At 42.9% G+C, this 135,302-nt stretch overlaps 2 protein-coding genes across 2 annotated transcripts; both read right to left on the reverse strand.

Annotated features, from left to right (window-relative positions):
• Window positions 1-61,464: 61,464 nt before the first annotated feature.
• On the reverse strand, window positions 61,465-81,920 carry PSAT1 (phosphoserine aminotransferase 1). Its single transcript, XM_066614595.1, has 9 exons — window positions 81,734-81,920; window positions 79,321-79,381; window positions 76,239-76,308; window positions 75,237-75,442; window positions 73,344-73,516; window positions 71,929-72,098; window positions 66,399-66,527; window positions 65,494-65,631; window positions 61,465-64,122 (listed from the first exon to the last, which is right to left on the reverse strand). Exons 1-9 carry the CDS (start codon window positions 81,890-81,892, stop codon window positions 64,011-64,013), a joined length of 1,218 nt encoding a protein of 405 aa, XP_066470692.1. The 5' UTR covers window positions 81,893-81,920; the 3' UTR covers window positions 61,465-64,010.
• A 7,406-nt stretch (window positions 81,921-89,326) lies between these two features.
• Window positions 89,327-120,449, reverse strand: CEP78 (centrosomal protein 78). Its single transcript, XM_066615958.1, has 16 exons — window positions 120,403-120,449; window positions 117,740-118,022; window positions 116,263-116,438; window positions 116,101-116,173; window positions 112,994-113,097; window positions 111,495-111,669; window positions 109,555-109,668; window positions 107,596-107,660; window positions 102,589-102,694; window positions 99,805-99,940; window positions 98,913-98,958; window positions 98,474-98,617; window positions 93,340-93,417; window positions 92,252-92,418; window positions 90,880-91,033; window positions 89,327-90,087 (listed from the first exon to the last, which is right to left on the reverse strand). Exons 2-16 carry the CDS (start codon window positions 117,990-117,992, stop codon window positions 89,575-89,577), a joined length of 2,304 nt encoding a protein of 767 aa, XP_066472055.1. The 5' UTR covers window positions 117,993-118,022; window positions 120,403-120,449; the 3' UTR covers window positions 89,327-89,574.
• Between the last annotated feature and the right edge of the window lie 14,853 nt (window positions 120,450-135,302).

Here is a 135,302-nt window from a genome sequence, read left to right on the forward strand (position 1 = left end):
TCTTTGTCTTTTTACTGATTAGCAGTCACCCGGGGTGAGGGAGATTCCCTGGGGTGATACCCAAAAGGGGGGGGTCAGCTGCTTAAGCTACTCTGCTTCCCCCCCCCAAAGAGGAAACTTTTTAATTTCTTCCAACAGCAAGCACTGCATGCTATAGTGGGGGGCGATCAGAAGGCCTGCAAGAGATAAGTAAAAAAAAATTCTTTTACTTATCAGCTGGTAGGCTGCCTAATCACCAGTGAGTGTCTACCAGCTATTTTGTTGGCCATAAGTGGGTCAGTCTGGTTTGGGAAAAAGGGATGATAACAACAACAACAACTAGTATTTGTCTACTGCCTTTCTTGGTCACTGGGTTACTCCTTTGACTTTAATACAAGGTGGTTCACATAGGCAGGTTTTTCCCTAAACCCCCCTAGGGTTTTTTTTACAATAACAAAGAGTTCTAATCTTTCAGGAGCAACATTCCAAATGGATCTTTCACAGTCTGGTATCACTTCTGGCTGCAGATGTCTCCCACGCTGACTAAGAGCTCCTTCTTCTCTCACTGAAGGGCAGCCGACATGTATCTTCAGGCTTAAAGGCAGCTGTACCCTCTAGACCAGAACTCCTGACCTGGCTCTGGCATACATGACTGCTGCTGAGAACCTTCTCCTCCTGCCTTCAAACCACCTCGGCCCACTTTCCACCCTGACCAGCCCACAAACTGCATTCCCCCTCCTGCTACCATACCTGGAGCCTCTGGTTGTTTCTGTTTATCAAGAGATCCACTGTCATAAGTGGCCCATAGAATTTGGCCCTTAATGGAATGTACATTTGCATAGACACACATGGGATTGCACTGTAGGGTACTTAATTTCTGCCTCTATGCCTGTCCAGGTAAAGAAAGGCTGGTGCCTGAAAGAGGTCACATGTTGTTTTAGATAAAGATGTGAGGAATTTTCAACTGCCACAAATTCAGCCAGGTAGTTCACTGTATGCGAAACTTCTTTTGTGTGTAACAGAAGAGAAAGTGTGAGAGACCGTTTAGACCTAGAACGGTTACACCCCACAAACCAGTGGAGTGTGAAATAAAGCTGTTCCCAAACATGGTTGAAATTATTTATCTCCCCGTTTCACTCTGAAACAAGGAACAAAACTGGGAGCCCTCCTACTCCTATTGAAAGTAATCACGGTTTTACATACATCCCTCAGTGTTTACATAAAGAGAGCTGTTTATTTTGAATCTTTGGTGATAGGGTTGCCATGAGCACATAATTTATTCTCTCTCTCTCTCTCTCTCTCTCTCTCTCTCTCTCTCTCTCTCTCTCAGGTAAGGAGGGGTGGGGGAAGTGAGAATTATGTATATTTTATGATAACCCAAAATGACTTATACATAAAAAATACAGACTTTACAGATAAAAAGGATTAGTAGCAGGTAATGCATTTTCCATGAGTGGCTATAGGGCTCTCAGTTCCAGAACATACAGGCTGCATACCAATGAACTGATAAAAGTCTGAAGCTGCGGATGGGTAAGGAAGGCTCATGCTTTGCTGGAGATGATTCTTAAAGTTACAATAAATCAGACAGACAGTGTCGGCCTTTGAGGATAAACCTGTGATGGCTTGTTGTGCCTCTTTGAATCGCCTCAGAGGCCCAGGGACTAAAAAGTGCCTGGATGTCACATTAAATCTACCGGGAGGATGGAGCACTTCAAAGAGGAACGCAATCAGATCTGATGGAAAATACATTTTCTGAAAGCTACTGACAAAAAAGTAATCTTTTGATGTGGATGTTGAATAACAATTGATATTGTCTTTCATGACATTTTTCATTATTGCCGTCTTATACGGCCTACTTCATGTATTAGAGCAATATTAACTGTTTGACAGGGACAAATCCTCAAACTATCACATAAGCAATTGTTTCTGAATTGTCTTAGCCCACTGCCTGTAAAACCTGTCCCAATAACTGCCTTTAAATACGACAGTAGGCTCTTTTCCGTGACAGTGTCTGAGCCTTGGCATAATACAATGGAGTCCAGGGGATATTAAAAATGGTTAGGTCGTTATGAGATGTCATTTGATTACAAGAGGGAAAGAACAGGGTGGTTGTGTTGTTGTTTTTTCTTTTGAAGGTGACTTTTAATGAGAGAGGCCAATAAGAAGCGTAGTTCTTATTATTCCCACTGTACGGTGCACCTTTAATCAAGTATATGTATGCCAAAGTTTCAAATCTGCTGCAATTCTTGTAGCTTAAAGGAAGAAATGGGGAACGTACAAGAGATCTGTGTTATTTATGCAAGGAAATAAAGCAATCTGTGATTCTACAAAACGCCATGAAATATACTGTAGTTAAATCCCAAGTTGTTACGAGAAAGAAATTCAAGCAAACCTTGAAGCCACATGTCATTTTCAAAGAACTGAATCCCTTCTGGGGTTTGATGTCTTAACCTTCTACTGTAAAGATGTGTCGCTCCATCAGAGATATTTATAAATCCAAAATCCCCAATTTTCCGATGACCTTGAGCTACTGAGTGAATCTGCAGATAGAAAGACAGCCTTCTAATCAGTTTTTATATAAAGGGGTTACCTGCATCCAGAAAAAAAAAATTACCACACTGAGATAATAAACTACACTCAACCTTTCACAAATTATTATGATTTAAAGTTTGCTATTGAGTGTGTGTGTCCTTCTAGATTCCCGATTCCACTGAAAGTGATTTCCTGAGCTCAATTTTTTTTTCATTCTTTCAATAACAATTAACTGAGGAGGTTAGATGACGTGCACGTGGTATGTGTGCAGCTTTCCTAAGATTTCCATTCCTATGAGCTATGCTCCTATTAATGTTTGAGAGTATCCACATTCTACAGTGACTTACTTTAGAGTAGCTGCATAGATTTCAGTAAGGGGTAAGTGAAACAGGAACTGCAACAATAATATGTCAATTTCATACTGAATATGGTGAAAGCATTTTAGTAAACTGAATACAGAAAGGGGGATTAAGGTCTATGTGTTGATAAAAAGATGTGTGATGTGTTTTCCATTCTGTTTTGTTGTTTGGGAGCTTTATTTTTTACCCATGATGTTATACCAGTAACCATTCCCACCATTCCACATATGCTCCATGTTCCATCTTAGACCATTCAGATGCTGAATACTGAGTTCCTAAGCGCAAAACATAAAGTGATGAATTGAGCTGAATGTACAATGGCAACTGAATCTGCACTAATGAGAATGATGCAGTGGTTAAGGTCAATTTATGTCTACATAGCAAGAGAAAGGTCACGAGGGGAGTTTCATTAGCATGACAAAAATCTTGCTTATGTCTGCATGACCTTAAACACACTGTTGTCCAGCTCAACTCTGCATTCTTGGAAAGTAGTGAGCAAGGGCTTATCTCATATCATTTTAGATCAAATATATTTCTTCTCCCTGCTCTAATCATGATCAGGCTACCTTGCCTTTGCAGAAAGGATTTACCTACCTGGGAGAATTCATACAAGCTCACACAATACGTGCATTTTTTAAAGGGAAACTTGCTAGGCATGCTTCAAAATCATACAGGGCACCCAGAGGCACCCCTGCTAATTGGGTAAGAGGCACTTTTTCAAGTGGGTGATTCTTTTTTTTAGCAGGGGGAGAGTAACTGGCCCATCTCACCCCAGCAGTATCTGTTCTAGTGGCTGTCTGCTGGTATTCATTTGCATCTTTTTAGATTGTGAGCCCTTTTGGGACAGGGAGCCATTTAGTTATTTGATTTTTCTCTGTAAACCGCTTTGTGAACTTTTAGTTGAAAAGCAGTATATAAATACTGTTAATAATAATAATAATAATAATAATAATAATAATAATAATAATAATAGGCACATAAAGTTCTATCTGCACATATGATGAGCCACTCTCTTCCATTAGCTGTGGAATGCTGCACAAACACAGTTGGGATTCATCACTGCATGTGCAGGGCTTCCCATAATATTAAAAAGAAAAGCGGAATCCATCTGTCTTTCACAGGAGTCCTGATGCACATACCATCATCACTAACATATGTGTACAAGATACTTGCCTTCAAAATCATTTTCTTAAGACAATTAGTCAAAATTTAGCTAACGGGAATAGCTTCCTGTGAATGAATGGATCCTTTATATGTGTATACATAACGGAGGTGGCATGTAATAAGTTGGTCCTCTGTGCTATCCCCTGTTCCAGAATTCTCAGTCTTTTTGGCCCTGCAACCCACATTCATGGTGGAGCTTGGAAACTTGGAAGTTTTGGCTGCAATGTGATGAGGTAATGGCTCAGCCAAAGTCAGCACACATCCATACCACAGCATTCATCCAGCTCATTGCAGTGGCTTCCTGCACACTCCAGACTTTCCTCTTCCAGAAAGGATTTCCCTGAAGGCAGGAGAATCTTGCAATAAAATGGTCCTACCTATAGAACTGATTATATGAAGCTGTAACTTCCTCATAGTCACTACAATGACAACTACACTTTATTGCTTGCTGAATCTTTGCATTCTTCAAGTTTGCTTTATTTTTAAGTTCCAGTAGCTTCTTCTTGTTTTCTAAGGATAAGATACAAGGACTGATGCACGAACAAGTTACCACAGAGGTGCAAAAACTGCAATAGTCTTCACTTAGGTCCAAAGAGTGGGTCTGTTACATTTGAGAAAATGTGATTTTTCAGTGATCACATGGTAACATTGACAAGTTCAGATTCATTTTATGAACGTTGAATATGTGGAGATATATTGATGTTTGTTTTTAAAAATTATACTGCACCCTTCAGTATTTTTCTATTCCCAGGTTGGCTGGCAAATATTAATCAAGAGTTTAAATAGTAAAGCCATATCAAAGCAGTAAATAAAAACATAATATAAAAATATAGCCATAGCCAAAAGACCATTTCAAATAATTTTTAAAGACTTGGGATGATGAGGTCTTTACTGGGCACCAAAAAAGCATGACGGTAGCTGCCAGGAGCATGCCAGGGAAAAAACTTTCCAAAGACAAAGTACCATAACCAGAAAGACCCTCTCTCCCATCACCACTCACTTTATCCAGAAGGCTACTGAGTAGTCTACAGGTGTGTCAAACTCATTTCATACAGTAGGCCAAACAGTATTCATGGCACCTGCTGAGGGCCAGAAGTTATGTCATTAAGCATGAACTGATGTTATTAGGCAGGTGATGACCAGAGTTAAGCACTTTTAGGAACTCATTTGCTGAAAATGACAAAAAATATGCAAATTTTTATCATCTTTTCAGTTATAGGAGAGCCCAAGTACCATGCAGGCTGCTCTTCAGTAGCGCTACTTCTGCCAAGGTGTTACTTCACTACTGGTGTTCCTAGAGGGGGGTGGGGAATATTAAGTTTTTCAAATGCCTGAACGCCGGTGTAAAGCGGTCCCTCCCCCTCACCTTCAGAGCCAATCATGGCTGTGAAAGCAAAGAGGAGGTGTCTCCGACTCCTTCACTTTGCTAGTACAGCCACAACTGGCTCTGAGGAAGAGCAGGAGGAGCCGCTTTACAATGGCATTCAGGTGTGTGAAAAATTGAGCATTTTGCCTGTCCCTTTCCAGGAACACCAGTGCACTTTGCAGTTCAGCAGCTGAGAGGTGCTCTGCAAAGTGATGCCTCGGCAGAAGCAATGCTTCTGAAAGAGTGGCCCACATGATTTGGGCTCTCCTAGTGCTTCAGCAGCTTCTTTTTTCACCCCTCTTGGTTTGTTTCTTCCCCATACTGTTCCTTGCCTTCTGAGACCTCTTCCCATCTCTCCCTCCCAGCACACAGAAGCACTTTATCTAGCCCATTTGATAACTGGGCTCTCCTAGCACCACCATCAACAGCTGTAAGCTGCTGAGCTGCAAAGTGATACATTTTCAGAAGCGGCACTGCTGAAAGGGTGGCTCACATGATAATTCAGCTCTTCTAGCACCACCCTTTCAGCAGTGCAGCTTCTGAAAATGTATCACTTTGCAGCTCAGCAGCTGACAGCTGTTGATGGTGGTGCTAGGAAAGCCCAGTTATCAAATGGCTCTTGCAGTTATGAGCCCAGTTATGAAGGTCTTGCAGTAGCTCAAGGCCTATAAAAGGCCTTGCACAAAGCAAGACCAACCTTTCCTTCACTGCCACTGCTGCATCACAGACATGAAACAGCAAGTAGTGGAGGGAGCCCTCGTCCCACAGCTCAGTTGAGAGGTCAAATAGTTGTCCTCATGCTGAGAGCAGTTGCTGAGAGGCCAGCATGGGCTCCAGCAAGTCTCTAGAGGGCCAGAGGTTCATTGGAGACTGGGGGCATCCTGGGGGCCTGATTGGGAGCCCCTGAGGGCCGCAAGTGGCCCCTGGGCCGGGGTTTGGGCACCCCTGCTCTAGGCAAATATCTTCCACCTTCCCAGCATATCTGGGCCTGCTACAATGGACTGCGAAGGTGGTCAGTCATGACAGACCTTTGACAATGACCAATCCTTAGCCGTGGGTCCCAACTGCACACAAAAGTGGCAGACCTGCCACTCTGCATTTGACTCCACTTCAGTCACGTCATGCAAAGTAGGCTATGAGGCACCATTTAAAAGGTCATAAGAGCACATAAATGGGAGTGCTGAACCAACTGCCTTCCCACAGCTCCTACCCCTGTGGCCTATCCCTCTAAGCACATTTCTCCCAACCGGGCTCCAGTATCAGAAGTGAGTCAGGGCAAGAGCCATACTACTACATTAGCATGTTGTTAAAATGTGATTGTCCTTAACGTACACTTGATTTTTTTCTTCCCCAAATAGCAGCCACCAGATGAAGGATTCACAATGTGAGGAGAATGGCTTGAACCCTTTGTCCCCACCAGTCCCAGTCCAGGTTGGGCTTCACAGCTGCTATTTTTTTCCAAAAGCAAATTTTCAACTGGTGCCAAAGGCCACCCCATGGCACTGACATGGATTGCCCACTCCACCTAATTTGCTGTTTTTGGAAGAAAAATCAAGGACACCAGAGGGAATCACACTATTTATGCAACACGTAATAAAAAAAAGCAAGGGAAAGCATGCGGGCCGGGGGAGTGACCAACACTGCTCAGAGCATCACTTTGGCTGCTTTGGTCTGTGAACATCACCTTGAGAGTGTTTGTCTGAAAGGTAGCATAGAGGTATCTTAAATAAAATGTGCACACCCCACTTTTTGGTGTACATGTGAATGGAGAGAAAAGTGCTGGGAGCATTCACAGACACCGTTCTGCTGCTGTTGTGTCGCTTGGGCCTCAGGCAAACTGCTTCTCTAAGCACTGGGAGACCTGCTCTTCCCTCTCTCTCCTTTCTTCCTGTGGCTTGTGCCCCCCACCATCACCTTAAGCATCTGCCAGTGGAAGGTGCATTAACAACCCTGTTCTCATTTTCCATTTCAATTTTATGCAAATGGTTACGTTATCCTGTAATGAATCTACTACTAATTATACAATTACTCTCAATTTAGCAAGCCAGTTTTAACAAATGAATTGACGTCAGCCTGTTCTAATTTGCAAAATAAATCAAGCACGATTCGTATTTGATGTTTAAATCAAGCCAGTCATCTGCTTGGTTAATTTCCTATGTCTGCCTCTGTAATGGATTATAAATGTTACTGAGCGCTGCTTACATCTGCGTGGCCAGTATTACTGTGCGTTCTACCCTTTTAATGATATTGCAAGGATGTGGTTCAGAATGTCACCCTCTGTGCAGACTCTCACTTCTCCTGAACTCTGGATCAAGCTGCCCACACTCAGCTTGCTCATTATGAAGATTTATACCATCATCTAGTGGAACTCCTGTAAAACTACAGCCATTAATCCTCTCTTCTAGTAGGTTGCTTTGTAACACAGATCAAGACTGGAAGAACAGAGGGAGAGGGCTTTGCATTCAGGTTGTTAGGTGGAAGGGGGATTTTGCCATCAAAAATTATGGAAATTTTTGCCATAAACAAGGGTATTAAAATCTCGCATTATCCAGCTCTCTCCTCTCACCCTCACATCATATACAATTGTTGCTTTTCAGAATATGGAAACATGGCATCAGAAACCAGCTTGTACTATATGCAGGGGAACTCTTGGTTGGCAAAGGAGAGGAAGGTCAACAGAACAGATATGTAATCAATACCCTTTGTACTGTACATTTTTCAGTAAAAGATATTCTTTTCCTTATTTTTCATTCCTTTATGGACAGCAGGACTGCTCCCCTCCCGTTTTACTTATGTCTATGCCTTCCAGAATATAAAAGACAAGATTGGCAAATGGTGCTGTGTTGTGCTGCAGTTAAATCATGTCTGTTATGTGTTGTTACACCCACTCTGTGTTCATTCACTGTGCCGCCAAATTGTCTCAACAACACTCCTCTTAATTATTTCCAAGCTCTCGCATGCATCTCTTTTCCAATGGATTTGTTTTTCTTAATTGAAACAGGAATGGGGGGGCACAGATGGAGCCAGGAATTGAATTACAACAACAACGAATTATCATTATTGCTATTACTACTCAGGAAGCAACAGTTCTGAACAGGTTGTCAGTGGTGGGAAGTTTCCTTTCAAAGTTTTTGTACTCCTTAAAGGAAGTGCAACAGGCCCACGGCCGAGGCGGTGGATGCAAGCCAACAAAGAGACACAAATACAAATCAAATGCAAGAACTCAAAGGGTAAGAAAAATACTAAAAGCAAAAGAAAGAAGAATGCAAGAGAAGGAGAATATAGGAGACAACGCTTGCTTGGACAGACCAAAGGAAAGCAATTCACAAAGCAACTGATGGAGCAATCGAAAAAGAACGCCATGGACCCCACCAGTCTACACATTCACCCTCTGTGCAAATTGATGGCGTTTGCACCAAGCACTGGAAATGTAGGAAGTTTCCAAACATGGCTCTGCACAGGCAAGACGAAATTATTATTACTGCTTTTCAACAAAAAATTCACAAAGCAGCTTACACAGCAAAGGAATACCAAAGGAATACTCTGAGCCAAAGGGGTTCACAAGCTAAAAAAGACATACCGGAGACGCCAGCAACAGCCATGGGGAATGGCACTAACCTGGGATGAATAGGAGCAGTTGCTCTCCTCCTGCTGAATATTACAGTACCACCATTTTAGAAAGGTGCCTCTTTGCCCAGTTACCAGAGGACAACACATCATGTCACATGCTGGAAAATCAGAACTGTATTCTTTCTCAGCAACTGAACAAAATTCTGATCAAAATCAGGATACATCATTTCAGGGTCACTCTACAGTATAATTTGCAACCCCTTTCTAGAAGCAGTCTAACAAAAACTTTGCACATGGATCAGCATTTATTTTTTGTTCTGTTCTGTTTACAGCATACTCATGGTAAACAAGTTGCTTGAACCATGTGTCTGCTTTCAGTTTGGCACATAATTCAGGGGCACCATCTAGTTTAGTCAGGAATCAGCCCCTCCCATATTTCAGTCCACATGTGCTTATTCTTCACTTACACTTATCTTTTAAGTGTGGGAGCCAGGGTGGTGTAGTGGTTTGGGAGGTGGGCTTAGGCCTGGGACATCCAGGTTCAAATCCCCCCTCAGCCACAAAGTTTCCTGGGTGACCTTGGGCCAGTCACTTTCTCTCAGCCTCACCTACCTCACAGGGTTGTTGTGAAGACAAAAGGAGGAGAGCAGCTGTGTACACTGCGCTGAGCTCTTTGGAGAAAGGGCGGTATAAAAATGTGAAAAATAAAAAATAAAATAAAATAAATAAATAAATTTTATTGGGCTCCATTATCAGTAATGTCAAGTGGTGTGCCTCCCCCTTAGCTGAGTAACTGTCCTTCTTCACCTCAGCACAGTGTGTTTTCTAGTGGCTGTTGACTGGTGTTCTTCTGCATCTTTTTAGACTGCAAGCCCTTTGGGGACAGGAACCATTTAGTTATTTGATTTTCAGACCAATCCTATTAGGGCCTTGTGTCACCAGAATCAGCATTAGATGCCTTTAAGAAGCCATCTCGCCTAGATGCCTTTAAGAGGGGATTGGACAAATTTCTGAAGGAAAAGTCCATCATGGGTTATAAGACATGATAGGCATTTGTAAGTGCTTGTGCTGTGAGAGGCAGAGGCAGCCAAAGGTCTCCTTGAGGTAAGGGAACATTATTTCCCTTATCCCATGTCAAACCCCGGCAGCCTCCATAGGTCTATACAGATCCGTGATTGTGAGTCTAATCTGAAGCATGTCTACTCAGAAATTAGTGCCATTGTAGTCAGTGGAGCTTACTCCCAGTTTAGTGTGGATAGGATTGCAGCCTGTGTAAACCAATCACACCATTTTGGATGTAACGTGCTCTTAATGAAGTCCCCTTTCTTTTAGTATCATTTCAAAAGTAACAACTACATATGGTTTTCTCCAGGTTTTTTGCCTGCAAAATTGGTCCACTGCATTCTCCTCTGCCTGGTCTCATTAAATCAAAAGATCACTTCCTTAGAGGTTCTTTTGTTAAGGAAGACACCACTATCTGAGTTTTCCACTCAGGCAGCTTAATTTGTGCCAACTTCAGCTTTTCTGAGCTCAGAAAACTCTAGTCTAAACCATTTAGCCTGAGTAGGCCTCTGGTTCCCTCCTCTACTCAACCAGGCACTAGGTGACACACCCAGGCCTTTCCAGGTTCAGGTGAACACAACTGCATTTGCAAGAAACCTTCTGATCACATCCCACATGTACACCTTTTCAGCAGGCATACAGATGCTGTTTAAACATGTGAATAGTACTTTCCTTACCCAAAACAGATAAAACACCTCTGTAAAACTGCAATGCTGGTCAGGTGAACACAGTAGCAAGTCCCATGGGGACCATTCAGACGTTCTACCTAGTAACTTCAGAAAAATATTGTGTTGCACATTGTACGCATAAACAGAAGGCAACATCACAAAGAAACCATCTAATATATTCTAGTGGCAAACAAGCCAAGCTGTGACATGTCTGCACCATCTAATCACAAGTATGTGTGCAGTCTATATTAATAGTTAATTTAGCTTGCTTTTAAATTGTAGAAATGTTAACAACAATGAAAAGGCGTGACCTGTCTCTCCTCATGAAGTCTAGTCACATTCCTCCCTCAAGTTGTCCATGTGACAGAGCAATGCTACAATTAAAGCACAATAATTTGCTTGATATTCAAGTCAGGCATTAGTCTTAGTAATGGGGTGCTTGGTGGAGAGATGGATCTCCTTGTTAGGAGCTAAGCGCAGGATTAGCTGAATTCTCCATGGAGAAATCTTGATTTGTTCAAGGTCTTTCATGTTTTCTACAGAGAAGGGATTATGTCTACTTAAAGAGGGGGCTTGCTTAAAAAGCTACAAAGTATAAGAAAAGGATTTAGGGCAGTCGGGCCTGCGGTTAAGTAGCTGAGGGGGTAGAGGGTGTTTTAGAGCTCAGGATTATTTAAATCCATAAAGTTAAAAAAAATGGTTTAGCACTACTAGGTCAATGCAGAGTAACATGCTGGAAAGGCAGTTAAGCATAAGTTAAGATTCATTTCACTTTGGCTAATTATTGCAAGGATTCAGAGTTAATGGGTGAAAGAAGAAACAGTCCAGCTCTTTCTTGTTGGAGGGAGGGCGGACGAGGCAGAGTTCAATCCTCCAAAGCTTTTTCCCCGGCCACTTTGCTTTTTGAAAAGATTCTTATTGTGACATATATTACCAGGCAAATGTTGGAAAGATTTCTTAAAGAACAGACCTCTGGCATTGGTCCCTTAATGAGGCCATAGTGAAGGAGACTATTAAAAGCCTCTCAAGAGTCACAGAAAACATGAACTTCCTGGAGCCAACATAACCTCCAGCCTTTCATTTCTCATTGTTGTCTTTTAAATAGCCACACACATGCACACATGCTCACATGTACATACACACAAAAGCATACATGCACGTACAGGTGGCGTAAATAGGATCTGCCTCGATTCTTCGATCATTAGCAGTTGGTGATTAGATGTTAGGCACTTTTTGCTCCAGTTTAAACATGAAAGTTGGATTAAGAATTGATCTTTTAATCCAAATAATTCTATATTCCAAAGTCCCTCATATTAAACTTTTGCATATGCAGATATTTACCCTACACTAAAATGAATGGGGAGACTATTCCAGGAGTAGGGGCTTGTCACCCAGGGACTTACCCTGGGCGGCGATCCACAGCTGAGGGAGAAGGAGCCCAGTCCAAGGGAACCCCCAAGGGGCTGCCCTGGAGAGGCAATGAGCCACCCCGCGAGTGGAAAGCTCCAGGGCTACAGCCACAGACAGCCTACTCCCCCATTGGACAGGGCACAAACTGCCCAAGCAGCTTGGCAGCCCAGCTGCAGCCACCCTTTTCAATAGGGAGGGCAGGGCAGGGTCTGCTGCAGGAAGGCCTGAGATCCCATGAGGTCTCAGGCCCAGGCGAGATCAGGAAGAGGCAAGACTTGAAGGGTGAGCCAGAAGAATAAGAAGGGACCAGGCAGCCACAGGAGGAGGAAGCACCTTCCTGAGCTCTGTCAGGGAGGAGAGAGGAAGGGTGGAGGAGTGGAGAAAGGCCTGGCCTCCTGAGGAGGGAGTGGCTGCAGCCTGGGGGCAGGCACAGCCTGGAGACAGCCACAGGCAGGGAGAGACCAGAGACATCGGCCAAGGAGAGGAAGAGGGAAGGAGAAGGAGGAACCTGCCCAAGGTACAGCCTGGCATGCTAAGGCAGGAGACCCTTCCCAGGGCTGCTGGAGAGCCCCAGCTGGAGGGAGCCCCGGGAGCACATCCAGTCTCCCCCCACTTACCTGGGGGAAGGACTACTCCCCATCTGACGAGGAACCCGGTGACAGCTGGGCTGGAGACAACTGGCAGGAGCGAAGGAGGGGCAAGAGCACAGCCCCAAACTGCCCAAAGACAGCCCCAGTTTCAAGGGGACCACCAAGGCATAACTACCAGCCAAAGGAGAACTAACATCCTTGGCACGACTCATGGTGAGAAGTAATTGAGAGGGAACCTGTGAAGTAACTGGCCCCGTTTTTGTGGAGTTTATGTGTCACTGTAAACGGGATATGCCCCGGGGAGCCCTGTGATGGAAAAGGGCCCCAGATGAATGTGAAGTCTTTTCCTAAATTAAGAAAACCCATTTTTTCAGCTCCCCTTTCTTTTTGCTGGCAAGGGAGGGACTGGACAGTCTTGAATCGCACAGCAGACTCTGCCCCTAAGATGGACGCCACAGGGCTCCATGCTCATATCAGATCTCCGACACACTTAAGCAGTCCTCTGTTTTGTATGCATAAGAACCTGGGATCAATCTGTGGTATAACCAGGTAGGGCTAGGAAAGTTCTCTGTCAGAAAGTCACTGCAAGTGAGTATAGATAATACAGCTCAGTAGTCCCCAACTTACAAATATAAACCGTACAGGTAGTCCCTCAATTTACATACAGGTTCTGTTCCAGACATTTGTCTGGAAGGTGGAACCAACATAAGTTGGAACAGTTGCTATCACACCTGCATGAAAGCACAAGGCCAGACAGAACACAACTGCATAAAAGCACCAACATGACTGTTCATAAGTTCAGGCATCCATAAGTCAGACATCCTTACCCTCAGGACCACCTGTACTAATTAGTTGTAAGTAGACCAAATGTCTGAGTATAAGCCATATTTCTGTGTTCCCTAGCACAATTTAACATGTTGTTTATAGTAGAATAGGTATATGTAAGGAGATGTCTTATGCTCAATTAAACCTTTTACTTACTTACTTAGGGCCCAATCCTATCCCACTTTCCAGCTCTGGTGTAGCCACAGTGCAGCCCCATGGTAAGGGAACACATGTTGCCATACCTTAAGAAGGCTCCAGTCACTGCCCCTCCACCATAGGATGCAGTGCTATCCCACTGGCACAACTGCACCAGCACTGGAAAATTGGATAGGATTGGGCCTTTACTTACTTACTGTTTTTCTACCCCGCCTTTTTCTCCAAAGAGACACAAGGTCGCTTACAACAGTGTGGGGAAAGACAATAACATAGAATCATCATTAAAAACACAAATTATATTAAAGACGCTTTGCAATTAAGAACATCGTAAAAAAGCAATAAAATATGAATGCAGTAAAAAGAGCAGCAGTGGCATAGCTAACGATCCTGTAGCCCGGTGCTAAGCTCAAAATTATTCCCCAGAAATGATGTCACAACCTAGGTTTGTGAAAAAGTGAAAATTGGGGGAAAACCTGTTTCCTCCCCCAGCAGCTTGGAGTTAATTGGCCATAACGTTAGATAAAACACAGATATTCCAGCTTGGTTTGTTTCATTGCATTCTGCATTAAATTACCTTTCCAATGATATATAACATGATAGTATTATTCATACATAACAAGGTTTTCACAATTTTGGCCAACAGCATTAAGCTCAGTTTGTTGCCCCTCTAAAGCTTGTAACCTGGTGCAGTTGCTACCCCCTGCATCCCCTTAGCTACACCACTGAAGAGCAGCAGCGATCCCAAGCCCATAAAAACCAAATGCTAAAAAAATGTTTAAAAGGCCAGGAATTCAGAAGCCTTGTCTAAAAAGGCCTAAAAGGGCCTTGCTGAAGGTTTCCAGGGAGGGAGCAATTTGTAAATCAAGAGGGAGGAAGTTCCATAATGTTGGTGCCACGACTGAGAAGACCCTGTTGTCCATGTGTCATAGAAAGGGCAGTGAAACAATAAATCATCAGATGTTGGATCCACTGGCATAAAAACTATTGTACAATTTAGAATAATACACACTGGCAAACTTGGGAGGGAAAAAAATGTTTCAAGATTCATTTTGGGGGAGATACCTGGAAAACAGCAATGCTCAAGGAAATGCTGTAGTGAAATTGGAATGTGAATGTATTATAATATGGCAGTGTTATAGGAAAATCACTCTAGGGTAAAATGTTATATAAACGACTTTGGAGGTAACAGGGTATCCCAATGCAGCTCAAATGAGCCCACTCCTGGCAGTTACCAATGAGATGCTGAATATTATGAGTCAAGATTAAAGACACAGAATGCCGCAGGAGCACATTGGCGAAGTGACAATTAAGTGGGTGGTGGGGAGACATAAGTAGAAGCTGCACTGTCCCGAAGTTTGTACCAACAAAGAGTAAGAAATTATTTTCAACCAAATATGCTGAGGATTATGAGAGGTTTGGATGTGGAATTAGAAGCAAACCAGGATCTTTGGGGAAGTTTCACAAACATTAAATATATGGATTGTTTTCTGAAGGCCATTGTACTTGACCCTAATGCAGTGGTTCTCAAACTCTCCGGGAGAGTTTGAGCTGCAGTAAGTCCTTGTGGGGGCAGCGGGAGACAGCAATGTGATCCCCAGGATCGTGTTGCTAAGGGGAGGTGCAGAGACTGGTATTTACTTACCAGTCCCTGCAGCAACCGAGGTGCAGGGAGCCCTGTGTGACTGTCTGCAGGGCTCCCCAAGGCTTAGAAAGTAAAAGGAGAGTGAAACCGGAAGTGAAGCGCAATCGTTCTGCTTTCACTCTCTGAAGGTTGCGGAGCCCTGCAGAGGTCACACAGGGCTTCCCACACCCCCGGGAGGCTGCTGCAGAGACTGGCAAGTAAATGCCCTCCTCCTCTGTCCCCCTTTTCCTTTTCCAATCCAGGAAGTGGACAGAAAAAGAAGAGCAGTGGAGGCAAGTAGGTAGACAGAGATGGAACACATACCCACTAATCTTTTGCCTGAGGCAACAACTTTGGCTGGCCTCATCAATTCGCCAGCCCTGGTTCTAACTCTAGCCCACTGCTCTCCCCTCTATACTTCCATTCTGTTCTCCTCTGGGGAGTAGAAGGAGCAGAGGCTGGGACAACATCAGATAAGGAGGACAACATTTGGCACACTGCCTCAGTTGCCAGGCAATCTTGGGTCATCCATGCACCTGAAATTTCCCCATGGAAGCTACCTATATAGGAGTGCTGATCCCCATGGTAAGTGTTACTTATTGACTACTTCTAGACCCTGTTTCCTCCACCTCATTATATAATCCAATACATCAGAGCAAATAAAGCTGATTTATGAGGAGAAAAAAATTATGAGGGGGCTCTAAAGAACGAATCCTGAGTGTTTGATCTTCTTTACCTGAAGGAGGCTGGTCATCAAGAACTATCCTCAAATGGATTACATTGGTGTCTTTTTCTACTAACATGACTATTACAGCCAAATGAGTGTTTGCTCTCAAGCTTTTGTACAAATCACTTTTAGACTACTGAAGATGGATGATGACTCTGTGGGCTAGATCTTAGCACTCTCAGGTTGGGACTATGTTGAATTCTAAACCATGAAGAATCTCTTACTAAAACTGGCTGCTTTGTGTTTTAGCTAACACCAGAAAGTCTTCCATGTCTTAGAAGCAAGTCCTAATACACTCCAAGCAGTTAGAAACAGACAGATAAGGCTTTTTGTTGTTGTTGTTGTTGTGTAGCTAAGGACATAAGAAAAGCTGTACTGGATCAGACCAAAGGTAAATAGTTTAGCATCCTGAATCTCACAGTGTCCAAGCAGATGCATCTGGGAAGTGCACCAGCAGGATGAAAAGGCAAAAGTCCCCCACCCACCCAGTCTCTAGAAATAAGTATTCAATTGCATGCCGCTTCTGAACCTGGAAGTTCCATATAGTCACCAGGGACGGACTTATCTGCCCTGAATAACCTAGTGGCTATCACCACATTTTGCGACAGTGAATTCCAAACCCTAATGTGTGAAGTACTTTTTCATCTGTCCTGAATCTCCTGCCAATGAGTTTCATTCAATGTTCCTGTCCTCTAGTGCAGTGCTCCTCAAACTATTTGAAGAAAGGGAACGGCAATTTTTTTCCCCCAGTATGCCAGGGACTGGTACCATATCTGTGAAATATAATAGAAGTTGCTTCTGGACACTTCTGCGGGCCATTCTGAGGCTCATGGAGGCCAACAGAATGGGTCGCCAGCCCGATGCAACCCAGGAAAAACCTCCAGGCCTTCCCAATTCCAGAATGGCTCCAATGGAGCCAACCAGAAGCAAGGGGGCAGTAGGGCCTAACTTGCGACCCACCGCACATAGGATCATGACCCACACATTGAGAAACCCCGCCCTAACCCATAAAATTATCTCTTTGACCCTGTAACACTGATACAACGTCTCCATCCACTGTACAGTCTCAGTCTCCCAATAAAGCATAGCATGTAGTTTGCCTTTTTTTGCAGCCGCTGCAGAGCGGGTTGTCCTTTTCATGGAACTATCCAGCACAACTCAAAAATCTCTTTCCTGGTTAATCACTGCCAGGTCAGACTATATCAGTGTACCTCAGTGGAAACGGGCAGCTGACGTAGCATTCTCAGGTGGTAACCAGAAGACCCCAAACAGAAAAATAGATACTGGAATATCTATTCTGAAGAGACCCTGTCAAATTAGTTGTATTAGTAGTAACAGCTTTAGCAGCAGCAGCAATAATTTTTTTTTCTAAGATGCTAAAATAGTAGAGAAGAAGCTCTGCAACTGGAACAGAAGGATACAGCCAAGCATCAATACATTTATGCCAGCGGCACCTGCAGCAGATGTCAATGAAGCTTTGAAATTGAATGGATGGTGGTTGTAAGATCACTATTAGCATTCCTGTGAGTTTGTGATTCAGATTAAGACAGAGCTACTTTCATGCTATATGTAATGAAGGAGCTTCAGTTTCTTGTCTCCTCCATACTTAGATGGTTGTAATGACCACCTCTTGGCACAAGAAGTGATTCCCCACATCATTTTGACTACTAAAAGCTGTTGAAAGTTCTGGGCGTATTCAGTGAAAATTGCTGTGCAACTGGCTAGCTAGCCTGAGCCTCATCCCCTGATAAAAGATCAGAATGGCTCATACAATGGCAGGAACTGATACATAAAGTAGTCTCACTGCACTTGTTCACTACTAAAGCATGAGTAGTGCTGCTTATGGTGAGTTCATGTCAATATCTTGTTAAGATCCTGCCTGAGGCTCAGGACAGCCACAAGGCTGAGTATTTGAAGCCTATGAGGAAGCAAAATCAGAGGCACACTTGAGGCTGCCAACATTTTCTGGCAATGTTTTTGTATCTTTAACAGCTATATAGCTAGAATAAATTCAACAGGTGAAGCTCTTCATGGCATGGAGGTGCAATGACGGGAGAAGCTTTTTCCTGACAGCCTTTTGTTTGTCACATCACTATCAAAGGAACAAGAGCACTGCCAAACAAAAGTTGGCAATCCTAAATGGAAAAAGTGTTCAGTGGTCAAGAATAGGGAAAATATTCCAAAAGCTGCAGGCAGGCATGATGGCATCCGTGAGAAACCTGCTTCAGAAGTAGCAAAGAAATCAGAACCACAAATGCAAACAGAAGTAAGAGAGCGTGCAAGACCACAGACCAGTTGCAGAAGCAGCAGAGACCACAAACCAACAGTACCCTGTTATTCAGGCAATGCCCAGGAGATAAAGAATTGCCAGCTTTCAACCCAGAAGTCCTGCTTCCACCTTTTAAAAAGCTATGATACTGAGAGCAGAGCCACTTTGCTCGCCCTCTTCTCCTGCCTCTGCCCCATGCTGGGGGTTGGGAGCTGATCAGGAGGAAAATGGGAAAATATTTTCTCTTACCCCTCTGTAAGCCTTTCAACTGCCAATGAATCTCCTCAGAGCTGTGCCAGCTCTCTTTAGGCGGCACAAGTCCAAGGAGACAAAGGGGGCATGTTGGCTCACTTCAGAGGGGATAGCATCCAGTTCAAGTTTCCTGCACCTAGTGCCACCCCTCCCACCTCCAACATGCTCCAGCCTTCCCCCATTACACCCTGATTCTCCCATTTTCCACCCTGTCCAACCACTGTGTCTACTTACCAATGTCAGTGGGGCTCCTCTTCACTGCTACCAAGCACGGGGTCTTCCCTGATTTCTACAGCAGCAGGTCAGAAGCATGCAGCTGTGCATGCTTCCAGAAGGCCTTTTACAATGCTATAAAACATCAACTGCCATAGAAACACTAGTTCTGCCAGCGGCATGGCCTGATAGAATTGGCCAATAATTTGGGAATGGAAGAGATCAGAATTGCTTGGTAGTTCTGGAGTGGAACAAAGCCACCATCAGCAAGTCTAATATCAGAATGCCTCAGTAGCAACTGAGAATACAAGTGCCTTTCTATAAAGGCCATGGCCCCCACATCCAGCTTTACCATCAACTAACAATGTTAAACAAAAACAAAATAAAATCCCAGAGGTGTATAACAAGAGTAACTGTGATTGTGCCTCTGAACCTAAGCAAGCCTTGTTGACTGCATGACTAAGAGAGAAGGTTTTTCTTGTCATTGCTTTTTGGTTAACTTAATCTTTCCCTTGGCCCTTAAAGCAGTGATTGTCAACCTTTTCCATCTCATGGCACACTGACAAGGCACTGAAATGGTCAAGGCACACCATGCTGCCAGTGGGGGCTCACATCTCCCATTGGCCCTATCAATAAATGACTTTCCCCCACTTTCACTCTGTTCAGGATAAACAGGTCAGCTTGTCAAACTTTTGATTCTTTGCCCAGATCTGTGACAGATACCAAGTTTCAGTACCAAACTCCGTCTGTCTCTCATAAACCTTGAGGTTCCAATATTTTCTCTTACTAGGAAAAGGGGGCTTGAAGGTGACACCAAGAATGAATCATTTGTAGCCATGGTGACTAAATCCAAACGGAATCTATATGAAGACTCATCTTCACATTCCCACATGTATAAGCATCTAATACAGGGGTGTCCAAAGTTTTTGGCAGGAGGGCAACGTCATCTCTCTGACAATGTGTTGGGGGCCAGGGGAAAAAAGAATTAATTTGCATTTAAAATTTGAACAAATTTGCATAAATGAATATATTAAAGATGAACTTATATGAATGAATGAAGGTCTTGCAATAGATCAAGGCCTATAAAAGGCCTTGTACAAAGCAAGGCTGGCCTTTCCTTCACTGCCACTGCTGCATCACAGATGTAAAACAGCAAGCAGTGGAGGGAGCCCTCATCCCACAGCTCACGCAAGACGTCAAACAGTTGCTCTCACGCTGAGAGCAGTTGTGTCGGGCCAGTGTGGGCTCCAACAAATCTCCGGAGGGCCAGAGGCTCATTGGAGACTGGGGGCTCCCTGAGGGCCGCATTGAGAGGCCTCCAGGGCCGCAAGTGGCCCCAGGGCTGGTGTTTGGGCACCCCTGATCTAATATAAAGGGTATCCAAAGTGTACATCTCTGCACAGATTTATCCTTTCTCCTTAAAACTGCCTTGGCCTTATAGCTGCTACTTGATTTAATTAACTTTCCTCTTTCCAAAGGGAACAATGTGTCATCACTTGTCAATGGAAATTGATGTCAGACCTGTTGGGCTGCCATTGGAACTCCTAGAAGAGTCACAGCAGCTTCAAAAGCTTAATAGCCATGTTGACCCCCACAGAACCAAACATACTGAGCATGTGAGGCCAGGCCTTCTACTGGACAAATAATGAAAGTTTTTTGCTACACAGAATTCTTTAGGCATAAATGGTCAACACAAACAATAAACCAATTATGTTACACAGCAGACGCCATTAACTTAGTACACTTGAGTGTTCTTTAAAAAGAGAGCACTAACGCTTGAGCAGGAGCCATGTTAATTAGATTAAAAACTGTTCGGCCTTTCCATAGAGCTCTGTATCCAACACAAATGAGATGCGTTTGTGAAGGATTTTTTAAGGGGGGGAAAAAACATTGTATTAAAACAGATAATAGTTAATGGAAACATAATGCAGGGTGTCTCAAGAAAATGTACACACGCTTTATAGAGTCAAATTTATTATGCTATAATTTACTCATATACTATAATATATACTGCACATGGTGTATACAGAAGCTGTTGCTTAACTCAATTAATTAATTTAGGGCGCAATCCTAACCCCTTATGTCAGTGCTTTCCAGCAATGCAGCTCTGAGGTAAGGGAACAAACATTCCCTTACTTTGAGGAGGCCTCTGTGAGCTACACCCAACTGCAGGATGCAGCACACATCCCATTGGCACCACTATGCCAGTGATGGAAAGCACCGACATAAGGGGTTAGGATTGTGCCCTAAATAATTTGTCAGTGAATTAGATAGTACACAAAATGTTCTGCACTGGCATCTGTATTGATTCCCACTGAACGACATTGTTAACTAAGAGATCCACAGACATGTGTATGCTAGGATGGTTACACACATCATCTACTTCCCTTAGAACAGCCATTTTCAGCCTTTGCCATCAAATGCCACACTGACAAGGTACTAAAATTGTCAGGGAACACCTTAAGTTTTTTCACATTTTACAAAGCACACCACACTGCCAGTCTGGACTTACATTCTCCAATGGCCCTACTAATAAAAGACCCTCCTCCAAATTCCCTTGGCACACCTGCGGACCATTTGCAGCACACCAATGTGCTGCGGCACACCGGGCACACCAGGAGACATGACAGATCTGTTGGCAGTGGCAGCTCGGCTGCTCTCTCTAGCGCAGGGGTCTCCAAACTTTTTGGCCGAAGGGCCGCTTCAAATATCTGGCATGGTGTCGAGGGCCAGAAAAGAAATGAAATATAAAATTTAAATAAATACATTAGAGATGGAACTTAGATGAATGACTGAAATGAATGAATGAATGAATGAATGAATGAATGAATGAATGGGCTCAAATGTCCAGGATTTCTCCAAGCACCAACACAGCTCAAGAAATAAAGCACACACACTTAAATGGACCCCCATTCCCCCACCCCACAAGCGCAATTCTGGTTGTGTTTGGTCAACTGGGCCAGAGGCTCTCAGGGGATCAGAGACTGGCCACAGGCCAGATAGAGGCTCTCTGCGGGCTGCATCTGGCCCCCAGGCTGGGGTTTGGAGACCCCTGCTCTAGCGCATCACATTTGCAACCGCAGTAAGGCCCTAACACTGCTAGTACTAATGGTCTAATGGCACCTTAAGATTGCACTATGAAACTCTGATTGTGATGCTTTTCATGTAAAAGCAACCACAACACCCACAATTTGGATCTGAACTTTGTTTCAGGGAGAGGAAGTTCTAATCCTTTACTTTATAACATGGCCCTGATTCAATTGTCCCCCAAAGCTGACAGAGGGAAATCTTATGGGCACAAAAATGGGGGAGGGAATGTGAAATCAGAGAAAAACTGCTAAGGGAAAGAATTGGAAGAACTGAACCTCACTGCAGTCCCAATTCAAATCAGCCTGGACACACCTCACATGTACCTTCTTTTACCAAAAGCTTTTAAAAGAAAAAAATTACATTGGGAATAGATCACGAAGAACTGGAGTCTAATTTGGCCCTGTAATGTGCTGCTTTTTTTTTTAAGCAGTTTTTAATTAAAAGAAAATGGGTCCTGCTCACCAATGGGTCTCCTTGGACCTGAGCCAATATCAATGTATATTGATATACATTCAATAAGATATGATAGATATATAAGAATTTGGCAAAGGAGCAAGGCATACACCTTCTTCTCTACCACATAATGGCAGCATTGCAGCTAGCATGTGTCTGACCAGATCTTACAGTAGATCAGTGCTGGTCAGCTAGTCGGGCAAGTGTGTACCAGTCATGCCCAGTGTGTCAGAGAGTGCTCCTCTAAGGGCGCAATCCTAGAATTTCCTTGGGCTGACACAAGTCCTTTGCACCAGCCCAATACAGCTGCAAAAGTGCCATAAAGCACTTTTGCACCAACTTAAGAGGGAGACTAATGCATAGATGTGCACCGGCCTCCAGAGGCTGATGCAGGCCCAATTCACTGGCACAACTTTAAGCCTGCACAGGCTGAGCTTGGCCTGCCCAGGGGTCTGGGGGGATGTGGGGGTGGGCAGGCCCATGGGTGGGCAGGAGGTAAGTGAGGGGCAGGGCCAGGATCTGACACTTATGCTGGATACTTAGCCTGGGCCAGCCCTGGGCTGCTCAGATCTATACCACCACTTTAGGTGGCACTGATCCAAGTAGATCCATTGTGGCTGCTGCTGTGCGTCATGGGGTAAGGGGAAGCACTTTCCCCTTGACCTGGATTGCACAGCTTTCAGCCCCAATCCTGCCTTGGATGCAGCGTAGGCCCGCCAGCCTGCCTGCTCCAGGACAAGTTAGGATTGAGCTGCCCTGTTTGCTAGGGTAAACACAGAGATCTTCATGCGTCAGGATGTTTTTGCCTCAAGCCAGGAAGCAGATGGCAGCATAGTTGGGGTTAGACAAGCAGCAGTGCTAGAAGCCTGAATCTATGTTACAAGTGGCACAGAGACCCATGTAATCCTGTGTATGAATGCCACAAAGATCCACGGCCCATTGACTGGTCATTTATAGATGGGGTAGAGAACTTTTGGGCAAGGGGTGGATAAGGAAGGTCATATTAGAGGAGAAACCTTGGTTTGGTTTGTGTGTGTGCGTGTGTTTAGCGATGCTTCACTCTTTCCTCTGAACTGATGGGAGAAACCAGCTCCTTTCAAGCACATCCAATTGAATCACTTATTCCAAACATGCTGCCACTGTTTACACAAGGAGCATTTGCAGGCCTGATTTCCAAGGCGGGGAAATGGAAGGATATCTTGCTTCACTTCACAAGGAGAGCTCTGCCTCCAGTAATACGTCTTCATGTCTTCAGAGCCAAAACTGAGTCTGAACTCAAACAGAAAACTGAGTGCTCTGTCGCTAGAGGTGACAAGATGACAATTTCATTCGTAACTGAACATTGTCTCTAAAATTCACCTGCAGAACAAACAACCTATACCTTAAAAAAAACAAAAAAGTGCCCAAAAACTGCAGAACCACTAATACAAATGTACAATGTCCTGCGTCAAGAGCTATTCTGTGCAGCTAACACCATTTGCTCCCCTCTCCATCTGCACATCCCAGTCAGATTTGGGAAGCCAGCTTCTTTCTTTTATCATCTGCAGTGCCCACAGGCTCGCAGAGCATTCTCCCTTGTGAGATGCAATGCATTTCCATCAGCTCTGCTAGCGGGCAGGTTTAGTGGCATTCCCTACTCAGAAAGATGTACCAGTGACAGGAATTGAGACATTACATCATATATTTTTTTATTGCCCACTGTATGACACCCTTCGTAAGAACTATCTGGCTCCACTGCTGAACAAAATGCAGGGTTGGGAGGATTCATTTAAATTACAAACTCTTCTTTCTATAGAGGATACTGACTCTCTTGACAAGGTTGCCAACTTTGTTTCTGGGATTCTGGCAGGATGGAATTCTGGGTCTTCTGCTATATTATGGTAAATGGGGGGAGGGGGAATTGGATGATTATGATTGTTTTATTTGTGTGTGTGTGTGTGTGTGTGTGTGTGTGTGTGTGTGTGTGTGTGTGTGTGTTCTGGATGTTTGTTTGTTGTTCTGTATTTCTGTTATCTATGCCAATAAAGGTCTTATGTATGTATGTACAATGTCCTGAATCCTTTTCAAATAGGAAAGCTCAGCTTGGATTACATGCAGTAATACACTGTGTAAAAGCCAGAACGATGTTGAGGCTGTGGAGTTGGACTCAGACCTGGAAGATCCAGGTTCAAGCCCCCACTCAGCCATGAAGCTTCCTGGGTGACCTTGAGTCACTCACTGTCTCTCAGCCTCACCTACCTCAAAGGTTGTTGTGAGGACAAAAAGAGGGAAAGAATGACGTACACCACGCTGAACTCCTTAGAGGAAGGGTGGTATCAAATGGGGGGGGGGGAATAAGCAATAAAAATAATGATCCAGCTGGAGAATGCACCTTTCTAACTGTAACCAGCTTCAGCAGCCACATGTTTTGGTTCAGAAGGGAGGACTCTCAGAAAGGTTTGAGCCTTTGCCTCTCTTTCTTTCTTGAGATTAACCATTGGGCTTTTTCTTAGTAACTAAGAACAAAAGGCCAACCTGACCATAAAGTTGACCATAAACCTGACCATAAACCTGACAATAAAGTTACTACTACTACTACTATTACTACTACTACTACTACTACTACTACCACCACCACCACCACCACCACCAGCCCACCTCCTATTGTGTATTTCTACATATTGGAGATGGCAAGTGCCATCTTAAGAGAGGTATTCCCTCCTCTGTAAGAGAAGAGCAAGCATGCCTTTTCCAAGACGATGTATGTTGTGATGTGTACAGGTCCTGTGCCAGGGTGCACCGGACCCTTGGGCAGAAGAGGAGCTGGAGACCCTGACCTCAAGTCTAGTGAGCATGCACATTCCACTTCCACTACTGCTACTACTACTGCATATAGTGTTGTTGCCGCTGTATTATGTAGTCTACTGGGGGATATGATTGGGCTGCCTGAGTCATAAGTACATGGAAGAAGGTTTCTGCCCACAGGCTCCTAGCCAGATGACACTGACAATGCCCCTGTACCTTTACTATACCCCATATCTTGCTAGTATGACACCATTCATTTCCCTGCTTACTCCATTTCATTGGCTACTATCGGCAGGAATGGACAAATGCACAACTTGATGTCAGGACAAGGGAGGTAAGTGTTATTCAGTTTTTCCACTGGGGAAGCGATGAACTCAAGGCTGCCATGTTTAGCAGCCAGAGTCCCATGTTCCTTGTAACATGTATGTCCAACCTTCTTTCTCCAGTCACTAGAACTTAGGGATCATACAATTTGCAATTTGTTTAAGACAAATATATAGAAGACACTAGAAAACCAAAACAAATGGAAGACATTTTTTTTTCCTTAATTTTCCAGCCAACACAAACTTTAGACTCATACCACTGGTGCAAAAAAAAAAAAAAAAATCCACCCAAAACACCATGTTGGAAAAAATAATGTTGTTAAAAAAAGATACACACTGATAACAGCAAGGGAAGTTCTGAGCCAAGACCACTGTAGAGCCCTAAATCTAGGTCCATTGTGTTTTGATATTACAGCAGCACATATGGTCTTCCATTAGTGGGTCTCTGAGCTGTGAGTACTGTTACTGTACCATATGTGCCGATGCGAACTAGTGAGCTGATTTATTTTAGCATGTGTGCAAACGCTTCCCCTCCCCAAACCTCCTTTCAAAACTCTTATTTCTGCAACCTTAGTAGAAAGAAAAAGGGCACATAATTGAGCCACTTGCATGGGGATGTGGTCCTTCCAGCTGCAATATAAATACTTTTGTTTTTATTTAGATTTACAAATATTTCACATGCAGTCACTCTCTGTGACCACTGGTCTTGTGTGCCAGAGGTAGGTATTCTTCGGATCAATCACTAATACTTAATATTTATAAAGTGTTTTCTGAGTGTGCAAAGCATATCACATGGAAGGATGACATCAAGATAATACAACAACTTTGGAAGGCAAGTAAGTATTGTTACCATCACCCCCATATGGCAGTTGGGTAGCTGAGGCTGAGAAACTTGCCTAAGATCCAGTGGATCCATTAGGATTCGTGACACCTGGTGCAGGAGGCCTGCATGTCACCCCATGCAGTGGGCGGGGCAACATCCCAGGTGGTGGGCATGGTGATGTACCTATGGTGAGGAGGTTGTTGAGTCCTCTGTGATTTCCATGATGTCCTCAACGAAGGCATATATCTTGAGCTTCCTGTTTCCTATAAGGACTGACCTGAGTAGTTCAGTATGCAACTTTATACGCTAGTAAGCACAACATTTCAGAGAGCAAGTTTTAGATACTACAGTCCATTTTGCATCTTTCCTCCACCTTGAAAATGAGTACAGTAGTTGACAAGTTCAAACAAGTAGTTCAAACAAGAATGATGTCATAAATGTACATCCCAAATTTCATTCCAATATCTATGCATTACAGTGTAGTTTACATATAATGATTAATGTGTCCAAAATAGCTCCAGTTTTCTGCTATTATATTCATCATGAATATGATACATACAGCAAGGTGGCTGTATGTTTCCTCCTACCTTGGAAACAAACAAAAAAAAAACCAACAGGGCTGTAAGTAGGAAACTGTGACTAAAGTATATGAAGAGTCAAGTAATTCTAGCTAAATGATTATTGCTAAATTATGTTCACTCTTCCAGTTTCAATAACCTTATTGGACTCTTTCTGAAATTCTATTAGACTCTCTATCAGACTCCTTTTCCTAAAATAACCTCTTCCTCCTCCTTCTTTGTTATCCTTACACAGTCTCCCTAGAGTTTTACCTTTGAGAAAAACCTTCATGTCCTGGTGGCAGCTGCTGTTCCAATCTGTTGGTTCAGAACGTGCAGAGAGAACTTCATCAATTTCAACCTTAAAAAACAAAATAGGCCAGCAGATGGGTTGACAGGAATCTCTGAGTGCCTGAGCCAACCCTTCCAAAACAGTAGAAATGGTCACTGTTCATGGCCAAACTCCTATAAAAACTGCAAGCATCAAATACCAGGAGAGAGCAGGAAATGCAAAGATACATCAAGGTAAGTGGAAATAATGGATTTGTGATCCAGAGATTTAGAATTATTAACCTGCTAACATCTGGTAACTGAGAAAACCCAGATTCTGTCATCAGAATAAAAACAGGTAAATCATACAATGCAATATAGGGACAAGGAACCCAGATCTGAATGTCCCCCAATAGTATGACAGCTCTATAAGAGCTGGAGCTGCAGGAGACGTAAAGAGAAGCAAACAAACCAAACAATTCAATTAGGCAACCAGCAAGCAATCAGCCAAAGACATCCAAAATCATCAACCTCAGTCATGAGAAGGGGCATCAGGTCAGTGGGAGAGCACATGCCTTGCATGCAAAAGGTCCCAGGCTCAATCACTGGCTCAGCAAAACCCCAGCCTGAAACCTTGAAGAGCTGCCATTCCCATTCAGGTATGACAATTATTCCCACCATGTAGACAATAGTGAGTTACATGGGCCAATGTTATAAGGCAGCTTCAGTTGTCCCACCCCCTAACGTGGTTGTTCTGAAGGTAGGGGTGGGAGTGGCCAGCTGTTGCTATCTGCTACCTCCTTACAACACTACAAAAACAAACACATGGTGGATGACCTACTTACCGCCAGGTTCTGGTGTACCATGTTCTCTGAGAACTGCTTCATCCACAACATTGTCCATTAGATTGGGAATACATTTGGAAGCCACCGCAAGCTGTGGAGGCATAGCAAAAGGTTTGAAATAAAACAGTGTTGCAGGGTCACTGAAAATCTGTAATGGTGGCATGGCAATTATGGTACCTTTCCAGCTGTGTGGGAACATGTCGGGGAAGTTGGAATTGGCCTCAGCAACCCTATATGCATGTACACACAAAGACAAGCATATGTTTCTTGCCATGTATTGTGTGAAGCAGCCTCGAGGCATGTGTATTGTTATAACACGGGACTACAATGAGGCCTCGGTGTCCACGGGGGATCCATTCTAGTCCCTCTGTACATACCGGTTTCCAGAGATAATTAAATCCATGGAAGGGCCTCACAGGACTTCTCGGATGCTTCCAGTCACATCTGGGAGGTCCTTGAGACCCTTCAGACACAGGCTTGTCACCTACACTGAGAGAAATCAGCAGGTGCCGAACCCATGGAGAAGGAGGGCTGACTGGATACCCATTTCACAGAACCATGCAAATCTAGCTTGAATACAAATGCTGTGATGCGACCGAGGCTGTGCTGATTGCTTTGAACGAAGATGTTCTTAGACAGCCTCCTGTTTTCCTTTTTCAGCGCATCCTAATCATTCTCTGCTAGACTCAGTCAGAAAACCCAGAGCAGGAACAAAAATAAATGCACTCTGGCAGCGGCCTCAGCTGCTGCTGTGGTGCCTTGTGACACATAATTAGAAAACAAATGGCAGATTAGCTTAATAATATTCATTAGTATCTAATGAAACTGAGAGTGTTTCCTGTTCAAAGCACGTTGGGCTGTTAGTTGACTTTAAGTAAATTCTGTATTTCTCCCCTTCAGCAAATTGGTAGTGTGGAGGGCAAGCAGAAGGGGGCCAGTCAAGGCTCCACAGCTATTAACCCTTTCCCTAAAGGCTGCCTTAGATACACATGCTTGTCCAAAATGAGTCCCTCACTATGGAGGATGGGAAGGGTTAATGGGAAAATAAGACTTCCTTTCAGACACTGTTGTTCTTTTGCTGCTTTTTTTCCCCCAAGCTTCAGAATTTTAATGACATGCAGAAATTATAGCTGTCTTGCTGTATTGCTGTAGGACTGACCTCCCTTGACAGTTCTTAAATTATTCAGCTATCAAGGGCCTGCTAAACATTAAATTAAGCATCCTCTCTCCCCTGTCCTAAACCATTAAGTTATGCAAATGCACAGATAATGGGGCATTTGACAGCTGGAGGCATTAACCAAGCAGCTCTGTCTCGGGGCTGTTGTTATGTAGACACTGCATCTGCCAACAGACAGTACAGACACAATTAGATCTCACGCACTGGGATGAGAAGGAACTACCTGCCCCCCTACCTGCCCCCCTATGCTCATGTTGGGTTTTCGACCTGGGATGCAATAAGACACTTGGGAAATTTTTCTTTCTCTGTATCAGTCTGTTGAACTCTCTTCTCCTCCTCCCTTGCCATTAGCTTCCCTCTCTCTTTTTAATACCTGCTCCCTCCTTCCCAAAATGAAAAATTACCTATAATTGTTACCATTTGCAAACAAAGCCTGTCATAAGCTCCACCTGCTGTTTACAATGGGTGAGGGGTGTGTGTGTGTGTGTGAAATTAGGGTTCTTTGGAGGATTTTATTTATTTGCCTTTTTTAATTTAACTAATGTCATTTCAGGGCAAAGAAGGGAGGAAGGCAGGCAAACAGAATCCTATTTCCTCTTGGTCCTTACAATATATGAATCATTGCTTTTTTAAAAAAAGAAGAAGAAAAAAGCAAGCTTTCACGCTCCGGCATACTGACAGAATGGAGTGCTGACACACCAGACAGCTCTCTGTTTATATGTTTGGACTTATTTATTTCCCACCCATAAATGGCTAATTATTAAACATAAATGTTGGCAAACATTTTACATGAGTTTTTCCCTCTGCCCAAATGATGCAGTACAAAAAAAACACCATGATATAAAGCAATGCCCTAATCCAGAACCACTGGAAGATTTCTGTTCCGTCAGTCATACCCATTGGAACTCTCAAGAGAATATGGGAGGTGGTAAAGACTCACTTTATGACCGGGTGAGGTAGCCATGTGTCTGAAAGATTCCATTCTCTCTCCCATCAAAAAAGATCAAGGTGGGCAAAGGAGGTGTCAAGGGTTGGCCAGGTAGGGCTCACCAGAGAGGGCCCTGAATCTTCAGTACTGATGGCCGTGGTAATGCCTTATTGGTAGATGTGTTATTTTTTTTCAGTGAAAACAAAATAAAAACATTGCTTTCTGCACTTCTCATTTTTGTTTACAAAAACCTGAAATATGCCCCCAATAAATAAATAAATAAATAAAATAAGCTAGGAAATCTGCAAGAAAATTAAAAAATGGGCTGGACTGGGGGGTGCGCTCCCCCATTGTGCAAATGACTTATCTTCTGGTGTCTGCAGCCTGCCTGGATCTCACTGGCTCTTTGCTGACTACAAAATGGAAGCAGGAAACACTCACAGGCACTCACAGGAAGTGAGGCAGAGTACTGAAAAGAACACAATACTTAGCATAGAATTCAAAGAGCTTAGCGTTCCTGCACTGCATTTGCAAAAGCAAAATTTTCTGAAGAGATCATAATTCCTTTCAGATTATAACTAGATATTCAACTAGAAGCTACACAGTCCACCTTGTTGATGTAAGGTCACTTTGAACCTTACCTTTTGGAAGACAAAAATAAAAAAGCAGCTGTAGAAAGGAATTCCCTCCCCTTAAGGGAGAAGCTGTGACTACATTCATCAATACTATGTGTCACAAGAAAATTAGGTGTGAGCTACAGGATCTGACTGTGGGAAAGGTCAATACCAAGAAAGACAAAGAACATTCGTCTGTTCGTTGGCTCTCAGTCAGATCATATCAAATAGAAGCCATTTGAGACATCAAGTGTCCTGCAATGTGTCCCCCAAAAATTCAGGTGCTCACATCACTTTAATCACTTTTCTTATTCATAACCACATTGCATACCGTACCTGTTTCAAAACCAGTTTACCTTTGGAAATGGTGGTTCCAAGTCTTGAATCCACAACAATCCAGAGAATATGTCAATCCCATGAAGGCTAAATCAGATAGCCTTTTACTCCTTTCCAACTCTGTAGTGTTACTATCAAAGGGCAATTCATACTTCACCTCACAGGTGTGTTTGCCACATGTACACCCTAGATGCATGTCTGTAAACATGCAGAGACACTCTGTAGACTCACAAAGGAGATCAGTACTGTAATTGGGTTTGGTCCCTGACAACATACGTCACCTCTTCCAATCACAACTGCTTAGCGTTCACTGACCTAGCAAGGGCATCTGCTGTGCAAAGTGTAAATTGTCCTAAAAATTCCTTGAAATTCAGGGGTCACTTGCACTTACTTGTCAGCTGCTGCACTGGGTCATCGGGGCCGCCCAGAATATGGCAATTGTTTGACAAGGGTCAAAGAATGATTTTTAAAGTTGTGTTTTCTTTTGATAATATCACACAAAACTGGGCATGAGTAAAAAGAAAAGTGTATGACAATTTTCAACCTCTTCCTTGAAGAATAATTCTGTAGCCTATTTACAATTAACATCTTTCCAGTTCCAGCTCTCATTATTATTAGTTTCCTTCTAGAATGCCACCCACCATTTTCTTAAAAGTTCTTGTCACCTCTACTGATCTCTTTGAACAAGCCTCTCCAAATGCAGCAGCAATTTCATTAAAATCATGATTCTAAACTCCCCATATTACGGAAAATGGGCTTTGTCAAGTTAAACTCACTTCATTTGTGCAGAATGCGTTGATAAATGCCTCCAAAGGATCCCAGCTCCACCGGTAATTACTGTTCTCTTATTGTTCTTGAAGGAAAACATATGTTTTTGCCAGTTGCTTTGCCATCATCATCTTACAGTTGCCATAACTCTTGGAAATAAATTATGCAGCAACTTCTTGTTATGTTTTATGATTTTCTTAATTTATTCATCCTGCAGCCTTACAAATCTCTATGTATTTAATATCTTTCTTCCAAATATATTGGTTCTACCCATCTGCTGTTGTTCTTATGTTCAGACATTGTTTGTAACTGTATTAAGACAGTAGTGCTAAGAACTTTAAGTCAGAACAAATCCCATTGAAACTGTTCCAGGACTTACTTCCAATCAATATATTTAGGACCAGGGTGCCGGTTCGACACAATGAGGTAAGAATAAGCAAAGTTGTCTTTTATTGAATTTGCTAGTTATTTAAACGTGATGCAATCTCAAGGACTTCCTAAGATTTTTCTTAAGGAAAACTTTGCACGGATGTTTCAGCTGGGTTTTTCTGGTCACTAGAGCTATTGATTCTCTATCATCTGACACCACCCAGAAGAGGTAGCAATTTTATCCAATTTCATGACTTTTAAAACTGAAACAACAAAAGAAAATAGAAGAGTATATCTCCGACTCTAGCTTCTTTCAACTTTCATTGTATTCTCTAAAGGGAAGAATGAACAAAGCAAAGTTTAAGATTAGTTCGGGGGAAGCTTACAAGGAACAGCAATAAAATTGCACTTTTTCACAATTTTAAGTGCAAGTGTCACTTCTCTTTTATGTTCGTTTTGCAACCGCTTTTGCTTCAAAGATGCATGATGGGATACTGGTGTAGTGAGAATATAGACATTGAAGATTAAGGGCCTGAGCTTCTGCACAGAAGAAGCTCTTTGAATGCATGAAAGACATAGAAACCTGGGTCATTTTACAAAAACATGGCAGTCTAATTTTTGAAGCACCAATTACACACAAACCCCAGTGGGACTTGGAACAGAAACAGCATTCAGGGATGACATCTTGTGTCAATCAGTGAATTCATCTCTTTCTTTGGCCTTCTTACATCTTCCTGAAGCTGTTTTATGGTGCAACCTTTTGAAGTGCTCTGGCTTTTGTGTTGTTAGTAAGTGAGTAATGGACACACTACTCTCTACTTTCAACCTTGAACTGAACTCTCTCTGGTTGGCCTTAATAAATGCTCAAAGTAACACCAAACTGCCAGTAATAACAAATATGGTCCTAACATTTGCAGTGTTATATTCTCCGGTACCGATTTCTAATGTTCTTCTTCCTATTGTTTTTACATTCCTGCTAATTTTAAAGCTTTTTTTCACCCCTCATTTTCACGACTGTGTTCCCTAATCACAGCAAGACACCCAAGATAATTATAGAAACCAGCACTTTTGTGTGGTCAGAAGTTGAACTCTGCAGCCTCAGGCCGCCTCACTAAACCCCCGAGGTATGCTGAAATTCCTAATGACCCTTGGTTTGTTTTGCCATATTACTTAATTAATCCAACTGCTCCAGACTTGCATTACTGGATATTAAAACAACTTGTCAATCTGTAATTGCAGATCTCATTTCTCCCCTTTTTTTTAAAATTCAGTTGTTTTATATTAAGTCAGTCTCTTCCCCGTACTCAGTCTCTTTGTTTCACTAACTTCTAATAGAAATGCATTTGATAAAATGACTCTGAGAGAAAATAGTATCTGGTATCCAGCATAGATGGTGGGTTCTGTATTTATGAAATTCTACATATACTTTCAAACTTCACTAAGGCATAGTTATGAAATTCAGAAGGACATTATACAAGGGAAATCTGAGAAATAAGGTCAATTCACTGTTTTTTTATTAAACAGATACAATACTGTACATGAATGGCAACACTTCATGTGTTTGGCAACCCTCTGAAATATTCTCCGTACAAGATAAGGAATTTGTTTTAGCATTTCCTAGGGCTCTGAACCCCCATCTCAGATGTATAGAAGTGATCAGACATCTCTTGCAATACACTTACAAACATTCATTGTGAAGTGAATCTTATCCATGGAAAAAAACTGTGTCCACACTGTCATGTCCATAAATGGGCAGTGATATGCAGACAATGAATCATTAGCTGATATCCACGATAACACACTCATAGAGATGATTCACACATTCCTTGATTTCTCACCCCTCTGCCAGTATTTCCCCTAAGCCTAAGGTGTGCACAAGTGAGCTCCACACAGCTTGGAGCTTGTTGGACCCACAGATGGTCCTGACACGAAAGGGCTCTGCACAGCAGTACTAACTCAGCTCAGGCATGGAGCTGTGATAGAAGAATCCTGGTTCGTTAAAATAGAGCATCACATGTCGCCCAAACCAGGAACAATACTTTGATTTATATACTGAGATATGAAACCAAAATCGAATCTTGGTTTTCTACCCTGGTTTATAAACCACAATGAAACTATTACTCCTAGTTCTGAATAACAAAATTTCTCTCTTGTAGCCAGCTGTACAGGGGAGAAAGCAGAGGGGCAAGAAAGAAGCATGAACAAGTCTCTGTTCTTGTCCTGGTTATGTTCTCAAGGCTGCAATTCTATATATACCTGAGAGTAAGCCCCATTGAACATAACAGGACTTACTTCTGAGTAAACATGTAAAAGGTTGCACCACTAGTTTGTTGGCTCTGAACCAGGCTACTGGCTCACAGCTGAATGCAGAACTGAAAAACATTGCGTTTGAGATTATTGTAGTGATGCAAAAGATTTATCTGCACCTGAACACCGGTGTTCAACCTGTGATGCTTCTTCATACATACAGGTCATCATCTGATACTGCAATGATGGTCAAGAGTGAACTAGCACCTAGATGTGGCATGTGTCCAAATACAATAAGACAATATTGCATTGCAAATGGTAGTTTTTCTGAGTGTCCAAGATATTTATTCATACATTTTTGACGTGTTCTTGTTTTGACAACTTCTAGAGGGGTAGCAATGACACAGCCCAATCCTATGCATGTCTACTCAGAAGTAAGTCCCATTAGAGTCAATGGGGATTACTCCCAGGAAAGTGTGGATAGGATTGGACCATTAGTCTGTTGCAGGAAAGACAACTAAGGGCCCAATCCTATCCAATTTTCCAGTGCTGGTGCAGTTGTGCCAGTGGGGTATGCACTGCATCCTGTGGTGGAGGAGCAGTCACTGGGGCACCTCAAGGTGTGGCCACATCATGGCTACACCACAGCTGGAAAGTTGGATAGGACTGGACCCTTAAAGGCCTCTCACCTTCAAAACAAACCAATTCATGGACCGCAGTTCCCTGCATCTGATGAAGTAGACTTCAGTCCACAAACACGACAAAATACATGTGTTAGCTTTTAAGGTGCCAAAACACTTCCTATTATTTTCACAAGGTTTTCTCAGGTATATAAAAATATTGCCCTGGCACATTTCAAAAATAACACAGGCCTACAAAATTGAGGGTCAGAAAAGTTTTTCCCAAACTTTATGGTGGTTTGATATGAATTTGGGGTGCTGATTCAAAAAATGGCATCCGTTTAGCCCTATCACATCTAGTTTTGGATATATAGTATAGCCTCATTAGTGAATAGTTCAATCAGCTTCCTCATGAGGAAGCCATGGTGTAGGCTTCCTCATGAGGAAACTGCTTGAACCATTCACTAAAGCGGCTATGCCGTGTCTCTAAAACTAAACGTGATAGGGCAGAACGGACAGCACTTTTGGAATCGGCACCCCAAATATACCAAGGAATTGACGCAACGTTTAAGGAAGCAAAATATGTGTTGGCCTGTGTAATTGTTGTTGTTGCTGTTAATAATAATAGTAGTATTAGTATTAGTAGTAGTAGTAGTAGTAGTAGTAGTAGTAGTAGTAAAGAACATTTATATACTATTTTTCAACGGAAGTGTTCACACACTGGTTTGTATAGCAAATCAATCAAAAAATGGTTCACTGACCCTAAAGGGCTGGCTGCCAAAAGATGCAGAAGGAATACCAGCAAGCAGCCACTGGTAAAGATGCTATGCTGGATGAATAGGGAGAATTGTTCTGCCTCAAAACTAGAGGTGTTCCTAAACATTTTTTACTGTTTGCAGATTTCACTTTTTTCCCAGGGAGAAAAGCATAGAAAGCAGTGCTATGTGTTTTTATGTTTTTTATTATCAAGTTTATCTATTATCAAGTTTATCTATTATCAAGTTTATCTATTATCAAGTTTAGCTATTGTGATGCAGACTGCAGAGCTCCTGAATCTCAGTGTGATTTGCTGTACTACTGCCTGAGAGAAAAACTTAATTCCCTGTGAAAAGTGACACTGATTTTGACAATTGTTAACATACATCCTCTGTGTAATTGTTATTCTTTCTACAAGTCTGTAGTAAAGAAGAACATTTACTAATAAATGGCTTTGAACAAACACACACACACACACACACACACACACACACAAGGACAGCACAGTTTGTACATTCAAGGCCAAGTTCTTCACACCGGAACGTCTACAACGGAATACCTAAAGAGGAATATCTAAAGGAACCGAAAGAACATGAAACCTACGCATAGGTTTGCGTAAGATTGCCCTCCAAGTAGGAAACTTAGGGCCCAATCCTATCCAACTTTCCAGCACTGGAGCAGCCACAATGCAGCCCGAGGTAAGGGAATAAATGTTCCTATACCTTGAGGAGGCCTCTGTGACTGCCTCCCCAACACAGGAAGTAGTGTATATCCCATAGGCACAGCAGTACTGGCACTGGAAAATTGGATAGGATTTCCCTTAGGGCCCAATCCTAACCAATTTTCCAGTGCCAGGGTAGCCATACCAATGGGGCATGCACTGCATCCTGTGGTGAGGAGGCAGTCACAGGGGCCTCCTCAAGGTCTGGGGACATTTGTTCCCTTACCTCAGGGCTGCATTGCAGCTGCACTGGTGCTGGAAAGTTGGATAGGATTGGGCCCTTAGTGCTTCATCACTCCTACCCATGCATCTTTCCTGCAGTGTCAGCTTACTATGTTCAAATCCTTTCCCATAAAAGGACAATCAGCTCCTAGACCTATCTCTATACTATCTGCTGGCACCTAAAGTATTGGCACCTTAGAAGATATACTTTTGGGGGAAAAGACAGGTGGGTTGTTTAATAATGATGCTGTTTTTATAATGGACAGATTGAATAACATTGATTTTAAAAGCCCCTTAGATATCCATACATGCCCTGAGCATCCAAACCTCCAAGCTGGTAGCATGCCTAGAAGAAAAGGAAGAAAAAAGTGACTAACAGCCCAAATCCTATCCTTTCCCTGTCATAACTTGCAGGTCTGTTGCGCCACAACAGACTGTGCTGTATTCAATGGGGGGGGGGGGAAGCAGATCAGGAGGTTTGGGAGAAGTAATGGAAAATATTTTTCCTTACCCCTCCGTAAGTCCCTCCACTGCCAATGGGTCTTCTCAGATCTGTGGCAGATCGTTAGCATAAGTTCAAGGAAACAAAGGGGAGCATGTCAGCTGGCTTCAGAGGGAACAGAATCTGGTACATGCTGCTCGCACAGGGTGCCACCCCCTCCTGCCTCTGGCATACCCTTGGGCCTCCCCCAATCTACCCTCCTTCCCAACCCCCTACCCCATTCTGCCCAGCCTAACTTACCAATGCTGGTGGGGTTCCTCTTTGCTGCCATCACACATGGGGTCCTTCTCACCATCTGCGGTGATAGCCTGAAAACATGCAGCTACGTATGCTTCCATAACAGTGCTTACAACGCCATAAAGCATGTTCCAGCAGTGTTTGTGCCCAATAGGATTCTTCAGTAACAGTTCATTTGTAATGTGTGAAGTGTATTTATTTTGGCTTGGCTCCAAAGATGTGCTTGGTTCAAAGTATGAAAACTGAGATCTGTCACTCAAAAGGAAGAACATGAAGATTTCAAGGGGCATGTCCAAGCATCTCCCTGGATCGAAGCCAAAATAAATATACTTCATACATTAGAAATTAAGATTGTACTCCAAATGGACACATCACATTTACAGCCCAATCCTATTCTGGATTAGACTATCAGGGGGAGGAGTTTACGACAGCAGAAGAGGGTTCTGCTTTTGTAAAACTGCTGCCAACAGAGCACAGAGCGTGTTAGCTGGTTGACCCAGAAAGGCTAACACATGTTAACAGTTGAGCCAGCAAGACAGGAAGGAAGACCACAAGGCATTCTGGGGCTCCACTGGCCTTGTTCCAGCTGCAAAAGTGTGCAAAGTGTGGTTTCGCACGGCACAAAGGAAGGCAATCTTTAAAGCATTATCACCTTCCCTCAGACCAAAGAGCATCTGCTTAGAATCCTCAAACCAGCTGCAGAATTTATATTTCTTTCTCCTTTTCTGGGAACATTCTAGATGCCAAACATTCTCTCTCTAATCCTCATTGAAGGTGATGCGGGGGGTGGGGGTGGGCGGTTCTCACAAACTCCTATCACAAACTAGAGACCACCAGCCATTAATGCCCATTAAATAAATATTGCTGGAGTGTCCAGGAAAGAAGACAACTAGCTGGCTGCAAAAGCCCCACCAATTGCTAGGTTTTTCTCCTTTTTTTGTCATCAGTTTGTGTACAGGTGGAGCCCCTTTATCTGCAGGGGTTCTGTTCCTGGATCCCCTGCAGATACCAAAAACCATGGATAACAAAATCCACAGTTTTTGGAGCCCATCTTTGCTCTGAATGTGACCAGAGCCTTGCTCTGGTTGCATCTGAAGCTGTTCTGAGCCTCAGAGAGGCTGCATGTCATCTCGCATGTCTCACCAAGGCTCACAATGGCCCCAGGAGCAGTTTTTGGATAACTTCTGGTTTTATTCCTGAGGTGCTGCATGTTTATCGGAAGTTGCCCAAAAACCACTCCAGTGGCTTTTTGAACCTCAGAGAGGCCATGCCAGGTGACGCATGGCCTCTCTGAGGCTCTGAAAACCTCCCAGACATGATCAGAACTGGGAGTTCTGCAGGGGGGTTTGGCATTCACGGTGGGGCAAACCCGCAAATGCCTAATCTGCAGATAAAGGGGTCCCACCTGTATTATCAGATATGGATCAGTGATTGAAAACCAGCACAGTAAAAAAGCTGAAACATAATGTGGAAAGTGATCAATCACTAAGAATTTCTCAGGACACATCTAACACTTTGGTGCAAAACAGTGAAAAGGCACAGTCTTCAGTGCTTCATACAGGTTAAAAGAGAAAATACCGTGATGAATACATGAAATATGGACTTTTGAATATAGGAGATGAAGGTAGTCCTAAGCCCCAGTGAGTGGGAATATTTCCAAATACCTTCTTTACTCTCGGCATTTACAAACAAAAATTATTCCATTGCTTTTTAATCCCATTACTGGGATATGTATTTACATTTACAACATATACATTTTAAATGACAGCAACTATATTAATTACAAACATTTTGCTAAAATAAGGGGTACAACTTTATGGAAATGGGCTGTCAAGGGGTAAGCAAGTGAAAAAGGTTTAAGAACCACTACTCTATACTAAACATAAATTAGAAGTTAATCATAATTTTTCAAAATACAGGTCCATATGGATAACCATCTCATAAAGCTTTTCCCCCTTAACTGATACAAGTGACAGTACCCAAAAAAATAGGTTCCTGCTTATGCCTAAAGTGAAAGCATGATGATGTGATCCAACTAAATTTATCTACTTTTAAATTTTTAAACTCTCCAGTTGAAATCATCAGTGAGACTTACAGCACAGTCCTATGCATGTCTATTCAGAAGTAAGTTCCATTGAGTTCAGTGTGGCTTACACCCAGGAGAGTGTGTACTGGATTTGCAGCCTTAAACTGTCTTACTTCAGCTGAATTGTACCTTCAAGTCCAAATTAAACAGATAGGGGAGAAATATGACATAGCTTGAATTCAGTTACAGAGGGGCTTCCTCCTCAGTGAGGAGACCGTACAAAGAAGTAACCAAGCATAGCCTCTGAAATTATGTTTCCCTTATAATATCTACTTTAGTAAACATAGGTAGATGTTCTTCTGGATTTCTAAACATTTTCTGGCTAAGATTAGAGTAACTGTGTATGCTTCAGACTACAGCAATTTCTTCCCGCATTACCTAAGTCTTTGTCTCCCTCAGGTGTTCATAGTTTGAATAGCAAATATTAAAATCAAATTATTTTGAAAGCAACTTATCAACAACAAATGATAAGAGAAAATGCTTGGAACTGTTTTGAAAAAGCACACACAAAGACAAAGAAAGGAAGGTTCAACTCTGATGATGCCAGAATAATTTGAGCCTAGACTGCTCAAAATCAGTGTGACAGATCTGTGGCTCCCTGACTAAGAGGTTCAGGATTGACTTATTGCTTGTTCCTCCTCAGTAAACTATTACACTTATATTTCTACCTTATATTGAAATATTACATTTTGAAATAGCTTATGTAGCCAAGATCTTTAAATTGTTGCTTTTTACGGTCAGATAGCTATCCAAATTTGTATGATCTCATCAAGTAATGACTTATAATAGCATCAATGATTAATCCTATCAGTATTGCCAAATTTAACCTGAAATATGCTACTATAAAACTTTAATATTATTCATAGTTAAATTTTATCACATTTTGTGCAGTGAAATTAAACGATTCACAAGTTTTATGTGCTTTGAAACTGTAATGACACTCATCAAAGCAAATTAGCCTCCAATCCACCAGAATACTATTTATTTATAAACTCTCTAATTGTACACCAATTAGATTAGAATTTATAGTACATCAATCAACAGTCATTTGGCATACTTACTACTTCCATGCCTTCTGCATGGTGCTGCATTTGAAGATAGTTCAAAGCCTGCAGCTGGCATATTTACTTATGCCTTATTACGGCAAAACCATTTGCCAAGCAACTATTTTATTAGTACTAGTATTATTAATTCACACATTAATTCACATGGTGGCCAAACCATGGCTCACAAGGCACGTGCAGCTCTTCAACATATAAGGTGTGACTCATGGAAATATGTTGACTGAGCCAATTAATATAAAAGGTAAATAAAAAAATTTTCAAGTTTTATAATTATTTACCAGGTATACATTGAGAGTCCACTGGGTTAAAATGTATGTTTAATGTTCATGGAGAGTAAATATATTTAAGAATTTAAATGCTTCTTAAATATTGTGACTCTCAAAGGTCTTTCATGCTGCTCTCACACATCTGAAGTTTATCGTATGTGGCTCATAAGTTAAGCAAGTTTGGCCACTCCGACATATACCATACCCTTTTGCAAAAAGTACACAAGACAAGTTTTTGTAGGCAAAGTATGTGCTCAAATGCTGTCCTACAGCCCTGCTTGCTCTTTGCTGCCAATCTAAAAGCAGGCAAGGAGGAGGGCCAGATGTACCTCACTTGAGAGCCACAAGCAAGAATGCACCCTCATATGCACTCCTGGGTATCCTCCCCTCACCTAATTTCAGATGGCAGAAGAACAAGGAGAACTTCTAAGATTTCACCTGGAGTACTAAGTCCAATTCTGGGCATCTCACTTTAAAAAAGATGCAGCCAAACCAGAACGGGTTCAGAGAAGAGCAAGGAGGATGATCGAAGGGCTGGAGAACAAGACCTATGAGGAAACGTTAAGGGAACTTGGTATGTTCAGCCTGGAGAAGAGAAGGCTGAGAAGTGATATATCAGCGCTCTTCAAATACCTTAAGGGCTGTCATGTGGAAGAAGGGATGAATTTGTTCTCAGCTGCATCTAAGTGTAGAACTAGATCCAATGTGTACGAACTGCAAGAGAGGAGTTGGTTCAGCAATGGAACAGATTGCTGAGGGAGCTGGTGGATTCTCCTTCACTGGAGATCTTCAAATGGAGGTTTGACAGGCACCTGCTGGAGATGCTCTAGGACAGTTATTTTCAACTTTTTTTGCCTCATGGCACACTGACAAGGTACTCAAATTGTCAAGGCACACCATTGGTTTTCTGACAATTGACAAGGCACACCACGCTGTTGGTGGGAGGCTCACATCCCCCAATGGCCCTACTAATAAATGACCCTCCCCCAAACTTCTATGGCACACCTGCAGACCATTCATGGCACACCAGTGTGCCAAGGCTCAGTGGTTAAAAATGGCTGCTCTAGGAGGATATCCTGTTCCAGGCAGGGGGTTAGACTAGATGTTCCTTTAGATCCCTTTCAACTCTATGATTCTATGATTGAAAGTGTACCAAAGTTCCAGGAGGCCTCATACGGGAGGGATGTGGTTCCTTGAAAAACCAGGTTGCAAACTGTTTAGGACTTTAAATGTCAAAGCCAACACTCTTGGAATTCAGCTTTGAAGCAAACTGGTAACCAATGAAGCCAATGGAGAATTACTGTAATGTGGTCTGAATGTATTTAAACTGGGCTGGGAACGGGGTGGTTCCCCAAAGATTATGATACAGAAGTGGTTATCCTATGTACAGTATACTGAAAAATGCAAAAAAAAAATTAAAAAAATTAAAAAGACACCCTAAGACTAATAATGTTGTACAGATGAGTTTGATCAAATATCTGGAGAGGGTCAGTAAGAGCCCTGCTCAAGTTCTCTCTCATTTACTAATGAAGAGGACTTGTAAGGCTCTTCTAGATCTATTGCTTCATCCAACAAGGAACATTATTGGCAACCTTCAGTCTCGAAAGACTATGGTATCGCGCTCTGAAAGGTGGTTCTGACACAGCGTCTAGTGTGGCTGAAAAGGCCAATCCGGGAGTGACAATCCCTTCCACACCGGGAGCAAGTGCAGTCTGTCCCTGGTCTGTCTCCCTGGCTATGGGCCTTCCTTCTTTGCCTCTTTGCCTCAGACTGTTGGCAAAGTGTCTCTTCAAACTGGGAAAGGCCATGCTGCACAGCCTGCCTCCAAGCGGGCCGCTCAGAGGCCAGGGTTTCCCACTTGTTGAGGTCCATCCCTAAGGCCTTCAGATCCCTCTTGCAGATGTCCTTGTATCGCAGCTGTGGTCTACCTGTAGGGCGCTTTCCTTGCACGAGTTCTCCATAGAGGAGATTCTTTGGGATCCGGCTATCATCCATTCTCACGACATGACCAAGCCAACGCAGGCGTCTCTGTTTCAGCAGTGAATACATGCTAGGGATTCCAGCATGTTCCAGGACTGTGTTGTTTGGAACTTTGTCCTGCCAGGTGATGCCGAGGATGCGTCGGAGGCAGCGCATGTGGAAAGCGCTCAGTTTCCTCTCCTGTTGTGAGCGAAGAGTCCATGACTCGCTGCAGTACAGAAGTGTACTCAGGACGCAAGCTCTGTAGACCTGGATCTTGGTATGTTCCGTCAGCTTCTTGTTGGACCAGACTCTCTTTGTGAGTCTGGAAAACGTGGTAGCTGCTTTACCGATGCGCTTGTTTAGCTCGGTATCGAGAGAAAGAGTGTCGGAGATCGTTGAGCCAAGGTACACAAAGTCATTGACAACCTCCAGTTCATGCTCAGAGATTGTAATGCAGGGAGGTGAGTCCACATCCTGAACCATGACCTGTGTTTTCTTCAGGCTGATTGTCAGTCCAAAATCTTGGCAGGCTTTGCTAAAACGATCCATGAGCTGCTGGAGATCTTTGGCAGAGTGGGTAGTGACAGCTGCATCGTCGGCAAAGAGGAAGTCACGCAGACATTTCAGCTGGACTTTGGATTTTGCTCTCAGTCTGGAGAGGTTGAAGAGCTTTCCGTCTGATCTGGTCCGGAGATAGATGCCTTCTGTTGCAGTTCCAAAGGCCTGCTTCAGCAGGACAGTGAAGAAAATCCCAAACAAGGTTGGTGCAAGAACACAGCCCTGCTTCACTCCGCTTCGGATGTCAAAAGGGTCTGATGTGGAGCCATCGAAGACAACAGTGCCCTTCATGTCCTTGTGGAAAGATCTGATGATGCTGAGGAGCCTGGGTGGACATCCAATCTTGGGGAGAATCTTGAAGAGGCCGTCTCTGCTGACCAGGTCGAAAGCCTTCATGAGATCTATGAAGGCTATAAAGAGTGGCTGTCGTTGTTCCCTGCATTTCTCCTGCAGTTGTCTAAGGGAGAATACCATATCAGTGGTGGACCTGTTGGCTCGGAATCCACACTGCGATTCTGGATAGACGCTCTCTGCAAGTACCTGGAGCCTCTTTAGTACAACTCGGGCAAACAGCTTTCCTACAACGCTAAGGAGAGAGATGCCGCGGTAGTTGTTGCAGTCACCCCTGTCACCTTTGTTCTTGTACAGCGTGATGATGTTTGCATCCCTCATGTCTTGAGGTACTCCACCTTCTCTCCAGCAGAGACAGAGGATTTCATGCAGCTCAGTGATGATGATCTCTTTGCAGCATTTTAGGACTTCAGCAGGGATGCTGTCTTTTCCAGGTGCCTTGCCAAAGGCAAGGGAGTCCAGGGCCACGTGAAGTTCTTCTAGGGTTGGTTCACTGTCAAGCTCTTCCAGCACAGGCAGGCACTCAATGTTGTTCAGTGCTTCTTCGGTGACTACATTTTCTCTGGAATATAGCTCAGAGTAGTGCTGCACCCAGCGTTCCATCTGCTGCGCCCGATCCTGGATGACCTCGCCTGTGGCAGACTTCAGAGGGGCAATTTTCCTCTGTGTTGGACCTAGGGCCTGCTTGATACCATCATACATCCCCTTGATGTTGCCCGTGTCAGCTGCTATCTGTATCTCGGAACAGAGCTGGAGCCAGTAGTCGTTAGCACATCTCCTGGCAGTCTGTTGGACTTTGCTGCGAGCAGTTCGGAGGACCTGCAGGTTGCGCTCACTGGGACAGGCCTTGTATGCTGCTTGAGCTCTCCTCTTTTCCTCAATGACTGGTGTCAACTCCTCAGAGTGGGCTTCAAACCAGTCTGCCGCCTTGTTGGTCTTCTTGCCGAATATGGACAAGGCGGTGTTGTAAACGGTATTCTTGAAATGCTCCCATCTGTTGGATGCGTTTGCGTCGGCCGGGCCTGGAAGAGATTCCTCAACAAGGAACAACCATCCACATAATCTGCTTGTTACATGAACCACAGGGATGCGCTCACAGTTCACTGTAGCTCACAGTTCACTGGTACACAGTACACCTGGCATGCAGGAGATTCCAGGTAGGAATGGGAAAGACTCCCAGAAAGCCACTGTCAGTCAATATAGAAAATATTGACTTTGATAGACCAGGATCTGACTCAACATCAGACAGTTTAATACAGAAGTAAACTTCCATATGCATAGCTCGTACAAATGCATGAAGCAGTCATATGCTGAATTAAGATTAAGATTAAGATTAAGTCATATGCTGAATTAAGATTAAGATTTTCATTAGATCTTCATAAAGGGCACTTTCCTATGTACCTGTGTGATTAGTACTTGCTCTTGAGAATTTCACTCAGCGGTCTTTCTCAATCCCATTGCCTAATTCCTGATCCTTTTTGTTGGAAATGTCAGGGATTGAATCTGGGACTTTCTGGATAGCATGTGCTCCACTACTTAGCTAGGAATCGTCCTCAGATTGACTGATGTGGCTCCAAAGTGCCAGCTTCCATTTATTTCGTTGGATGTGTTTTTGATGGAAATGGGGATGCACACTCCCATCAATTGGCTCTAGTTGTTGCGCACAACTAGCTGCATATGCCTAGCTTGTAGCGTGGAGGGCTTTCCATACTTCCATTTTTAAATTATTTGCACAAAAAGTGCATATTAGTTTCCAATCATGCAGTTTCCTTACTTCTCTTACAGTATTTTCATTGCAGAAATATTGCTTATTCAGAGCCCAATCCTATCCAACTTTCCAGCAATGATGCAACTGTGACAATGGGGTATACACTGCATCCCGCAGTGGGGGAGGCAGCCAGAGAGGCCTCCTCATGGTAAGGAAGCATTTATTCTTCCTTATCTTGCTGATGCATTGCAGCTGCATCAGTGCTGGCAAGTTGGATAGGACTGGGCCCTTCAAGGCACTTAAAACCACAGTATTGTATACAGGTCCAGCCTATTTATACACGGATTTGACTCAACATGAATGGCCCCAGCAAATGAGAAGGAATGTGCTGATCCCTGGAGAAGGGGAAAAATGCACCCCTTTAAAATCAGTTTAAAAAACTGAACAGTCCTTTAACAATAGCCCCCTTAATGAGAGAGAGAGAGAGAGAGAGAGAGAGAGAGAGGGCAGCTGGCTGACAATCCATCAATCCTTCTCTCTCCAGACGACCCTCCCTTCCCCCTGAGCATGTTTGCATTGGTGAAGGGAGGGGCTGAGTGAAGTGGTTGGAGGAGGACTGATTGATGGATTGCCTTCTTAATCACTCTTATCTTGGAGTGGTCACCAAGGTCAGCAAGGCTGTTTTTAAATCACTGGAGCAAAGAAACTTTGTTTTTTTTAAATTGATTTGCTATAGTGCTATATATAGTTAGATATACATATACATATATATAAAGCTATATATAGTTTTTTGCCATCCAGCTGAGTACTTGGAACTGAACCCATGCGAATAATTAGTCTCAGCCTGTACCTGAGAAACTGTATGGGACACGCACATATACATACATTCATACATACACACACACACACACATATCACTGCTGATGTGAAGACTGTGTTTAAAATGTGGTTGCACACACACATAAGCTGGACCTTGTTTGTGATATCATTATTTATGAGCAAAGCAAAATTAACAATCCCATGGGCGTCATTTTGTGATTTTTTTAAAAAAGTTTTAATTAGGAGTTCTTCCCCATTCTTTGGAAGTTACAAGCTCTCCTGAAGTCCAACACCTGCAAGAAAATGCAAAGCCTCCTGATGCGTTTTTTCAAGGGTCAAACAGCAAACTATCATCCCTATAGCAATGTCCCAATCATATTGCAAGCCTTAAAAATTTTATTTTGCAACATATTTAAAAAGCTGTACACATTCTGTGTACAATATAATTTCTCCCCCCTCCCCACTGCCCCATTTTTCTCCAGTCTGTCAGACCAGTGATTTTCAATCGTTTTCATCTCATAGCACACTGATAAGGAACTAAAATTGTCAAGGTACACCATCAGGTTTTTGACAATTAACAAGGCACACCATGCTGCCAGTGGGCGGTTCACATCCCCCATTGGCCCTACTAATAAATGACTTTCCTCAAAGTTTCTGTGGCACACCTGTGGACCACTCGCAGCACACCAGTGTGAAAATGGCTGTGTTAGACGCTCACTAGTTCTTATTGGTTTTTAAAAGTAACTCCCAAGAGTAGTGGGCAAAAATCTTGTGCCACGTTTGGAGGCTTTTCTGTAAAAAAGGATTCTGTGTGGGGGGGAATTTTGCACAGAATATAGATATGACCCAATAATAAGTACCACTTGTCCCACTTTCATCAAAAATATCCCACTGTTGCACTTGAAAATGCAAGCCCTTTCTTTGCCAGGACTTTTCCTGAGTTCCAATCCTCAGAGCAAGCTCCAAGGATTCTGCCAGCTAATTACTGCTCTTGTAATTGTTGGACTTGGCACACCAAGCTGGAAATTGGACAATGGGTTGCTCAGCTGAGGAACAATCTAATCTTGATAGCAACCTGCAAAGAGACAGATGCAGCACAGCAAATCCTTTTCTTAAACATGGATGTTATATCTTGTTGACATATGTGACCTAGGAGAAATCAATCTATTATCAAACACCTGGGAGTATGTTCCCAAACCATTCTAAAAATGTCTGTCGTATAGCTTGCCCTAAAATCAATAGAGCAGTGTCTGAACTCATTTATAATAGCGAGCTGTGTGTCAGCAGGGGTTGCACTAAAAATGTACCTCTCTCTTCCTATTACATTGTCACTATTCTTACTCATCACGAGGTAAGGATGAGGAAGGCTGAATAGAAGCTGTGGACTTTTGTGAACCCCTCTGACTATGGGATTTGTGAAGTCTTTAAACATTGTAAGAACAAATAATCTTGAGTTAGCCTGACCCACACCTTAAATACTGGTTCCCATTCTTCACATAAAGCCGACATTGTTGGGACATTTATCTTTTGCTACCATGTATTGAACCATAGCACAAAACTAGACCACCTCTCATAATAGAGCTCTCTTTGAAAACTGGCACTTCAGTATCGATCCAGATGTTGCATTAGAGAATTCTCAGCAGTTTCTCAGAACTGTCAGCGGGGGGCTTCCCCCAGTTTCTTGAAGGAGCAAAGGATGCACTAGCAGCTACCACTGTTGTGGCAATCAGGCCTGGCCTAAACCAACAAGGTGCCTAAAGAAGTGCTAAAAGTCCACCACCACTACCCCATTTTTTTTAACTCTTTGCTGCACACAAACCCAGGTGGGCTGCTGCCATCTCCACATTCACTTTACCTCCTCCACTGCCTGCCAAGTCTTCTGAACCAGTCAATTCTGCTTCCAAAAGCCTCTTCACTTACCCAGTGAACATGAAGAGGAGGTGGCAATCCTCTTCCTGATCACTGGAGAGCAATTGGGAACAAGATTACAGTGGCCCCCATATGTCCTCCATCAGTTCTACTACAGCAATGGTAAGGAGGAGTAATTCCCCCACTCCTCCTTTCACTCAGTATAGGGAAGAGAGCCAGGAGAGGACAGGGTAGGTGAAGCAGGCAAGCAGATGAGTTGGGCCACCCCTATCAGTTCTCCACCTCGTGCAGCCTGCCTCTCTGAGCAGCTGATTCAATCCACCTCAAGGTTGCATCACCCCGGTGATTATCTATCCTAGTACATGGAGTGGTGTATCAATCCAAATATGTAAATTCTGCAAGGAGCTCATTTGTTGTTTGGTAGGCCTCCCTACAAATGAATTTCCATCACAGCACCATATTATTAGGGCTGTGCTGTAATGCTTATGCAGAGCTCTTTCACATTTCATCTAGGCTTCTGTAAACCCCTTAGAAAAGACTGTTTTCCCTGCAGCTGGTGGGCCTATTGTTTGCGAGAGGGTGTTCACTTGCTTTTCTCCAGATGCTTGGGAGAAACTTCGGGATGGAAATCAAATTCTGCTGCAAGTGCTGAGTGGAGACAGGCTGGGGCTGGAGTGGTCATGACTGCAATGCAAAGTGCTTGAAAGTTGTTTGAACTCACCCTGGGTCTTTGCAGGTCTCGGCCTCGCCTTTGCTTTGTGCAGTAGTTGCTGGTTCATCAAACATTCCTTGTGATTTTATGTGTGTTTCCCTGACTGTCTTGTCAGGTTTTCTGAATGCTGCAGAGGCTCTAATTAGTCTCCACTCTGACACAAGGTAGGGTCTCGATACCGTGTGGAGGTAAAAGTAACTTTTATTGAGGAAACTAGCTTTTATTCTTCTTCTCCAACACTTCAGACACCTTGCACAATGCCACCTAGTGGCCCTAGTGCTTATACATCTAACATCATAACTAGCTTATCCCTCACTGTTAAATGTCATCCAAATTAAGGAAATCTCTGACACATTCAGGATTGGACTGTGCACAAACCTCTACAACTGAAGGGAAGCCACCAAGAATACCTCTCTATGTGCCCTAGCTGTAGTATTCACAATTTTAGCAGCATGCTCCAAGTCAACATACACGGAATTCTGCATGTGGCCTCTGCTGTGGTACTGCTGCTAGAAGTCAACATATGAAGCTGAAAGTCAGCTTAGTGCCACCAGAGATGATCATGGGAATGGGCCTTTCAAACTTCATTTTGTTCTAAATATCATGACCCAGAGAAAGGGAATCAAGCCATAAGAATTCATTATTAAAGCAGGAAAGAGATTACATTTTGGAAAGAAAGCGAGTGCTTAAGGCAATGTTTCTTAAACTGTAGATTGGGACCCACTAGGTGGGTTGCAAGCCAATTTCAGGTGGGTCCCCATTCATTTCAATATTTTATTTTTTATATATTAGACTTGATGTTACCTAAGTATATGACTGTATCTGGGGAAATGTTACAGATCTGTACTTCTAACAAACTACTATGTATATGCTTTTAACAATGATAGTAAATGGGACTTACTCCTGGGTAAGTGTGGGTAGGACTGCAGCCTGGGATTGTTAAAATTTTTCTTGCTTGATGATGTCACTTATGGTCATAACATCACTTCTGGTGGGTCCTGACAGATTCTCATTCTAAAAAGTGGGTCACGGTGCTCAAAGTTTGAGAACCACTGGCTTAAGGCATTTCACTATCAACAGCCTCTGCACTAACACTAGTGGATTCTAGCTATCACATTGATACCTAACTAATAGCAGGTGATTTCGATAGCGTAGATAAGATAGGGATAGTGTAGGATAGGGAACTTGGAGTCTCTGGGGAGGGCCTCAAGAAACCCAAAAGGGTGGTAAACAAAGTCTTCAACAGGGCTTTGTCACCAAATATTTGACAGTAGGCGTCACAGGAGCATCAGCATACTAGGCCTTTATTTTCCAAGGCTTTCTCAGCACAGCCTCTGTCCCAGCTTCCACAGACCTACTCTAAAGCTGGTCCCTTCTTCCCTACAACCTCTTCTCCCTCCTGCAGGGTCTTCCAAGGTGATAGAGTCAAAGGCCACAGCAGTGGTCACTGAGAAATGTAGCAAGGTGGCAGTGTGATTTTCACTGCTATACTGAGAACAACCTGTCCTAATAAATAGTGCATTCTAATAATAATAATAATAATAATAATAATAATAATAATAATAACTTTATTTCTACCCCGCCTTTCTCCCCGAAGGGACTCAAGGCGGCTTACAACATATTAAAAACAATTTAAAAACAAATAAAAACATATTAACACATACTAAAAACAGCAGTCAGAGTAAAAATAGGTAAAAAGAGCATAGAGCAGCAGCAAGTCATAAAAGAATCAGGCCTGTAAAAAAAAATATTAAAAGATGTTAAAAAATGTTAAAAGGCCAAGAACTCAGAAGGCCTGTTTAAACAGAAGGGTCTTCAGGCCTTGCCGAAAGGTCTCAAGAGAGGGAGCCATTCTTAAGTCAAGGGGAAGGGAGTTCCATAGCGTTGGTGCCACTACTGAGAAGGCCCTATTTCTTGCAGCCGCCCCACGTACCTCCCTAGGCGGCGGCACTTGTAAAAAGGCCTTCTCTGATTACCTGAGAGGGCGAGCCGGATTGTACGGGAGCAGGCGATCTCTAAGATACCCTGGTCCAGAGCAGTATAGGGCTTTAAAGGTCAATACCAGCATCTTGAATTGGGCCCGGAAACGAATGGGCAGCCAGTGCAGCCGCTGGAGAAGCGGACTGACAGGGTCGAACCGCCTACCTCCAGTAACCACACGGGCCGCCGCATTCTGCACTAGTTGCAGTTTCCGAACCGTCTTCAAGGGCAGCCCCACATAGAGTGCGTTACAGTAATCTAATCTGGATGTCACCGAGGCATGGATCACCGTGGCCAGGTCTGCACGATCCAAGTACGGCCGCAGCTGGCGCACCAGCCGAAGCTGAGCGAAGGCCCCCCTAGCCACAGCCGCCACCTGGGAATCCAGGAGCAGCTGCGAGTCCAGGTGGACCCCCAAGCTGCGGACCTGCTCCTTCAGAGGGAGTGCAACCCCATTCAGGGCAAGCCGATAGTCCAGCACCTGCATCGAGGATTTCCTAACCAGGAGAGCCTCTGTCTTATCCGGATTTAATTTCAGCTTGTTAGCCCCCATCCAGATCCTCACTGCCTCCAGACAGCGCTCCAGGTCCTCAACCACCACCCTGGAGTCTGGAGGAAAGGAGAGATAGAGCTGGGTGTCATCAGCATATTGATGGCACCCCACTCCAAACCCCCGGATGACCTCTCCCAGCGGTTTCATGTAGATGTTAAATAGCATGGGGGACAGAATTGAGCCCTGTGGCACCCCGCATCTCAAGGGCCAGGGTGTCGAACAGGCATCCCCCAGCACCACCATCTGGGACCGACCCTCCAAGTAGGAGCGGAACCACCGCAAAACAGTGCCTCCAGCTCCCAACTCGGCCAATCGGCCCAGAAGGATACCATGGTCGATGGTATCGAAAGCCGCTGAGAGGTCCAGCAGGACCAACAGGGACGCACTCCCCCTGTCCAGTCCCTGGCGTAGGTCATCCACCAAGGCGACCAAGGCGGTTTCCGTCCCAAAGCCTGGCCTGAAGCCAGATTGAAAAGGATCCAGATAATCCGCTTCATCCAAGACCCTCTGGAGTTGGGATGCCACCACCCGCTCAATTACCTTGCCCAGAAACGGGATGTTGGAGACTGGCCGGTAGTTATCCAACACAGTGGAATCCAGGGAGGGCTTCTTCAGGAGGGGGCGAACCACCGCCTGTTTCAAAGCGAGTGGTAACGTCCCCTCCATCAAGGAAGAGTTGACCACCCTCCCTGTCCACTCAGCCAGCCCACCCCGGGCAGCTCTTATCAACCAAGCTGGGCAAGGGTCGAGCAGGCAGGCAGATGGCCTCACACTCCAAAGGAGTCTGTCCACATCCTCAGGCTGTACAAGCTGAAAAGAATCCCACAACACAGGACAAGCAGTTGCCAAGGGGACATCGTCAGACACTGTCAATGTGGCATCCAAGTTGTGACGAATACGATCGATTTTATCTGCAAAATGTTGCGCAAACACATCACAGCGGCTGACCGTGTATTCCTCCTGGTCTACTGGGGGGGCCTGATGGAGGAGGCCCCGCACCACATGGAACAGCTCTGCCGGACGGTTGTCAGCAGACGCAATGGTAGCAGAGAAGAACGATCTCTTCGCTGCTACCACCGCCACAGAATAGGCTCTATAATGGGCTCTACTCCGTGTCCGGTCGGATTCATCCCGAGTTTTCTGCCACCGTCGCTCTAGACGCCTGCCCTGCCGCTTCATCCTTCGCAGCTCCTCAGTGAACCAAGGAGCCGCTCCGAGTCTGCGACATGGCAGAGGTCGCTCCGGAGCAATCTCATCCACTGCCCTGGTCATTTCCCCATTCCAGAGGTCAACCAGGGCCTCAGATGAGACGCCAGTCTTGGCAGTGGGGAAATCCCCCAGAGCCCTCAGGAAACCTTCAGGATCCATTAGCCTCCGGGGGCGGACCATAGAAAACGGTCCCCCGCCTCTGCGGAGGTAGGAAGTCGCAACAAGCCTAAACCTTACCAGGAAGTGATCTGTCCATGACAACGGAGTGATCTTGATCTCCTCTACGTCCAGATCACTGCCCCCATGCCCAGCTGTAAACACCAGGTCCAGCACGTGTCCTGCAGTATGTGTTGGGGCCAAGATCTTCTGGGACAGGCCCATGGTTGTCATGGCGGCCATGAAATCCTGAGCTGCACCTGACGCAGGTGCCTCGGCATGCACATTGAAGTCCCCCAGCACTAATAGGCGGGGGGCCTCCAATGCCACCCCCGAGATCACCCCAGTCAGCTCAGGCAGGGAGACTGTTGGGCAGCAGGGCGGACGGTACACCAACAGAATCCCAATCCTGTCCGGTCCTCTCAACACAACATGCAGGCACTCGAACCCAGCAAACTGCTGGACAGGGCACCTGGTAAGGGAGATGGACTCACGATAGACCATTGCAACTCCCCCTCCCCGTCCCTGCAATCTTGGCTGCTGCAACACCTGGAAACCTGGAGGACAGAGTTCAGAGAGACTAACTCCTCCTGCCATGTCCAACCAGGTCTCCGTAATACATACCAGGTCAGCTTTCTCATCCAGGATTAAATCCCGGATGATGCAGGTTTTATTATTCACCGACCTGGCATTCAAAAGCAGCAGCTTCAGATCCAGGGACTCACCGCCAAGACCACCAGGCATCCGAGAATTAGGGGAAGGACCAGAAGGAGAGATGATCTGCCTATGATGAACTCTCCTTCTCCTGTAACGGCCTGTCCAACTCCCACCGCCATATCTCCCGCCATTCTAGTTCACAACCGCCATTCTAGTTCACAATTATAAGAAGACATGACCTCAAACAACCCAAAAATGATGTTATAAATGCTTGGCTGCAAAAGCTGTTATCACTCTAAGCTATTTTATGCTGTCTCCTCAGGACAAACAAAGGTCAGCACAATTGTGAGGTGCCAATTTGATCAGGACGATCAAGTTCAAGTAAAAGTTTAGAATTTTCCCAAGTCTCATAAGATAGGGCCACCTATCGTAAAAGTTCCAGAATAGAGTTGCATTCAACGTACTTCTGCAATGACAGCTAATTAGACCTATTATACTTTTCTAGAGGCTCCACTCTTGAAAGCTCAGCACAATCCAGATTTTTTTAAAATGTGTTTGTGTTATTAGAAAAACTCTGCAGGCATATTCTGCAGAGTTCCTTAATTTTTTTTTAAGTTCCTTAACTTTTATACCGCTTTACCTTATCTTACCTGCTCTCTGCTCTTTTATTGTTGTTATTTTTAAAATTGTTTTTATTTTATTTTATTCTGATGTTTTTATCTTGATGTATTTATGTTTTGTTGTATACAGCTTTGGGTTTCTAGAAGAGCAGAATAAAGATGGTTTAAATAAATAATGTTTTATAGATCTTCTAGGTTAATTAACTGTAATTTTGCACCCTGCCACTATGACCAAGACTAGATATTTGCCTGCCACATTCAGCTCTGGAAGAGTTCTGATAAGAAACGCATTGCAAACACGTAACCGAAGGGGAATAAGTAGATAATGTGCCCAAGTAACCAAAAGGCCTGGGTGGCTCAGGGCCCAATCCTATCCAACTTTCCAACGCTGATGCAGCTGCAATGCAGTCCCAAGGTAAGAGAACAAATGTTACCTTCAGGAGACTTCCATGATTCCCCCCCACCATGTTGTACTGGAGCATCAGCACTGGAAACTTAGAAAGGATTGGGCCCTCAGGATAAGCCCATATTGTCTCAGACAACAAGCCAGTTCCTCATTCCTAACACACATAGGGCACAATCCTAACCAACTTGCCAGCACTGTCATAGCTGTACCAATGGGGCATGTGCTGCATCCTGCAGCTGGGGGGCAGTTACGGAGGTCTCTTCAAGGTAAGGCAATGTTTGTTCCCTTACCTCAGAGTTGCATTGTCCTTATGTTGGTGCTGGAAAGTTTGTGGCCATAATGTAATTAGTGAATGGAATCAAACCTAAACTTCAGAGCTAACACAAGACTTATGGAGATGTCATCAGCAACTGCCAAGGTGGGTTTGGAAATAATAGTTTAGATAGTAAAGCAGGTAATTGGGTCTATCACAATTTTCTAGAAGCTGCTATTCCAGAAAGCTCAGCACAAACCTGATATCTATTAATGTGTTTGTGTGATTAGACACACTTGGCAGACATATTGTTTTATAGACCTTCTAGGTTAATTAACTGTAACTTTGCACCTTGCCCTTATGACTGAGAGACTAGATATTTGCCTGTCACATTCAACTCTGGAAGAGTTCTGATAAGAAACAGATCGCAAAAACCTAACAAGCTGATAAATGCTAACATATTCACACATATTATCATAAGCAAGATCCAGCAAGGCTCTTCTTATGTTATTAATTACCAGTAGCTCTACTTCATTTTCCTCTCACACAAGGAATTACAATGGACTAAGACAGGGGTGTCCAAACTTTTTGGCAGGAGGGCCACATCATCTCTCTGACACTGTGTTTGTGTGGGGGGGGGGGCCTGGGGGAAATTTACATTTCAAATTTGAATAAATTTACATAAATTAATATTAGAGATGGAACTTATATGAATGAACTAATTTTGCTGAGCTTATTTATAATACACATGAGATCCAGAAAAGGGGATTGTTAAAATAATTCCTGACACATATAACACACCTCTTCCTAGGGAAAAGTACAGAACAAACTTAAGAGGAGTCAGCATGGGCTCCTTCCCCCCCCCATGCAGGAGCATGTTTTTACTCTCTCTCCCCCCCCCCCCATCCTGGCAACAAGTAGCAGCAAAGGAACACAATCAGACAGGGAGCTGGTGGGCACCTGCCCCCTCAGGACAGGAGTTTGTTTCTCCGCATTCACACAGAGAAGGGAGCTGCCTGTCTCCCTCCCCCAGCCTGCACCGAGCACCAAACAAACTCAGAAGCAGGCAGAGAGCTGTGTGTATTTTCCCCTTCACAAATGGACCCCCACCTTCTCCCTCTCTGCCAGCAACCCCAACAAGCAAAAGCAGTAGGTTTCCTCCCCATTCAAACATCTCCCCTGCAGTGCCCGCCTCCAAAACTGAGCACTCACAGCCCAATCAACCCACACTTTCCTGGGAGTAAGCCCCACTGACTCTATGGGACTTACTGCCCTCATCCCAAGCACACTCACAGTCCAATCGGATCCACACTTTCCTGGGAGTAAACCTCACTGAGTCTGATGGGATTCACTGCTGAGTAGACATGCTCTCCGGCAGCATTCAAACACCCCGCAATTTCTCCCTTGCAGCGCCCTGCCCCCAGCACACGCAAGCAGCACAAGTAGACCCACAGTTTCCCCTCCCTCCTCAGTGCCTACCCCGCCCCCCCACCCAAACAGCAGGGCAAACAGACCCAGGACTTCTCATCCCCATCAGAAGCTTGGACTCAGCTGTAGCCTCCCCAACCTAATGGGAGGGTTGCGGATGGGCGGGGCTCCTGCTCTCCTGTGAATGCTTAGCCTTTTCTTAGCTGTCGCTGCAAAGAGCAGTGGCATTGGGCCAGCCAGGGCTCCAGCAGCCAAGCGCCCATTGGAGATGGGGGGCCCCCACAGGCTGCAAGTGGGCCAGGGTTTGGGCAGTCCTGGACTAAGAGATGATTGCATATTAATCATCTCTATTGTATATTGTATATTCATACATTGGCAACCTTCAGTCTCGAAAGACTCTGGTATCGCGCTCTGAAAGGTGGTTCTGGCACAGCGTCTAGTGTGGCTGAAAAGGCCAATCCGGGAGTGACAATCCCTTCCACACCGGGAGCAAGTGCAGTCTGTCCCTGGTCTGTCTCCCTGGCTATGGGCCTTCCTTCTTTGCCTCTTTGCCTCAGACTGTTGGCCAAGTGTCTCTTCAAACTGGGAAAGGCCATGCTGCACAGCCTGCCTCCAAGTGGGCCGCTCAGAGGCCAGGGTTTCCCACTTGTTGAGGTCCACTCCTAAGGCCTTCAGATCCCTCTTGCAGATGTCCTTGTATAGCAGCTGTGGTCTACCTGTAGGGTGCTTTCCTTGCACGAGTTCTCCATAGAGGAGATCCTTTGGGATCCGGCCATCATCCATTCTCATGACATGACCGAGCCAACGCAGGCGTCTCTGTTTCAGCAGTGCATACATGCTAGGGATTCCAGCACGTTCCAGGACTGTGTTGTTAGGAACTTTGTCCTGCCAGGTGATGCTGAGAATGCGCATATTGTATATTAATGTATATTAATATACATATTGTATATTAATGCATTACATTTACATAGTAATTATATAGTAATTATGGTACAGTGGTGCCTCGCATAACGAATGCCCCGCGCAGTGAAAAACTCGCATAACGAAAGAGTTTTTCGATTGAGTTTGGTAACTCGCATAACGAGTTAAATTTCTGCCCTTGCTTCGCATAACAAAAAGTTTTTTAGGTCCGTGCTTCGCATAACGAAAACTTTTTAGGTCCGTGCTTCGCATAACGAATTTTTTAAAAATTAAAAATTTCGTGTATGCTTTAAATTTTAGAAATCCTCTGTACAGTATGTATGCCTTTAAAGAGCACGTAATAAACACTTTGTAAACCAAATTTGACTTCATTTTGACCTTTTTTGCCCATAGGAACGCATTAATTAGATTTCAATGCATTCCTATGGGAAAACATGATTCGCGCAACGAAATTTTCGCATAACGAAAGGATTCGCGGAACAGATTAATTTCGTTATGCGAGGCACCACTGTATATAGTATTATATAGTAATTATATAGTAATGTAATATTTTCAACATTATATTTGTAGGTATTATATATGTTACATATATGATCTCAGCATATAATTACATTGATATACAAAAGAAATGGCAGAGCAGTGGCAGCACCCAAAAAATATGGGGGGTGGGTGGGAGGGAAAGGACAAAGTGCATTTCCAAGGCGGGGTAAACTTTATCCAAATTTTAGATTTGGGAGAGAAAAATAAACAGTGCATTTTGCATTCATTCTCCCTTCCAAAATATATACAGAAGTGAGCTCATGAGGAACTGCCCTTTATAAGTATTGACTGACAACAAAGAAAAAGACTCCAAATAGGAAAAAAAAGTCTTTCCATCAAGTTATGTCAAGGGTTTGGGCAAGTTATGCCAGGGGCATTTATCTCCCCCTTTGGGACCCTCTTGCAGCATTGACTCTGTGTTAAAGGAATCACACTGCTTCTTGTTCTCTTTCTGGTCTAGTTCATTTGCTTTGTGAGATCTGTAGGGTCCAGAGAGTCCAGAGGTGAGATAGATGAGGATGACCAACAGCTCAATCCTATCCTCACCCCCTATCCTGCTGGTTCAGCCAGCCACACCAAAAACAGGTGTGCTGTATTCAGTGGGGTGGAGCAGATTGGGAAGCTTCAAGAATGGTGATTTAAATCCCCCTACCGCTGCATAAGCCTCCCACTCTGCAGTAGGTCTCCTCAAATCCACACTAGTTATTTTGCTAACATGCGTCTGAGTAGAGAAAAGGGGAGTCTGTAGAAATGGGGGATAGGATCCAGCACTCACAATTGCCACTAGATCCACCTGCTCTCACAGCCTCACACCTCATTACATCCCTCTCCCTGTCCAATTTTGCCCCCTCCATTCCCCTGCAGCTGCTTTACCTGCTCCGGCAGATGTAAGCAGTTCTGTCTGTGGTCTGGGAGTGCAGCCACCTCATGTGGCAGTGCTCCCAAAACAGCTGCTGATGGATGACTCACTGCTCCCAAAAAGCCATGAAAGGGACACATGCATACTTACTTCCTTGTACACAAAGGGATCTGAAGGCCTTAGGAATGGACCTCAACAGGTGGGAAACCTTGGCGCTTGGAGACAGGTTGTGCAGCATGGCCTTTCCCAGTTTGAAGAGACACTTGGCCAACAGACTGAGGCAAAGAAGGAAGGCCCATAGCCAAGGAGACAGACCAGGGACAGACTGCACTTGCTCCCGGTGTGGAAGGGATTGTCACTCCCGAATCAGCCTTTTCAGCCATACTAGATGCTGTTCCAGAACCACCATTCAGAGCGTGATACCATAGTCTCTCGAGACTGAAGGTTGCCAACTACTACTGTACACAAAATAGCCATCATCTCCTATTCCAATCAGATTATCTTTTATTTCAAATTAACGCAACAGAGACACTATGTATGATATTGAGAACTATACCAGGGTTTCTTTAAAGTGCACAGGAGGACATAGTATCCATTCATAGCATATGAAGTTATGTGAGACCAGCTGTGAGATGAAGCAGCTTCCTAATCTTCCCATAGCACTATACACCTGGTTGAAAGTGCCTCTCCTAGGGAGAGTCCATGCTACCATAAAGATGGGAAGGAGAGATAAGGGCCAAATGCTGACTAGGAGGGGATGGGGGCACGTACACTTCTGTCACCATCGTGTACAGCTGGGCTCTTGAACGAATAAAGAACTCTATGGCTTGTTTGTGCCTTGTGGGGACCATGATGTTCCAGGAATTAAGCTATGAGAATCGTTCACATATTTTCTTTATAAAACAAGTTATTATGTAACTACCTTTATTTAATGCATAATACATTCTCTTTAACATCTAAGGATATCTAAGAGCACACATTATCTTTGATTTGTCTGTGCCTACTTACCTTTATTCCTACTTCCCTTTATTCCTAGAGATAATGGTTATCTTTGCTGTGTGTGTTTTTTACCCAGCTGAAACACCTCAGCAGAACTTTCCTAAAAGACTGGTTTGACTTACACCCATAGCGACTGTCAAACTCCTGGTGACCTTTGTCCTTCAATGTTCTACTCAGAGCTAGTCTCCACCCACACAAATGAGTATTTGCACACTTTAAGTATTCCAGCTCTATGCATAACCTAAGCCTCAGAAATAAAGCAGAGGAGAGATTAAAGGAATGCTAAGATTTATTATATTTGGACAAACTATGGTTTCTAATCATCTTAGTAGCAATTTCTGCTACAATAGTTTTGCATCCTTAAATCCCTGACACATAATTTCTTCAGTTCAAATGTGGTGCAGCTTAATTCATTTACTAAAATACTCATTTCCTTCCCTTTTTGCTTTGCATTTAGATGATCCATTTTCCCTGGCATTTCAAAGGTTGCATAAGCTTTTGTTTTTGCTTTCAATACACACTTATTCTTCAGCTGCTTTAAAATCCAATAAATCTTCATGTACTAAACAGCTTTTCTCTCTGTCTTCCATCTCTTTGATCAAGCTCTTCTAGCTATCCAGGAGTAATCCATGGGTAATTATAACTTTTGAGCTTCCTTTAGCCTAAAAGGAGCCAATTTATCACCAACTGTCACAAATCCTGATTTAAAATTATCAAGAGCCCAATTATCAACAGAAATAAGGGATCCTTTCCTATTAAAGTGATTGATTTCATATGAAACCAAGTAACATTTCACTTTTTAATTATGCACATTCTTATCAAATGTGAAGAGGTTCTCCTACATTTTATTTTCAGTTCCAAGAGTGTAATATAACAAACATTAATCATATGCTGATATAATGCCAAGCCTAATAATGTTTCACCTTAATTTGACAGAAACTAATCTATCAAAATATTCTTGTCACCTTTAATAGTTATTCCTGGTTACTTCTAGCATTGACTCCAATTTGGAAAGGCAAAATAAGAAACCTTATTTGTTTATGATATTCAGTCATCTAAGACAATATTAAATTCACCCTTTGGATTTAATTTAATTTCAATAAGGTTCACACTGGCTCAGAACATTAATGATCCATGCTGTCATTCCTCTCTCTATAACTTTGTTTTCAATTTAAAAAGAAACTTTTAATTTCATGCCAACACTGAGCAAACCCAGTTTCAGATAAATGGATACATTCTTTGGTCATGCAAAATAAAGTCCATGAAGTCTCATGTAGTGCCGTAGGAATTACTGTAGAATTACATCTTGGGCAGCCCAATCCTACCTAAATTCCCCTAAGCCAATGCAGAGATGCTGGCATGGGTTCTGCTGCATCCTGTGGGGAAATTTTGCAGACTAGAGGTCTCCTCAGGGTAAGGGGACACTCCCGAGTCTTAGCAGATGCATGTTTGAATTGACCCATGGCAGCTGCTGGAGCTTACTTCAAGGCAAGGGAACAAATGTTCCTTTACTCCAAGGAGGCCTCAACATGCTAAAACTCCCCCACAGGATACAGCAGAGCCACACTGGGTCCCAGTGCATTGCTGCGCAGGTTACATAGGATTGGACTGCCCACCATTATGCCCACTAGCTGACAGGTTGGGTCAGCAAAAACACAGCATGTAATTAGTCTGTGTAACTCCTTGCCACATGATGTGGTGATGGCATCTGGCCTGATTGCCTTTAAAAAGGGATTGGACAAATTTCTGGAGGATAAGTCCATCACAGTTTACAAGCCAAGATGGATATGTGCAACCTTCTAATTTCAGAAGTAGACTACATCAGGACGCAGGTCTCTTGTGTGCTCCCTGAGGCTTCTGGTGGGCCACTGTGTGATAGAGGAAGCTGAACTAGATGGGCTTTGGCCTGATCCAGTAGGGTTCTTCTTATGTTCTTAAATGTGAAACTGTAGACTATTGATCCTTGTTATCTCATCTCAACATAAGATACCTTCTAGAAAATAAGGAATGTCTTCAAAATTCTCATGAAGTGTAATTTTCCATCATATTTAAGCTTTCAAAAGTCAGATAAAATCAGACTGGCCAATTTTAGTGTTAGACTTTATTTTTTCAATCCATGATGTAACAGAAAGTGAGATATGGTTACTCTAAACTGAGGGCAAAATCCTATGCATGAGTACTCAAAAGTAAGTCCCACTGTATTCCATAGTGCTTATTCCCAGGAAAATGTGCATAGAATTGCCCATTTCTATCCAACTTTCCAGCACCAATGCAGCGACAGTGCAGCATCAAGGCAAGGGAACAAGCATTCCCTTACTTTGAGGAAGTCTCTATGACTGGCCCCCCACAGCAGGATGCAGTGCATGACCCATTGGTATGGCTGCACCAGTGCTGGAAAGTTGGATAGGATTGGGCCCTATGTAGATAAAACTACTTATTCCATAGCGCTTCTTCTTTCATAGCACTGTAGGCACAATGGCTTTAGGCACATACCACCAGGAACTGAAGAACTGTAATTTTAATATTACTAACAGCCCACAGCAATGCTAGCACAGCATCTGTTGAGTCCCGTGGGGGAGTTTTGGCCTGAGGAGGCTTCCTTGGGATAAGGGTAAGCTACTACAGGCCTGGTGGGTTAATTCAGTTAAAACACTGCAGACTTGGTGAAATCAATAGTTTGGAATGAGCTTTATTATCTTTCCCCCCCAAAAAATCCAAATTGGGCAGGTAGGAGATTAAGGGCACAATCCTAACCTTTGCTTGTACAACCAGGCCTCGGTGACCTGCGTAGTATCCAGTGCACAGGAGCAGACTGGAGGTCACCTTAGGGTAAGGGGATATTTTCCCCTTACCATGTGTTACACCCCAGTCTGCCCTATGGGGCTACTTGAATCTGCACCAGCTTTTTAGCTAGCGCAAATTCGAGCAGCCCATTCAGGATGCCAAGAGGCAGCCTGCATGTCGCTATAAGTTTGCATGCTTATAATGGCCCCGTAAAGCAGGGATGTCCAAAACTTTTGGCAGGAGGGCCACATCTTCTCTCTGACACTGTGTTGGGGGCTAGGGAAAAGAATCTACATTTAAAATTTGAATAAATTTACATAAGTTTACATAAATGAATATATTAAAAATGAACTTATATGAATGAAGGTCTTGCAATAGCTCAAGGCCTATAAAAGGTCTTCCATAAAGCAAGGCTGGCCTTTCCTTTGCTGCCGCTATTGCATCACAGATGTGAAACAACAAGCAGTGGAGGGAGCCCTCATCCCACAGCTCACATGAGAGGTCAAACAGTTGCCCTCACACTGAGAGCAGTTGCGTCGGGCCAGTGCAGGCTCCAGCAAGTCTCCGGAGGGCCAGAGGCTCATTGGAGACTGGGGACTCCCTGAGGGCTGCATTGGGAGTCCTGGAGGGCCACAAGTGGCCCCAGGGCTGGGATTTGGGCACCTTTGCTGTAAAGGAGAAAACATTTGCACTGGGGTAAGCATTTAAATAATGTTAATGGGTGCATGGAAGGGGGCTCCCAGATCTACGGATAACTGAATCTGCAGGTGCTGGATCTGCAGATATGGGGGCCCACCTGTACAAAACTGAATCATGTATGGAGAACATGCAAGGGCCTATTTATTTAGCTATGAGTGTTTTGGCTGGGGAGGCACAAAATGTATTATGTGATCCTGACAAAAAAGTTTATAAATGGAAAGTTATGCAGTGTCTGAGAAAGTCTTATAAACATGAAGGTGATATGGACTTCAGAAGGAACAGGAACAATTATCTTGCCTTCTGTGCTGTAATACTGAAAATGGACAAGGGTCAAATATTGCAGGTCAGAAGTAGTTCAACATGTTAACAAAAAGAAAGACCTGCACCTTTACATAGTTCAGTAACTACAATGGAAGATAATAAAACTTATATCAGCAAGTATCCTGCTTCCCAAAGTGTGTGCCAGAATAATGCCTAAGGTCAGCAAAGAATGATTAGCATTAGTTTGCCTAGGGACCATTAGAGATGTGTACTTTGAATTATCACACACATAAGAAGTGCTGTTCCCAAGTTAGCTTCATGTTGGTAGTACATGGCACTAATTTAACCCTGCTTACTCTACTAAGGACGTGGCACTACTCAAGTTTTAAAATTTAGTTCAGTTCAAAAGTGATTACTTGTAGGAATTGTAGTAACAAGAAGCACTTGGGAATGTTTTTATATAAAGTCGGATTGTTCGTGAGATCACTTACAGCTGTATCAAATATTTCAGAGGGTCATCTTATATATGCAATACCAACCTCTTAAACATACATTGTACTTTACAAGTACATTACAGGTGCTGTTATTCGCTTTGAAATCTCAAAGATTATCAGATATTTTCGGGCTCACTAAACAACCCCCATCCCTTCTAAAAATACACAAAAAGTATTGTGATGCATTGCCATCAATTCCTAAAATTCTGGAGCAATCACTTCAACTGAGATGGCTTTGAACAATGAGCTGTTCATCAAGAGCCACACGAATTATTTTGTTTTAAAAGTCTGACAACAGTTTTTTAAACCCCAGTTTTGACCGTTTTATAGAAAGTATTTCTATCCGCTTCCGATTTTTCCAATTTCCGAGGTGCAATGTGATACTCAGTTCTTAATTTTGTGATTGATGCATCTTCATGAAGCTTCTCATGAATGCTGCCAACTTCTCAACATCTTCTATAGTCACAGCATTATATAAAGATGCACGGATTCCTCCTACAGATCTGAAATGCAAGGGGAAACTGTTAAGTGTTTTCATTTCATTTTTGTTTTTTAAACCCCAGTACATTGACTGGAGGGTCTCACAAGTGCATTGTATAAGCTTTCCCATCCAGGTCTTCTATTTCTGCAAACAGAAGGAATGTTCATCTGCAATGGGAGAACACTTCATTTCTAAAAACAACAGCATTTTTAGTTATCTGTGTGCATACAGCTGAAAGACAGTCTCCTGGGGAAGCTTCCAAGAGCACAAAGAGAAAGAACAACACTTCAGTGCATGAGTGAGAAAATGTGAGTGCAAGCAAAAGAAAACATGAAAGGATCAGTCACTGCTAGACAAGAGAAGCACTTATGATGAATCTGCTATATTTCAACCCCAGTTTGGCAAGTTACTAAACCCGAACAGGACAGCAGTTCTGATATCCTAAGGTCTTCAAGACCAACACAAAAGTGGCAAGTGCAAGAAGATTAAGTATCATCTTTTCTCAGAGCTGAAAAAATTACCAGAATTATTATAGGCATGTATAATAAGGTAGCTAAACTGAAACATTTGCAGCAGTAATGAGGGATATATCCCTTCTGGCAATAAATGTGAAAGGTTCCGGACAAGCAAAAAGGTGCTGCAAAAGGTGTGGGAGAGATTTTGCATAAGTGTCTGCCCATTCAGGAAATATTGCCTTCACTCGGAAAGGGTCATCTGACCACACAATGAATACTCATTGGCTAGTCCCATTTGACCAGTCCAAAAATGGTCATCTTCACTTAAAAAAAAAAAAATCAGCCTTGTTTATCTTCTGTGAATTCAGCAGGAATTCACATCTGATAGCTACACAACTACATAAGAAGAGCCCTGCTGAATCGCCAAGGGCCATCCAGTCCAGCTTCCTGTATCTCACAGTGGCCCACCAGATGTCTCTGGGAACACACAAGACAACAAGATCCCTGCATCTTGTTGCCACTCCTTTGCATCTGGCATTCAGAGACAAACTAACTCTAAAATCTAGAGGTTGCATAACAGTCATCATGTAAACTGTGATGGACTTTTCCTCCATAAACCAATACCTTTTTAAAGGCATCTAGGTCATGTACCATAATATCTTCTGACAAGGAGTTCCTCATATTAATTATGTGCTGGGTGAAGAAATCTTTTCTTTTGTCTGTTCTAACTCCCCTATCTGTCAATTTTAATGGCTATCCCCTGGTTCTGATGTTGTGCAAAAGGAAAAAGAACTATCCCTCTATCCATCTTATACATCATTTTAGATGTCTCAATCATGTCCCAACTCTGGTGCTAGACAGTCTAGACTACATAATCTCTAACTGGCAGGGATCAGTCTAGGAAAGAACAAAAGACAGTTCAGAGGTTTCACTCTTACCGATGCCCTTTCAGGGACAGCATGTTCTGTTCTACAGCTTTATCAAGGAATTTCTTTTCCAGGGCCTCATCTCCCTTAATACTGCCAATCCGGAAGGGAACATTCATTCTGCTTCTGTTCTTTCTTTCCACAGGACATCTGAAAATGTCACAAAAGTATGGTTTATTGCAGCTATTTGCTTATCGATATTATAAAATTCAATAATACTCTTTATTACCCTATTCTATCACTGTACTTCAGCAGACAAAAACTATAATAAGATTTCTACAAGCCCACACATGATAGGCTTCAACTAAACTTGCCTTTCCAATTACTACAGAGTCACATTCCTCCTTACACGTTTATCAAAGAGCGATCTAACAGCCCAATCCTGAGCTCCCGTGGCACGTGGCTGCAACAGCATCGAAGTAGCCCTGCAATAGATTCAATACTCGATTCACAGGGAAGAGCATTCGTGTTGGGTGGCGAGCCCCACACAGACATGCAGGAATACATAGTCCAGCCTCCCTCCCTCCCCCCCCGGCGTGCCTCCCGCCGGCCCTCTCCCAGCCTCCCGTCTCCCCCTCACACCTCCTTCCCGTTCTCCTCCCCGCCCTCCGCCCCCCTTCCCAGGACGCCTCCTCCCCGCCTCCCCCCCACCCCCGCTTTCCTCACCATGGCTCAGCAGTCCATGCCCGCTAGCACGGATGCTGGCCTGGCATTAGGTCCTTAGGATTGGGCTCTACGGCTGCACTTGGGATCACTGACTTCCTTGCTAGCCCCCCACTATTCTATCATCTGAAAAAGTATCAGCAACAACTGTGTTTAGTTCCACCTCTTTTTGAAATGTGTGTGTAGGTATGGTGTAGGCAGCGATTCATGTTTTACTATAAGTCATATAATAAAATTAAGTTACATTAACTTACTCATAGAATCCATTGGATTTGTCAATAATGTCATAAACCATTTGTGATTTGATTTGGCTAAGTTTATCCATGGCTGCAACTCCTCCATTTTTTTTTATCCACTCCAGAACCAAACCCATGATATAGATACTGGAATCAAAAGAGAATACACCAATTACTTATAAACTACATTCATTAATTCTGAACAAGTCTCAACAACACCACAACAAGCCTTAGTTTAGTATGCATTATATAGGAAAAACTGATACAGAACCTTGGAAGAAAGAAAGCCATCTATTTCCAAAAGAGAGTGCTCAACATCTTGCAAACAAGAAAAAAGCATTCAGTTCTGTACATGTTTATTTGAGAGTAAACCCCATTGAACATAGTGGGACTTACTTCTGAGTAAACACAGTTAAGACTGTACTGGCAACCTACCTCAATCACAGTATGCCATAGAGTGCTATAGGATGCTACAGGTTGAGCCTACTCATCTGTGGATTTTCTGTCTGTGGATCTGGCTCAACGCGGGTCCCCTGGACCTGCACTGAGTGAGACTTGGCCCAACCTGAACCCTCCCAAGGTGACCAGAACTGTGTTTCCCCAGCCCTTGGAATGCCTTTTAAAGGCTAAAAAGGTCACTTCTGGTTTTCCTCTGAAAATCAGAAGTACAGGTTGAGACTAATTAGTTGCGTGGGTTCTGTTCCAAGCACACATGTGGATGGCAAAAAATGCACTATAACAAATGAATTTAAAAAACAAAGTTTCATTGCTCTGGTGATTTAAAAACAGCCTTGCTGACCTTTGTGATGTCAGATAAGAGTCATTAAGAAGACAATTCATCAATCAGTCCTCCTCCAAGTGCTTACTCAGCCCCTCCCTTCACCAATGCAAAGCGATCATCTTTCTTTCAGCTCAGGGGGAAGGGAGGGGTCCACTGGAGAGAGAAGATTGATGGATTGTCAGTCAGCTGCCCTCTCTCTCTCTCATTAAGGAGGCTATTGTTAAAGGACTGTTCAGTTTTTAAAACTGATTTTAAAGGGACGCATTTTCCCCTTCTCCAGGGATCAGCACATTTCTTCTCATTTGCAGGGGCCATTTGTGTTGAGTCAAATCCGTGTATAAAAAATCCATGTATAAGTAGGCTGGACCTGCAGTATTTTTTTGCCCTGAGGAGGCATTCTGAAGCCCACAGAGGCTGCAGATGAATGCAGGCAGCCTCTGCAGGCTTCAGAAAGCCCTCCAGTCACCTGCAAAGGTTTTAAGGCCCAAAACTGCGGATTTGCTTATCCTCGGTTTTCAGTATCCACCAGGAGTCCAAGAACAGATCCCCTGTGGGTACCAAGGTCCCACTTGTATTTCAAAGTGATTTCCCAGCTTACAGCTCAGGTTCTTAGCTGCCATGCTACACTACACTAGGAAATATTTCCACAATTATACACCACCCTTCCCCAAGCAGCTCAGGACGGTGTACATGGCTCATCCCCCTCCTTTATCCTCACAACAACCCTGTGAAGTAGGATGTACTGAGTGAGTGTGACTAGCCCAAAGTCAGTCAGCAAGTTATATGGATTAGCAGGGATTTGAATCTAGATCTCCCTGGTGCAAGTCCACTACTGCCACTACAGTTCTAGATGGCTCAAGCAAGTCAAGCCACATGCAAAAATGCAAAGCATTTCTTTCTGCTGCAAGAGAAACTTCTCAGCTAAAGCAAGGTAACTTCCTATTCAAATTTAAAGATTTATGGATTCAGGTTTGTTTCTGGTGATCACAGTTTTAGGAAACATGACATTCCAGAGAAGGATGGATAATGTAGATTTAAATTATGGCTAAACACTCATTATCAAGCTTCTTCAGTTTGCACACTGTGTTGTGTTTGCAGAAATTATTCTCTATAAAGCCAATAACAATTCTTGCTTGGGAACAGCTCTTTGAATGGAAAAAAAAAATTTAAACTTGCCAAAAATATTGCCAGCATTGGTCTCTTTTACATGGGCATTAACATTTTCACCACAAACCCACTTCTAATTAAACTAACTTGCATTTGAACTTAACTTTTCACCCAATTGCTTTTCTTTGCAGATGCCACTTTTCAATTACACAAGCATGCATTTCAAAGCAGTTGTTAACACAGACCCAGAACACAGACCCAGTTGTTAACACAGACCCAGCCAGGCACCAACAGTTCAAGGACAGCTTGAATGAAATCAAGCTGTCACTCCCAGTTCACTTTGTCTTTGCCATTTTTCTTGATGGCACAAAAGCATTTCCCAAGAATGCCACTTTGCTTAACAATTATCTGCAAGGGCTCTGTTTTCCTTTTCAATGGTACCATTCCAGTAGGTTTGCTTTCACCAACTCCTCCATTAGAGTTGGTAAGAGAATGTTTCATAACCATGACCTTAGGAATCTGTCTTCAATACACCTAGTAGGACTCTGTACTTAACACTTTTACATTTAATTTTTTTACATTATAATCATCATCATCTTGAGTGTGGGGTACTCAGTGACCCACTTTAAAACACAAGAGTTTTTCATGGCACCCACCCCCCTCAAAGAAAAACAGGCTCAGTCACAAATTTAAAATTAGACAAATCCACATTGTTAGGAAATGAGATTTCTTCCATAACACACATACACACTCTCTCTCTCTCTCACACACACACACACACCCCAATTGATCTCATCCAAGATGAATGCCAGGAAGCTAGGGCTCCTTTTGGCAGGAGGTTAGAATGATCAGCATTTGCACTAATTTGATTCAGCCCTTCAGTACAGCAACTCATGGACATTCAGTTCAGGTTTCCAGCCAGCTCATGCCAGCACAGAAGAGAAAGAGAAGCAGGATCGGGGGAAAAAAAGAAAATGAAGCTTCGCCAATTTCTTGCAACACAGAAGTAGCATGCTGAAAGCACACCAAAGGCTGTGTGCCAATCTTGCCAATTTACAGGTTAATATTACAACTAAGTAGTGCAGAATGTCCTTCAGTATGGGTCACAAGTACGTGTACGTACGCAGATGCACAATTCCTTGCCAAATAAACTTTGAGGACTGCAGTTGTCCCATCTAATATTTTTTTGTTTCCCTTATAATAAAGGCTAAATTTTTTTTAGTTTAATAAAACAATGTAATTGCCCCAAGTAATATTTGTAGATTCTAAATGAATTTCTCATGCTGAAGAATTTTCCTCCTGATTAGGATTATAAAGAGGGTTGCCTCCCAATTAAAGAAATCTCATTCAATTTGTATAAGTTTCAGCTTACTGGCAGCCCAATCCTAACAGAGCTGCCTGTGCTGCGGCACAGCAGCACCCTGTATCCCGCGGGGCAGGGAGGCAGCCATAGGTCTCCTTGAGTTAAGGGAACATTATTTCCCTTACCTCCTGTTGAGCTCCAGTCTGCCCAATGGGGCTACTCAGATCTGGACCAGCTCAAATGCTGGCACACTAACAAGAAGCCCCATGTAGGGCTTTCAGGCATGGGAAAGGGGTTAGGATCCGACGGAGGACACCTTCATTGTCCCCGGCCCTCTCCCAGGCCTAAACCACCATCTTCCTTGCTCTCTTCCTTCCCAGTTTTGCTCCTGCCCTCTCCCTGCCTTGGAATGCCTCCCCGCACTTCACCAGTGACAGCTCCTGAGACTCCTCCAACCAATGCCTCCTTCCCTCTGGCTGCCATGACATGCCCTCTGGCACATTTGCAACAGCCATCTCCAGGGCAGAGCATGGGAGATCGGCACTGACCCAGGCTAGAATCATATTATAAATTACACACATTTCCATGCATGGCAGGGCCTCATCAAACTACGGCATTGCGATGCCCCAGCCTGAGGGCCATGGACTCTGCCCCCTTAAGGGCTGGGGGCAGGGGGAGGCAGTGATGCAATCCCCAGGATCATGTTGCTAAGGGGAACACAGGGATTGGCATTACTTACCAGTCCCTGCAGCAGCCTCCTGGGGGCACGGGGAGCCCTGCACGACCCCCTGCAGCACTCCCCAAAGCTTAGAAAGTGGAAGCGGAGCAATCGAGCTCCACTTCCGGTTTTGCGGAGGCGGGGCGCAATCACTCCACTTTCACTTTCTGAAGTCTGGTTAACCCTGAAGACGTTTGCGCAGAGATCCCCGCATCCCCAGGAGGATCTGATCCCCTTAGCATTGTGATCCTGGGGATCATGTCACTGCTTTTCTCTGTCTCCCCCCCCCCCAATCACCACAAGGACTTACAGTGGCTCAAACTCTCCCAGAGAGTTTGAGAACCACTGATGTATGGGAAGAAACTATCATTCTAGAGCAAGAACCATTCTTTGCTTTTAGACATTCTTGTATATGGCACAGCGGGCATCATTTCAAAAAAGGCATTTATTTCTAAATGAGAAGGAAGAAATAATGCCTCTTAAGAGGAATGCCTCTCAATGCCTCTTGTCACCTTTTTTATAACACTAAAAATAACTTTTTTAAAGAAATGTGGCTCCTGATTAATCAGGAATATTTTTTTATTCCATTTAGTTGTTTTGTTTTTTTAATTACCCAATCTACCCCAAGGTTCTTGGAAAAGGGTGAGAAATAAATAAAGTGATTAAAATTAAAATTTCAGCCCTAGCTATCAGAAGAAGTGCTCAAATACAGAGAAGGCATAAAAGAGAACCAGAACCACACACATCACAGGTCAAAAGTGGAGGGCCAAGCTAGACATTTGTCAAGCCAGTGACCGCTGCCAAGCAACATCCTTTCCCTTTGTCTCTCAGCACTGTCAACTCAAAGCCAGTCACATTAAGCACTTCCTCACATCACCACCCCTCTGCAGGTAGCAGTACCACAAGGAAGGAAAGCTGTGAATGCACCTGCTTAAACTGCACTCTGCTGGACATTACAAGAAGACAAAAGGAAAGAGATGTAGATTGCCCAGAAGGTGTGGCCAGTGCCTAATTTGGTTCAGGCCCAGGAGGGGGGTGGGGATGCCAGAGAAGGCTCTGCCACATCCTAACCCCTGACCCCTTGAAAGCTCTACATGGGGCTACTTGGTTCTCCACCAGAGCAGATCCAAGTAGCCCCATTGAACAGGCTGGGGTGCTACACAGGGTAAGAGAACAAATGTTCCCCCTGCAGCAGTGTTGGATAGGATTGAGGCAGCACAAAGTAATCCTGTCAATTCTTGACTATGCAAAGAACCCAACACAACTGCTATAGTACTTTGTACATCTGTAGAGTGTTGAATTTTTGAGCATGCACATGATGTTGTCATTCAACAAACCTGATGAAAGTATTATTAACCCCACATTATAGCAAGAGGGCTGAGGCCGAGTAGCTTGCCTAAGGCCAACCATTGAGTTCATGGCAGAGATGAATATTCACAGCTCAGTCTCTGAGCCACTACACTTTAGCTCTCCCTGCCTCTCCCATACAAAGCAATCTTGACTTTGTTTTTCTTCATCACACTGATCTATCAGAAACAAATGATGATTCCCTGGAATAGCTTTATACAAAGTAAAAAAAAACCCTGAAAAAATCCCACTAATTAGGGAACTGAGGGATACTATATTTGGGCAAAATTACCTGAAGCATGGAGGAGTGTTGTATAATGAGCCATTCTCTGCTTGCACTTTGTAGTCCAACACTATAGGGCACTCTTTGAGTGCAAAGCCGATTAAGTCTTCACGCACTATAACCGCCGTAACTCCAGCACAGCCAGCATTCTTCTGGGCACCAGCAATAATTACACCAAACTTAACATTAAAAGAGAGAGTAGACAGAAAGAGGTGAATAAAGTAGAGTTTAAATACATGGACTTGTTTGGGTACTGTAGCCCAAACCTCTGAAAACCACCAGTTCTTCAGAACCTAAGAGCACATAAATTAAGAAAAGACCAAAGATAACAGGCATCAACAAAGCCTCAAGGAAGGATTGTGTTCGTAACCTCTGAAAAAATCCACAGTCTATTAATTATTAGCCAAGGGATGAATTGTTATCTCTGGGTAATGATTCTTGTGCCAGGAAGTGCTGCATTTACACTGCTAGTGAACAGTGGGGCAAAGCATGAACTAGCTTCTCAACACAAACGTCACAAATGTAACACACTTACTATGACATACCAAGGTCAGGGTGTGTACTTTTGACAAGGGTCCAGGAAGGGGGTGGGACCAGCCTCCGGCACTTAGGCCAGATCCTAACCACCTTCCAAGAAGCCCAGTTTAGCTGGCACATCTAAGAAGCCCCAATGAGGTGGCTGACATGCACCACATTGTAAGGGGAAATAAATCCCCTTACTACAAGTTGTGCTGGATCCAACTCCTACCCTGAGCTGGATACAGTGCAGGCCAGCTGGCCTGCCTATTCCAGCACAGGATAGTATTGGGCTGCCAATGAGCTTCATGACTGAGTGGGGATTTGAGCAAAGGCTGGAGCTAGGCTCAATTTTCCACCAATCCCCTTTTTTAAACCATGTGCACCAACACACACCTTTACCACCATCACTTCCTTCCTCCTCCACCCCCAGGCCACTTCTTCAGAACATGCAGGATGGGATCAGAAGATGCTTTTTCAGCCTCAATATCCACCCACCCAGCCCTGGTTTATAGAAGTGGTCAGACTGTCAAGCAGGTGGGAGACAGCAACAGAGTGATTGGAGGAGGATCATAATGGCCCCCCTATCAATCCCATCCCCACCTTGTCACTGATTTTAGTCCAGCACTCTAATCATTACACTACAGTGAGACTCAAGACACAAGGGGCAAAAAATTTTTTAAAAAAGGAACAGAACACAAAAAGCAATGTATAATAGAGTTATAGGAAATATAATTCTCTAGTATACAATTCTCTAACCAAGAATTCTCACCAAACTACAATTCACAGGATCCTTTGGGCCAGAATAACAGAAATGATATAGCTGTGAATCATGTTCTTGTGTTAGAAGAAACATCTCAGGAATTGGCCTCAGTTGTCTTGCAAAAATTGCCCTTTTGGAACTTTACCTTCGAAACATCCACTGGCCTGGACAGGAAGTTTGAGGACATATCGCAAACTAAGACACTCTTTCCCACATCAGGTACAAAGTCAAATTCCACACCATGGACAGTCTCGTTAGCACAATAATAAACATAGGAAGCATCTGGATTCAGGTTCCAAGTGCTGGGGTCAGGGATTTCTGAAGATAAGATGACAGACAGAAAAGCAGTGGTTATTTCCCAACCAGAAGACTCAGCAGTTTGATTCAGTGTGGCACTTTGAAGCAATTCCATTCTACATGCTTCTGTGGCTCTGCCATAGAAGTTGCAGCAGAAGGAAAATTGCTTTTTTACAAACAAAGAAACCCACACTTGCTCCTAGAGGTGACAGAGTCTGTTAAATCAAAAGAATTAAAGCTCTATCTGTCCAGTTAGGCATCCTGAAGCAAGTGAGCAAGCCATCAGTAAGTAAGTCAGAAGTTAAGCATCTGCAATGCAATAGTTGTTTAAGCTAGTTTCAGAGTCCCACTTGTTTTAAATACCGTTCACATATATCCAATATTACACAAACTGTCACTAGGCATTGCAAATGTTAGCACTTTTGATGTCATGGATTACTTCCACAAATGCTAGACCAACAGAGCATTTGCAAATGCCTGCGGCAGAGCATGGCCATCTCTACTACAGACATCTCATCCACAGTGAGAGGCTTCAAGCTCCACATTGATCAGGGACTTGCACATATCACTGTAGGTGTGAAGGTGCATTTTTTTTCTTGGAATCTTGGCCAGAAGTAGGGGACATTTATGCATTCTCTGTCAGCACTTTCCAGTAATACATGAAACCACATTTCACAGGCACAAAATACATAAGGATCTGCCCAGCTTCATAAAAGCATCACCATCATTATTTGAAATTGATTCTGCTATCAAAGGTTACATATGAGCTACAATATGAGGGCGTACCTCCTCAAGATAGCAGATGATATAGCCTGGAAGTCATCACTAGTTGACACCCCCCCCCACCCCTGATAAAGATCTGAAGTTTTTCTGACAAATTCTAGAAGATTCCTTCAGAAATCTAAACCCTGCCTTGTTGAGATGGAGCCCCCTCATGATTTTGCCTATTGTCTTTTCATTGCCATTTTTAGAAGATCCAACAGGCTACTTGCTTCAATTCCTCATAGGAAGCACTGATAGGCTTATAAAAACAGCCTGGGACTTGAATATTTATTCTGCCGCCCTGCTTCATGTTCCCCCTTTTTCTGAGGTTTGATTGGGGGGGGGGGGAAATAGGGGGCTTGTGACAGTATTTTTAATCATGAACCCCAGGACTTCCACTGGTGGCCTGTTTGGCCCCCTCAGCTGTAATTTTTTGCCATTTTGTTTAGACAAGCATTTAGTTAGTTCCACCACAACCCTGTAGATTGTTTTTTCATGCTCTTCATTATCGCGCTCTTTAGTTGGGTTGGAGGATTACTTCTTGCATTTTGATGCTATTATTATTTTAAAGTGTTGTATGCTGCCTTGGGGGTTTTTCCAGAGGCATAAAGCAGGGTATAAATATCTAGATAAAGATTTATAAAAACCAATTTCCCTATTCAAAAGTAAAAACAGAGCTTGCTAGCAAAGGTTTCTTGTCAAATTATAACATGCAACCAGATAGGACATGCAGTGCTCAAAATTATAACAGCAAAATGCTAATTACTAGAGAAATAACAAGCTGGGAGAACAAATCTTCTTTGCAATACTTGAAATATACTTCCACATTATGCAAGTTCAGACATTTTTTCCTCAGGATTTTCAAATGAGCAATGAATTCTGCTGCATATCATCCATGTATATCTTGTTTACATTATTCATAGACTTTTTCATATGATCTAGATTGATTTCACCAATCTAAAGCTTAAAGTTAACTTACTTGTGTAACTCGAGAGTTTCGGATGAACAAGGTTCACTTTGGCATATTTCTCTGCTTCCTTAGCTGCCTTAGCTGACCATGCACCAGTAACCACATAATCAGCACACCTTGCTTCTTTTAACCCAATAAGGTTAAGTGGGATACCACTAAATTGACCAGATCCACCTCCTTGAAGAAAGAGCACTTTGTAATTGGCTGGTATATTTCTGGGTAAAATAGAAGAAAATTTCCTTTTTATTTTATCTAAACAATTACAGATTTCATTTGTAACACTCTATTGGTTATGTTATTTTTATTTATATAAAATGCCTAAGGAAAATAACTAATTTTAGAAAAAGCATACAAGAAGACAAAATGCTTCTTGTTCATTCAAAGTTAAAAAAAAAAATTGTGGATGGTTATAAAGAAGGGGAGAGGACAAGCCACAGGATCATATTTGAATAAAATAATAAAAATATTATATCATTATATTAATATTTCCCTGTGTTTTCCACCTCTATTCACATCACCACCCACAGTTAGTGCACAAATGCAGCTTGTAGCAATGTGACCTTCTTTTGATCTAGCAACAAACATTAGTTATATTGTAATTCATATACTGTGCATTTGTTTACTTGTTTTTAGCAAATGACATTTTCTGGAAACCTGATTTTCAGCTAGAACAATGCATTCAGCTAGATTTTCAGCGAACAGTTCAAGGGTAAAGGGTTAAATACCCCTCTATTTCCACTCTGCGGTTGTTTCAAATCCCGCACAGTGGCTACATGCAGCAAAGTTATACTTTCATAAGTATGAAAGTACTTTCATGAGTTTCATAAGTATATACTGTCACATTTAGTGACACATATAGTCAGCTCTTGTTCCCACATCCATATCTATAAAGAAGACATCTTTCAGAATCCCTCACAGTTTCACTCCCAGGAAAACAATTGTATTACAATAGTTTCGTCAAAGAAAAGGAAAGTTATAACTTTATATTTAAAGTTAAAAGTTATAACTCACAGGAGTTCACGTAAGCCATTTTCTGTTGCTTTGATGATTTTTGAAAAATCAGATGATCTGTGGCTCATTTCTGAAGAAGAAATAAATAAGAGACAATATAAGCATGCCAGGGAAATAATCTTGGCTTCCCAAAATGGCCAATTTTTACTACTTTAGATATCCTTAAGAATAGTTTAGCAGTTTTAGAAGACTTGACATGTGACAAACACCAAACAGATATACAGAATTAATTTGCTTAGGCAATCTATGGGGGACCCAACAGTAGACCTGCTATGGCAAAATGGAGTTCTTTCCTGAGGGGAGAGTCTGCTGGGCCTCACTGCAGCTCCCCAAATTTCAGCCCTGCCCCACATCTTAGCACATGCTGTCCTATACTGGAGGAGGTCCTAGACCAGCAGGAGGTCTGGTCTAGAGGGTAGAGCCTCCATTTGCCTGAAGATAACATCCGCAGGTCGCCAGTTCAAGGCCCCCGGCACCGTGCAATCTTGAAGCAGCTGACAAGTTGAGCTGAGTTATTCCATCTGCTCTGAGCGTGGGAGAATGGAGGCCAGAATGTTGCGACCAGATCAGAAAGAAACATCTGAATGTTGTGGTTTCTTGAAAGATAGAACCTTCTTTCAAATTGTAAAAATCCCTACTGGGATTTAATTAGCCTGCCTATGTAAACCGCCTTGAATAAAGTCCGAGGAGAAATCTGAGGACCAAGAAAGGCAGTATAGAAATACCTGTATTATTATGATGATGATTATTATTATACTCTGCACATAGCGGCAGCAGATCTGTGGATATAAAACTAAGTCCTCCAAAATTAATAGAGTAGTAGTCCATGCACTCAAAGTACTCTAAACTGCACCCTTTATAAATTGCTGGGCCAAGTTAATAACTGTTACAATAACAGGCAAAAGAAAGCTCCACTTGGAACTGCACATATTCTGCGGAAATATCTTTAGATATCCTAGGTCCATGGAAAAGACTCAATATTTAGAAAACATCAGCCACTATCAGGTGGGATGCGATTAATCAGATAATAATAATAATAGCATCATATATGTAGTGCTTTTTAGTATTCATGCAGCCCAGTTCTAACTTGTGCTGGAACAGGCAGGCCAGCTGGCTTGTGCCATATCCAGCACAAGTCAGGAGGCAGAAGGAGCCTATGCCCCTTACCCCGAGTAATGACCAAACACCACAATGTGGCTACTTTGATCTGCATTAGCAAAATCACTGGTGCAGATCCAAGCAGCCTGGTATAATGATGGGTTGCTCAGGAGGGGGGGTTTAGGATTTGGCCTTAGATGCCAGTCCCATACCTCTCCTGGGGTCAATCCACCCACCAGCCAGCCCACCCTCCTCCACCCCTAGCCCCCAAACACCCTCCCCCACTTTCCCTGACAACTTCACATATAGGCTAATGGGTTCTGAGCTGTCTGTGACAGATCAGGAGAGAGATCTTGGGGTGGTAGCGGACAGGTTGATGAAAGTGTCGACCCAATGTGTGGCGGCAGTAAAGAAGGCCAATTCTATGCTTGGGATCATTAGAAAAGGTATTGAGGACAAAACAGCTAATATTATAATGCCGTTGTACAAATTGATGGTAAGGCCACACCTGGAGTATTGTTTCCAGTTCTGGTTGCCACATCTCAAAAAGGACATAGTGGAAATGGAAAAGGTGCAAAAGAGAGTGACTAAGATTATTACGGGGCTGGGGCACCTTCCTTATGAGGAAAGGCTACGGCGTTTGGGCCTCTTCAGCCTAGAAAAGAGATGCCTGAGGAGGGACATGATTGAGACATACAAAATTATGCAGGGGATGGACAGAGTGGATAGAGAGATGCTCTTTACACTCTCACATAACACCAGAACCAGGGGACATCCACTAAAATTGAGTGTTGGGAGAGTTAGGACAGACAAAAGAAAATATTTCTTTACTCAGCGTGTGGTCGGTCTGTGGAACTCCTTGCCGCAGGATGTGGTGACGGCATCTGGCCTGGATGCCTTTAAAAGGGGATTGGACAAGTTTCTGGAGGAAAAATCCATTATGGGTTACAAGCTATGATGTGTGTGTGCAACCTCCTCATTTTAGAAATGGGCTATGTCAGATGCAAGGGAGGGCACCAGGATGCAGGTCTCTTGTTATCTGGTGTGCTCCCTGGGGCATTTGGTGGGCCGCTGTGAGATACAGGAAGCTGGACTAGATGGGCCTATGGCCTGATCCAGTGGGGCTGTTCTTATGTTCTTGTGCACCAGCCGCCCTTGGCCAGCATGAACTAACTGGGTCCGCACAGCACAGAGGCTGGATGTGGTCTCTGCAGGCCAGCAGGTATCCTCACACCAGCTCAGCTCCCAACTCTCCTAAATGTGCAAGCACACCTTATGGCACATTTGCAACGCTCCTGGGCCAGCGCAAGGGACTTGCACCAGCTGAGGATTGTGCTCTAAGTGTCTCAATTGTATCTTCAGGTATGTATTATTATCCCCATACTGCAGCTGAGGCTGGGCGGGAGCAGCTTAACTAAAACCACCAAGTGAGGACTTGGCAGAAGCAAGCTTTGGACTGGAAAGTCCTGATTCACAGCTCAGTCTCTTAACCACTATGCCATGCCAGCTTTTGCATACCCAAAAATTTCTCTTTCAGTCTATTCTAGTTTTCACCACATCACTGTAGAAACAGCAGAATTGGCAGGTCTCTCAATCCATTCCAGTGGCTTCTCTTTTCAAAGAAGCAAGAGGATGGGGGGGGGAGCAAGAGTTAATGTGGCACAGTGGCTGCTGTCTCATTTTTGAATCAGGAAATTCCAGATTCAAATCCCTGCTCAGATACAAAGCTATCTCTGGTTGACCTTGGCACAATCACACTCTTATTTGTTTCACCTGACCAGAATATGAAAACATGGCAAAATACCTTACAAATGCTACACTGAGCTCTTTAGACAAAGGATGAAAATAAGCACAATATATTACAGAGAGAGGGAGATTGGGAATGTCTAAATCAAAATACACAGCTCATTCATTTTAAAATGTTAAATAAAATTTAAAAGCTCAAAGTGCTAAAACAAATAAATCCAAAATAAAAGTAACTTACCAAGAACACTAATACCCAGGTTTTTATAATCCACCAATTCTTTCTGGGCTTCTAACAATACCTACAAAATAAATTAATTCAACAAATTGTACATGTGTCTGTGACATCATATTACATTTAGATGCTATACTCACTGCATGCACACATGTATACAGTTTTTGCACAGGTTTAGTGAACATGTATGTGGGGAGTGCTTGCTAGCTTTGTCCCTCCAACATCAATGCCCCATTGGCCACAGCCCTGAACAACTGCACTTTCAGCATTTGCCTGAAAGGGACAAAGCTGTACAGAGGGAGGACTTCCCTGTGCAATTTGGAATAGTGGTATATCAAGGAGCGTTTTACACATACAGCTTGTTTCAGTCAAACACCTGTCTGCCAAGGGAGCTGTTCACTGAACATGTGGGAGAATTGTGAAAAGGGCTACAGTTATGGATACATTGTAAATTTATCTCATTTCAGATACAAGTAGACCTGACTGGCCCCATCATGCATGGTCACTGCATTCATCATCCACAGATATTTCACTCTGAAGCTCCATTTCTAGATTATAGCAACCCAAAGTTTTCAGAAAATTGGCATAAGAAAATTTAAAATCAAGTTGTTAGCTGTGGCACTCTAGCAGAGCATTAACCCGCAACCACATAGCTTCTCAGGACTCAGCAAAATCAACGGCACAGCAGTGCTTCAAACTATGAAGTGCTCAGGCATGTCATTTTTGTGGAAAGCTGGAAACCTTGATCCATTCTGAGCCCAACCCCTCCCCACATGTGATTGGATAGAGACAGCTGCTGATGCAACTTTCAGAATAAATGAGCCCATTGCCTGTACAGTACATTGTTATCATCTGTTACTTAACATCTATTCCTTCAGTTAGCATGAAGCTACCTCAAATAATACGAGCATATCTACAAACACTGTAGCTTCTGTCTTTCAGTACTGTACTACAGTACATGTTCACAAAGGATTCCATTCAATTTTGAGACACAATGGATTCTTTAAATCCTAGCTCTCTGCATGCACAAACAAAACATGTAAGCATTCAGTTGATCTCCTTCCAACTGGAAACATCAGGCAACCAATTCCTTTTTCATAGCTCTGGGCATAAGGGGAGGGGGCACTTCTCTAAGATTTTTCAAAGCTGCAGGGATAAATAAAAAGGGCAGGGGCACTTTTCTTAAAGCTACAAAACACCTCCATCCAACAATTAAGTCTGTCCAGAGATTAGCTCAGTAGCACTTCTTGCCAGGAAAATCATTTCTTTGAGAGCAACGCCAGTCAAATGCTCTACACAAGTTGCAGATCTGGCTACCTAGGCAAGCAATTCAGCCTAAAAAGAGATTTTAAAAATAGGTGACTTTCAACATCCAAAAAGATAACAGAAAATGTGTTATGGGCACACACAACTGGTGTACAGAGCAAAAATTGCAGGTGGTTGTGCTGGTTTTTCAGCTTGAAAGAAAGAGAACACCAGCACATCAAGCAAATTATATTTTTAATTGAGGACACACACAAAAAAGAGGCAAGCTAGTACTAGCACATCACAAATCTTGTCTAGTCGGCAAAAATAAGGAGCCACCTTGTAAGACGATGTGCAACTGGCAAAACAATGAAACCTGCAGCTCCCTTCTAGTTGACAAAGGACAAGCGTGGGATGTGCCCTGGACTTTTCAGAGCTCATTTCTTCCAGAGCCCAATGGACCACAACTATTGCCCTTCTCTCATAACAACCTTAAATAAAAGGAATCCAGGTTATACTATATACTTTTTATTTCCATTTAAGAAGCCTTCTTTAAATGAGCCACAGCAAGCTGTAAAGGGGGACCAAAAAGCATGACAGCAGATGCCATGACAGCAACCGATGACAGCTGATGGATGCGCTCTGCCCCAGCAGATGATACACACTTAGGGCACCAGCCTATGCATGTCTATACTCAGAAGTAACTCAAGTTGTGTTAAATGGGGCTTACACCCAGGAAAGTATGGATTGCAGCCTGCACTTTACGCAGATTTTCTTGGGAGTAAGACATACTGAAAGTTGGGGCTCAGAGCCCAATCCTATGCCTGTCTACTCAGAATTAAGCCCCATTAGAGTCAACGGGGCTTACTCCCAGGAAAGTGAGGATAGGATTGAAGCCTAAGGTTGCAATCCTATCCTCACTTTTATGGGAGTAAGCCCCATTGACTATAATGGGGCTTAATTCTGAGTAGACAGGCACAGGATTGGGCTATCAGGCTGCAATCCTATCCACACTTTCGTGGGAGTAAGCCCCATTGACTAGAAAGGGACTTACTTCTGAGTAGACAGGCATGGGATTGGACTCTAACCCATAGAAGCGAGATGCGCTTTGCAAGCCCAGCCAAGGTCACCCCCTGGCAGAAACGTGCCCACCTGCCACCCCCAGAGCCCTCACCGCCTGCGGCAGCTTCGCAGGTCCTGCGCCGAAGTTGGCCACGTGCTTCTTGGAGTCCATGGTCCGCAGCGCTGCTCGCCCTCCCTGCAGTGCGCTCTCTGCGGCTGCCACCGGCCCTGCCTCTCCAGATATCCCCAGCCCGGCGGCGCGCGGAACCATCGCAGCACTCGGGGGCGCGGCTTCTCCATTGGCTCCGCGCACATGGCACAGGGGCACCGCCTCGCTTCCATTGGCCGGCGGCTGCCAGCGCGCTCAGGCATTGGCCCGACGGCCACGGGGCGGCAGCGTGATCGTCCATCCCCGGGTGCCAGACTGCCAGGCGATTGCAACATTCGAGAGGCAGGAGGCTGGGCGCCTCGGCCACTCCCCCTTGGCTGCTGCAGGTGCCAGGGGAGGTGTCGGTGCTTGTTCTCCTCCGAAGGGCAGAGGAGGGGTTCGCACCTCCCCTCGCCCCGGGACTAGCGCAGGCGTGGAGGCGGGAGTGCCAGGCGGCCTCTGCCTGGAGTGGGGGTAGGCAGGACCTTGCCAGCTGCAGTCTCATGCCAGCCTCTACAGAAATCCCAGGCAGGCAAGCCGAGGCAGCCAAAGTCAGGCCCCCAAGTTGCAAAGGGTGGCTGGGCAGCACTAGTACAGTGGTTCCCACACTGTGGGAAGGGACCCACTGGTGGGTCCCACAGCAGCTGAGCACAGGGTGGCCAGATGCAGTGGAGGACCCAGTGCTATACCTTTAACTACTGTCTAGAAGAGGGAATTGTAGCAGCATAGAAGGGTTTAAAAAGCCACGCCTGCCAAAATTCCCTCTTCTAGACAGTGGTTAAAGGTATAGGTACTATGTAGCTGGTCACCTGGCTCAGTAGAGCCTCCAGCGAAAATATAGGTGATGGAAAGATCAGGTAACTAATTGCCTCAAGCCTGGGGGCTGTTCAAAAATCAGATAGCTACTAATTGTCCTGCAAAGAGCTCAGCTGCTGCAGTTTGCAAGCATGTGTAAATAAAGGAAGATAAAAGCTTGAACTTCTTGGGGGGGGGGGGTTATTACTTAAACAAAATCTAGAAAAATTATTTATTTACAAGTCTCATAAGCCTAGGTGGGGCCCAACAGACTGTTGTGGATTCCAGTGGATCCCAGTACTAAAAGGTTTGGAGACCACTGTTCTAGTAGATTTCCTATATGGGCCATTGCAGAGGGCACTTTCTTCCAAAGGGGAAGGGACTGTCAGAACTGAGCAACCCCAGCTGGCGTTTGCAGCTTTCTTGGTGGCCCTGTGATGGATGTTAGGGCTCATTGAGCAGGATCCCAGCGCAGAGCATTGCAAGGGAGGGATAGTTGGAAACAGGTTGATTTTTATTCAGAATGAGAGTATCCTTCTGGTCATTCACTCTCAACTGCTCTACTTTTGCTTCAGTTTCATAACTGAATGAATAAATAAAACTACATTAAAAAGTTCAATTAGTGCTTTTATCAAACTAACCAGCTGAGGCCATACCTAGCAGGTATTTGGAAATATAGTTGTGTCACATGGCTACTACCAAGGACTGCAGCCAGATTTGGAGGTCACAAGCTATGCTGATGCACTTCTGTGGCTTGAGACCATACTGTTGGGAACATATTAATGATTTGTCTCTCAAGGTTGCTGAAAGAGGACTTAATACACACAGAGCATTAAATGATAAAAGAACCTAAGATGCCAAGGTGAGATGAGCTACAAACACCCTGAGGTGGCAGAGAAAACTTCCTCTGTGCATCTGCAGCTAGTGGCAGGATTCCTATTGCTGCATATAGTGGATCATTTCCTCCCACCCATCTGAATTCATATTAATATCCATTTAGAGGAGTCTGCCTGAACATTTGGATTATACTGTATAAGTAAACAGTTGGTCTTGCCTGCTAACAGCTCTTGCAAGTTCTTGATGCATATATGAATGTGCAATTTCAATTAACTATGCAGTTCCTTCCTCCTCTCAGACACAAGCAATGCTTATTGCTTCTTACATGTAGACTTTCTAGGATGTGAAGATATCTCCCTATATCAGTGGTTCCCAACATTTAGGAGCCTGCGGACCACTGAGGTAAAAACTGGAATCATTGTGGACTACATGCAGTGCGGTCATCTGTTCTCCATCCTCTCTGGTTAAGCATGTCTTGAGCGAGCACATGGACCACCAGAAAGGTGGAGAATGAACAGCCCACACCCATTGCCTTCAGTGTCTCTGCCCTCTCTGGTGGTCCATGGGGAAGCATCTCCCACGTGATCACTCCCCCAAGGACTACCAGAGAGGATGGAGAAAGGACTGCCCTGAAGTGCTGGCTGCAGATAGTCTGTTCTCTACCCTCTCTGGTGGTCTGTGGGGGAGTGCTTGCTTGGCAAGGCACTGGAAGTGATCAACTGCATTTTCCTGTGACGGTGAGGATCACTTCTCGGGGTCCCACAGACTACAGATTGGGAACCAGTGCCCTATATGCATGAACTTCACTAATTCTAGAAGCAATGTTACTGCCCTGTCCACTCGAGCCATTTCAAGATGCTGCTCAGAACACTGCCAGAAGTTGCTTCAAGAGGCTGCAGCATTTTACAGATATTCAGTCTAGATTCCAAACCATGTTTTAAGCAGACTTTAAAAAGTAATTAGATACAGGACTGCAAGCATCTTTAGCCGAGTTTTGAATACAGTATAATGGCTTTTGCGGGGATGCAACAGCGATTGTTTCCATCTTAGACAATACTGATCAATATTGCTACAAAGGTATTTTTCTAGCACTGATTGTAACTTCATAGCGACAATCTGTTTCCTGTTATTTAGATAACAACTGCTGTGGTGTACTAGCTCATAGGCAGAACTAGGTGTATGCTACATTCTCCAGTAGGACATTACCTCACTAATAGAACTACACAGGATTCAGTCATGTTGTTTAGCATATAATTCTTCTTTTAGATTCATAAGAGCTCTCTGCTCTGTTAGCTGGATATTTTCAGCTACTGAAGTTTGTTTTCTACCAGTCCCTCACACTGTGCTTTCAAAAATATGATTGCTATGTCAAAGGAATGACCATCACCATGCACAGTTTCTTTCACTATGTAGCCTGGAGACTAACAGTGGCATGCACAAACTTTGAATTAAGATCAATCAAGTAATCTAGAACCATTGTTGGAGTCAGCAGTCAGTCAATCTAGGAACAGATGGTGGTGAGCTCTTTCTACCCACACCCTCTCAGGTGCTGCCTTCTCTTTTTACATGCAAGTTTGCTGAATGCCCGCCATACCCCTGGCCCTTCCACTAGTACATTTGTTAAGCACAACAGCTATGCAGAAAAGTTGGATAGACCTGAACAGAACCAATTAATGCCTTGGGAACAACTTGCAGACTGTCCATGTTAGCTAGACAGTTCTTTCAGCTTTTCACTGCTTGTGACCCAGTGGCATGATGTACTCTTGCAGTGTAATATCGAGAAATTGGAAAGAAGTGTCTTTTTCATTCAGGATAAGATACACAAGGAGACAGATGGTGTAATCCACAACTCACTGAAACCAATGTGGGACAGCCTACTGATGCTAATTGCGATTAGCAATTAGCAATCAATGGGGAACCCATTGATGATACAATTGCGATTACTACACAGTCGTGGTACACACTGCACATTTCAAAGATTATGAAATGAACTGACGTCATATTTAAAGGTCAAATACTCTCATCAATTAGGCAACTTCTTCATGAAGTTACTACAATCTACCTTAGAAGTCAAACCGAGAAATCCATGCTTTCAATTGGTTTTGGTAGATCTGCAAACTAGGAAGTTGCCCAAGCAGCCATTCTAAGCAACAGTCTTCTACATTATCACATACATCTAAAATATCATCAGAAGTGAGCAGAAGTTGTAATGTGATGAATTCAAGCGATGAACTCAGCAAGATATTCTAAGTTATGCAACAAAAAAGGTCAGTGTATTGATTTAAAGCTTTTGCCATCTCAAACATTAAGTTCACAAGAGTAAAACATTAACTACCATGCACAGCATAGTATATCATTCTAGTGGAGACTTTTTTATGCTTTTACCCTTTGCATGCATTAATGCTGCTTAAAAAAAATCTACTCCAAAAAATCTTTTAAGAACTCAAAGGACTCAATCCCATTTATCTTTCCAGTGCTGATGCAGCCATGCCAATGTGCATGGCCTTCAGAGGTGAGGGAAATTTTGTTCCCTTAACCAAAGGACTGCATCGACCCTGAAAAGTTGGAAAGGATTGGACCCAAAGTTGAAGACTTACACTAGGACAGTGGTTCTCAAACTGTTTAGCATCAGGACCCACTTTTTAGAATGACAATCTTTTGGGACCCACTGGAAATGATGTCATTATCTTGGAAGTGATGTAATGGCTGGAAGTGACATTAAGCAGGAAATTTTTTTATACTTTCCATACAACAAAATCAAATCAACTAAGCAAGTTAAAAATATACAATAAGTATATGTTCAACAATTTATTTAAAATAAAGGCCCTCCTAACCCTCCCATGCAGTTGATGATCTGTTTAAAAAAAAATTCCTCAAACATCCCAAAGGCTGCAATCCTATCCACACTTACCCAGGAGTAAGCCCCATGGACTATCATTGCCAAATGCATATACATAGTTGTCTATTAAAAGTACAGATCTGTAACATTTTCCCCAGTGCAGTCACATACCATGGTAGTATCAAGTCCAATATATTAAAAATAAAGTACACATTTAAATGTTTGGGGATCCACCTGAAATTGGCTTGCGACCCACCTAGTGCATTCCCACCCAGTTTCAGAAACCCTGCTCTAGGATAAACCACTCCAAAGATTCCATTTAATCCTGAAGTAGTTTAAAAACCTTCTGTTGTTTTAACCTTAAAGTAGCTACTCCTTAATCACTGACTCATCTCAGAAAACAAAAACTAAACTTGTAACACATCTCAGGTCTGATATTAAATTTTTTTTTTTAAAGAGCCGAGTAAGACACTAGGTTCAAATATAATAGAACTCATTATTATTAACAGTATTTATATACCGCTTTTCAACAAAAAGTTCAAAAATTCTTTGGGTGTGCAATGCCAAGACCAATCATACCAGCTTCATCTGGAAATGCTATATATATATATATATATATATATATATATATAGATATAGATATAGATATAGATATAGATATAGATATAGATATAGATATATAGATATATATATAAACATGGAATTAATTCAATGTGTTATGGGGAAAATTATATAAAATAAATGAAAAGTATTTATTAACCTGCTGCACGAGATGAGAGGGGAAAATTAATAAGATAAGGTAAGTGAGAGTTATTTTATATAGATTTAACATACAGATGAGGAAGATAATAGTGGAGATACAAGTGGCTGTCAGAGAATAACTGGAAATATGGATAAGAAATATAATCAGAATTTGTGACTTCACTGTTGCTGTAATCCAAGGATGTATCTTTTTGATAGTTTTTTTTTGTTCTAAATAAATGAAAATAGATTCCCTTTAATCCAGTGCTTCCCATTCTTTGGAGTTCGACACCCCTGCGTATTGCATGGCTCCCAAATGTGGAGATCGCGCAGGACTCTACAAAGGAGGTAAGAGGAGTAAGGATGGAAGGACTTTCCACAGCATGCAAAAATTGTGTGCAGAAGTTCAGCCGACTGGGCTGAGCTTCCCATCACCATTTGTAGTGTCCTGTGCGGTCTCACTGCTGGCCAGCTGGTGACTTGCAACACTCCAGGGCATTGTGATGCACAATTTGGAAACCCCTGCTTTTATCTCATATGTCTCCTCTCATTTAAGGTGTTATTTCTATCAGGGGGAAAGAGAACAAGCTACAGCCTCTAATTTTTGTTTGATTCTCATTATAATGGGAATTCAATTTGTAAATTTATTATTTATTAGTAGAATTTATACCCTGCTTTTCCACTCCAGAAAGGAGCACTAAAGGCAGCTAACAAATACAATATGAAAGCCATGAAAAATATAAATAAGTATAAAAATCAAACATTTAAAAACAATAAACACAAACAAAACAATTGGTTCTCCCCCCCCCAAAAGAAGAAAAGGCCATGCCCCTTTATGTCAGCATTAAAAGGTTTGTGTAAATAAAAAGGTCTTAAGCCCCCACTGAAAGGACTCTAGAGAGGGAGCTGTTCTCAGCTCTAGGGGAAGGGAGTTCCACAAACAGGGAGCCACCACTAAGAAGGCCCTCTTTCTTGCCGCCACCCCCTTCACCTCCACTGGTGACAGCACATTCAGAAGGGCCCCCTCTGATTACTTGAGAGGACAGGTCAGATTGTATGGAAGGAGGCAGTCCCTCAAATACCCTGGACCCAAGTCGCGTAGGGCTTTAACTGTCAAAACTAGCACTTTGAATTCAGCCTGGAAACGAACTGGCAGGCAGTGTAGCTGCCAAAGCAGTGGCCCGACTGAGTCGAGCCGACGAGCCCCAGCAACCACACAAGCGGCCGCGTTCTGCACTAATTGCAGTTTCCAGAGCATCTTCAGAGGCAGCCCCATGTAAAGTGCGCTGCAGTAGTCTAATCTGGATGTCATTAGGGCATGGGTCACCATGGCCAGATCTGAGCGACTCAGGTATGGTCGCGGCTGGCGAATCAGATGAAGCTGAGCAAAGGCTCCCCTGGCCAGAGCTGCTACCTGGGAATCCAGAAGCAGCTGCCGATCCAGGATCACCCCCAAGCTGCGAACCTGCTCCTTCAGAGGGAGTGCAACCCCATTTAGAACAGGATAATAGTCCAATACCCGAGTCTTGGACTTCTGGACCAGGAGAACCTCTGTCTTATCAGGATTCAATTTCAGCTTGTTTGCCCACATCCAGATCCTAACAGCCTCCAGACAGCAGCCCAGAACTTTGACTGCCTGCTTGGAATCAGGAGGAAAGGAGAGAAAGAGCTGGGTGTCATCAGCATATTGATGGCACCCTACCCCGAACCTCCAGATGACCTCTCCCAGTGACTTCATGTAGATATTGAACAGCATGGGGGACAGAATGAAGCCTTGTGGCAGCCCACACCTAAGAGGCCAGGATGCCGAACAAGCATCCCCCAGCACCACCTTCTGGGACCTGTCAGCCAGGAAGGAGTGGAACCACTGCAGGACAGTGCCTCTAAGCCCCAACTCAGCCAACTGACCTAGAAAGACACAATGGTTGATGGTGTCGAAGGCTTCTGAGAGGTCCAGCAGGACTAATAGGAATGCACCCCCCCTGACCATTCCCCAATGCAGGTCATCCACCAAGGCAACCAAGGCAGTCTCTGTCCTGAACCCCAGCATGAAGCCAGACTGAAAAGGATCCAGATAATCAGCTTTGTCCAAAACCCTCTGGAGCTGGGATGCCACCACCCATTCAATCACCTTGCCCAGAAATGGAATATTAGAGATTAGCCGGAAATTGTTCAAGTTAGTAGGATCCAGGGAGGGTTACTTCAGTATCCAACATTCGTCATTAAATTTGTAACCAAAACAATTAGACATGATTAAGTAAAAAAAAAAAATTTATTCATTCAGAACTTATCTTTTTAAAATCTTCTCACATTAGAACAATGCAAGTATAATCTGAATCACCCAAGTTCCTTTATAAAAACATATAAAATGCAAAATCAATCAATTATTTTGGAAATTGCCAACAAATATTTTTGCTAAGGTTTACTCAGCAAAAACAGAGACATGAAGCAGATCCACAGAATGCAGATGGTTGAATAAATGTCTTGAAACACACATTTCTCTCAAATGTGTGTTTCACATTTTCCATGTATCCATCCATAAAATGACTGGATTCTCAGTAGGCCAGTACTCAACCCACTAGGAGCAGGTATTTCAAAGGCTCGAAATAGAATGGATGCTTTCTTGTATTTCAGAATCAGACTCCATAGTGTCACTTCTAGAAGGGTCATTTTGATGTATACTTTGATCTCCTCTAGCAGCAATGCTTGTAGTATGGGGAAGTTTTTTCGAAGACAGTTTTTTACTATTTTCACTAGCCCATGTGCTGAACTGCTTACTGTTCCCACTATAGAGATGCACACTGGGATCCGAAAATGAATGCTGATAAGTAACTGGCTGTCTCATAGAAGGCTCTTGTGCTTCCAATTCCACAGACTGGCCATTCTTCTCAGAAGATATTGCCTGGCTGTTTTTTGATGCCTTTTCTTCAGTTTTCCAGTGTTCGATTTTACCTTCATTGTCTTGCCATAAGCTCTGCTGGAATGGACCAGTGACCTGACGTTCCTGTACCTCTGCTGTAGCAGGTAGCACATTATTTACAGCTTGAAATGGAGACAAGTCAGACTGAAAACGGGCAAGACTGGGAAAAGGAATAGATCCAGCATTCTAGAAAAAAAATTAAAATGAATGGCATCATAGCAATTTCCTGCACATTAGCTGTATTACTGTATTTTGTTAGATCCAACAAAAGGATTTTGAAGGGGAGGACACTACTACCAATACAAGGCATCCCATATATTACATAATATATACTTCCTTGGTTGCTTCTCCACACTGGGAAAAAAGAAGGTCAGTGAATGCCACTTGGCAAATCCAACCTATTAGTTTAAGATACTTGGGAGCACCTTGTTATCACTCTCATAGAACACCAAGTCAGGACAATTAGGGCATGTGAAGTTATCTTGTCAGCTATGGAAAGTCCCTCCACAGAAGTTCAAAGGTCAAATAACATTTAGGAATCTTGGGGATCTTTTAAAGGCTAGAGCAAAGCTACTACAGTAGTTGTCATCACTTAACTGTATTTGGAAAATGAAACAGAATGCATGCAACACACTCACATTCAAAATTACTTCTATTATATTTACAAGACAATGTGGTTTCTGCAAGTTTAAAAAAGTGCTGTCTTAGATCATTAGGCCTCTCACTGAAAGTATCCATGAGATTGCCTTAGGTCTTTCAAATATATGGCAGATTTTCTTGAGGATCTAAACTGAGAGTATTTTATGTATCAATGCTTGGAGCAAACGTTCCCAGCAGTGGACATTTTAAAAAGCATTTTTAAAAGGAGGGGTGGGGAAAAAGCACAAAAAAAATCTTGTGGTAAAGCAGAAAGGAGAGAATTGAAAAGAAGAAAATTAACCACACTGGGATGTGTTCTCAACTTGCCAGTACACTTACTTGGAGATGCTGCATGTGTTCTTGTCTTTCCTCTTCAAAGGATTTCTCTCTTTGTGTTACAACAGGTTTAGTTAGTGTAGAAGTCATCTGGGGATGACGCAACAAGCCAAAATCTGATTGGTCTATACCAGCCATTGCTGCAAGCTGTCCAAGTCTAAAAAATACAAGAAACATATGCTAAATGCAGTTATTAGCACAAGAACAAATTGTGTTCTACAATGCAAGAAGTTTTATACAAACTCAAATCATCAACAAGCCACCTTCTCTAGGCTGTTCTGTGGAAAAGTTAACTCTGCTTCCTGTGTCATGACTGAAGTAAGAATCACAAGGGGGTGTCCAAGATGAGACGCCAGGTTTCCTCCAATATGCTTATGCACCTGCTTCCTACAGTAAACACTACTTTATAGCATTTCACTGGGAGTATATGTGCTCAGGATGATCTAAGAATTCATCTTGGTCTTGGATCTAGGGAGATCTTGTATTCCACTTTTGATGTAATGCACTAATTCGAGACTACAGAAACACTTCTATTACTATTGGAAGCATAAGTAAAATTCCTGGGTTCTTTAACCCATTTTTGCCCGGCCCACAGGTGTACACATTTGGCCCCATTGTGTAAATGTAATGTTGGACAGAAACAATGTTAATCCACTAACAGTAGTAGAAACAAATTTCTCTTTTAAACATTAGAGTTAAGATAATGGACTAAAATAGAACAATGACCACAAGAAAAGTTATCAGTGGCACCATTCAACAAGTGCTTGTTTAAAGGATTGTACAAAAGTTCATGTAGTGCAATAATATGTTCTGTAGGAATTTTTACACTTCCAAGGTTTCTCAGCCTGCTGATCAAAACCATTTTTGAATTTGATTTAAATTTCAATGCAAAGTAAACTAGTCTGATTCAGCCATTCCAAGAGCAGAATGACCTTGACATCCAAACCTAACTAGAACATAAATGTATTTCTATAAGGCATTTTCTCATCTATGGGCAAGAGTAATTGCTCTAAGACCAGTATTAGCAAGACTCCCCCTGCTACCCCCCCCCAAAGCATGCAGAGGTTATATGCTGTAACAGCATTAATTTCAAAGAAACTTTTCTGCTTGATCTCATATGAAAGGGAAGGGACTTTGATTCAGGATGATCAGCAGTCAGTTTACTGACTGACCAACCAGCTTTATGGACACATGCCAACAATTATCTACTAAATTTGTTTTTGCCTTCCAAGTTTAGGTAATCTTTTGAGGGAGAAGAGAAAAGATTTTAGAAGATGAAGCACTGCTGTTTTTGAACTTCATTACGGCAGATTGATCTATCACCAAGTATGATTGGAGAAAGAGGAAATGCAAGACAATATATACTCTCTCTTACCCAGCATCTTTAAGAAGATCTAAAAAAGCATGAAACTTTTGAAAAGAACTCTCAATGCTACCCAAAACTCCTTCATCTTCCAGAATTGTGCTGGCTACTGATTGTGCATGGAGAACCTCTGACAGAGAGCTGTTTAGATTCCGTAATCGGGTGTTTTCCATTTCCAGCTACAAGAAATCATGAAACAAGTTTGTTTTTAATACTGAAAATGACTCTTAAACATCTGAAGATTGGCAAGACAGTGCAAGCATTATTTTGAATAAAGGTGTCTCCAAAACTATGGTAACACACAATAGTATTGTGCTGTCGCCCCCATTTGTGGACAAGAAGGCCTTATGTAATTTGCTGGGGTGGGAATTCATTTGCAGGTTTTCAGTTCTAGGAAAGGTCAACTAGGAAAGGTCAACTGGCTAGTTTATAATCACCCATCACTAGAGTGGGGGAAAAATACTGCCTGGGCTCACAAGTTCTCTATTCACATTGTAGCAGCCAGATCAAATACTGTCAAAAATGTTCTTGATGCATTACAAAAGCTTTCTACAAAAGTTTGCTTGGATTTACATGTTTCCACTTCTCTGAATGCATATCTATGTAGGGATGATGGAGGAAAGGGGGAAGAGAATGCAAATAGTGATAACTCTAGTATATTTTCCATTTATATGAAGTCTAAACCAAGTGATTCAGGGTTAAATACAACATTATGGGAGAGAAAAAGCCTTTAAGCAAAGGTTCCAGCATATTAGGCTGAAAGACAGTGTGGGAGGCTATAGGAACTGAGCCAAATTTATACTGATGGATTTTATTTTGTTTCTTGTGCAATCTTTAAAGTTAGGTATCTAACTGCAAATATAAGCCACCCCACTGCTGCATGAAGGTTTCAAGAATGGCCCTCAGTACAGCTACTCCCTTTCCATACACACTATAGGCTGTACAAGCTCTGTTAAAGGCAATTTAAAAATGCCAAGCCCTAGAAAATTCAATTATGAGGGGGCTGGGATGCTGAAGTAGTACTTAAAATGGAACATGTTAGATGACCCAGCTATGAAGTACTGTTCTTAAAGAATGCTAAGAATGAAAATGAGTGCTACCTCCATTATCCTTTCTTCAGCAGTTAACCTTGCTTTTTGCTCTTCTTTTAATCTTAACTGACATTCTTCATAATCCATCTGCCAGGAAGAAGATCACAGTCTTGTGAGTCACCTGTCAATATCATGCTACAGGCACTGTACTCAAATCTCTTTGGAGTATAGAAGTGCGAGGTTTTGAAAATATGTCTGATAAAGTATGATCTCAAATCAGTTTTAAATTTCAAATATTAAGGGCTGTACTTCAAATCATCCTTCCACTTGTGCACAGGAGCATGCTATGATGAACGCGTTAGCACAAGGCTGTTGTGCACAAAAATATGAATTTGCATGCATGCAACACTTTGTGCCATATGTTCTACATGTCACTGGTTAGCATTAAATGTTAACTTCACTGATAAACAATATATTCTGCATTAAACACTGCCTTGCATCTGCATGTACTCCCTAGGATACAACCCTAAATCTTAACATATGACTGCCATGAATTCACACAGAAAAAGACCATTATCGAAAGGATATTATGGGGGGGGGGGGTGTCACTATATAAAAGAAATGTGCAAAAGGAATAGAGCCATTTAAATATCCAAGCCAGAAATTTTCAACCTTTTTTCATCTCAGGGCACACTGACAAGGCACTAAAATTCTCAAGGCACACCATCAGGTTTTTGACAATTGACAAGGCACACCAGGCTGCCAGTGGGAGGGCTCACACCCCATCAGCCCTATTAATACATGACCTTCTCCCAAATTCCTGTGGCACACCTGTGGACCACTCATGGCACACTTGTGTGCCATGGCACAGTGGTTGAAAATGGCTGATCTAAGCTCTCTTCCCATCCACTTCAAGTATCATTCAATGAATAGAAATATTGCACATCTATGAGCCTAAGACCAGATGGGAAGCCCAATCCTGAGCTGCCCAGAGCGCCCAAGCTCAGCAGCACCGAAAAGGGCTGCCGCCGAAACCTGCACCTCCCGCGCTACCACGGGAGGCTCCTCAGGAGAAGGGGACTTTCGTCCCCTTCCCCCGAGTAAGGTAAGCAGGCCCGCAATGGGGCTACTCACTTTACTGGTAGAGCGCCCTCCACGAGCGCCCTGGATCTTGCAGAGCTCAGCTCCGCGGATCCTCCTTCTGCCCACCCCTTGGTGCACCTCCTCCCCACCCCCGCCGGCCTCCCTCCTCCCTGGAACACCTCCCCCACACCCCCGTTCACGCCCCCGCCTCCTGTTCTGCAGCCTGGCGGTCCGGGAGACCGCCAGGTTGCAGAACCTAGGCTACCAGCCGGTGCTAGCAGGAAAGGAAGTTGAAAGAAGCAAGTGAGTGTTGTTCCATTGTGTATGTCTAGCATTAATTGACTAATTGACTGCCTGATTAAGCTTTTGTCTGAGAGAAGGAGGAGCAGGCTTTCCTCCTCCTGGGAGAAGAGGAAGGAGGGGGAGGCTCTCTCTGCTTATTTGTTTGTTGATGTGAGAAGAAGCTTTGGAGGAGATCTGCCCAGCTTGTTATGGAAATATGAGTGCATAACTCTAACTTTATAACTCTAAAATTTGTTGGATTACAAATTGTCTTAGAATACAATTATTGTTGTGGAGTGTTCAGTTTCGTTTTCCTATGGAGAGCTTGTGGATTGCCTGTGGAGATCGGTTGGGGACCTGAATTTTTTTTGTTTTGCAAAAGTGGTTGATTGTTTATATTCCTTTGATTATCTCCTGGAAAGGAATGCGGTTGACATAGAAACAAATATAAATAACAGAAATAAGATATAAACAGAAATAAGAACATCAGGGACATCTAGTGGACTAAAAAAGATACTACAAGGACAAGAACAGGACTTGACAAGTGAAGAAAAAAGATATAAGGAGGAAGAAAAAGATGACAGGAAAAGGAGCGAAAGTTAGGAGCTCTTCTGCCCCAGAGTCCAGCTTGGGAAAACTAACACAAGAGAAACCGAAAGGGAAAGAATGGAAGCAGACAATACAAGACAATATAGAGAAATCAGTGGCGATGGGACAGCAACAAACAAATCAATATCTGCGGGTTCAAGCTAGTTTGGATGTGTTAACTACACAACTGAATGATCTTAGTGTGCAACTCAAAGATGTTATATCCGAATCACATGAGAAAAAACAAAGGATTATGGAAAAAGTACTGGAAATGGGAAAGCAACAAGCAAATTGATATTTACAAATCCAAATTAGCCTGGAAATCTTAATTCAACAGACAAGTGAGTCTAATATGCAACAAACAGGAGAGGATCAACCAAAGAGCAAAGAAATAGAAGATAAATCCAAAACCCTGGAGACAAGACAAAACAAACAATTGGAAGAGACAATGTTAATGGAGATAGCTTGGAAGATAAAGACTCATAAGTCACCAGACCACAAAGGAGAAGAAATACTTCAACTAATTGATGCAGATTGGATTGATCAAGTGAAGGAAGAAGAAATACTTCAACCAACTGACATAGATTGGAATGATCAAGTGAAGGCGATGACTCATCAAGATGTTGATTTAGCAAGAAGAGAGAGTACGTGATCTGTTAAGAGGAATTCATGTGAAATTTATTAGAAAAAAAAGATGGAAAGTTAAAGTCTAGAGAAGAGATTTGGCAGACCTGTGGATTAGATTGGAGACAAGGGAACAGATAAAAAGAAAGACAGTAATGTGTTAATTTTGTATGTTAAAAATTAAAACTTACTAGATGTCAATGAGAATTTATATAAGCTTTATAGGTGATACGTAATATGTATAAAAATTTTAGTTAGCTTGATATTAATTGACGTTAGAATTTGAGAGGATAATTTTAATTTTAGGTGATATTGTTTTGGATGTTTACGTATATGTTTATGTATTTAGTCATGAGGATATATTAACTTTGGATGTTATAGAGAAATGATATATGTAATTAGGATATTAGAAGTTGTTAGAATTTAGTATGTTTGATATTAGATTAAGATATTAATTTTTGCGAGGATTTTATATGTTAGATATTGGAAAGACACAAAGATCCCAATGAAAGATGATTTAATAGAGAAAATAATGAATGTGGTGGAAATGGACAGATTTCTAGAGAGCTTGGATCAACAGTGAAACCAATATAGATTGAGTAATGAAAATTATTTTATGTTTGGTTGAAAATAAAGTTGTAGAAGTATAAGATAGGGTATTTAGATGAATGCATTATATATATGATATATATGATATGATAGATAAATGATAAATGATATTAAGGGGCTAACGTAGAAGAGGAACTGGATTAGGAAATACGTAATGATTTATTATAGTGATGTATGATGTCTTGCACTCTCTAATATTGTGTCTATGTATTGTATTATGTGTGTCTGTTATTTTTGTTCTGGGAAAAATTTTAAAAAAATTGTTTTTAAAAAGTGCCTTAAGGCACGTTTGCGACTGTGGTCGGCAGCATGGAGCCGTGCCGCCAACCACAGGATTGGGCTCTTAGTTGTCAGTCATTGCCAATAATTCCAGAATCCAACCTAATGGGGGAAAAAAAAAAAAGATGGCACACCATGCACTACACTAAACCTCTCAGAAAGCACATTCTTTGCACACAAAATATCCTGGGTATAATTCTTGGCAATAAATTTAAAAAAAAAAAATCACAGGTATTAGCTCTGGGAAAGGCCTCTGCTTGAGACCATGAAAAGTCACTGTCAGAACAGACAAGATCCAGCTAGTTGCACCAATGATCTGCTAGCATAATGTAATTTTATATGCTCATGAACCACTCAGACTGGAATTTAAAAAGGTTTTATTTAGTTTTAAAATGTAGTTTCTATAAAGCAACATAAAATAAATGGCTCTGGTCTCATGGAAATACAGACATCCCCCATATCCATGGTTTCAATTGTGAACAGTTCACAAATCCCCCCCATTGGGCAAATTACTTATCTGTCTTTGATTACTGCCCTCCTGTCTCTGTCTGTTGTGTCTCATTGTTTCTGTGCTGTCTGCAAACGCTAACGGAAGCAGGAAGTGGGTTGGATGGCTGAAAACATGATGCTACAAGCTAGAAGCACTGCATTTATTTCAGCCCTCCAACGCACTTCCTCCTTCCTGTTAGTGTTTGTGGACAGCACAGACACAGTGAGACACAGGACACAGCAACAGGAGGGCCACAATCAGAGACAGCTAAGGGTCCAATCCTATCCAATTTTCCAGCACTGGTGCAGCTGCAATGCAGCCCTGAGGTAATGGAATAAATGTTCCCTTACCTTGAGGAGGCCTCCATGAATGCCTCCCCAATGCAGGATGAAGTGAACATCCCCTTGGCATGGCTGCGTGACGCTAGAATAGGATTGGGCGCTAAGTCATTTGTGCAATGGAAGGAATTGGTGAACCATTTTTTATAGGGTTCGCTGCTATCCACGGTGGCAGATGGAACCTATCCCCTGTAGATTTGGGGGGAAGCCTGTACATTCTGAACTACTATTTTCAACTAACTACAAAAATAGTTGCCTTGCTCAACTATTACATCTTCAAAATACACAGCATGGTCAAACAGAACTGTTCCCACAATCCAAAGAGACACAGTTATTAGTGACCAGGGCAACTAAATTTAGTAAGCAATATACTCTTTAGTTTTCATGATTGCAGTTTAAATGCTTTATAAGTTGCTGATCTCTCTCCCTGCAAGAGTTGTAACAGCAAAAAGTCCCACCTCTTTCTTGGCCTACATTCACCTAGATCATACCTTTCATTTGCAATTTTTTTCTATGATTAGGCAAACCTATATCTAAGAAGTGAGTTTTTTTGTTTGTTTAACAGAAAATATCAGAAGTTAAATGGCAATTGAGGTAATTTGCAGATTATTTCTACTAGCTAGATATAATGTTCTAAAATTTATTTTTCATATTTTATACCATCCTCTTTCAAAAAGCTCAGGGTGGTATATATACATGGTTCTTCCCCTCCTTTTGTCCTCACAACGACTTTGTGAGGTAGGTGAGGCTAAGAGATAGTGACTAGCCCAAAGTCACCCAAGAAGCTTCATGGCTGAATGGAGATTTGAACCTGAATCTTCCAGGTTTAAGTTCAACTCCTGAACCACTACATTATCCTACGATCACTGCATTACAGTTTCCTACAAAACCTAAGAGATAGCAATTGTACCTGTAAGTCACGGCACTGTTTTAAGTCTATTATTTCTGGAGACTTTGTGGTCCCTGTTTCACACAAAACATCTTCAATGGCACCATCTGTCTCAGCCTCAGATGTAGAAGCACTTTCCACAGTGACTTTCACTGGAATACCAGCCTGCGCACATAAAGCAAGCACAGTCGGATTATACGTATCTCCTTTTACAAGTGGATTATGTAACATGGGTGAATGATTCAATCAGGTATCTTTTCTCAAGTTAGCAATGAGTGTATGCCTCTTCCACTAGACAAAATCATACTGTGCTTGTAAGTGAACGGTATACCTTTAATTCACAAACATCCTAAGACACAAAATTTCTACAGTTGGGTATCAGCAAAGTAGTCAAATAATTCTCACAAGACAAATAAACTTTCATTCTTTTCCTAGAACCATGCAGAAACCATACCAGTACCTGGATTTGCAGTGGAAACTCATGGAAACTCTTCAGAGGGGAAGCCCTAAAAAACAGGTGTTTTGGAGGTGATATCAGTACACAAGTTTAATCCCATGAATACCTCAAAACAAATCTTATTTCAATCTGAGAGCACAGACACATCTCAAGTGTTTCTAGTCTAACCCCACTTTCCCAATTTACCCTTCATGCAAACATGCAGCAATAACTTGGCAACAATAAGTATATAATAAACAAGAAAATATATATAAATATATATATTTGGGGACATATAATCCACTCATTTTATTTATTATTTCTGCTTTATATTCCTCCCACACCTATCTATTGAAACTGATAACCATGGTTAAAGATATTGGTTGGTTGTGACAAGAATCAAATATGCATCCTTCCCAAACCTACTTAAAAGGGATGCAAGACATATTATTGTGTTTACAAGAACATGGTGGGGATTACTCTGTTTCCTACATTTTTGGAGGGGCCAAGCAGGGGGTGGAGCACTTAGGCCGGATCCTTATCCCACTCCTGGACAAACCTGCACAGCGCCAGGCTGCTTGGATCTGTGCCCCATTGGGGGTGCTGCCACATTAGCCAGGGTAAGGGGAATCAGTTTCCTTTGCCCCAGGCTGAGCCGAAGCCAGCCCCAACCCTGCGCTGGATACGGGGCACGCCAGCTGGCCTACCCATTCCAGCGCAGGTTAGGACTGGGCTGCCCATTAAATTCCTAAAAGTACCTATAGAAGTTGCCAAGGTGCAAAGCAATCAGTAGCTTAAAACAAACAAATTATTGAGAGAAATGGAAGACTCTTATTTCAGACAAGCTCATCTTCAGACCATAAGCTTTCATATATGTATCTCTTACATAAAGAGTGACCTTTACAATATATAATACCTATGTCGTTTTGCACGTTCTGCAGTACGCCAGGGCAGGAAGCCATGTGCCCCTGGGGGCAATGGCTTTGGAGCATAACTGTCTTGATCACATGAAGTAGTCTTACCAGGACTTACAGACTTTTTTGATGTAAATCCTGTATTTAAAAAAAAAAAAGAGAGATGGGGAGAGGTTACTACAGATAAGCAAAGAGAGGAAAAAGGGATATGGTGCAAAAATTTTAAAATTCAGTTAGAAGGATTTTGCTCTCAGTTTAATGCAAGACTACATGACTTTTCTTAGACAATTCAAAAGTAAATCTACTAAGAAACAGTTTATTTCCCCAAATTGTAAAGTATGTTCCACAAGTGCTGTAATTCCAAACAGATCTTAAAAACATTTTGAGTAGTAGCTTTCCAGTGACCCCATACAGAGGAGCTACCACCAGCTGTGGTGAGTTGCAAAATCAACCATGATAAGGGCAAGAAATAAATTCTTTTTCAGACAATTTCCTACCACATAAGTTTATAGATAGAGGACTTACTAAGCAACATAACTGCTTGCACAAGGAAATCTTTTCATGCTCATTAACCTTCAACTGGTCTGTAGAAGTGCAGAATTTATTTTTAATTCTTGTTTTACAGGCTTCCAACCAATATCAAGGCATATCAAACCCACACAGCAGTGCATCATCTGAAGGAGATACAGCTGCAATTCATATGGTAGCCACCAGAGCATACCATTGCAAAAATTCCAAGGAAAATTATGACTTTTTTTTAGCCTTAGCAGAGTTTGCTTTTCCAACCAGATTCTATGCATCTTTATCTCAGAATGTCACCAAACTGGACTCATTTTCTAGCAAATGTGCTCAAGAATGCAATTATGCTGCCCAATTCTATCCTGGTTTACTTGGAAGAAAATTCCACTGCATTCACTGAGGTTTATTCTCAAGTACTACATACATTGCTGCCTTGGTCTCTAAAAAAATTCAATAAATAGCATTATTTTGTTTGCTTACCTCTGTGTCTCCAAATTACTGAAGCAGAAGTAGGAAAAACAGCCACACTCATAAACTGCAAAAACTTGTTTTAGATACTTTCAATTTACATAAACATTTTGGGCCTCAATGACCAACTTATCCTTGAGTTATCAAAATTAGTACAAGTAGAGAGCTCCAATTTAAAACATAGATAGTTCAAGAAGCTTTAATTGCCAGGTGAGTCTGAACAGACTGCATCTAGCTGCATCCACTGGGATGCAAATCAGGATATGAAGTTTATGAAGCTAGTGCACTAGCATAGACCAAGTCACCAATAGTTGGGGATGGGAACACAGGCTTCAAGAATTCCAGTTTCTCTTCACACATTTGAATCAGGCTGGGTTAATAAGTGAAGGAATTTTAAATGGAAGGCAGGAACGCAACTATGCTATTCATGCTGTATTTACATGTCAGAACAAGCTTAGTCCTCAAAGGGACACATATTTTGTTAAAATACTTCCACAACAGATGGAAAACTGACACTGTGCATGCATGCAGTCCAAGAACGACTACAAGGAGAGTCTAAAAAAGAAAATGGTTTTCAAAATCCTTTCATCATTGAAGTCAGTAATTCAGTATAGAGGAAGTCAAACCATTTCATTTCATGTGACTAAATGAAAAACTGAAGAGTTCTATCTTGATTTTTTTGTATTTTGGAGGGGAGAGAGAAGAGAGTTGTTCAGTGATATCCAGGAATTTGTTTCCAGAATACTGTTTTAGGATTATTGTTAGCCACCTTGAATATTGCTATAGGAAGGCAGGGTATAAATTAGTAGAAAAAATAATGAAGTTACTCTTGACTAGTAAGAATTCAGAACATTTGTATGTATTTCGTTTCTGTTCTATCTACTCTTCAGCAAGGCGGCGAGATGGATATTTAAGGTTTTTTGTTTTTTTAAATGATACCTCAAAATTAGAACTAGGTAACCTCTTGCCTTTGACAATTGGGGCAATAGGATCTCAATTAACAGTCAAGTTCATGGATTTCCATGAAATGCAAGGAAAGAGTGGTACTGTACCTTTCAACCTGTTAATTAAACTGCTACAAGAACAAAGAGACTTGCAGCATATTAAATATGAACAAATTTATTTTCTAATAAGTTTTCATGGACTGGCCCCATATGAAATAAATCTGTTAATCCTTAAGGCACTACAAGACCTGTTTTGGCTGCTAACAAGGCTATCCCTCTGTATGCTAATACAGGTACATGCAAACATTATCTTCAGATAAGGTTAAAACATGGCTAGTTGAATCAACTGGGGATAACCATGATTGCAGAAATATTTATTAACTCTCTGTATACCCTAATCCAGGGGTTCTCAAACAGGGGTTCAGTGGAGGAGAGCACTGCAACCCACCTCCTTCTCTAGTGCCAGGCCTCTGCAAGCAACCAGAAGTTGCTTTCACAAACCTGGAAGTGGCTCTCTGGCTGCTTCTAGAGACCTGTGGAGGTGTGGTGCAGCCTCTAATTGCATTCAAAGGGCTCCAACTTGGAGGTAACTGATGCAAGAGCAAGTGGGAGGACCCAACTCAGGACCCACTGGTCATTGGGTCATGACCCACTTGGTGGGTAGCAACCCACAGCTGCTAATCTGTGTGCACATACGTCCAAAATTCTGCAAAGACAAATGTATTAGAAGAGCTTTGGTTTACTAAGCACTTTCTCACTATGCGTTTTACTATTTCACAGTTTTTACAGTCTTGTCTCTAAACAAATGTGAATATTCTGAACGTAACAAATTTATACAAAGAAATAAATAGTCACCAATACGAATAGTAGCTTTTCCTTTCCGGCCATTTCCCAAGACAACTGTTCTTTTTTTGGGTTTACTTTTAATATCTTTTGAGATTGGAGATGGAAGCCACTTGTACTGAAACGGAGGAGAAAAACAGAGCATAGGTAAGTCACTTTGCCAGAATGCACATAATTTCCTTCTCTTTTGTTGAAGACTGTCAGGCTCCTCTATGAGAATATCCACAACTGAATTTCCCCAGCTTTTAACCTTCTTCCCCCCCTGGCTGAACTGTATATATATTTGACTTATATTGGAAAACAAAACTTTAAAAACATTTCTAAAGTTACGCAGTAAGAACTTTAAAAGATTAAAAATAAGACAGCAACTTACAGATTCCACTGCTCATTTAAGAACATAAGAAAATAAGAAGAGTCCTGCTGGATCAGGCCAAAAGCCCATCTAGTCCAGCTTCCTGTATCTCACGAGACTTGTCCACCAAATGCTTCAGGGAGCACACAAGACAACAAGACACAACCTGTGTCCTGGTGCCCTCCTCTGCATTTGGCAATCTAAGGTAGCCTACCTCTAAAACCAGGAGCTTGCACATACCTACCATGACATAATTTGTGATGAACTTTTCCTCCAGAAGTCTGCCCAATCCCCTCTTCAAGGCATCTCAGCAAGATACCATCACTACTTCCTGTGGCAAGGTGTTACACAGACTAATTACATGCTGAGTAAAGAAATATTTTCTTTTGTCTGTCCTAACCCTCCCAACACTCAATTTTAGTGGATGTTCCCTGGTTCTGGTGTTATGTGAGAGCGAAAAGAGCGTCTCTCTAGCCACTCTATCCATCCATCTCAATCATGTCTGCCCCCTCATGCGCCTCTTTTCTATACTGAAGAGCCCCAAACGCTGTAGCCTTCCTCATAAGGGAAGTGCCCCAACCCAGTAATCATTTTAGTTGCTCTCTTTCTGCATCTTTCCCATTTCCACTATATCCTTTTTGAGATGTGGCAACCAGAAATGGACACAATACTCCAGGTGTGACATTACCATTGATTTGTACAAAAGCATTATATTAGCCGCCTTATTATTATTATTATTAACAGTATTTATATACTGCTTTTCAACTAAAAGTTCACAAAGCGGTTTACAGAGAAAAATCAAATAACTAAATGGCTCCCTGTCCCAAAAGGGCTCACAATCTAAAAAGATGCAAATGAATACCAGCAGACAGCCACTAGAACAGACACTGCTGGAGTGAGGTGGGCTAGTTACTCTCCCCCTGCTAAAAAAAAAAAAGGAGCACCCACTTGAAAAAGTGCCTCTTACCCAATTAGCAGGGGTATTCTCAATACCTTTTCTAATGGTCCCAAGCATGCAATTAGCCTTCTTCACTGCCACCACAGTAGCCACTTACAGCCAATTTGTGGCAACTTACAGCCAATCTGCACGTTTACAAAGTCTTAGAGCAGTGACAAACAAGTGCTTGAACATGAAAAAAGAGAGACAACTAGTAGGACTCCATAGAAAGTTCTTAAATTATGACAGACATCATCCATCCCAACCAATTAGGAACTTCCTGCTGGGAATGAGCAGAGCCACTGGACAGTAGTATCAATTGCTATTTAGTTTAACCAAAAAAAGGTCATATTGCATTGCTGTTCAGAGTCAAGCAGACTGACCAGCAGTCTATTCACTGGCAACGCTGACTCGATTACTGCATTGCACTTTATGTGGGGCTACCTTTGAAGAGTGTCTGAATATGTGCAGGATTGTAATGGCCCTTGTGGTCATGGGAACTCAACATTCTGACTCAGTCAGACCTTTGCTTCTAACAGCTGCATTGGCTACTGGTTTGAATCCAGGCACAATTTAAGAACTGGTTTTGACCTATAAAACCCTTTATGGTTCAGGGTCAGGGTATCTGAAGTACTGCCTCTTCTCATATGAGATGATCCACTCCTTGACATCAGATGGAAAGGCCCTATTTTGGGTGCCACTGGGAGCAATCCTCACTGTTCCCAAAGCTAGAACAAGTCCCTTGTAAAGCACATTTGCTTCTCCTTAGAAGTCAGCTGCACCAGCGCACGTAGGTGCACCAGCCTGCAGAGGTCAGATCCTGCTTCCATGGCGGAAGGCGAGTCCATACAGGCCAAGCACAGCTGGCATGGGGGTCTGGGGTGTGTGTGTGTGGAGAGGGCAGGGAGGAGGCATTTCAGGGTGTGGGGAGGTTGGGATAGCAAGGGGTGGGGCCAGAACCTGGCAGTTATACCAGATTCTGACACTGTTCCTGGGCAGCGCGGAGCAGCTCCAGGCTGATCAGTTCTGCTTGGATCTGCACCCAGTTCTGCTTGGATCCACCCTTTTTAGGTGGCACAGGTCCAAGTAGACCCATTACAGCTGCTGCAGCTCTTCCCAGGGTAAGGGAAGGCCTCAGGCCAGGCCAGAGCTCACGCTGGATATAGCGCAAACAAGCCGCCTGCCTGTTCCAGGGCAAGTTAGGATTGTACTGACTGCTGCCCAAAGCTAGACTGATGGCACAGAGACAGTCTTAGCACTGGTTGTCAGAGCCACAATTATGAAATTCCCTCCTCTTGAAATTGAGAACATCATCCTTTGTGTCTGTCTTCTTACAGATTATCAAAACATGCATACAGTAAATTTGTGGCTCGGACATACTTTGCTCTTTTGACTGTATTTTGCTTTTTTTTGTTCCTGGTCTTTTAAAAAGAAAAAAAAATGCTGCTGAATACCACTTATATGTCATAGGGCACAATCCTAACCAGGTCTACTCAGAAGCAAGTCCTATTTTGTTCAATGGGGCTTACTCTCAGGAAAGTGTGGTTAGGATTGCAGCCATAGTCACTTAAATGAGTATGCCACTCTTATGTTACCTGCTGCTTTTATAGCATTTACTGTTAACTGTTCTTTATATTTTGGATTTTTTAACTAAATATTTGTAAGCTACCTCCGATACCACTTTGTTCACAAGGAGAGAATAAGGATAGAAATCTTGTAAATCTCAACAATTGCCAGGAATGTTGTCTCAAAATTTTTAGCTTTCAGTTATCAGGATTCCTTTTTCACAAACTGGGATCACACAATGCTCTGACTATCCCAAAGCACAGTCACAACAACCTTCTCCATATACTTTAGTGGATAAAAATCTGACAAATCATGCATCTCTAAAATAGAACACATTTGAACCACAGAACATACTATGAGAGAAACAAAGATTATTCTGACCAATTCCTACCATTTTCCAATCAAGGCAACACTGACATAACCAGCGGCCCACAAAAATGGTTGCCATAGTGACCAAGAATTTCAATCTGGCCATGAGGACTGGTCTATAGTCTCTAGCCATAGCATTCGCCCCTGAATTTTGTTTTTGGAACAGATCAAATATAACTGTTTGCTAGACCTCCACTGTCAGCACCACATCCCCTCAGTTCTCCAATTACCAGACTGAGCAGGAGGAGGCAGTGCAGAATTTTTAAGTGTCCTTTGCTCAGTCTATATCGGGGTGTTCAAAGTTTTTGGCAGGAGGGCCACATCATCTCTCTGACACTGTGTCAGGGGCCAGGGGGAAAAAGAATTAATTTGCATTTAAAATTTGAATAAGTTACATAGATTTACATAAATGACTATATTAAAGATGAACTTATATGATTGAATGAAAGTCTTGCAATAGCCCAAGGCCCTTGTACAAAGCAAGGCTGGCCTTTCCTTTGCTGCTGCTGCTGCTGCATCACAGACATGAAACAGGCAGTGAAGGGAGCCCTCAACCCACAGCTCATACGAGAGATCAAACAGTTGCCCTCACGCTAAGAGCAGTTGCATCGGGCCAGTGTGGGCTCCAACAAATCTCCGGAGGGCCAGAGGCTCATTGGAGACTGGGGCTCCCTGAGGGCTACATTGAGAGACCTCGAGGGCCACAAGCGGCCCCAGGGCTGGGGTTTGGGCACCCCTGGTCTATATTAATCTACTACAATGACTATGTGCCTACCACTGAAATTCAGAGTACTTATTTTTAACTATGACCCAACACAACATATCTCAGGGAGTCACTGCCAACATTGGCCCATCTGCAAAGAAATCAGCCCTAATCTACATTTCTTTATGGCAGGGGTGCCCAAACCCCGGCCCTGGGGCCACTTGCGGCCCTTGAGGACTCCCAATGTGGCCCTCAGGGACACCCCAGTCTCCAATGAGCCTCTGGCCCTCTGGAAATTTGCTGGAGCCCGCACTGGCCTGACGCAACTGCTCTCAGCATAAGGATGACTGTTTGGCGACTGTTTGACCTCTCATGTTAGCTGTGGGATGAGGGCTCCCTCCATTGCTTGCTGATTCACATCTGTGATGCAGTATTGGCAGCAAAGAAAAGGCCAGCCTTGTCTTGTGTCAGGCCTTTTATAGGCCTTGAGCTATTGCAAGACCTTCATTCATTCATATAAGTTCCACCTCAAGTATATTAATTTATGTAAACTTATGTAAATTTATTCAAATTTTAAATGTAAATTAATTCTTTTTTTCCCCAGCCCCTGACACAGTGTCAGAGAGATGATGTGGCCATCTTGCCAAAAAGTTTGGACACTCCGGCTTTATGGCATCACAGCAGGACAGTAATGGCTGAGGTGAGGTCTTTACAGCTGTAGAATTTAGGTGAAGAAGTGGTGTTCCTTAACGATCTTTTACATGGGTGCAAGCTTATTTTATTGATTGTTCTAGTGTGCTTAGTAGTTATTTTACTGGATGGTTTAAATTGACTGCTATGTGGTTTTATCTGTATTTGATTTTCGTAAGCTGCTTTGAGTCTTGAACAAGCAGCCCATAAATATTTTTTTTTCAAAAAATAACCTGTTTTATTACTACAATGTCCTCTCAGAAGAATGCCATTGTGCAAAACATACTTATCAGAACTTTTGATCAGATCAAATAAGTGAAAAAGGCTGGTATTAAATTATGTACTATTTACTGATTAATTTGCTACATTAATAAACACTCAAAAGCTGTGCTTAAAATATACCTCTGGCTTCACTCCATTTGCATTCATGAGAACTTTTTCAATTATAATCTTCATTAAAGTATGATCTACAAAAAAAATTAAAATTGGTATAATGCCAGTATTTAATAACAATCTAGTCCTGCGCCCACATATTTGCCCACTCTTTCCCTCTCATTTCCAACATTCATAGGAAGCTTCTTAAGTCAGAAAGACAGACTCAATCATGCATGCAGTCTCCAGGGTTTGGTCCTGCATCTAGCTCAGAACCAGGCCACAAGGTCAAAACAAATGGCTCTCCCACATCCCTGGGTTAAAGAGCAGCTGTCTTTTTATGCTAGCAAGGGGTATTTGCTGCTTCCATGACCAAATGCTTGCTACACTTAAGTGCAACACAAACAATGCAAATTGCGCCTGGTTCCCCCTCTCCTCCCACTGTTACACAGCCTTATACTAAGAGAGACAAATAAACATTGTGTTAAACCTGATACAGTCACAAACAAGAACCAAACCCACACAGCAGTTTCAGACAGCTACTACAAATTCATCAATTACAGGAGTTGGTCCTTCCTACCTGAAGGCAAAACCACAAAGCATCCCAAGTTCATTGTGCTGTCAGACTGATTGCGGTTTTAGACTGTTTGTTGTTTTAGTTTGGAGTAAATACTGCCAATGTTAGGGATTGGCAACTGGTAGCTGAAACTCAGTAAGATCTCCAGAGGATTATCATCTCATCTCCAGAAGAGCCACTCATCTCAAGGACTTTTCTGGCCCTGTGCTTCCTCCCAAAATTTGAAATGTACTTTGAGCCACTTTCTTCATATATACAAGCAGAAAAGACTCAAACTTTCCCCTTATACAGCTATACCTCAGAGCAGGGGTGCTCACACTTTTTTGGCTCGAGAGCTACTTTGAAACCCAGCAAGGCCCGGAGATCTACCAGGGGGGAAGGAAGCGTCTGACAGACACCCCCTTTAATGTATGGAGCCCCTGCTGGAGTCTAGTCAGTTTCGTCAGTTTTGTTGCTGCATGCCTGAAGAGCAGCTAAAGTGTCAGTTTCAGTTTAGTTTTCAGCTAAATATGTCAGTTTCGTCTAGTCACTAGACAAAACTAACATATTAACAGTTTGGAGAGACAGGGCTCCTCGATCTACTCATTTTGCCTCGCGATCTACTGGTAGATCGCGATCCACCTATTGAGCACCCCTGCCTCAGAGCATGCAGGAGCTACATTGCCTGAAACCCATTCCCTGACATCTTCCATTCACTCTTTTTCCTGCCTCCTCACTGGTATGCAGGAGCCACAGCAGAGATTCTTACAAAAAAATCAAATATTGCCCAGTTACTATTCAATATGGAAAAAGGAAATTAAAGAGCATCCATCTCCGACTTGTTGAAGAGAGTCAGTAGGTCTGAGGATCCCCTAGGATCGTGTTGCTAATGGGGGGGGTGAAGGCGAACTTTTTCTCACAGGGGGAGCTTTTTACTCACTGCTGCAAGGTCCAGGGGGGTGGAGGGAGCCCCACGTAGCCCTCCACAGGGCTCCCTCAGTCTCAGAGTAATGAAAATAAGCTATTGGAAACCACTTCCACTTTTGTGATCACCCTCTCTGCACCTCTCCCCCAAGACTTAACTCAGGAGTTGTACTCCCTAGAAGTCTGAGAACCCCTGCAGTAAGAGGAGGACAGGCTGAAAAAAAGACTTTTCAGCCCTTGCTCATTTGTAAATATAGACCACAAAAGACCCCTAGCTAGAGTCTAGGTGTTTTAGAGCTATAATTCTGCAATACTTCCTTAGCCAAAGTATATGTAAAACAGCCATTTTACTAAAGGCACCAAAAGCTGCTAGTATCCCCGAAAAGGCAAATTAACCTATAAAGCCTGCCCTAAATTTTCCAACACCAACAGAGGATTCTATTACTTGGTCAAAACATACATTAGAAATCTCTCTCTTCTTCAGGTTGGAGAAACAAAAGTACACATACCTACTAATGGATTCTTTCTGATGTCAAGAATGACTAGTGTTGTATTAGTCTTAAATGCTTCCAAGAGTGATTTTGCTCCCTCACTGGTAATTCCACATTGCTGCAAGTCAAGTGCTAAAATAGTAAAGAGGATTAACATTACTAAGTGGCATGATCTATTAAGTATTTAAATATAGGCATAATATAATGTTTCAAGAAGTCATCTGAATTACAGAGAATACATTCTGCTGCCAGCTCTATCTACACCTGTAATGATTAAAACCCTTGAGATAATTAGTAGCGTTTTAAAAGCTCCAAATCTGTGTTATCTATACATATTCTCGTCCAAATTTTCAAAAACCTTTATTAGGCATTGGCAGACAGACAAACAAAACAGACAGACAAAGCAAAATACAGACTTTCTGCCTAAGAAAAAGAATCAATAGGGTGACTGGGAAATATGGTTCTACATCCAATTAGAATATCATGCAAAAGTTTAACCACTTGGTTTATGACCAATATGTCAGTAGAAGCTAGAAGCAAATGTAGGATTTCATTATCCCGTGCCCATAAAGGGCCATCTGAAAATAAATTTGGAAACCTAATATCCATGTAATAAGGGCATATTCTCCTCATTAAAACAATTTGTTATTCACATGGTTAGTTTCATTCTTATTGCATTTATCAAGTGCATACATACTACTTTGCATATGACTGTTCATATATAGCAACACCTTGCCATTGTGTCAGAACAAAGTGCTTCTTTGAGACTATTCAAGGCTATTCCAAGGGGCAAGCTGTTACTTGCAATGAAAGAGAGAAGGCAAACAGACCTCATGCTGTTGATTCAGGCCTTCCCTAGATTCCTTGTTGATTCCTAGTCCTATGTTGATAAAACCCACAGAAATGAAGCAAAGGGCAAAAAGCAGTAAGGTGGGAGAGGGGGACAAAAGCCAAGGTCAATTTTTTTTAAAATACAGAGACTTTCCAAATCTGAAAGCTTAAATGCAGACCATGACAAATAGTGATTTGTCTCAGATGTAGGTAGCGGTTGTGGAGTGTGTATGTATAGCTTCAGTTGGTGCACTAACTGCTTCGTTTTCTGGAAAAGACCTACGGCTACAAATGCCTTGATCTTATCCAGACTGAGTTATCATAGTGCATTTTGAGAACAGCCTGCAAAAAGGATTTGGAAACTTTAGGTGGTATAAAACAGGGCAACCAGGATCTGGTTTCAGCCTATTTTGGAACATATAACTCCAATATTGTCTAATACTAACTAACTAATTAACTAGTATTTCTGCAATATTTCTAATAACAGTTCACAAATGCTAGTTATCACCTTAAAGCCCTGAACAGTTTGGGACCAGGTTATTTGTCAGACCAGTTTCCCAAAGGACTGTGCCCATCTGCTTCAGTCATCAGATGAGAGCCTGCTCTGTGTCCCATTGCCATCAAAGCCTGGTTGGAACAGAAAGAGGGAAAGGGCCTTTTAAGATGCAAGATTCACATACTGAAACTACTGCCCTCAAGAGACCTATTTGCCCCTTCCTGATGGCACAACATTAACACCTTTTTATTTCTCAGTGATTTTGGATCAGTTTCATTCTCCCTTTTGTGGCTTTATGAATTTTGTATGCTGTCTTTCAGTTAAGGCTGTCTTTTTTCTGTTTTACTGACTGTAAGTTACTTTAAGTGATTTTTTTGTAAGATGCCTTGAGATCTCCTTTGGGGACTAACAATAAGAACAAGAAGTATTTTAATAAAAAAACAAAAACAGAATGATGCTAAAACATTTATTGAACTATATTGAAATTACAGGGGACAGACAGAAGAAACCATGGCATTCCTCACCTCTGAGCCCTGTGAAATATGAAGATGTTTATTCCAGGCAACTACAGTAAAAATGTGCTATCTCCTAGACAGGTGTACTACTCATAGCCATCACAGTACATACACACCTTTTAGCCATAGGTCTTCTCCAAGGTATTCTGCTAACACAGCAGCACCTCGGTCACCTATAAGAGTGTTGCAATTGAGAGTGATGCGCCTCAAGCCAGCCATGCAATCCAAATCAGGTTTCCTGTAACGCAGACTCTCGGCCCAAGCTTCACCATGTCTTATCACCGCCTGGTGCTTTGAAAGACAGAATCACCAATATGAATAAGAACAGTTATTGAGAAGGCCTGGTAGAGCAAATAAAAACTGAACAATCACTTTATTGTTTATTCATTTTTAATTTGTGGGCTGCTCTGGATACCCTTCAAGGAGAAAGGTGGAATAAAAATCGAATTAAATAGTTGAGCCTCCATTGGCTTCCCAAGTTACAAGTGTCCATGTTGACACTTTCACACAGTATCTCTTTTGTGGTGTTTTCACAACACCACATACATACATACATTCTGACTTCCGTCTAGACCTCCAGAATGGAACCATTACATATGCTGAGGACTTAAAGTAATGGTATTTAAATATCATTATTTAACTTACAGTAGAATGAGTTAATTTCAAATTTGTTCTTGACTTTGGAATGAGCAGCAGCTTGAGAAAATTCATCAGGACCTGCCATAAAGGATTCTGAATGGCTGCCTAGTTATGAACTTCAGGCAACCATTCACAACATAACCTTTAAAAAAATGATTACATTAATATATCAGTGAGTGATGTGCTTAGGGACATGAATATTTGATCACAACCAAAAATATGACATGCTTAAAGATTTGGGTTGCAGATAACTAAGGGCACAATCCTAACCAACTTTCCAGCACTGACCTAGCCGCAATACAGCCCCAAGGTAAGGTAACAAACATTCCATTACCCTCTTGACTGCCTCCCCACTGCAGGATGCTGTGCACGCCACGTTGGCACATCTATGTCAGCACTGGAAAGTTGATTAGATTGCGCCCTAAGTCTGCAATTCTCAAAACCCTAACTCAGGGCTTTTCAAACTGGGGTGTCACGACGCCCCAGCCTGTGGGCCCTGGCCACTTTCACCTTAAGGGACAGGGGCAGCCTGGAGGCAGGGAGAAGGCAGTGTCGCGATCCCCAGGATCACGCCGCTGCCTCCCCCCGCCCCCGCAAGAACTTACAGCTGCTCAAACTCTCCCTGAGAGTTTGAAAACCGCTGCCCTAACTAGAGAACAAATCCCTCAAATGGGATTTACTTCTGAGTAAACATGCCAAAAATCATGCTACAGAAATGTAAGTTCAGCACATCAAAACAATTCTGTATAGCTGCCATAATTTAAAGCTACTTTCCATTTAAAACCTTCAAAAAGTACTAAATCTTGCAGGGAAAAGAGGCATATTACAGATAAGCGGACACATAGACTCAAACTGCATCAAGGCTCTTTATTTAGCAAACAGATATTGCTAGCATTCTGTTCCAAAAGACAACAGAAATGGGAGTAACTCAAAGTAGAATTCAATTCAGAATCCATTCCACTAAAACAGATGTTACCTTTAAGATACTGGCCAAGTGTTCTGTCCCCCGCCAGGTCAAACTGCATCCTGTAAAGTCTACAGATTTGATGCAAGCTGAATTCTTCACACTTTGACAGATTACTGAAAACCAACAGACTAAATTTTAACATTTAAATAAGCAAAGCTGCTATTTAATAATTAAAAGACATTGTAAACAAAACAATAAATGCACTTCATTTAATTTCACCTTTATTTATTCACTCTTCATCATGTGATAATTGAAACACAGGCACTATTGTATGTGTGTTTCAGTTCGCCCTTGATGCACATAGCCTAAGCTATTTCACTTCATGCAGGTCTAAGCTAGCAAACATGACATCATGCAATATCAGTAAAGTCACAGGTCTTGTATGCAGCATGCTATTTTCTCTCCTTGAACTAAACAATGAAATACAAAGATGTTCAACAACAGCATTTCCTATCAGTGGTATGTTCTCTAAAATCCACTGAAGAATTGTGTTCCCATCCAATTGTATGCACGATGCACTAAATCATATGGTTTTAGAACAAAAGTTCTTATTTTCGTTACTAGACAACAACAAGGAACAGAGAACAAAATCAGCCCCAAGATACAACTAGCTAACCAGCAGTTTCCCAAACTGTGGGTCCTGGACCAACCAATGGGTCATAACCAAATTTTTGTTGGGTTATAAAACTGACAGAGCAGATTGGGCTATGAACATCAATGGTTAAACAAGCTGCTACTGGGGGGAAGCACTGCTGCCCAATGACCATTATAGCCACACCCCCTGGCATTTATAAATCAGGCATCAGCCTCTAGGGCCTCTACAAAGTTTGGGAACCACAGAGTTAAACATACCAAGACCAAAACACTACTAGAACCTCTGTTCAAACAAGTATGTGGGAAAATTCTAAAAGGAAGCAAGTTTTTAAAAAACCAGGTTACAGCCAAGGCTCCAAGCGTACAGTGCTTTCCCAACATGACAGAGTACTCATTAGGTCTAGCAATGCTCAGACTAAGAGTTTTACAGAATTTGGGTCACTCTGGAAAGGGCAAATTTTGCAATACAGGTGACAGTAACCACAAGAAACACCTTGTAGGACCAGAACAAAAGATACTGCTGCTTCCCAGCAACTAGTAGTCAGCTATATAGTGACTCTGCAACAGGAGGCAGCATATAACCAACATGGTCAGCAACCATGGATAGACAAATCCACAGAGGACAAAACTTGTTTCCCCTTTAAAGTGATCTAGGAAAGTGGTCAGCACCACATCCTGGGGCAGCTAACTCCATAAAATTATAAAATTTTATAAATAAAAAAATATGCAACCTATGACAAAATGCTGTCTTTTATCCATCTTGTAGCTCCTGCCAGTCAGTTTAGGTGGATTACCCAAGGTTCTAGGGCTATGAGAGAAGCAGAAAAGCCAATATTCTCTAGCTATTCACTAGCACCCCTGCTAATTGATTAAGAGGCACTTTTTCAAATGGGTGCTCCTTTTTTTAGCAGGGGGAGAGTAACTGGCCCATCTCACCCCAGCAGTGTCTGTTCTGGTGGCTGTCTGCTGGTATGCTTTTGCATCTTTTTAGATTGTGAGCCCTTTTGGGACAGGGAGCCATTTAGTTATTTGATTTTTCTCTGTAAACCACTTTGTGAACTTTTAGTTGAAAAGCAGTATATAAATAGTTAATAATAATAATAATAATATTTCCAAAAGACAACAGCCCAGTCCTTACATAACATTGTGCTGGTGCAGACCACCTGTGAGCCAGCTGTGCCAGCACAACAACATGCACTGGCCTGCTGGTGCAAGATCCAGTTCCTGTGCCAGCCAAAGAAGGTGAGTTTATGCTTGGCAATGCAGGGGGGTGGAAGAGAGTAGTGGGAGGGGGCATTTCTGAGCAGAGGGAGGGCAGAATGGGGGAGGATTCCACCCTCTATAAATCCCACTCACACGTCATATCCTAACCCAGCATCGTCCAAAGTCACGACCGCTGTGTTTGAAATTGCCCAACATCCCAGAAGGCTGTGGGACAGGCTGTCCAGGCAGACATAACTGCCTGGAAAATACTGGTGTCCAGATCTTCCAGGACAATGAGCCACATGGGAGTAGAAGCAAAAGGTCCACTCACTGCGCAGAAGGGTTCTGCTGAACCCCGGATCAGGCCCTCGGGCCAGGGTTTGACTAACCCTGTCCTAACCCCCGCTCCCAGGGCTCAAGTCCTACACATGCATTTTGGATTTCACCAGCTAAATAGCTTGCATGGATTCAAGTGGCCCCATAGGGCAGGGCTGGGGTGTTACACAGGGTAAGGCGGAAAATATCCAGCCTATTCCTAACTTGCATAGAATACAGTGTAGGTCATGCAGCCTGGCTGTACTAGCGCAGGTTTGGATTGCACTGCAAGTCAACTATGGAGCCAAACTATCCATCACCACCCAGGACTGCCATGTGTTGGTCCAACACAGACTATATACATTCTTTACTGCATCTTTCTTTGCACTCTAGTTTCATCTGGTTAGCTACATAAATCACTTTTTGATCTGTTTTGTTGAAATGTATGTACATAGAAAAATATTCCTCTTCTGGAAATTATTATGACTTTCTGGAACAAAACAAGTGCCTGATCAGTAACTCTGCATTAGGAACATTCAAGCAAGCAAACACAGAGGCAACCATAGTGCCAGATCCTCTTGTTGCAAAAGACCAACCATCAGCACAAAAAACAGTGCAGGAGCCGCAGTCACAAACATAGAGATCTTAAATATATACCATGTCTCAGATATATTCCTCAATGCACCTGAAGCAGCAACCTAAGCTGTTACCCTGAAAACAACGAATTACCACTATAGACAATCTCAAATGTCAAATATTAAGTTAAAATCGATGCCACACATGCATTAATCAGCTGATGTTAAAAGAATGCCATTTTCAGATGTAGAAGGTGATCTGACAAAGGAAGCAGATCAAGAATAAAAAGAAAGTGTTATGCTAAAGTATTTTTATTCCAACATTCAACTATGCTGCACAAATTATAGCAAGAAGAACATGTACATTTTAAAAGTTACATTTCCTCCATGCATTTATCTATTTTTCTTTAAAAAAAATTCAGAACTTACTTTCCAAACCTCCATCCCCAACTTGTGAGTGTGCTAAAGACAGGCTCTGTAAAGATGATGCATTAGCCAACCCCTTCAAAACAAAGATTATTAACAATTTTAGGGCAAGTGCAGAATAGCAACATTTTCCTCAAAATTCACTTTTGTTACAAGCAGCCTTACTTTTGTTAATAACATTAAGTCTCTTTCCCTCAGAAGCAGTCCCTGTAGTTCCAAATTTGTCAGGGCATTTGATACTGTCAGACAACCTTTAACAGCTTTACACAGTTGACCTGTCAAGTCTTTGGATCGAATAGCTGGAATTCTTCTTCTCAGATGTGTTCCTGGTCTTTCAACACCTATCAACCCAAGATAGAAAATTATTCCACCTTAAGTATTAATATATGAATTGCATATAAATAGATCGAACATTTTTCACATTGCCAAGAACTATTCACACAGCATGTTTAAACTTGCTGACTATCACACTTACAGCCCAATTCTATGCATGTCTACTTAGAAGTAAGTCCCATTAGAGTCAATGGGGTTTACTCTCCGGAAAGTGTGGATAGGATTGGACTGTAACTTATCTTTACAGTTAAATGCAACTGCCTTTGTTTTCAGGTCATCAACAAAGGCCAGGTGCCCAAAGCACATAACTGATCCACTAAAAGCTAGCCCTTGTCAATTGTGGCACTGATCCTATGGAACTCTCTGCTGTCCCCAAGCAGCACACTACAAAAATGTGTTTTTTTTTCTAGCCTCTGATGGATGATTTTTGTTGGCTATTGGTACCAAGTTTAGACTGTAACTTAGTCTTATTTTGAACATAGAAGAATCCTTGTTTGCACAAAGAAAAGGGAGGGGATTTTTGCCAAACCCCCCTTTCCTCTGCAGATCTCTATGTCTGCTCTTGAGTACCTGCTCTTGAGCATTCAAGAACAACATTTTTAGGTATGCAGTGGGCTGCCAAGGGAAGAGAACACTGGAGAAAATCACACCTCTGCCTACCTTGGAAAACAGGGCTTCTTCCATGAACATAATCTTGGGACACAACCTTTTCTTTTTTTCTCTATTGAGGTTGCTTTGTTTATTTTATGATGTAGTTTTTTGCTGCTGTAAATTTGTTTATGCTTTATTGATTTTTAAAAATGTTTTAATTCTATGTACATTGCTTTGGGCTGCCCTCTGGGAAGGAAAGGTAGTTTATGTTTCAAAATAAACAAAAATTTAACCAAAAGCAATGTGGACAAAGGCATTCCAAACAAATTCATCACCAGAATGTATGCAGAATGCATAGCACTTCCTCTTCCTTAGCAGAGAAAAGGAACTAAAGAGAGAGAGATACTAACTGAATAATAACTGAAAAGCTGAAAATAAAAACAATACAGTTAAAGGAGAAAACACGAGCAAATCAGACAAAAATTTAAAAAATATATTCTTATATTAAGTCTCTTCACTTTCTTCTAACGTATACAAAAATGACACTGCTTTGATTTAGTTACTTCAAACATCTTCAGAAAGTTTTAATGTTCATCTACAGAAGCTCCCAGGGTCAAAGCTTGATCACCTCTGCACTAGTTCTACACAGCAGTGATAAGTACTTACGCACTTTGGGAGAGGTAGGAGCCGCATGATTAGCAACTTAATCAGTCAATACCTGAATCTCCAGGGCTCTGATGGTGAAAACTCCTGATGGCGATAGAAGTCAATGTCTTGGTATGTCTGATAGCATTCAGAAGAGGTGCCCAATCAGGAGTTTTAATGCGATCAGCATTTAAATCAAGAGTACCATAAGGTTTCTTAGCTTTCACGGATGTTATAGGAATACAGCCTTGAACAGCACACAGGTGCTCATAATGGGAGTAAAAATCCAAGCTGCACTGTCTCCTTATTTTGACTGAATCAATCATTTCTCGTCACAAACCAAGCTCAGATCCAATCTAAGAGGAGATAAAACAAAAAAAGAATGTCATTTTATTTTAACAGATACTTACAATATTTGAAATATAATGAATTTACTGGAACTGTGGCTCTGTTCAGATACTGTTTCCTCAGATAATGTAACTGGGAACAGATGGAAAGCAAGCTCTGGGATTATGTGGTCCCTTTCCTGCAGATGAAGTGAAAAACCACATCAGAAAACCTCTAGCTACTTCAATGCTGAAATTAGCCATGTTTGCATTTACGATCTTTCCTGACTTTGGGAGATTCAAAATGGGATTAATCTCACAAGGCTAGGTAGAATCTCACATTCAAATAAATACAGCATCTCCTGGATCACTTCTCCCTTCAGTGAGGGGGAACCGGACAGGGATTATAGGAGATGATTTATAGGAGCTATACTTAGCTGTATATACAATGCTTATATTTCAATCCTATTTTAATTTTTAAAAATCTCATGGTTCAATTTCTAAAAAAGACTTTATATGTGTAGCATTGGGAATAGGATATAAACTGGTTACAGTAGTTTTGTTGTTTTTTTAAATCACAGATTTATTACCTGATGTATTAACACCCTTTATAAACTGATGAAAGAGTTTTGTAGCCCTTTGCTTACAAATAGAGTAAGAATTCCTCTTGTAGGAAGAAAGGCCAGCAACCACCATTGTCTACTAGGTCTTTAAAAGCTAATGATCCCCACCTTACAGGGATCCACTAACTACCTAAGTGGAGAGAAGGAAGGAACTGTATCTAAACCAGTGTTTCACAAACTGTGGGTTAGGATCCACTAGGTGAGTTGTGAAGCAGCTGGCTTAGTCACTATTGAAAATACAGAGCTGCTAGGCAAGGCAGGCTCCCAGTGGGAGAAAGCGATGGTGCTCTGCTCTGAAGAGGTGAGAAGATGGGATGCTAGAAAGGGGGGAGAGCTGTATGGTTGGAGGCAGATCCAAATTTGCGTTCTGCTTCGACTTCCGAGTTGGAATGTTTGAACTCCAACCTATAAAAAATAACAGCATGAGCACACTGTGTACCTTTGGATGATTGTGGCTTAAATTTGAAGCCTAAATTGATGGAGTCACTTTCAGCCAGTTAATGACATTACTTCCGGTGGGTCCCAACAGTTTGTCATTGTAAAAAGTGGATCCTGGTGCTAAAAGGTTTGAAAACCACTGTCCTAAACCAAAGTGAGTGGCCTTGAGGGCATCTTAGGGGGTGGGAATGTTTAAAAATAAACACAAACTACACACAGAAAAGATCTGTTCTGATGCTACATCCAAGAGCCGTATGAGAAAGAAGGCAACAAAAATAGCAGGGCAAAGATCCACCACTGCCACCTTAATTCATTGCTATCTAAGCCCCCCTCCCCATAGTGGCTCACCACTGAGCCATGTGTAACCTGACTTTTAACAAGATTTTAGCACATAACTATACAACAGGTGCAGCTCAACATGGAGGGGTTGAAAAAGCTGCTCCTGCCCAAATTCCCTCTTCTGTACAATGGTTAAAGGTCCCCCCACTTTGTATCTGGTCACCCTACTTATATCAAGCACACACAACTCTTCTCAATCAGTCAAATCAAGAGAATGTAAGAACAGCACCAAGAACCAGCTCTCCAAAAATCAGAATCAAAAATTTCCCAGAAGAATTTCCCAAGAATCAAAAATTTCCCAGAATGAGAGCCTGCTGTTGGGGAAAAGCGTCAACCACCCAACCCCAGGGTGACCAGGCCCAAAGGGGGACAGAGTGTCTCTACCTTTGACCACTGTACAGAAGAGGGAGCCTTGGCAGGGGCAACTCAACCTGGAGAGGCTGAAAAAGCCACACCTGCAAACTTCCCTCCAGACCAGGGGTTCTCACTCCTTTAGCACCAGGACCCACTTTTTAGAATGAGAATCTCTCAGGACCCACCAGAAGCAATGTCATGACCGGAAGCGACATCATCAAGCAGGAACATTTTAACCATCCTAGGCTGCAATCCTACCCACACTTACCCAGGAGTAAGTCCCATTGACTATCATTGTTAAAAGTAGCTTGTTCAATGTACAGATGTGTAACATTTCACCAAATGCAGTCACATGCCATGGTAGCATCAAGTCTAATACAATATAAAAGATTGAAGTGAATGGGGACCCACCTGAAATTGGCTCGCGACCCACCTAAGGGGTCCCGACCCACAGTTTGAGAAACACTGCCAATGGACAAGGATATAGGCACTCTGTCCCTGGTCACCCTGCCCAATCCCCACCTCTCACTGAGCTCTCCAAAGTACAGCATACCCACGAAGGACTTGGTGGGGGGAGTCACGTGACAAGCCCCTCGCAACAGTGGAATCCTCCGCCTTCAACGTTCTTTCTCACCCCCCTTAGCCAAACACCTCACCTGTTGACTCCGCCCCCTCCTCTCCCTGGCGCGTAAACCGTTCCCTTGGTTCCCCAACCGCCACTCAACAGGCACGCGAACCACTTCCACCATGTGACCCAGGAAACAGGCTTTCTGATTGGCTGCCTCTCAGGTAGCGGTTGCTTTTAACGGCACGCCCCCTTCTCTCTTCTCCCCCCACCCCGCACCCTTCAGCAGTATGACCACACAGTTGAACCCAGATGCTTCCAGACAACACAAAGCACTGAGAGTTCGGTAGGAAAGCCGCTCCCCCCCACCCACCTTCGGTTCACGCTGCCCGCCCCGCTCGCAAACGCAACGGCCAACCAGCCCTCAGTCGCAGCCAGCAGCGTGAGCTTCTCACTAAGCCCCGCCCCTCCGCTAGGCCCAACGGGTAGCCTCGTCCAGCCACAGCTCTTACTGTGCATGCGCAATAATAGCCTCTGGCTCAAGTCTGTAGTGCAGCGCTGTAGTTCCTCCTCTGGTCTGTGCTGTCAGACTTAAGTGCAGGGTCCTGTGCGCTTCCCAGCAGACACTGCACATGGGTCCAAGCCCAGGCGTGTCTACTCAGATGCAAGCTCCTTTGTATTCAATGGGCTTTACTCCCACGAAAGTGTGCATCTTTAGTGCATCCATACTTTACTGGGAGTAAGCTCCATTGATTGCAGTGGGACTTACTTCTGAGGAGACTCCCAGGAAAGTGTGAATGCACTAAAGATGCACCCTTTCCTGGGAGTAAGCCCCATTGATTGCAATGGGGCTTACTTCTGAGAAGACATGCATAGGGTTGGGCAGTGAGAGCGCATGTAAAGCTACCTGGCTGAGTGTTTTTTTAATGCCACAAACTGCAGTTCAGAAAAGATTTACAAACCTCCACTTTATTCTGGCTGTGACATTTACTACAGGCAGGACTTTGGTATGCACTGATTTGACTTACCACTGAACCCAAGATCCACCTTTAGATGCCTTGTGACAAGGCATCAAAATCCAATTTCCTACAGCCACACTGTTAAATAATTGGGTAAGAGGCTTTTTCAAGTGGGTGCTCCTCTTTTTAGCAGGGGGAGAGTAGCCCCTCCTCACTCCAGGAGTGTCTTTTCTAGTTGGTGTCTGCTGGTATTCTACATCTTTTTAGAGCAGCCATTTTCAACCACTGGGCAGTGGCACACTGGTATGCTGCAAATGGCCTGCAGGTGTGCTGTGGGAATTTAAAGGATGGTCATTTAGTGGAAGGGCCATTGGGAGATGTGAGCCTTCCACCAGCACCATGGTGTGCCTTGACCATATTAGAACCTTGTTAGTGTGCCATGAGATGACAAAGGTTGAAAATCACTTTTTGGGGCTGCAATCCTAACTACACTTTCCTGTGACTAAGCCGCATTGAACAAAATAATTCTGAGTAGACCTGGTTAGGATTGTGCCCTTTGGGGATAGGGAGCTATTAGTTATTTGATCTTCTGTGTAAACCGCTTTGTGAAATGTTTGTTGAAAAGCAGTATATAAATACTGTTAATAATAATTTCATTCCATCAGATTCCATTATTCATCTAGTGGCTGAATACAGTATAATGTCTATACTGATGCATTCTGGGTGACAATGGAGAAGCAAGAAACCTGGAAGTGGGTCTTTAAAGCTATTTTTCCACTGATTTGGTATCCACTGATTTTTTTAAAATTCACTGAGGGTTCACTGAGAACTCCAAGGGATAACTAAGCATTACCAGTACTTTGCAAATAAGTACTTTGAAACTTTGAGAGAAGGAAAACTCTGATCCCAAACCTCCACTGCCTTGTGGCTACATCTAGTTATGGAAAAGGCTTCAGGAGTCAACCTCGAGGCAAAATCCAGAGCCGGAGTCCCTGAGGCTGTTCATGGCTGAACACAGTTACGTTTTGGCAACTCCTGCGACGCCGCTGGAACCAACTGTCTTCTGCCTTTCCATTGGACCATTTCAGTGACGTGGAGAGGGGGAATTTGCTGCATGGGAAGCAGTCTATCCTCCATATCTACTTTACCCAGGCTTCGCGCATTGGAGAGGACACTCTGTTCCAGAACCACTATTTAGAGCGTGATACCATAGTCTTCCGAGACTGAAGGATGCCAACACACTTTGAAACAAAGTATTGAAACAAAAATTGTATGCATTCTTATTAGGAAATAAGGGCCCAATCCAAATGGACTATAGCACCAGTGCTGAAATCTAGTGCTGGTACTGACTGTCGTAAACAGGCCATAAAGCACGTTCATAGCACCCTCAGAGTAGGGAGCACTGATGCCAGGCCAGCACCCATCGGCGCTGGGCCCAGCACTGATTGGATACCACCCGGAGGAAGGTAAGACCTCCAGACAGCAGTGCAGGCTTTTGGGGCAAGGAGGAGGCATTCCAGAGTGGGGGGAGGAACTGGCCTAGGTGGGACCAGCAGATCTCTACCCCATAGGATCCGGTCCTCCAAGTCAGACTGCAAAGCCCAACACAGAGGTTCTCACATCTGCACCAGTAAAATAGCCATTGCAGGGCCTGGTGCTTTCCTTGGGCGAAGGGGATGAAAGTCCCATTCCCCCAAGGAGACCTCTGGTAGCTTCCCAGTGCCCACAGGATACAGCGGTCGCCGTATTGGTACTGTTCTTCAAGGTGCCAGGAAGGATAGGACTGGGCTGTCCCATCCTATTGATCCAGCTACAGGACTTACAACTGACTTACAACTTACAAGTCTTACAACTTGTGGGACTTACAACTGACTAGGATCAATAGCACAGGATCAAGCTACATAGATGTTCCTTTTTAAACAAAATTATTAAGAAAATTTAATATCACAAGCAAATCATATTTTCAGAAATATTGTATAGCAGTGCTCAAACTGTGGGTCGGGACCCACTAGGTGGGTTGCGAGACAATTTCAGGTGGGTCCCCATTCATTTCAATATTTTATTTTTAATATATTAGACGATTCTACCATGATATGTGACTGCATTTGGGGAAATGTTATAGACCTGTACTTTTAACAAACTACTATGTATATTCTTTTAACAGTGATAGTAAAGGAAACTTATTCCTGGGTAAGTGTGGTAGGATTGCAGCCTAGAATAGTTAAAAATTTTCCTGCTTGATGATGTCTCGTCCAGTCATGACATAACTTCTGGTGGGTCCTGACAGATTCTCATTCTGTCCTGGTGGATCCCGGTGCTAAATGTGTAAGAACCACTGTTGTATAGGATACATATCAAAACTAGGCACTAATAATTGAATAACTAGAGTTTCAATTACTAAACAAAGAACAAAGAGTACAAACATAGTACTCTTACTTATATGAAGATTCAATTTAAATTCTTTTAAATTTTTAACTACTATATTCAAGGTGGCCCCATCTCCACAGATTCAGTTATCCACAGATTGGTCCACATCTCCACCTCTGCACGTGCCCCCTCTGGTGGCATTTCTTCCCTCTCCCATGGAGTGACTCTCGGGGTCACAGCATCCCTGTGAGCCTCCCCTCAGCTATGCAACTGTCTCTCACTGTAGCAGCTCATCAGTGACTCCATTCTCTCACAACAGGTTATAGCAGCTTGGCTTCTGGTCTCCCCTCTAAAGGCACAACCGAGTTGATCCTGCTTTGCTCTTCAGACAGTACAACAACTCAACGTCCAGACCACACCTCCTACACAGTATTAAGATGTTGTTAGTGCAGTGATTCTTCAAGTGGTGGGTCACGACCCACCACTGGAACCAAAACAAGTCCCTTTCCCCGTAAGGGGAGTGACTAATCATTAATGGGTATCCTGATGGCACCACAGCAACTGCAGCACCGCAGGCACCCAGTTGGCACATACCTGGGAGGACTGCAGCCCCCCCCCTTTGGCAGGTCCTGGAGGCTCACAGACCCCTTCACAAGCCTCCCCTCTGCTGCAATGGGCTCCGATTTGCAGTCGGAGCCCACTTCCAGTTTCAGAAACTTTATGCTCCAGAGCTCTGAACGCAAACCAGAAGTGGGCTCCAACTGCAAATCAGAGCCCGCTGCAGCGGAGGGGAGGCTCACAGAGGGGGCTGTGAAACTCCAGGACCCGCTTGGGGGCTCCACAGTCCCTCCCAGGTATGGGTAAATGCACCTGGGTGCCCGTGGCATCATAATCACCTTGGTGCCGTGGGGACATTCCCCCCTCTCAGTCCCCACCACCCCCATAAACACTTACCCCAGGTTCTTAGACTCCTGGAGAGTTTGAGAAGCACTGTGTCATGTGTGAGAGAGCCCTATGTTTTAGACTTTGTAGCTGTGAAAGAATGCATGCAAACCTATTCTGAAATGTTAAAAGTCACTTTTTAACAAAATAAATTGATAATGTTAAAATAATGTGTAAACAGCTTTTCCTCAGACATTTTTTCATCCACTTGTCAATGGTTTTGACTCTCAAAGTACAGCAAGCACCTTTCCTTGAAACAACCCCAACTTGATCAGGCAAAACAGTATATTCTCAGTGTGTACAATCTTTTTTATTGTTGTTGGAAAATCCCATAGCCTGATCCTAAGTATATTTACTGAGATATAAGTCACATTGCCTACTTGCTTGCAAGTAAGTAGGTCTCAGATTGCAGAATTGTAGCATGATTCTGTCATGTTTAAACCCACTGAGTTCAACATTGCCTAGAACTGGGCTGTTACAAGCATTTTTGAGTCAGCTAATTAATATCTTCCAATACAAATGTTCCTTTAAAGTATGCAATTATTCAGTTTTAATTTCCTAACAGCTTATTTGAGCAAATGCACTGCTCATATCCGATAGGGATGCTTAGTAGTTGTGCTGAGATTGTGGTGTATAACACTTCAAATAAATGTATTAAAATATACAAAAACTATTATTAAAATGCTACATATTGCCATGTTTCAAGATGAAATAGTAGGTAGATTTGTAAATCTGAACTCTGAAACTCTGATCTTTGGTTGTACAACCTTAAAACTTATAATAAATAAGCTACCTATATAGCAGGTCTATATATAGCAGGTATATCAGTTAAACAGCAAAATGAAGACTTCTCAAGAGCTCAGCTCTGATCAAGCAGCTAAGGTTCTGCAACCCTTATAAAAGTCACAGAACTAAGGACCCAATCCTATCCAACTTTCCAGCACTGGGGCAGCTGCAATGCAGCCCCACAGTAAGGGAATAAATGTTCCCATACCTCGAGGGGGCCTCTGTGACTACACCCTCAACACAGGAAGCAGTGGATACCCATAGGTACAGCTGCACTGGCACTGGAAAATTGGACAGAATTGGGCTCTAAGTTTGATCAAAGCAAAGCTCAACAATCAGCTGTACTGTGCTTCAGATGTTTCCAGTTGGTATTGTTGTATGCGACTTTGCATTTTTCTTCTTCATAGAAAAGCAGCATAGAAATATCTTAAACTAACTTACAAGAACACAGCTCAACTGTCAGCTCTTCAATCTCCCATTCCTCCATAAACAGTGAGAGGGTTTCTGCTTTGGGGAGAAGATGCTGGAAAAGGAGATCCTTTGGTCAGTTCCCACAGGGTTCTTCTCATATTCTTAGGGAGATGACAGAGTGTAAAGTGTTAAGGAGTAACTAGTACACTCAGGTATGTATGTATATTTGTATATACAGACATACCCCCATATCTGTGGGGGTTCTGTTCCAAAACCTCAAATGGATAGGTGGATCTGTGGATACGAGGGAACACCCCCCCCCCCGTCCTCTGGAGGCAAGAGGAGCAGTGCCTTTGAGGACTTCCCCAGGCCTCCAAATACCTTACAAGACATTAAAAATGTTACTTCTGGTTTTTCAAAAAAAAACCGGAAGTAGCTTTTTTTTCATTCTCAGAGTCATTCTGAGGTCCGCAGAGGCAGTGAATCCTCTGCCAGGCTCAGAAGACTCTCTGGAGCTCTGCTCCCCTCGCCTCCAGAGGGGGTGCACACAGGAAGCCCTGTGGACCCAATCTATGGATAAATGAAACCATGGTATGGCCCCCCAGTATGTATGTATGTATGTATGTATGTATGTATGTATGTATGTATGTATTTATATACTGCCTTTCTCATCAGATATTACTCAAGGCTGTTTACATAGGCAGGCTGTCCTAGACCCAATAAGGGTCTTTACAATATTCTTCTATATATAGAACCCTTCAGTCTCCAGATGTTTTCCTTCCACCATGTAGTCATTTCTCTTAACTGCATAGCACATGCCTCCAGCTTCCACAAACAGCCACAAATCACACCAAGCAGGGGGATCTCCACTTGTTTATTGCACTTTGCTGATTGATATTCACAGCATTCCAATTCACCTTTTCACCGAAGCACTCATGCCAGCAACTTCTCATCGAAGGCCATGACAGCTTGTCAGCAACTTCCGGTCTCACTTCCAGGCACGAATCAAGCTGTTCCTGCTTAGCTTCAGGCAGCTCAACCTCCAGACTACACCTGTCTTGATTAAACCTGTTAGATGGCTAAGAGAAAGATTGAGAGAGAGAACAGTGTGATAGTGTAGTTGCAAACAGTGGAATAGGGAGATAATCATATTTGCTCTTATAACCATTTCAGATTGCAGTGCTGTGTTCATTGCAATGGATAAGAGGTTGTAGTAATCTACCTGCACTGCTACCAGTGCAAGCCTATGCATGTCTACTTAGAAGTAAGCCCATTATTTCAGTGGGCCTTACTCCTAGGTAAGTGTGTATAGGATTACAGTCTGTTATGTGTAAAATTGTTCTAGGATACCTATGTATACAGTATTTGTCAATAAAAGGGGCTTCTGCATCCATCCTATACTCTGTCTTGACAGATTCCTGTAGAATTGTTGAGGCTTCATGTTGTACCACTTTTATGTAACCAGTGACACATCATTTGGGCTAACACCTGCTTAGAAGCACCACCACTTCCATTTATTTATCTGACAACATCCTATTGGAATGAAATCTTATATTGAAGAACATAGATTCTAGATGATTACAGATGTTAGGTCTTGATTATTCCACCCAAAGGCATTTTGCTGTCAGTTTCCTGTCAACTGAATGATGAATCTCAGCAGCATTGCTGTTAACATGCAAATTGAAGATAAGAGCTCTTTGTTTGCTTTTATATTTACAGCTTTTTCTATTAGTCCTGTCAGTTGGTGAAAAACAGAGTGAAAGGTCAGGCTGAGAACAGTTGATGACGAAAACTAAACAATGGTTGGAATGAAAATTTGTGAGGCAATAGTCCTCAAGTGCTTCTACTTAATACAATTTCCATTAATTTCTATAAAGCATGAATGGGCATAGTGCTTTAAAAGTCAGACTGAGAGCAAAATTATTTTCCAGATTATTCACAGACGAACTTCTCTACTAATACACACATCCTAATAAGTCTTTCAAACCATAGCTGGTTCTCAACTTTTATGTTCTAAAAATACAACTGCTACCAGACAGGAATTTTGTTCAGAATTGCATTCTCAGTTAACGATACGGTACAGCGTACTGTCTGTCACTTCAAACAAATGTGGAGGGTTTGGGTAGAGTTTTGTGAACATGCCAACAACATGGGTGGGATTTTCAGTGTGCTTACATTGCTTTTCTCCAAGTATAAAGGAATACATGGGGAATAACAACTGAATGGGGCTAATGGCAGACCCAGTTTAAACATATCTGTTCCACTGATGTGTAAAGTGGGGGTTAGGTGAGGATATGATGTGAAACAGTACACAGGTGGGGTGAGTGTGCTAGACCCAGCCACTGGTCATGCTGGGTTCTCTCAGCTGGGTTTATTTCTGATTTTAGAGCCTGGCTGAAAGAAAAGCACTTGGATGGTCAGATCGCATGGTCTTGTTCCTACTATCTGACCATTGAGGCCCTTTCCTTTCAGTAGGTCTCTAAAATCAGAAGTGAACCCTGTTGAGAGAAAAGACTCTGGAAGAAGGGGCTATGGAAGGTTCAACATTTCTTGCCAACACAGCCTTTGACCTTTTAAATCACATACCACATAGAGTGGCCATTTGGAAATCTCACCTAATTCTATCGCAATCCTACAAAATATGAGATTATATTAGCCACTATTAGCACTATATTGAATACTGAGGTCCACCAGCAACTTAGCCCTGTTCACCTTATGCCGAAGATGAAAATATGTGGAATACTTCCAAAAGATGCTTAGGTTCTGATGAATTTCACTGAAAAGTTAATCAGCCACCACTGAGAAAATTTCTAGTGCCTTACTTATTTCACAGATTTGACATAAGTTGGTAGCTGTGATTGTTTTTATAGAGTATAATGAGACTTGGTATAAGAGGATGAATCATCAGTATTTCTGAGCCCACAATGTAGATTACTTGTTATAAGAAAACATACTATCAGCCAAATCATAATCAGAGAATTATGCAAAGTATATGCATAATATGCACAAAGTATCTTATGCAAAGTTTTGATCTTACAAGTCACCCACTTTCCTCAGGGAGGAGCAGAAGATGTCAGAATTACAGCCCAATCCTATTCGTGTCTATTCAAAAGTAAGTCCCATTATAGTCAATAGGGTTTACTCTCAAATTAGGGTGGACAGGATTACAACTTTAATATAGTTATAGCACAATCCTAGGAATGTACACTCAGAAGTAAGTTCCATTGAGTTAAATGGGACCTACTCCTTGGTAAGTGTATAAGATTGCAGACTAAGGTCCCAATCCTATCCAACTTTCCAATGCTGGTGCAGCCGCAATGCAGCCCTGAGGAAAGGGAAAAAAACATTCCTTTATCTGGAGGAGGTCTATGTGACAGCCCCTCTGCTACAGGATGCTGTGCATGCCCTGTTGGTACGGCTGCACCAGCAGTGGAAAAATAGATAGGATTTGGCCCTAAGGCCCCAATCCTAATTAACTGGTGTGCTGGTCAGTGCACCAAGTCTTCACCCTGTTGCAAAACCATCATAAATAGAGCTGGCACAGGTCTGAGTTGGGGTTTACCTCAAATTCCCCTATGGGATGTAGTACAGCCCATGCCAGTGGTGCTATATCAGCTCAGGGGAGTTGAGTTAGGATCGGGCTATAAGAGTGAGTAACAATAACATAGTAACTAGTAATCTAATAATCAAGTTTTTGATTTATTGCCTGCAGTCTGAAGTAGTATACTCAGGTACAGTATTTCATACTATGTTAGTGTGGTGATCTGTAGAGCAATCCTAACTTATGAGAGGCTGTGGAAATAGAATGACTAAAGACTCTTAAGAAACAAGCCAGAGATCTCCCTTCTTCTTGAAAAGGAGTGACTTTAGGAAACACTTGGGAAGTGCCACTCTATGGGAAACGTTGCCCAAACATATTTGAAACCCAGGTGTTGAGCTCATGGTTGTTACGAACAATGCAAATACTCTGCATAATGTCCTAATGGCTACCCAAGCTATTGTCAAAGATCCTTCGGTACATATTTTTGTTTTATCATTGGAGCCAAAACCAACAGAATAATGCTTTTCATACTTATATACACATCTGGTCAGACACATGGTTTCTTTCTAGAACCAAATGAGTTTTATGTTGATGCAAGAGATGGGGAGGGGAATCGGAAATCGGTAACTATAGCAGCTTGCACATTTCATGGCCTTCATCTGTCCTTCATCTTGATCAATTTAGACTATTCCATCTTGTTAACCACAGCAGGGAAGGAAACAGAAACCATGGAATTTACCATAGTTCGACAGATAATGTTATCAGTCCATCTCCTCCCTCCCATCCACCAGCACACATGTAGCAAAAATAAAATGTCTTGAAATTTCTTTTAATAAAAATGCACAGATATTTTTTACAAAATATAACATATAGGGAACATCTACAACATAGGGGCCAATATGTTACGCATGTGACACTCACACGTGGCATAGACTACAGTGGCTTAGAAAGATACTGGGGCGGGGGGGATAGGTTGTTAGTCTGATATCTCTATACTTTGGAACCTAAGGTGAGACCAAGGGGGAAAAAATAACCTCTTCTGCCTCAAGTGTGCTACCAGGCCAAACTTTGTGTTTGTTCCAATCTAACCATTCCCATCAGTTTGCTCTGATGTAAGAGATTCTCATGGAATCTTAATTCTGCAAGGGGGATCTGGCTTTACCTTAAGTTTGCCAGTACTGGAGTCAGAAAGGATGTTAGCTTCTTTTCAGGAGGATTCCTCTAGTGTTGCCATCGTGTCCTTTACATACAGTTCTTGTTGTGCAGAAGCAAGGGCTGGCCCCATACCACCTGCTGCCTGAGGCAGTGTGCCAAATGCTGTCCACCTTACCTGGTGATGTGCCAACCTCTGCTTCTCCAACACTTAGCCCTCCACTCTCCTTCACATTTCTATTTTGTCCCCCTCTTCCTTTTCCAACCCAAGAAATGGGAGGGGGGAATTAGTGGAGACAAGCAGATGGGTGGGAGTGGGTGTCCCCTGCCAGTCTGCTATCTGAGGCAACCACTTCATCTGATCTCCTAGAAGGCTAGCTCTGCCACAAGTATTCATGCTCTGAAATCAGTGGCACAGATTTCAAACTGACCATTTAGTATGAACAAGATTTACAGATGAGGGTTGCTTTTGTCAGTAGCCTACAAAAACATCCAGTGGCAGTAACAATTCCTCTGACACCCTCAGGGACTTCTGTTTAGGACCCTTCTTTTGTGCTATGCACTACTCTATAGTCTGGTTTTTCTCTAGGCTCTCTTGCAGCACCTTTCCTTTTTAAGTCTGCTTCCAAAGAGAAATTTGTTTGCTATTTCTCCCCAGTGTTCATGCAAAAGCCAGCTGGCACTGAATGCTAAGTGGCAAAGGAACAAAGGCACAACTTCCAAAGTATTAGGAAATGTTCTAGGAGCTGCTGAAACTGTTCTTTGTAGCTGTTTGCCGAGAGGCCTGAGAGAGTATGTCAGGCGGTTGCAAGATGGCAAAGTAGTCCTGCTAAGAGATCCTCATAGTGCCTGCAAATCTTTATTTTTAATGCCTGTCACTATAATTATTTGATTACATTAACATCCTAATTTGGCTTATTGCCCTATTACACTGTTGTGTGATATTCTTTATCATTTATATAGAGTCATAATGGGAATATGGCAAGGAAGGTGCACATAAAATGACATGACAAAATTCATTGTAAACAATCAGAAATGCACTCCCATTTCCTTTTAAAAACAGATATCCCCATATTGCTTTTTCCTATTTGCACAAAACTTCCAGATTGTCCTTTGTAAAGCTCAAAATGGCAGACTGGTTGAAAACCTGCCAGCGAATTGATATTCAACTGTCACAAACTCTTAGCAATGATCTGCCTATACTTATCTTTTGTGTTGTTTTATTTGTTGCTGTTAGTGTGACCTGGTTGTGTTTTACCAGAGGCTTCATTTAGATCTGGGGTCTCCAAACCCCGGCCCGGGGGCCAGATGCAGCCCACAGCAAGCCTCTTTCCTGCCCGCGGCCAACCTCTTGTTCCCTGAAAGCCTCTGGCGCACTCAACCGAACATGACCAGAACTGTTCTCTAATTGTGTCTGGAGGGTGTTCTGAGGGTCAGAGAGGTTGAATGAATGAGCCCATTCATTCATTTATTCACTCTTCTAAGTTCTATCTCTAATTTATTTAAATTTTATATTTAAATTTTTTTTCTGGCCCTCAACACCACACCAGATATTTGATGCGGCCCTCTGGCCAAAACGTTTGGAGACCTCTGATTTGGATTGTACAAAGCCACAGTGGGCAGATTTACAAGGAAGCAACTGAGGTCCAGATTATGTGGACTAAACTTTAAGGTGACTTTTATATTGCTGTTGCCTACTTGCAGTTTTGAAACAGCCGTAAAGACATAACTGAAAAGTGGCTGAAGTTGCACATCTCTTATGTGTGCCCAGCTGGCTGACCAGTTTTGGAGAGCTTTGCTAGATGTCTGCAATGGAGAGTGAATACCTATGAACTTATCGTGGCACAGGAGCTGCTTTAGTGTTGCTCATCCTGTGCCACAGAATAATGTGAGAAGCCCTGGACCACATGGGAGAAATCCGCTTCTCATGCCAGCGTTACATTAGTTTCGAGGAAGAATGTACACATGTGAAGAATGTGCAATCTTTACAGATGGTCTTGTACTTGAATCTTCTTTGTATACTGGAATAACATAAAAACCTTATCTCAGTTTAAACTAGACATGTGTGCAAATGCACTTTGATAAGGTGTCATTCTCAGGGAGAGTGCTTTTTCTTTAATAAGCAAAAAACAAAACCAACCCAGCCTTAGGATCCTGTGATCCTGACTGGGACTCCAGAGTAGAGGGAGAGGCCAATTATTTCTTTGCATACAATTTTCCTGCAGAAAACTCCCTTCAGCTCCAAATCACCATTTTGGGAGCAAAAAGCAGTTTGGGGTGATCATTTTCAACAGCAGGGTCAGCCCAAAACCTCCTGAGGTGGCATGCCAAATGCTTCCCTCCTTACTCAATGTTGTTCTAGCTCAGCACTTTCCACATTTTCTCTTCCTCTTCCTTTTCCAATCCAGGGAGTGGAGGGAAGGGGAGGAGCAGTAGGTGGACAGAGATTTGCAACCACTTCAACTTGCCTCATGGATAGCGCAGCCCTTATCAGCAGGAAAATCATGTTCAAGGAAAGTGTTGATCTCCCCTTCCTCGGGGTCTCAATAAGGATTGGGATACTCTGTGGCTGTTTTTTTTTTCCCCTCTATAAACAAAATTCTGGTTAGAAGCATGTTTTGTAAAAGCACTTTTGGATGCATGTCTAGTTTGATTCTCAGGCATTAAAATAAGGAGGCAAATGTTGAACTGTACTTCTTCAGATTTCAGGTGCATTTTTTAAATGTTCCCATACGAAAAAACCAAAATTTTCCCTGCTGCATGCATATCAGAAAAAGAAGTTTTACGCAAGCCCACTCCCTGATGTGCTAGGAGCATGCAGGGAATTTGATATATGGGGTACCAGTGAAAATATATTGCAGTCCTTGTCATGTTTCTGAAGTGGCATGATCCAGAATTCTACAATCTCATTCTGTGTAGATCAGCAGTTCAGGTCCGCTTTTTGACTTGTCTCTCACTTCGCATGGTAAGATATGTGACTTATACCATTCTTCAGACACTTTCCTGAATGTATTTTAAGACCATGAGTTGAGAAAACAGAATGGAAAATAGATGAAGACTACAGCTTCTGTTGTTTCACTTCATATCCAGGAGGTAGCGGATGGAAGGAGAGAGAGAAGCAGAAAAAGCATCACCTCCACCAGGAGATGGTGCTATACTGTTATGTCAGTGCCAAGCTGTTGTTGTCCATTCATTTAACAGGGGCAGGGAAAAGGCTGGGGAATTTAACATGGTTGGATCACCTCATTTTTGTTGCAGAGCTGGAAGGTACCTGTGAGGGTACCTGGCAGGATCATTTCACCAGCTATTGATGGGGTCTTTCCAACAACTGGTTTTTGTTTTGTTCAATAATTGTATCCAGGGTTGCAAAGGATGGGCAGCCTCATACTTCCTAATGACCCGCATGGCAGTATAGTGGCACCAACACAGGGAAGTTTTGGCCTCAGAAGGCCTCTCCTGGGTAAGCCCATGCCTAGCCACGGTCTACTCTGACATGCACCATTGATATCACTGGCAAAAGTCTGTGTTGCCTGATGAAGGGGAATCAGGAAGGGGGTCAGGATGGGACAGGTGCTGCTGCCACCAAACCTACCCCTTTCCCGGTTCTGGTGTGTCTACCTCCCTACACTGTCACCTCTCAATTCCACCCTCCCCCACTCCCTTCTACCCCCTATGCCACCTCTGCACAGCCTTATCTCAGGCAGCAGTGGACATGCCTGCTCTATTGCCATGAAGACCTGGCTGCTCACCTGGCTGCATTGGCAAGACTGTGCTCTCTGGCATTGCCATGCAACAGCCAGAAAGCATGTTACACTGCTGGAACCTGCCTTCCAGCAACATAACTGCCCAACAGGATTGGGCCATTTTACTTAACTTTACTCAGGTGGCACTTCTTAAGATGGCTCATAGTTTTTATCTCTAGACCAGGGGTGCCCAAACCCCGGCCCTGAGACCACTTGTCGCCCTCGAGGACTCCCAATCCGGCCTGCGGGGAGCCCCCGGTCTCCAATGAGCCTCTGGCGCTCCAAAGACTTGCTGGAGCTCATGCTGGCCCAATGCAACTGCTCTCAGTGTGACAGCAACTGTTTGACCTGTCATGTGAGCTGTGGGATGAGGGTCCCTCCACTGTTTGCTGTTTCACATCAGTGATGCAGCAGTGGCAGTGACGGAAAGGCCGGCCTTGCTTTGTGCAAGGCCTTTTATGGGCCTTGAGCGATGCAAGACCTTCATTCATTCATATAAGTTCCATCTCTAATATATTCATTTATGTAAATTTATTTAAATTTGAAATGTAAATTAATTATTTTTCCCCAGCCCTCAACATAGTGTCTGAGAGATAATGTGGCCCTCCTGCCAAAAAATTTGGACACCCCTGCTCTAGCTTGATAGATGCAATGACTGAACCATCAACACAAATAGTGTTGCCACAGTTTTCTCAAGCAACTTTCCCAGCTTGCCCATTGTCTGATTCTCCTTCAGCTGTAAACAGCAGGTTCCTGACAGATGCTGGCATTGCATCCCAGTAAGTTCAACAGAATTTGCTCCCAAGCAACTGTGGAGTGCAGCTTGACATAATCTGGATGCTACTTTCTGCAGAACATACTTCATGATAATTGTAAACCTTACCACAAGTCAGCTTAATGCTTTCGCAGACATCAAGAAAAAATCCAGGTGCAAAATATTATATGTCCCATTATTTCTAAAGTGCATTCCATCCTGAATATGAACTTCCTGAAACGCATTAGCGTATTAAATTCAGAACTCCTACTGTTTTTCTTTCACATTTCTTAGCTATCATGCCAAGTTCCACCAGCTTCTTCAATAATAAACACT

This window comes from Tiliqua scincoides, chromosome 2, assembly GCF_035046505.1.
Source record: "Tiliqua scincoides isolate rTilSci1 chromosome 2, rTilSci1.hap2, whole genome shotgun sequence".
NCBI classification, from domain to species: domain Eukaryota; kingdom Metazoa; phylum Chordata; class Lepidosauria; order Squamata; family Scincidae; genus Tiliqua; species Tiliqua scincoides.

What these genes read in the sequence shown, in the direction of transcription:
- PSAT1 (XM_066614595.1), bottom strand. Translation starts at nt 81,892, where the DNA reads ATGGTTCCGCGCGCCGCCGGGCTGGGGATATCTGGAGAGGCAGGGCCG. An exon ending in CTGCGAAGCTGCCGCAGGCG is followed by an intron (nt 79,382 to 81,733) that starts GTGAGGGCTCTG and finishes TTTATTTTGTAG; the next exon opens with GTATTGTTAGAAGCCCAGAA. An exon ending in GAAACTCTCGAGTTACACAA is followed by an intron (nt 73,517 to 75,236) that starts GTAAGTTAACTT and finishes TCTTATCTTCAG; the next exon opens with AAATCCCTGACCCCAGCACT.
- CEP78 (XM_066615958.1), bottom strand. Translation starts at nt 117,992, where the DNA reads ATGATTGATTCAGTCAAAATAAGGAGACAGTGCAGCTTGGATTTTTAC. An exon ending in ACTTAATGTTATTAACAAAA is followed by an intron (nt 116,174 to 116,262) that starts GTAAGGCTGCTT and finishes TTTGTTTTGAAG; the next exon opens with GGGTTGGCTAATGCATCATC. An exon ending in AGAAGACCTATGGCTAAAAG is followed by an intron (nt 109,669 to 111,494) that starts GTGTGTATGTAC and finishes TTACTATTTTAG; the next exon opens with CACTTGACTTGCAGCAATGT.